General features: G+C 44.3%; 4 protein-coding genes and 1 pseudogene across 4 annotated transcripts; 1 reads left to right on the top strand and 4 right to left on the bottom strand.

The window, feature by feature from the left end:
- Positions 1–33716: 33716 nt before the first annotated feature.
- LOC131291485 (uncharacterized) lies at positions 33717–41622 on the bottom strand. The gene is made up of 5 exons (XM_058320705.1): positions 41487–41622; positions 41202–41274; positions 40269–40881; positions 34343–34507; positions 33717–33854 (listed from the first exon to the last, which is right to left on the bottom strand). The coding sequence occupies exons 1-5, from the start codon at positions 41620–41622 to the stop codon at positions 33717–33719; spliced, it is 1125 nt and encodes a 374-aa protein (XP_058176688.1).
- Positions 41623–58508: 16886 nt separating this feature from the next.
- LOC131291484 (putative nuclease HARBI1) lies at positions 58509–59225 on the top strand (annotated as a pseudogene).
- Positions 59226–67983: 8758 nt separating this feature from the next.
- On the bottom strand, positions 67984–93174 carry LOC131291483 (uncharacterized). Its single transcript, XM_058320704.1, is given in 4 exon segments — positions 67984–68770; positions 91527–91852; positions 92824–92916; positions 92977–93174. Coding segments are annotated over 4 exon segments (1404 nt in total).
- Positions 93175–95755: 2581 nt separating this feature from the next.
- On the bottom strand, positions 95756–102195 carry LOC131291482 (uncharacterized). Its single transcript, XM_058320701.1, has 3 exons — positions 101919–102195; positions 101127–101849; positions 95756–95871 (listed from the first exon to the last, which is right to left on the bottom strand). The coding sequence occupies exons 1-3, from the start codon at positions 102181–102183 to the stop codon at positions 95756–95758; spliced, it is 1104 nt and encodes a 367-aa protein (XP_058176684.1). The 5' UTR covers positions 102184–102195.
- A 17-nt stretch (positions 102196–102212) lies between these two features.
- On the bottom strand, positions 102213–108049 carry LOC131291481 (uncharacterized). The gene is made up of 2 exons (XM_058320700.1): positions 103114–108049; positions 102213–102226 (listed from the first exon to the last, which is right to left on the bottom strand). The coding sequence occupies exons 1-2, from the start codon at positions 108047–108049 to the stop codon at positions 102213–102215; spliced, it is 4950 nt and encodes a 1649-aa protein (XP_058176683.1).
- Between the last annotated feature and the right edge of the window lie 36130 nt (positions 108050–144179).

Below are 144179 nucleotides of genomic sequence, written 5' to 3'. Positions count from 1 at the left end.
CGATAGATGTAGGGATTCGACTCCTTCAAATCCGACTCCCAATCCGTCATATGTCATCTGTCAGTCATTTCGGACAGACCATTTTTCCGCTCGCTGCTCATTATCGCCACAGTACTCCCCCTCTAGATGGGAGTTACCGATAACGCGTTGGGATGAAAACTCGACGTTGGGATCGTGTAACTCCGGTCGAGAAATCTGTAGAAGGTGGCGATAAGTTGCGCTGCGACTGGTCCGTCGTCGCCGCTGGTTTCGCGCAACCGGGGGTTGTCGTCGGAGATGTTCCGTTTGCCAAGTTGGCTGAGGCTCTGGATGGAGTAGCTGGTGTTCCAGTACCTGTTGCTGGCGGTTCCTCTGAGGTTGTTGCGGGGCGATAACACGGTTTGAGGCGGTCAATGGAAACGGTGGAGGTTTTACCATTGATCGACACGAGGAATGTTTTTTCGCCGCGCTTGATGACCAAATAGGGACCTTGATATGGCGGTGTTAAAGCAGGTCGTATGGTGTCGTTCCGTATAAAAACATGGGTACATGTCTTCAGGTCAGAATGAACGAACGTGTTTGTACCGGAGTGCCATGCTGTGGATGGTGCTTGTAGATGGGCCATGGCTTCTGTGAAGGATCGAGCGAAGTCTGATGTCTCCGGGGGTGTCGTCTGTGGTGGACAATTAAAAAACTGTGCCGGTATTTTTAACGTCGTCCCGTACACTAGTTCCGCCGGGGATGCCTGTAGGTCCTCTTTCGCCGTTGTCCGTAGGCCCAAAAGGATGATAGGCAGGTGCTCGGCCCAATGTATGCTGCCTTTGGCGCAGATGGCTGCCTTCAGTGTCCGGTGCCACCGCTCGATGAGGCCGTTCGCCTGTGGATGGTATGCAGTGGTTCTGAGGTGTTTGATTCCCAGTGCTTTGGTCAGTTCGGCAAACAATGTTGATTCGAACTGCCTCCCTTGGTCCGTCGTGATGTAGGCTGGCACTCCGAAACGGGCTATCCAACCGCTCAGTAATGCTGAGGCTACTGTCGACGCGGTGATGTCAGGGATCGGGAACGCCTCTGGCCAGCGCGTAAATCGGTCGATGACCGTAAGGCAATAACGGTTGCCGTTGCTCACCGGGAACGGGCCAACAATGTCCATGTTGATGTGGGCGAAGCGGTTCTCCGGTGGGGTGTAACGCTGTAGCGGGCTCTTCGTGTGCCGCTGCACTTTGCTGGCTTGGCACTGGAGGCAGTTTCGAACGAACTTTGCACAGTCCTGGCGGATGTTTAACCAAACAAATCGTTCCGTGGTCAACCTCGTTGTCGCCTTTACGCCGGGGTGGCTCATACTGTGTATGGAGTGTAGCAAAGGTTGCCGGAACCGTTTGGTGACGTATGGTCGAACAATACCAGTCGGACAATCGCAGAACAGCTTGCGTGTGCTGCCGGGTATTGCGATTTCTTGTAAGACTAGGTCCGTTCGAGTCTTCCCGCTGATAATGTCTGCCAGCTCCGGATCTTGTGTCTGGTCCTCGGCCAACTCCTCAAAGTCTATGCTGGTCGCAGACTGGATGGATCCTATCCTAGACAGGAGGTCGGCCGTCACGTTGTCCTGTCCCTTCACATGCCGTATGTCGGACGTAAACTGCGCGAGAAAATCCAGTTGGCGCGCCTGCCTAGGCGAGGCCTTGTCCAACGCCTGCTGGAACGCGTATACTAGTGGCTTGTGGTCGGTTACGATGTGAAAACTTCGCCCTTCTAGGAGATGACGGAAGTGGCGGACAGCGAGGAACATGGCGGTCAACTCACGATCGTAAGTTGAATACTTTCGTTGGGCCGGTTTGAACTTCTTTGAGAAGAATCCTATTGGCTGTAGTTCCCCATCCACTATCTGGTGTAACGCTGCTCCAGCGGCTAGGTCCGACGCGTCCGTCCATAGCGACAACTCTGCATCCCGATCGGGGTGTGCCAACAAGGTCGCCGTTGCCAACTTTTGTTTAGTTTCGTCGAACGCTTCAATGGCCTTGGGTGTCCAGATAAGAGGTGTTTTATCTTTCTTTTTGTTGGAACACGCCATGTCCAGGAGAAGGATCTGCTGCTCTACCGCTCGTGGAATAAAGCGCCGATAAAAGTTGAGCATGGCCAGGTATCGTTTTAGGTCCATTATCGTCGTTGGCCTGGGATAGTTGGATATCGCCTTAACTTTTTCGGGAAGCGGCCGTATTCCATCCGCGTTGACCTTGTGTCCCAAGAAAGTGATCTCCTGCTGTGCAAACACGCACTTCGCCGGGTTGATGGTCAGTTGCTGCTCGGTTAGCCGGTTGAACAGGGTCCGCAGGTGGTCACGATGTTCGTCCAGCGTCGTCGATGCCACGATGATGTCGTCAACGTAGGGGAACACAAATTCCAAACCTCGGAGAGCCCCGTGTATAATCCTTTGGAAGGTTTGAGCTGCATTCCGCAGACCGAACGGCATCGTCACGAATTCGAATAAACCAAAAGGCGTGGTGATTGCAGTCTTTGGTATATCGTCTGGGTGAAGGGGTATCTGGTGATACGCCTTCTGTAGATCCACCTTCGAAAACACTGCTTTACCCCTCAGCTGAATGGTAAAATCCTGTAGATAAGGCAGTGGGTATCTATCGGGAGTCGTCCTCGCGTTAAGCGCTCGGTAATCGCCGCATGGACGCCAAGTCCCGTCAGCCTTTTTTCCATATGTAGGGGGCTTGCCCAGCTGCTGTTAGAGGGGCGGCAAACTCCTAACCGCATCAGTGCCTCGAATTCAGCTTTCGCCGCTGCGTACTTGTCCGGTGCAAGGCGTCGGGTTCGGGCACATACTGGGGATCCGGTGGTCTCGATGCGGTGTGTGATGTTGGACGGTCGTACCGTGCCGACTGGGGCGAGCATCGTGCCGGCCACGGCCCTACTAGCTGAGTTTCTCTCCTCCTTCATCGCAGCCTAATGTGGCGGTTTTTCCTCGCTACATTCTGTGGACAATCCAAAACCAAAGCCTCATCTTCTGCGCCGACGCTGCAGTCGTCTTGCCTCCTGCAGCGCTGCATCGGCGGCGGTGAGGTCCCTCCGGGCAGCGAGAAGCTCCTCCTCCGTAACTGCTTCGTGCTCCCGGAGCAGAGCTTCGTTCCTCCTCTCCAGTATCTCGTGGTTCGCTCGTCTCGTCGTCCTGTTGCGTAACCGCCGGATGCGCAGCTGGATGTTGCGCAGCACCCTAGACCACTCCGATCTCGCCGCAGGTGTCAACGCAGCAAGTCTACGAGTGAGCTCAGGGCGCCGTCTCCGAGCTTGGTTTCGCGCTCGCCGAGCGGCCGCCTCGGCCGCCTGCGCTCTGGTCGCCTCCGCTGCTGCCGTGGAGCGCCGGTGCTGCTCCGCTCGCCAGTCGCTTTGAAGCTGGCGCGTAATCTCGCTGGCAGCGGTCACGACACGGCTCCACGAGTCGGCGCTGTGAAGCATGTAGAGTTGTAGGTTATCCGGTGTTGCTGGCTCCATTCCATGTCCTCGCAGGAGGCGGCCCCGAACGTTGTCGAATCGCGGGCAGTGGAACACGGCGTGCTCCGCTGACTCGACCGTTCCTGGGCAGTTGGGGCAGTCCGGGGACTGGGTGAACCCCTTGACAAACAGATATTCACGGAAAAATCCGTGTCCCGTGATAACCTGCGTCAGATGGAAGTTCACCCATCCATGCTTCCGGGCCGCCCAAGGCTCGACTGCTGGTAGCACCCGGTGGGCCCAACGTACGAAACGACTAGCGAGGGGCCGGGCAGCGAGATCGTCCCACTCGGACTGCCACTCCGAATATGTGATCGCTCGCTGCTCCCCCCGGGACTCCCTCGTCGGCCTTCCCGTCTGCATTCTTATCCGGTGGCACCGAGCGTCTTCGTCGAGCAGCAAGCATACTGGCGGCATGCCCGCCACTACGTTCCCGACCTCGTACCGGACCGTCCGGAAACTGCTGCAGACCATTTTGGCTGAGGCCCGGTCGACGCGCTTAAGGAGCCGGCGATTACTCTGCACTCGCAGTGCGCCGCTCCACGCCGGTCCCGCGTACCGCAACGTTGAGGTTGCGACATTGGCAAGGGTCTTCCTTCGGATACTGGACGGGCCGCCATGGTTCCTCAGAAGGTGTGACAAGGCCCTCGTCACCTTCATCGCTTTCTCCGTCACACTCTTCACGTGGGGAGTCCATGACAGGTGATCTTCGAGCCTCACGCCCAGATATCGAATGCTCCGCTGCGACCGGATGATGGTGTCACCGACTCGTACCGGGATTGACGGGTGTCCCCTGCGGAGGCTGCTGACCATTACAATCTCGGTTTTGTCCAGAGCTAAGGACAATGAGTGGCGATCGAGCCATTGCTGGACCGCGATGATAGCAGCACTCGCCCCTTCCGCCGCCTCCTCTGGAGTTCGCCCTGCCACCGTAAGTACGAGGTCGTCCGCAAATCCAACGATGCTTGCACCCTCGGGAAGCTCGACGTCCAGCACCCCGTCGTACATGACGTTCCACAAGGTGGGCCCTAAGATAGACCCCTGCGGAACGCCCGCGGTGATGTTGCGCGTCGAGGTACCAGCTTCCGTAGAGTAGTGCAGAACACGCCCCTCAAAATAGCTTCGCAAGATCTGCATCAGGAACTCCGGTGTTCTTTTTTCCCTGAGAGCGGCCCCGATCTCTGTCCAGCTCGCGGAATTAAACGCGTTGCGGACATCGAGCGTTACGACCATGCAGCATCTTCGGTCTCTCGCGTTGGTTCGACCGAAGGCCATTGCTTCCCTGCCGCGGGCCACCACCTCCTCGATCGCCTGCATCGTCGACCTCCCCTTTCGGAACCCGAACTGACGGGGAGAGAGTCGCGGACCTTCTGGATCTTCCTCCAGGTGGGCGTTGAGGCGATCGAGGATTATGCGCTCGAGCACTTTGCCGACAGTGTCGAGCATGCATAGTGGGCGGTAAGATGATGGCCGGCCCGGTGGCTTTCCTGGCTTCGAGAGTAGGACCAGTCGCTGGTGCTTCCAGATGTCGGGGAAGACTCCACGATCAAGGCAGCCCTGAAGCACCCTTCGGTAGACGCCCGGAAAGGCACGAACTGCTGCGGTGACGGCGGCGTTTGGAATGCCGTCTGGTCCTGGGGCCTTGTGGGGGTTCAGGCTCGCTGCAATCCTCAGGAGCTCCTCCTCCGTGATGGGTGGGCCGGCTTCGATGAGTTCATCGGCTGGCTCCGGCCATTCCATCGGTGGATGCGTGGGAAACAGCTCGTCGACAATCTCCCCCAAGAGCTGCGGGTCTCGCTCTGGTGGTATTTGCGCGCCGCGGACCCACTTCATGGCGACCCTGTACGCATCTCCCCAAAAGTTGTCTTCCAGAGTTGCTGAGAGCTCCTCCGTGCCGACTGGTTGCAAGGTTGTGATGTGTGGAAATTCCAGCAAAAGATCTGCCATCAGTGATGTCGAATCGAAGACCTTTACGGAAACTTCGCGTGCGTTTGCTGCTATGCCCTTTACCCGCAGGTTTGTGATTTTGTCAACCAGGCATCGTTGTTTCAGATCTACCATCAAATCGTAGTGGCTTAGAAAGTCGGCTCCGATGATGGCAGAGTTTACGTCCGCTATAACGAAGTTCCATAGGAACGCGCGACGCAAACTCAGGTCAAGCGTATGGAGCGACTGACCAAAAACAGTGATGGGAGTGCCGTTGGCTGCGTAAAGGCGCATGGTTGACTCTTTTACAGTATTGTGGGCTTTTGCCCTCGGGATTACGGAGACGTTGGCTCCCGTGTCTATAAGGAAAGGCTGTTGCGTTCGGCGGTCTACTACGATGAGCCGGTTGCTCTCCGGTGCAACAGAGCCTACCTGGTTTTGGACGTCTCCGGCGTGGCCTCACAACGACGCCTGAGCTATGTCATGGTTTGCGCCCGATGTCGGTGCTGTGAAGCGGCACGGTGGGCGGCAGGTCCGTGCGGCGGTCCCGAACTTCCGGTGGTAGTAGCATATTTGGTCGGTCGTTGGCGGGGCTCTAGCCGGTGTTCGTTCCCGTTGTCGCGAACCGCTGTGGTTTTTCCGTCCGCGTTGCATGTCACGCCTGAGGTGTTGCAGTTGCTGCCTAAGGTCGTCTATCTCGCGTTCCATCCAACCAGGTGCATCGGAAACAGGGCGACGTTGTTCCGATTGTCGTGGTTCGCTCGGCGTGCGCATCTCGGATACACCATAAAACGTGTCGTTGCGCTGCGGGGCGGCCAAGCAGTCCATTACGGCGTCCGCTACGCGGGCCTTGTCGGTGGTGTTTCCGCTTGCTGCGATGGTCGCCGATTGCACGTGGGGGCCGGCAGTCGACCGATCCAAAGGTCGAACAGCATCTGCTCTGACAACGCGTTGTTGGCTGTGTGTCGCATTTCCGCAAGCAACTGTGTTGGCTTGCGGTCGCCGAGCTCCATCGTCGCTAGCAAGCGGTGTAGTCGGGATCGCTGGGACTCCTCGAAGTGTCCGATTAGGGTCCGTTTTGCAAATGCATACCGGTCAGTTTTGGGAGGGTCCTCCAGTAACGAACGCACCTCTGCCACCACGTTAGTTGGGATTTGCGCCATCACAATGTGGAAACGCTTGTTGTCCATGCGGGGAAGAATGCCGGTCGCCGCAAACCAGTGCTCTAATGCCCAGAAAAATGAATTGAGGTCTTTTACGTCCATCTGTGGCGGAGGTAAGCGCAGCTGGTGCATTGCTTCCACGTGGGCGCTCGTATCTGGTCCGGGACCAGGGTTGCCTTCCAGGAGCGTGGGGTCCATTTCCTCGGAACCCGTGTCTGTGTTCTTTCTCGAATGCTGTTTTGCGGACTGTTGGCAGTCGGTGGAATCGCTTCCTTGCAGCCCGGTGACACCTCGCTGCGGTATATGGTGGTTTATGTTGGCCGTACTTTGCGACGAAGAAATCGATTGTAGTGAGCGGAACGGATTTGGGCTTTCCGTTTGCCTCGTCAAACAGCCGCTTTTCTTTCTTAGTAAGCCGGTGGTTTTGCGAACGCGATGCTTCGATGATAAAAGGCAGTTTCGCGGCAGTCTCCCGCCGAGGCTTCGACTGCTGCTGCGGATCTATTTGCTGGCTCCTTTGAGGCTTTTCTTTCGGAGCCGGCTTCTCCTTCTTCTGCTGGCTGCTGGTTGCTTTGCGGCGAGGCTTTTTACTCTCCGACAAAGGAGCCGTTCCGAGCGTTTCAACTACCAGGTTGTTGATTGTTGCAGCACCTTGTTTAATGGTCTGCGCCAGTTGCTCGTTCTGCTCATTTTTCATGGTCGCCAGCTGCTGGGTGAGGACGCTAACCTGGGTCCGGAGCTCACGGTTGTCATCTCGCAACTCCTTGAGCATCTCCCGCAGTTCAGCGATGACCGTCGCGTTCCGCGATGACTCCTCCCGCATGACGGCCAGCATGTCTGCCATCACCCCTGAATCCTGCCCTCTGTGGGCTTCAGGTTCGGCCGATGATGCTGCCAGGTGGGCCGATGCGCCCTGTTCAACGAGACCATCTCTCTCTGGGGTAGTTCGACCCTCGTCCATCGTCATCGTGCGCCCGATTACTAATGTAGAGATCGGCGTAGCCGGCGGTGGTGATGGTGATGCCGCTGCTGACGATAGTGATGCGCTCGTTGGCTTTGGCGTTGCAATCGAGTGCTCCGAAGTCTCCTCGTCGCTGCTTTCAGTATCAATCGTTACATCGGCCGATCGATTGTTGACTGAGTTCCCCGACGGGGAGGCCGATACCGGGTCCAGTGGCAGTGGTCCCAAGAGCACCCCAAGCCTGTCTCCTATTTTCCCGAAAAACGAGCGTTCCTCTTTAGAATGCTGGCAAGAGCTCACCGAAGCCGAGCGACTCCGAAGTGCCCGATCAGAAACTCGCCCCGGCTCTTCCTCCAGCTTATCTTCGGGAGCCTCCCCTTTCGCGGTCCTTGATCCAAGAGTCCTCCTCGGGGTTTCGTCCTCCATGCTGGTGCCTAGGAGAGGAGGGGAGGACGCATGGGCGTAGGGGGGTCAGATGGGCCTAGTACGCCTGTTAACGTGAGTATCCTTGCACGAAAATCCAAAATTTAATCGTTCGCCGTATTTCGAGCAGATTTTCCGAACTACGAGCACCTGCTCGATATCTTAAAAGGTTGTGTAACGTCCGGATCGAGTGCCGGCCGTCACGTATTGTAAGAACCTTGTAAATCTATACAAACCTTGTTAAAATCGCGTATCCGGTCAACTGACATGTGTCAGTTGACCGCATGTTCACCAATTGACTCTGTAATAAACCTCTCTTCATCATTGACCGCCGACGAGGTCGGACGTGCCCTAGTTGTTCGTTTTAACTGTTGGCTTTGCCGTTGTGATGTGCTTATAATCTCCGTACGTGGAGCCTTATTACTTTCTTTACTTATAATCTCCGTACGTGGAGCCTTATTGCTTAATCGTGCTTAATCTCCCCGTGTGGAGCCTTACTTATTGTGCTTAACCTCCGTACGTGGAGTCTTTTATTGATTTGCCTTTTCTTTATCTCCGTACGTGGAGCCTTTATTTGATTTATATTTCTCATCTCCGTGCGTGGAGCCTTAATTATTACATCTCTACCGTTAATGGCCGTTAGCCTTCCGGCCATTAAAGCTCAGAAGTGGGATACCCATCCAAGTGTTTTCGGACATATATCAACCCGTTAGTGCGCGTGTGTGTATGTGCTGAGGTTGCCCTGCTGCCACGATGCTGGGCAAGGAAGATCTTCTACGCGCCCTCAACGAGGCCGGCATCGACGTCTCCGATACTGCGACGATCTCGCAGATCCGGCAACTATATTCCTCTTTGGTGCCTGCCGGCCCTGCCCCCGAGTCACCGCTGGAAATCATCACCGCGGAGCCCGACGATGACGTCGACCCTAACCTCACCATCGACACGAGGTCGCAGCAAAATGGCGATGACGCCATCTTATTACGTGACGTGAACGCATGTGTTCCCCTTACTTCATTGGAAGGCGATGCTGGTGCCAGCCTAATTATTGAACCTGACGCTACCAGCCGCCCTGTTGAGGACCATTATAAAGATGTACCGCCCTCCGGCAGCCCCGCTGTTCCGCGATCGGTCGTCGACGCTGTTCCTGATCGTCCTCCTTCCGTTCGCCTCCCCGGCCCCTCTGATATGGACGCCCGCATTGACGCGTTACGCCAGCAGCTTCAATGTGCGGAACTTCAACAAAAAATCCTTCAATTGGAGACGACATCTACACTTTCCTCCTCTGTAAAGGACTTCACTTCGCTCATCGAACCTTTGGACGCTGACCAGAACCGCGATGTTAAAAACTGGTTCCACGACCTGGAATATCTCTTTTTGTTACATCACATCCGTGACCGAGATAAGCTTCTTCTAACCCTCCGGCTTCTTACAGGCACTGCTGCCTCTGTTGCTAAGTCGTTCCGATTCACCAACTATTCTGAGTTGAAGGATGCCTTGATTGACTATCTTCACATCGCTCCAACCCCGGAGGTCGTGTACCGCCAGTTACGTGAACGCCGGCTTCAGCCTCAGGAGTCTGCCATGCATTACCTGATGGATATGCAACGCATCGCCCGCCAGGCTGCCGTTTCGGAACCCGAACTCATCACCATTGTCATCGACGGTTTGGGAAACCCATCCCTCACTGCCGGGTTGCGCTATCTGGTCCACACTATGGCTGACCTGCGCGAGAAGCTGAAGTGCTTCGAGGCCAGCCGCCTCTTCCAGGCTGTCAAGCCCCCCCCTGCCGAGGTCCAAGCCTCCTCATCACGACTTCAGGAAACACCTCGCACCTCTTCGGAGTCCGTACGCTGCGTCAACTGTTCGCGCTTTGGACATCAGCAGAGCGAGTGCAAGGAGCCGAAACGCCCACCCGGAGGATGCTTCCACTGCTTCAAAGTGGGCCACCACTACCGTAATTGCCCTGAGCGTCTTACTCATGCTGTTCATCCGGTTGACCCCCAACCGCTTACCAATTCTGCTGATCGATGCGAGGATCTCGATGTAAATCAGGAGGTGAGTCTGGCTATTCTATACCCTTCTTCCGAACGTACCCGTTTTACTTCCGTCCGATCACTGTTAGATACAGGCAGCCCTGTAAGTTACATTAGCGATGCCATTATACCAGCCGAGCTGTTAGGAACACCTTCCGTCTCAACTTACCACACTGTGGTAAAAGAACCACTTTACTCGCGAGGCCCAGTAAAGTGTGCGATTAAGTTTAGGAACCATTCCGTTACTCACCACTTCATCGCACTCTCTAACCTTTCATGGCCGCTTATTATTGGTCGGGATTTATTAAACTCACTTAGTCTTTCATTGGTGTACTCACCACCCTTACTTTCTTGCACTCCTGGGCAACCCTTGTTGCAACAAAAAGAATTAAAAATTAGCCCGGTTCCGCCCCCTTCGGAAAAACTAGAAGATGCTCTCAGGAGCCTTTGCGCGTTGGAAGCTGCGATGGATGGTGACAACGAACTTGATATAGGGAAAGCCCTTTCCCCGGAACAATCCTCCAAGGTGAATTCTATTATAAAACACTCTTATCTTGGATATACTAGCGATGTAATACCACTCAAACCCTCTATGAAGGTCAACCTCACTCACGATACTCCGATTGTTGAAAAGCTATTGGACGAAAAAGTTATTCGACCCAGCAACTCTCCCTACGCTTCCGCACTCGTTAGAAAGAAGAGGGGCGAAGTCCCCGACGAGTTGACCGAGTATCTAAGTGAGAGGGTTGACCCCATAGCTAGGGATTTCGAGGCCATGCGGGCCAGAGCGTTAGAAAACATAGAGGACTCCCAATTGCGTAACGAAGAATACTTCCATAGGAAACACAAGTCACCATGTAGCTATGAAGAAGGTGACCTTGTCGCCGTCCGTTATGTTGATACTACCGATAGCGGTAATAAGAAGCTTCAACCTAAGTACAGGGGACCCTATGTGGTCCATAAAATCTTGCCTCATGATCGGTACGTGATACGGGACGTGGAAGGGTGCCAGCTCACCCAGCTACCCTACGACGGGGTATTAGAAGTTAATAAGCTAAGGCCCTGGACTAGCTAAATTGAGGGCAATTTATGATCAGGACGGCCGAGCTGTAACGTCCGGATCGAGTGCCGGCCGTCACGTATTGTAAGAACCTTGTAAATCTATACAAACCTTGTTAAAATCGCGTATCCGGTCAACTGACATGTGTCAGTTGACCGCATGTTCACCAATTGACTCTGTAATAAACCTCTCTTCATCATTGACCGCCGACGAGGTCGGACGTGCCCTAGTTGTTCGTTTTAACTGTTGGCTTTGCCGTTGTGATGTGCTTATAATCTCCGTACGTGGAGCCTTATTACTTTCTTTACTTATAATCTCCGTACGTGGAGCCTTATTGCTTAATCGTGCTTAATCTCCCCGTGTGGAGCCTTACTTATTGTGCTTAACCTCCGTACGTGGAGTCTTTTATTGATTTGCCTTTTCTTTATCTCCGTACGTGGAGCCTTTATTTGATTTATATTTCTCATCTCCGTGCGTGGAGCCTTAATTATTACATCTCTACCGTTAATGGCCGTTAGCCTTCCGGCCATTAAAGTTGGAAAATCCGAAATTTAATATTTTGCGAAATTTGCGAAAGCACTTGCTCGAATTTCGAATTTCGAGCACCAGCTCGAACACGTGGTTCTAATTTCCGGCTGTCAATCCGTCATAGCGGATTCGGTCGGTCCGCTTTCTCGAGTCTTCAGTTCAATCGACGGATTCGGCAAGATGGTGATCGCCGGATCTTCAGCTGTCAACTCGTTGAACCGGTTGAACCTACCTGAATCTCTAGCAGCATCGTACCTGAATCTCTAGAACAATCGTACTTTCTATTTAATTATATACCTGCGTACCAACATGCCGAAAATTAATTGATCGCCTCTACCCGTTTGTTTGAAACGTACACTTAAACCTTACCTGTGTTCCACATTTTTTACTCGCTGACACGTTTGGTACAATTCGCGTTCGTGTTTTACTGGCGTCTCAAATGGTAAAACGTCTGATAAAACAGCACAAACTTTTGCATACGAGCCAGAGGATTATTGTTTGGCTTAAATGTTGTACGCCACAAGGCGTGAATTTTGTTCGTGTATAGAATTTTGATCTCAGCTACCGAAAAGGGCGTGTGGCCGAAGCACGTGAGTGACAAAAATAGTGAACGAGATATGTGTTTATCAATTTACCATGCAAAATTGCCTTATCGTCGGTGTTCTACAGTTACGAAATTGTTTTCAAGGGCGATCTTTACCATTAATGTGGGAAAAGGAAAAAGTAACAGAGGGGAATATGATCATGACCAAGTTTAACCAACGGGTTATTTTCCCCCGAATACGAGTAGTCATACGTATGCGCCAAGTGCGCCACAACCGGTATGCAACAGTTCCGAACTGGTTTCTCCTGGAATGTCAATGCCACCAATGAGATAACGGCGACGCGCCAGTCATAGTAGCGGTTCTTTTTCCTTCGAATTCCAGCAACGAATTGTGTACACCGATTGACCCTGACCCTGAAACCAACTTTATATTTCAAGGGCAGTCTCTTTAAAAGGTGTAACTAAGCGAAGTGAAAAACGATCGGGCTGTTTAATTCTTGCTAACGGCTCATGCATGTCTTCAACAGTGGCGCACACTTTGCTATCCAGTGCATGGTACTTTTCATGAATTATCGCACGGGCAGTATGTAACCGAGCGGTAAGCTGGGCAAAGATTTAGAAAGCTTGTTTTTGTTTTAATTAGCAAAAATAATCCGGTTCATTGGATTCTTTTTTATATATACCATTACTGAAAGAAAATGAGGCAGTGAAAGAGGGGAATATGGCGATGACTTAGTTTTAAAAATGTTTATTTTTTCTCAAAATGTTAGCCGTCAAACGTTTGCGCCGAGTTCACCGCAGCCGGTAACCATACAGCAACCCGTATAGTTTGCTCGCAGATTACGACTTTGCGTTTACGTTCTCTTTCTGGCACACGGAGCAGAAAGCCAGGTGCGCCAGAGTGTATCTGCTATGAAGTCGATGCTCGCACATGCTGTAACAGATGCACTATGAGGCAGTCGGAGGAAATCCGCCGAAATGAAATTGAATACGTATAAAGCTTGCCTTGAACACACTTGATCGTACGCCGTGAAATTATGTGTAACATTCTAGACCGATGTATTTGTTTCATAGTCCAATTAAAATAGAACATTACATTTATTTTTAAAAGAATACAAAGTTTTCTCACAAACTATTAACCTCATACGGTTCTACTGTGTTTGCAAATGTGCGGAGTTTCCAACGTTTCTGTTCGCACGCTCGTCCGGCTCATGCGTTGTCTCGCTCACACACGCCAGTTCTTGTGGCAAAACGCAACACAGTGTGAGAGCGAACGTTACTCTGCTGCACTCTCCTTCTCGATTATGCTGGCGCGATGCCGTAGCATGCTCTCTCTTTCGCTCGTTTAATGCCACTGGAGTCCGACCTTCAACTATCGTATTGGCTAAATCTGGGTCAATGACCGTGCGTGCCCTACTTTCGTTGCTTGAATTCAGAGAAAAAGAAACCGCTAGAATGACTTGGTTTATTACATCACCTGTTCTTTCACGGCGTCGCCGTTATGACATTGGTTATAGTTACCAAGGTTCATTCGGAGCTTTTGCACCAGCATTTTTCGCAACAAATTTTTATTTTCCCTAGACGGCTAATCGGTCGTTTGGGTCGTTGACCGATCGCGGTGTACTCTTGGCATGGCAGAATAAGGTACCTGAATGATGAATTATCGTTCGGGCTGTATATAACCGAGCGCCTTGCTAAGCACAGTTTCAGAAAGGTTGTTATTATCTCTTAAGGCATAAACTACAAAAACAAAATAAAATCAGGTTTTCTGGAGTTGCCATTAGGCGCATTTGATGCGAGTACAAATAAAAACCAACCTCGCGCGTGATGATCGGCTGCATACATCATATGTTTCCAAAACTGTTTCGTTCGGGACAGGAGTAAAAATAAGTCGTACTTTTCGTTTAATTATATACCTGCCTGCCAATATTCCAATCATAAATTAATCTTTCGTTACCTGTTTCCATGAAACGTACGCTAAAACTCTACCTGTGTGCAACATTTTGTACTTGCTGACACGATAGGTACAATACTAGCTTGTGTTTCACTGGCGTTTTAAATGATAAAACTTCTGCATGAACAGCAAACCGAGACAAAATCTGTTCGCTTTCAAGTTAAAGCAAAACTTGTAGCACATGTAACAAAATGGGCCGATGGTGAACAAGATCTAAGCGTTAACGGTCACAGCCCATCAAGTAAGACATATCTCCCATAGCTGTTAACCATTCCGTTTAAAAAATATCAAACGTGGGCGAACTTTGTAACATTTTTGGCGTAAAATATGAGTGAAATCGTGCATGAAGTGCGTGTGAAACGTGAAATAAAACAGCAAAATAAATCACGAGGGCCAGCGATAGTGAATTCAACGAGTGCGAGTAACAAAGCAAGGAAAAATGAAGCCAAAGCTCAAATTACTTGAATACGAGCGTCTTATCGTTCAAAGTCTTTTCTTTCCTTGCATTTATTTTAATTGAGTTTTATTTTCGTAGATACTTGCGCTTTATAGATACTCGCACAGGAAACGCATTTTGTGTTTTTAGTAAATTCTTTCGTTCGAGGATAGTTTTCAACAAAACACAAGTATGTTTATTGCAGCTTGACTATGTCAGCCGTTTTTTTATTATGGCTGATAGAACATTTACACGAATTTTACACGACGGCAGATTTACTAACTGCCGGGTGATGTTCATGACTATGATGATCAAATTATTCCTGCAAAAGTTTCGGGCTACCATCACCCTCAAACGAAATCCAATATGTGAGTTAAATCATGCATGTAATAAAAGTCATCATAAACATCGAGAGCCACCGATAGCGAAATAAACAATGCGAGTAACGAATCCAGCAAAAATGAAGCCTATGCATAAATAACTTGAACACGAATGTTTAATAAGTGATGTTTGTTTATTTGCATGCATTAAAAAAACTTAATGTGCTATATCTATCTTTGCATGCATTTATTTACTAAATTACATGCATTACTGAGAATTGAATAAGTTTTTCTATTAACGAGGGTACATTAATAAAATTGTAACAATTGTAAAATTGTAAAAAAAACATAATTTAATGAGCTATATCTACATTTGCATGCATTAATTTATTATATTGCATGCATTACTTTAAATTGAACGCGATTTTCCATTTTTTGCATGCATTAAATTACAGTGACCGGCAGGGAAAAGTGCCCACTTCGAATGTTGTTGATTTTCGCTCAATATTTTTTTCTCAACCCAACTAAATATACTGCAAGTATTTTTCGTAAATTGTCTAACATATTTCATATAAGATCCACTAATGAGTAAGCAAAAACAAACATATTTTGATTTCGAGAAAAAAATAATAAAAAAAAGTATCTAAAAAAACAGTGACATGGAAAAGTGCCCACTTTGAAATTTCGAGTTTTGCATAAACTTTTCCATTGAGGGCCAACCAATTTATTGTGTTTTAATATTTTTTAGGTTTGTTAGCACCATTTCTGATGTTTGATCACGTGTTTAATTCATGTTTGGTTGTTGATATACAATTTGTTAATATCAGGTTTTGGTATCTAATTAATTTAAGTGTTTCAAGAAATTATATTGCATAAAATGAATAGTTTATGTCAAGTTTTATGACACTCATTTACATTAAAGTAATTCACTCAAAGCACGAAATCCACAAGGCAGCGGTAGGAAAAATCACAATGAAATTTTAAACGTAGGCGGATCGCCCTGGTAGGGGAGACATGTGCAAAACAGATGCACGCATGGACACTAAGATCATTCGTGAGATCAAAAAAATCCAAAAGTAACTGTCAGAGAGGTCATGGAAACACTTCACTCATCAGTTTTCGAAAGAACTATCCGTCGTCGGCTTGTTGCATACGGGTTACAGAGCAGACTTGCTAGGAGGCTTCTTTATATGAGCATGACCAATAAGGCCAAGCGTCTTAAGCTCGCTGAGGAACATGCTGCTATGCCTCTAGAGTACTGGAAAACGGTTCTGTGATGTAACCAATCAAAATTTGAACTTTTTAATCGAAGATGGCATGAACGTATACAGCGCAGATCGAAGGAGGCATTGCTGCAGGTTCGCCACATCCATGGCACAGTATGCCATGAAGGAGGCAATATGGTGTTCTGGGGTTGTTTTTCGTCCGGTGGGTGGGGGGGGGGGGGGGGGGGAGGAGGAGCCTTGGGAACATTAACGGTGTTAAAACTGCAGATTACAACATAAACATAAACATCCTGCAACAAAATCTGGAGATTTCACTGATCCTGACGGGCCTTGAAGAGAAGTACGTTTTTCAGCAGGACAACGACCCAAAACATACTGCCAAGAAGACGAAGGCTTTCTTCCGGTCTTGCCGTATAAAACTTTTGGAATGGCCTCCTCAGAGCCCGGATCTTAACCCGATTGAGAATTTGTGGGCAATTCTTGATTCCAGGGTGAACAAGACTGGTGTTTCAAACAAAAATCAATATTTTGAGGCTCTTTTGCGCGCTTGGGATGAATTAAATCCCGTACACCTTAAAAACCTAGTGCAGAGCATGCCAAAGCGCCTTGCACAAGTGCTAAAAGCTAAAGGAGGGCACATTAAATATTAAGATGTATTTATTATTATTTGTTTTTATGTATATTAATAAATAGCCTTAATGGGCACTTTTCCATGTCACTGTTTTTTTAGATACTTTTTTTATTATTTTTTTCTCGAAATCAAAATATGTTTGTTTTCGCTTACTCATTAGTGGATCTTATATGAAATATGTTAAACAATTTACGAAAAATACTTGCAGTATATTTAGTTGGGTTGAGAAAAAAATATTGAGCGAAAATCAACAAAATTCGAAGTGGGCACTGTTGCAACTGCAACGAGAGTGTGAAATAAAGGAATTCTTTGAGAGTTTCTTTTGTGGGAAAAACTAAAAAATTAGTCCTTTATTGGGCTATTTTTTCACACTGAGTGTGCCACATCTGTGGCCCCCCTTTATATCCTTTTACCCGTGAGTTCCACGGGCAAAAGTAATCAGTTCGTACTCAGCCCGTTACATTGAGCTGCTCCGTTACAAGATTTTTACAAACCATTTGTAACATTCTCCTCGGCAGTACACACACACACACCCCTGTGTTGTGTGCTACTTAGACAATCGCAGCTTAATGTTACGGGCCAGCCATCTGTCAAAGCAACGCGGTTTACAAACAGGACAGCATCCACAATCCGGGTAAATTCGTGCCAGTCAAAATTGTCGCTAATTATTTTCCTTTTAGGCTCCAGCCACAGCGACCCGATTAATGCGCTCGTCAGGTGGTTTGAGCGCACGGATTGGCGGCACATCGTTTGGTGGTTTTGGCCGACGTAATTCTCCATCCAGTGAGATCGCGATTCGCCTGCTGATCACACCGAGCACCGCTAGGAAAGCAGCCGAAATTCGAATAAAACTACCGGGATTGATAGCAACACTACTCCGACCGCTGGCTCCGATGGGATTCATCTCGACGCTGCTACTCATCGCAGCCGCTTCTTCGGCAACCGCGATCGTGGGATGCCGCTGCAGCTCCGTTGAACCAGGAACACTATCAGCGGCGTGAAATTGCAGCGCTGACGACGGGTCAAGCTGCGCAGGCGGTCCTTCCTCCTGGACGGTCTCCAAAGGTGGCTGTTGGCGCGTGAGCACAGCGGCAACGGAATTATCAAATGCGAGTTTGTCAACCTCGTTACTTGTTGGTGCTGCCGGATCAATCGACAAAGCAGCCAATGATGACTGAAACTCGCCACCGTTAGTGTCCTCGTCCGGCTCATCTCCAATGGTGCTATCCGAAATGCCAGGTGCGATAACGATCGCAGTGAAGTGCTCCCGTTGTGCCGGATGCTCGGTAACATGCACCGATTGGGACACGATCGATGGGTCCGGAGTATCTTCGGTGGATTCCGACCTTTCCGTACCCGCTGCCACGAACAAAGGCGTTGCTGAAGTAACTGTACCTGCCGTGGCTGCTAGTGTTGCCGCCGTTACACGAGACTCCTTGGGCGATACAGATGGTGCATGCTGCGCCAGTTCGGTAAACACAAGCGCGGTATCGTTCTGGTTTTGTCCCGTCACGGAGGGCATCAGTGGTAGCGAAGAATGATTAATTTCGCATTCTTCTTTCAGGACATTATTCTGCATCGCACTCGTTCCGCTCTGGTAACCTTCTTCACTAAACTCTGTCCTGCCGTACCGCAATTTCAAGTGTTCAATCGCAAGATGAACCGTCGCGGGAAAAATTAACGACATCGAAACCATTTTGCGCACCTTTCCTTGGAGAGCTTCTCTCATGCGCTGGAGGTTTTCGATGTCGCAGAAGCCACACAGTTTCGTTGACCTTTCGTAGGCTTCGATAAACCTCGGCCACTGTTTCGGCGACCCCGAAAATACCGGCAATCTCCAATCCATCACCTTACGTGCGCGTATTTGCTCCTCCGTGAATGGAACATAACTTGGACGAACTGCTTCCAAAGGTGTTTTAGTGTTCCGTGTACCGTATTCAGTGCCATTTGCCGTGTGGTGTCGCGAAGTGTGTGAGTGTGTAGTGTGGAGTGCATTTGCACTTGAAGTGCTGTGTTTTGTGGTGTGTGCAAAATGGCGCTCCGCTTGCGCCAGTGCGTCCATTTCGCATTCCCACCGTGTGCGCATCGCTTGCTCCATTGCGATGCGTTTCTTCATCTCTAGCTCGAGTTTTCTATTTTCGAGCTCTATTTCGGCAAGCTCAACTTGCCTTAATCTAAGCTGATAGCTTTGCTCCAGCTCGTGCTCCCTATAGTAAGTAGGGTTTGGTGGTCGGCTCGATTCAATCGAGCTCGAGAAAACCATCCGCCTTGAAGTGATGTGACCCGATCCGGGTATTCCGGCATAGCGCATCTTGCGCCGACGCCATCGCGTACGCTGCCGATGAATCCCGCCAAATATTGTTCGGTCATTTTCTTCTCACTTCATACCGCGAACGCGTCCTTTTTTCGAAACCAATCGCGAAGCACTTGTTACTGAGTTAACTTTTGTTTTTAATGTACTAATTTTTTAGAATGTTGCAACTGCAACGAGAGTGTGAAATAAAGGAATTCTTTGAGAGTTTCTTTTGTGGGAAAAACTAAAAAATTAGTCCTTTATTGGGCTATTTTTTCACACTGAGTGTGCCACATCTGTGGCCCCCCTTTATATCCTTTTACCCGTGAGTTCCACGGGCAAAAGTAATCAGTTGGTACTCAGCCCGTTACATTGAGCTGCTCCGTTACAAGATTTTTACAAACCATTTGTAACAGGCACTTTTCCCTGCCGGTCACTGTATTTGAAGGCATGCATTAATTATAGTTAAATTAATTATTCATATTAAAATAGAGTGAGCGAGTGGACGCTCGACGACGACGATGAATTGTCCGGTTTTCTACGTTTAGCACGGCTGTTGCGTTGATCCAAATGGCCAAAAAGGGTTGCATCGTCCAGCGCCGTCGACTCCGCAATCGGCAAGTCGTGGAAATCATCGGTGCTGCATCTGGCCTGGTCTTCGTCCACCGCTTCCGTTTTCGGTAGCACAGCCAGCATGTACCGATCCAGCTCCTCCCACTCCGCCTGCATCTGAAAAGATGAACATGTATCAATATACGCCATATATTCGGTGATGTATCTAATCAGGGCGTCCTGGTGTTCTTTCTCGAATGCTGTTTTGCGGACTGTTGGCAGTCGGTGGAATCGCTTCCTTGCAGCCCGGTGACACCTCGCTGCGGTATATGGTGGTTTATGTTGGCCGTACTTTGCGACGAAGAAATCGATTGTAGTGAGCGGAACGGATTTGGGCTTTCCGTTTGCCTCGTCAAACAGCCGCTTTTCTTCCTTAGTAAGCCGGTGGTTTTCCGAACGCGATGCTTCGATGATAAAAGGCAGTTTCGCGGCAGGATCAGCATGCTTCCACAGCTTTTTCCGGTCGGCGCAAGTCAGATTTGAGGAGCTGTGTTGTTTTGAAAAAATATTGTAAGGTGTTATGGTGCGGTTTGCTATCTTGTTGTATGTTGTTTTGTTTTGCTGGTGGTGCTTGTGGTGGCTAGAAATAAACAAAACAAAACAAATAATACAATCAATGAAAACCAAGGCACCTTTTAGTCGATTATTTAAGACTTACGAATATTGTTGCATTTCTTGTGGTGTAGTTTTCGGCGTCTTGCCCAAACACTCCCGGACTCCTTTCTTCTGCACGATGCAGAGCATTTCGTCCAGCGTCCGATGCATGTTTATTGTCTGCAACAACATTTTGGTAGCGCTCTTTGCTTCTTCGGCCGTACGGTTGCCGACAGCGACGCGAGCCCAGTCTATTTCCTGCAGCCGGGCATCGGCATTTAGCACGTCCTCTGCTGGCAAAATTGCTCGAAGCCCGTGGACCAAATCATTGTACTCTGATTCCGTCCACTGTTCGGCAGCTACGTTTCCGAAATTCGCTCCTTGTTCGGAGTCCGCCGATCCGAACAGATCCTCACTTGCATTCATCAAATTGGAAGCCATTTTCTTCACCAAACTTTTTATTTTTTCTGGAGTGAAACTTGTTGCGTCTGCTTTTTTTGACCGTAGAAAGGAGTCTGCAAAATGGCGTCGTTTTTTGCGGCAGGTACAATGGACAAGATGGACATCTTCTGTCCTGCTTCCCAAAATGTCAGATGAATGAAAAAGGAATTTATTACTTGACAATAGTTCACAAACAATATTTAGAACACGTTGTCTCTTTCTGCGTGAATGTGCCAATATTATTGCGATTATGTGAAAGAAACATGACTAAATTTAAAATAACGACTAGAGAGAACAATTCTTTTTAAAACTAGAATAATAAAAAAATTGGTTCATTGGTGGTCTTTATTCTATTTGAAGAACTGAACCCGCATCTTGTACACACGATGACATTGAAGAAAATTGTCAAAAAGAAAACTTCATACGGAATACATGTTTTTCTGTTTCAACAGACTTTATTTTAATATCCATCTGCGGATATTGAAATAAAATTAATCTTTATTGCCTTCAAATAACTTTTCCAACGATATATAATAATGCGAGATCGGTTGCAATCAACCCGTCTTATTCCCAGTCGAATGACGAAGAGCGCCACATAAGTAAGGAAGGAACGACTACATACAACACATAAACATAAACAGAAAAACCAGGATTCATTATTTTTAATGAAAATAAAACTCCATTCCGCTGGTTATTTAACTGCATTCCGCTAGTTCTACGCTCCGGTTAGCCTAAGCTTTAAGAATGACTGCCCTTGAAATGCAATTATGGTTTCAGGGTCAGGTTCAATCGGTGCACACATTTTGTTGCTGGAATTCTGAGGAAAAACAACCGTTCGTATGGCTCGCGCGTCGCCGTTAACACATTGGTGGCATTGACCTTCCAGATGAAACCAGTTCGGTATTGGGCGCATACGTGTGACTACTCGGATTCGGAGAAAAATAAACCGTTTGTTAGACTAGGTCACGGCCACATCACCCTCTTTCACTTCATCGTTTACTCACATTAATGGTAAAAATTGCCCTTGAAAACTATTTCGTTTCTGTAGAACACCGATGAAGAGGCTATTTTGCATGGTTTATTAATAAACACGTATTTCGCTCACTTTTTCCTCTCTTTCGATGGGATGTTGTTGGACTCCGCATAACGTTTCAAAATCTGTTTTGTTTTGCGAGATTGGTTTGATGAAGCCTGAGCTACGCTTGGTTTTGTGTTTTTTACGGTACCGAAAACCGGCTCAACGGGGCCAAAATCGGTGATGTATCCCCTCATACCTGATTTAACTTAAAAACCATCGGATCTTCTCGCTCTCGACGGGATGTTGTTGGGCTCCGCATAACGTTTCCAAAACATATTTGTTTTGCGAAATTGGTTTGATACAGCCTGAGCTACGCTTGATTTTGTGTTTTTTACGGTACTGAAAACCGGCTCAACGGGGACAATATCGGTGATGTCTCCCCTAACACATGATTTTGCTGTAAAAGCATCGGATTTTCTCGTTCTCGGTGGTATGTTGTTGGGCTCCGCATAACGTTTCCAAAACAGTTTTGTTTTGCGAGATTGGTTTGATGCTGCCTGAGCATAGCTTGGTTTTGTGTTTTTTACGGTACTGAAAACCGGCTCAACGGGGTCCAAATCAGTGATGTCTCCCCTAGCACATGATTTTGCTAAAAAACCATCGGAACTTCTCGCTCTTGACGGGATATTGTTGGACTCCTCATAACGTTTCCAAAACTTATTTGTTTTGCGAGATTGGTTTGATACAGCCTGAGCTACGCTTGATTTTGTGTTTTTTACGGTATCGAAAACCGGCTCAACGGGGCCAAAATCGGTGATGTATCCCCTCATACCTGATTTAACTTAAAAACCATCGGATCTTCTCGCTCTCGACGGGATGTTGTTGGGCTCCGCATAACGTTTCCAAAACAGTTTTGTTTTGCGAGATTGGTTTGATGCTGCCTGAGCATAGCTTGGTTTTGTGTTTTTTACGGTACTGAAAACCGGCTCAACGGGGTCCAAATCAGTGATGTCTCCCCTAGCACATGATTTTGCTAAAAACCATCGGATCTTCTCGCTCTCGACGGGATGTTGTTGGACTCCGCATAACGTTTCCAAAACAGTTTCGTTTTGCGGGATTGGTTTGATGCAGCCTGAGCTACGCTTTTTTTTGAAAAAAAAAAAAACTATTTCGTTTCTGTAGAACACCGATGAAGAGGCTATTTTGCATGGTTTATTAATAAACACGTATTTCGCTCACTTTTTCCTCTCTTTCGATGGGATGTTGTTGGACTCCGCATAACGTTTCAAAATCTGTTTTGTTTTGCGAGATTGGTTTGATGAAGCCTGAGCTACGCTTGGTTTTGTGTTTTTTACGGTACCGAAAACCGGCTCAACGGGGCCAAAATCGGTGATGTATCCCCTCATACCTGATTTAACTTAAAAACCATCGGATCTTCTCGCTCTCGACGGGATGTTGTTGGGCTCCGCATAACGTTTCCAAAACATATTTGTTTTGCGAAATTGGTTTGATACAGCCTGAGCTACGCTTGATTTTGTGTTTTTTACGGTACTGAAAACCGGCTCAACGGGGACAATATCGGTGATGTCTCCCCTAACACATGATTTTGCTGTAAAAGCATCGGATTTTCTCGTTCTCGGTGGTATGTTGTTGGGCTCCGCATAACGTTTCCAAAACAGTTTTGTTTTGCGAGATTGGTTTGATGCTGCCTGAGCATAGCTTGGTTTTGTGTTTTTTACGGTACTGAAAACCGGCTCAACGGGGTCCAAATCAGTGATGTCTCCCCTAGCACATGATTTTGCTAAAAAACCATCGGATCTTCTCGCTCTCGACGGGATGATGTTGGACTCCGCATAACGTTTCCAAAACTTATTTGTTTTGCGAGATTGGTTTGATACAGCCTGAGCTACGCTTGATTTTGTGTTTTTTACGGTAGCGAAAACCGGCTCAACGGGGTCCAAATCAGTGATGTCTCCCCTAGCACATGATTTTGCTAAAAACCATCGGATCTTCTCGCTCTCGACGGGATGTTGTTGGACTCCGCATAACGTTTCCAAAACAGTTTCGTTTTGCGGGATTGGTTTGATGCAGCCTGAGCTACGCTTTTTTTTGTGTTCCAAACTATGCTTTGCTGGGTTTATGAGATGCAGCTTATCATGCACGAAGTGTTTTTTTTTTTTTTTTTTGAAACGTGGATTCAAACTACAAAATAAATATCGACTGCCAGCGAAATTGAAATTAAAGAGTGCGGAAAGCCAAAATAGGGAAAACGTAGCCAAAACTCAAATAAATTGAACACGACTGATATGGTTTTAATAGTTTTTTATTTGCATGCATTTATTATAATTGAATAAGCTATATCTACATTTGCATGCACTTATTTATTATATTGCATGCATAACGTTAAACTGAACGCGGTTTTCCATTTTTTGCATGCATTAAATTATTCGAAGGCATGCATTAATAATAGTTAAATTAATTATTCATATTATAATAGAGTGAGCGAGTGGACGCTCGACGACGACGATGAATTGTCCGGTTTTCTACGTTTAGCACGGCTGTTGCGTTGATCCAAATGGCCAAAAAGGGTTGCATCGTCCAGCGCCGTCGACTCCGCAATCGGCAAGTCGTGGAAATCATCGGTGCTGCATCTGGCCTGGTCTTCGTCCACCGCTTCCGTTTTCGGTAGCACAGCCAGCATGTACCGATCCAGCTCCTCCCACTCCGCCTGCATCTGAAAAGATGAACATGTATCAATATACGCCATATATTCGGTGATGTATCTAATCAGGGCGTCCTGGTGTTCTTTCTCGAATGCTGTTTTGCGGACTGTTGGCAGTCGGTGGAATCGCTTCCTTGCAGCCCGGTGACACCTCGCTGCGGTATATGGTGGTTTATGTTGGCCGTACTTTGCGACGAAGAAATCGATTGTAGTGAGCGGAACGGATTTGGGCTTTCCGTTTGCCTCGTCAAACAGCCGCTTTTCTTCCTTAGTAAGCCGGTGGTTTTCCGAACGCGATGCTTCGATGATAAAAGGCAGTTTCGCGGCAGGATAAGCATGCTTCCACAGCTTTTTCCGGTCGGCGCAAGTCAGATTTGAGGTGCTGTGTTGTTTTGAAAAAATATTGTAAGGTGTTATGGTGCGGTTTGCTATCTTGTTGTATGTTGTTTTGGTTTGCTGGTGGTGCTTGTGGTGGCTAGAAATAAACAAAACAAAACAAATAATACAATCAATGAAAACCAAGGCACCTTTTAGTTGATTATTTAAGACTTACGAATTTGGAGGTTCCCTCGGAGGTTTCGATTTCTCGAGGGAATCTACCGTTTTTTATTTGTTATCCAAGTTCACGTAGAGCGGGTGTTCGTCGTAACACGAGTGGTGGAGAACTATCGGACGAGTGATAGAAAGAAAAGCCTAGCACGCCGGTCCCAACACGGATGACGGTGGAAGGTCGGACACGAAAGAGCCTTGAAGGAATAACCAAGCACGCGGGTCTCAACACAGGTAGTGGAGAACGATCGGGCGAGTGATAACCGATAACTAACTGCTAACCGACTGAGAGAGAAGCGCAATGCGCTACGCGCTTTTATAGGTTTCCGGTGGTTCCCTGGTTTTCCGATAGGTGGCGCGTGTGGTCGGCTGAAGTCGAGTTTCCACAACGCGGTCGTTTAGCGCGACCGCCACACGAATATTGTTGCATTTCTTGTTGTGTAGGTTTCGGCGTTTCGGCGTGGGCTTACCTGCATACTCTTCAACCTAGGGCTAGAGAGGGCCATCCGAGACTCGGAGGTGGAAACTTCGGGGACCATCTTCTATAAGTCAATCCAGATCCTGGCATACGCTGATGATATTGATATTATTGGTAGAAGGCTCTCCTATGTAGCAGAAGCATACCAAAGGATCGAGCAAGCGGCGAATAACCTCGGACTGCAGATAAACGAGGGAAAAACCAAGATGATGGTGGCACCATCAGCGGCCCTGCCAACAATTGCCGAAAGCCTACGCGGGGGTGACGTACAAGTAGGTGAACGCACTTTTGAAGTCGTCCAAAATTTCACCTATCTTGGGTCAAAGGTCAGCACCGACAACAACATTGAAGATGAAATTCGCGCTAGGGTGCTGGCAGCCAACCGGTCATATTACAGTCTGAGAAATCTCTTCCACTCACGATACCTGTCAAGACAGTCGAAGCTGGGACTATACCGAACATACACATAGTACCAGTGCTCACATACGCCTCCGAGACATGGACTCTGTCCAAATCTGACGAAACCCTCTTAGCCGTGTTCGAGAGGAAGATGCTCAGGAGGATTTTTGGCCCCGTATGTGAGGAAGGACAATGGAGGAGCCGTTATAACGACGAGCTCTACGAGCTGTACGGCGACCTTACTGTCGTACAGCGAATTAGACTCGCCAGGCTCCGGTGGGCTGGTCATGTCATGAGAATGGCACCGGACGACCCAGCCCGTAAAGTCCTTTTAGGCTGTCCCCAAGGACAGAGGAGGCGTGGTAGGCCTAAATTGAGGTGGACGGATGGCGTAGACGAAGCCGCCAATAAAGCCGGGATACGGAATTGGACCAGCGTGGCGAGCGACCGTGAGCGGTTTCGGATGGAGCTTCGTCAGGCCAAGACCGCTCAGCGGTTGTAGCGCCATATAACGAACGAACGAGTTTTCGGCGTCTTGCCCAAACACTCCCGGACTCCTTTCTTTTGTACGATGCAGAGCATTTCGTCCAGCGTCCGATACGCGTCAACTCTCTGCAACAACATTTTTGTCGCCTTCTTTGCTTCGTCGGCCGTATGGTTGCCGACAGCGACGCGAGTCCAATTTATTTTCTGAAGCCGGTCGTCTGCTTTCTTCTCGTCCTCCGCTGGCAAAATTGCTCGAAGCTGGTGGACCAAATCATCGTACTCGGCTACCGTCCACTGTTCGACAGCAACGTTACCGAAATTCGCACATTGTTCGGTCTCCGCCGATCCGAACAAATCCTCACTAGCGTTTATCCAACTCGAGGCCATTTTCTGCACGAAACTTTTTATTTATTCTGATGTAAATTGGTTGCGTCTGCTTCTTTCGTCCGTAGGAAGGCGTCTTTAAAATGGCGTCGCTTTTTTCGGCAGGTACATTGAATCGATTCTCTGTCCTGCTTCCCGAAATTTCAGTTGAACGAAAAGGAATTTATTATTTTTCAATAGCTCACAAACAAAATCAAGAAAACGTTGTTTCATTCAGCGTAAATGTTCCAATATTGTTGCGGTCATGTGGAAGAATCATACTTACTTACTTACTTATGTGGCGCTACAACCGCTGAGCGGTCTTGGCCTGACGAAGCTCCATCCGAAACCGCTCACGGTCGCTCGCCACGCTGGTCCAATTCCGTATCCCGGCTTTATTGGCGGCTTCGTCTACGCCATCCTTCCATCTCAATTTAGGCCTACCACGCCTCCTCTGTCCTTGGGGACAGCTTAAAAGGACTTTACGGGCTGGGTCGTCCGGTGCCATTCTCATGACATGACCAGCCCACCGGAGCCTGGCGAGTCTAATTCGCTGTACGACAGTAAGGTCACCGTACAGCTCGTAGAGCTCGTCGTTATAACGGCTCCTCCATTGTCCTTCCTCACATACGGGGCCAAAAATCCTCCTGAGCATCTTCCTCTCGAACACGGCTAAGAGGGTTTCGTCAGATTTGGACAGAGTCCATGTCTCGGAGGCGTATGTGAGCACTGGTACTATGTGTATGTTCGGTATAGTCCCAGCTTCGACTGTCTTCACAGGTATCGTGAGTGGAAGAGATTTCTCAGACTGTAATATGACCGGTTGGCTGCCAGCACCCTAGCGCGAATTTCATCTTCAATGTTGTTGTCGGTGCTGACCTTTGACCCAAGATAGGTGAAATTTTGGACGACTTCGAAAGTGCGTTCACCTACTTGTACGTCACCCCCGCGTAGGCTTTCGGCAATTGTTGGCAGGGCCGCTGATGGTGCCACCATCATCTTGGTTTTTCCCTCGTTTATCTGCAGTCCGAGGTTATTCGCCGCTTGCTCGATCCTTTGGTATGCTTCTGCTACATAGGAGAGCCTTCTACCAATAATATCAATATCATCAGCGTATGCCAGGATCTGGATTGACTTATAGAAGATGGTCCCCGAAGTTTCCACCTCCGAGTCTCGGATGGCCCTCTCTAGCGCTAGGTTGAAGAGTATGCAGGCAAGCCCATCCCCTTGGCGCAGTCCCTTGGTGGTAGCAAAGGGACTTGAGAGTTTTCCATCCACCTTCACCTGACAAGTGACGTTGGTCATGGTCATTCTTACAAGTCTGATTAATTTAGCCGGGATTCCAAATGAGCTCATGGCTTGATACAGTTTTACCCTGGCTATGCTATCATATGCGGCTTTAAAGTCAATGAAGAGATGGAAAGTGTTTTGTTGGTACTCTGCCATCTTCTCCAAGACTTGCCGCATGGTGAAGATCTGATCAGTGGTTGATCTCCCTCTTCGGAAATCATCATGTGGAAGAATCATCATTAAATTAAATATAACGACCAGAGTGAGCAACTTATTTCCAAACAAGAATAATTAAAAATTTGTTCGTTGGTTTTCATTATTCTCGTTGGAGAACTGAATCCACACTTTGTAAACACGACGAAATTGAAGACAATTGTCAAAAAATCAACTTCATACGGAATAATTATTTGTTTCTGCTGTAACAGATTTTTTTTTAATTTACATCTGCGCATATATAATAAAAATGAAACTTTTGGTCTCCAAATTACCTTTCCAAAAATATATAATAATTCGAGATCGGGTTCTTCCAACCAGACTTATTTCCGGTTTTGTGGTTTTTTCCGATATCAGCAGTGATGACCAGTACCATGGTGCACCTACGATGAACCGCAATCGTAAAAATATGTTCTTTCAACATTCATCTTTCTCCTGCTTTCTTCGAAATAAGTCTAATGATAACGAATTAAAAAAATTTCAATTAATAAAAAACAATGTTCTGTTTCTAGCAAAAAAAACAAGAATTGAAATTATTTTATTCATTGCTCATCGTAGACCTACTTGAAGAACTGAACCTGTATTTTGTAAACATGGTTTCATTGAAACCACCTTCATACGTTGTTGAATGAATGGTTCGTTTCTGCTACAAAAGACTTTTTTTAATCTGCATCTGACCATATCGAAATGAAATAAGTTTTCTTGGTCCGCAATTTACCATTCCAAAAATATATAATAATGCGAGATCGGTTGCAAACAACACAACTTATTCCCTGATTTGCTTATTTGACAATAAACAGCTCACCGGAATCACCTTCGGTAAAGTTTACCCGTAGAAATGTGTTCTTTAATTATACATCTTCATCCTATTTGCTTGTCGTCAGTTGCTCGGACTTGAGATAATTATGTTTTAATTTTTCAAAAACAAAGTACTATTTCAAGCATTAAAACATGAAATTAAATTTTTTTTTTTATTGATCTACGACCACCTACTTGAAGAACTAAACCCGCATTTTGTAAACATGGTTTCATTGAAACCACCTTCATACGTTGTTGAAATAATGGTTCGTTTCTGCTACAAAAGACTTTTTTTAATCTGCATCTGACCATATCGAAATGAAATAAGTTTTCTCGGTCTGCAATTTACCATTCCAAAAATATATAATAATGCGAGATCGGTTGCAAACAACACAACTTATTCCCGGGTTGGCTTATTTGACAATATACAGCTCACCGGAATCACCTTCGGTAAAGTTTACCCGTAGAAATGTGTTCTTTAATTATACATCTTCATCCTATTTGCTTGTCGTCAGTGCTCGGACTTGAGATAATTATGTTTTAATTTTTCAAAAACTAAGTACTATTTCAAGCATTAAAACATGAAATTAAATTATTTTTTTTATTGATCTACGACCACCTTCTGGAAGAACTGAACCCGCATTTTGTAAACATGCTGACACAGAAGACAATTGCCGAAGAGTAAACTTCATACGGTAATTAATTTTGTATTTGTTTCTGCGCTAAAAGACTTTTTTTTAATCAGCATCTGACCAAATCGAAATTAAATAAGTCTTCTTCGTCTCCATTTTACCTTTCCAAAAATATATCATCATACGGGACCGGTTGCGAAAAACTCGACTTATTCCCGGTTTTGTTTATTTGACAATATAAGCGGCTTTGACCGGGAAGACCTTCAATGAAGTGTATCGGTAGAAATGTTTTCTTTCAGCTTTCATGTTCGTTCGCAAAATGATTAACGCGACAACCCGAAATAACTGTGTTCGCAAATAATTTCCGTTCAATCCGAATTTATTATTTTCCCCAAAAAGAAAGCACACGCATTGTCAATGCGACACATCCGATTCATGATTGTCAAATAAAAACAGAACACACCTCTTCCTCTTCACTCGTTGGGGAGTTGTAAGTTTGTCAATTTCCTAAGCAGGTGCAAATTGTTATGACGACATTAAAATTCAGTGAAAAATAAATGCAACTTCGTTTTGATTAAAGCTTCACATTACTTTACATTAAAAACAGTTCGCCAGCCATGTCGGGAAATCGAAGTTCCCGCGGTCGACAGAAGTTTCCCACAACGGCGAGGAAATGCTTGATTTCACCGAATCAACGTTCAGCAGCCAGGGGCGTAGCTCCAGCAGCGCCGGCAGCAAACCCGGTTGATTTCCGAGCACCGGTCACAGCTTGTACCAGCAAACCTAAAGATGACTTAAGTTCGAAACTGTTGGAGCTAGATAACACGTTGCTGAACGCGGTCGATTTGGCCAGCATCGAGAAAAAAGTCAAACGTTCGAAGCCGCGTACCTCATGGGGCGGAAATATGACACGCGCCGCAGCCGATCAACCGATCACACCGTTTCGAAAACGTTCCAAATCAGTTGGAGGTAGGTGAACGATTTATACGAGTGACAATAACGTAGGATTTAAGATACTTTTTACTTTATTTCAAAACTGTTTTCCTGCAACAGCCATTGAAAGAAGGCTTATGGCAAGTCCTCCGAAACTGCAAAAATCAGCTGTAAGTAGTCGCAAGATTTATGTGCTTAAAATGAACATGGACGGTGGCGAGGTGAGCGACGGAGGGAGGGACAGTGGCTGTAATGAAAATCTAACATCAAATCGGTCAAACGTTGCAAACGAGGAAATTCCTCCGGTTCGTCCTCTGTCCTGGGTGGAAAATGACGATGCTGAAATGCTACCATGTGGGCAGGTACCGATCGCCAGCCATGATCAACTTGACACGGACGAAATAATCAAGGCTAAACTGAAACGGATCGGGTCCACCAAACCAGCAACGCACGTCGGTGATATGCTGCGAGAGGGTAACGGGTTCGAGGTGTACACAAACCAGGACATCTGTTCGCAGTACATGCGGCTAGACGAGTCCCTCGCTGATGAGGGGGTGGAGCGAATCGTCGCGATTCGATTATTTTTTATTTATTTGAAGAACGATGGAGACGTGAATATTTTTTTCTCCTTCGCTGTGTACATCACATGCGTAGAGCGATTTTGCCAGATCGACGTAAACAAGCAACACGGTAAGTTCGCTAAAGTTTTTCGGCGATAATTACATATAATTTTTACATTTCATCTATTGCAGGGTAGTATATATAGTATTCAATGAACTATCAACTATTCAACCTACGATCCTTGCTAGTTGGAGACATCTTTTTACGCAGAATGATAAGTTCCGGAGCAACGCACCTGCCCGAAAGAAGCTGAGCAAAAAACTTCCTCAACTAGCAGGTAAGCTCTGCAGTGAAGTATGTATATTTCATACGAAATAGTTTATTGTATAGTGTGTATGCTGTTCTTGATGGATTATCGATGTTAACTTAGTTTTCGGTGTTATTGGATTCACAAGAAATCCAGAAAAAAAAGATAAAAACGCAACAAACCATTTCGTCCAGTGTATTCATTCGCGCAAGAGCTGTGATGTCACAGCCGCGCGTAGAAGCGAAAGAAAAAATCTCTCGGAAGTAACTCTCGGGTCTGGGGCTCTCGCGCGCTCACCTCTCAAAAATTGCACGGATGCCGCTGCTATTGTCACAACTATCCGTTGAACGGATAACCCTCGGTTTTTGAACGGATATCAACTCATCGCGAGGTTAAAGCACGCAAAAGGTTATTTGGGAAATCGACATTTCTCGCATGTCCAGTTGAGGCCACGATTGCGTGAAAGCTCCTTGACACACGCACTGGCAAGCTTTAGACATTCCGGATGAAACATAGCTTGGCAGGTGGAAAAAGGCCAATTTCCACTGCAAACCACCGGATCCGTCGGAACAGCCAAAGCACAAATATGGCATTTGGTGTCCATGATGAAGAGAGAGAGTGTGCTCTGCGTGTCGGGTCCAAAAGCGAACGTAAACAACTTGTCTCTCTGGGCAGGTTCCCGGGGTCAAAGACACTGCAGAGTGATGGCGCTAAAACAGGTGATCGGCCGAAATCCAACGCACCAAAAGTAATAATCGCGATCGAACGGGGGTAGCGACTGCGGCCAAAACGGAGGTACGGGCGAGGCGCGAACTTGAGGGTCACACGAGACTTTGTCAGAACCAAGGCGCACGAAATCACGCACCGTAAGAAAATTAAGCAGGAGCGACTGAAAGCACGTCTGACTACAGCGGTATTATGTGAACATCCTTAAACATGTGAGTTTAAGATTATATTTTCTTAATCTACAAAATACTTTAACTAGGTTACTGATATGATGCTGTGCACTGCATCCAGTAACAATTATATCATCTATATATACAAATGCGAGTTCAGGTGTCAACCCGGCCATGGCTATTGCCATCAGTCTTTGAAAGCTGTTTTGGCTAATGTTTAGTCCAAATGGCATTCTTTTGAACTGGTAATGGCCTGAAGGGGTTGAGAACGCTGTATATCTTCGCGAGTCTTTGTCGAGAGAGATCTGGTGGAAGCCTGACATTAAGTCTAAAGTACTGAAGTACTTGGCTCTCCCTAATTGATCTAAAATTGTGTCAATCCTTGGTAATGGAAATTTGTCAGTCACGATTTTCTTGTTTAATTGTCGAAAATCTACAACTAGTCTCCATTTTTTGTTTCCCACTTCTGAATTTTTCGGTACCAGAAGATTTGGTGAGTTGTATGCTGAGACAGAATGTTCTACAATGTTGTCTTTCAGCATTTTATCGACTTGCTTTTTGATTTCATCTGCTTGTGAATGAATTTGTTTGTAATTCGGAATGTAACTAGGTATGTTACATTGAATTTGAATTTAATTTGTTGCGTATAAAAGTTGTTAGTTGTGATTGGATCATCGTTAACACAAAAGATGTCTGAGTAATCAATGATCAATTTTTCAAGATCTTTCTGTGCTTCTAATGGTGCTTTGCTAAGTTCAATTTGATCAAGAATTGTTTGTACTCGGTTTAAGTTGCTACTATTGTTGTTCATGAACTTGAGAATGTTGTAATTTCTCAGTGGTTCTGTTTTTGGTTTAAATGAATTCAAACATAAAGTTACATTTTCTTCGGTTGTATTAATGAATTTAACGTACTGTTCGTTTTGTGTGATGATTGTGTTTCCCCAAAATATGCCTAGTTTAATTTCTTCTGCTTGTACTATTGAATCTTCTTGCACATAAGCTAATTTAATTTTTCGAATGACTTCACTTCTAAATGGCAAAACTACTCGATTGCTGGCCTCTTCTTCAATCGGGTGCGATATAAATTCACCTTTATGATGAAATTGAAGTAACCAATGTTCGTAGTTAATGTTGCACATGAATTTTGTCAGAAAATCTTTTCCAAGAATTCCATCTGCATTAATGTCAATGGCTGATGGTATAAGATGAAACTCATGTTCAACCCAGTTATTTCCAATTTCCATTTTTGACGATGTTGCTGCTATTGTTGTAGTTACTGTGCTGCTAAGATCTTTCAGATTGATCTTCCTATTGGTATTTATTAGTTGATTTTGATTGACTTTGTTCATTTTGAATAGAGATATGTTTGCACCTGTATCTATAATAAGTATGCTGTATTCATCTTTTGACATATCCAGTTTTACTTTGATGTAATTGCTAGCTGATAAGTTTATTGCATAAACTGGCAATCTTGCTGAGATTGCGGCTGTTGACCTAAAACATGGTCGGTGTTGCCGTTGGGTGCTTGACGCATCTTTGTTCCCATATACGCATCGTTGCCCGAAGGTGGCTTCATTTGTTCACCTTCCTGCGCGATCAAAATGCGCGTTGCGGATTTCGGATTTTTCGACAACCTCCTTATCTTCCTCTTCCACCTCTTCCGTTTCTGTAGTTCGACTGATACCTTCCTCCCTGGCGGTATCTACCTTCGTTCCTGTTTTGGTAGGATGGCTGGAACTGCCTGACCTGTCTCCTATACGGTTGTCCCTTATCTGATTCCCTTTGAACCGTTAACACTCTGGTGGTTTCCGTGTTTGCTGCATCGAGCTCTTGCATTTTTTGCACTGCTTCTGATACAGTCTCAAATTTGGATGCCATTAGCAGCGTTTTGGTTCTCTCGCCGCTAATCTTCTCCACGAGTGTGTTGACTCCTAGTCCTACTACCATCTTATTGGCAAAGTCTTCAGGGACTTTGTTTTCCCTATACAAACCCATCAGTTTGTTTGTGAGGAGTTCAATTTTCACGCCTATCGCTTTGTTGTCGGGTTTTCTGATTGCTTTGATAGCTGCAATCACCTTCAACGGGTCGGTCTTCTCTTCAAATCGCTTCTTGATTTCGGCAATGAAATCGTCAATCTTCATGATGTCCTCTGGCATTGCTTGAGCTGCCTTTCCTGTCAGCTTTGTTTCTAGCACCTTGACCAACATTGGCTCATTATCCTTGGCTAGATCCTTGCCCCGCTGACAGAAGTCCATATAAAAAAAAAACGGCTTTAAGTCGGCTTGTACCTAGCTTCCACACAGTCAATTTGTAAGCCAGAAGAGAATGCACGCTGTGACGTCACACGCTTCCTCTCTCGCGCCTCGCTCGCTCATCCGTGAGCATGCTTATGCATGTATGTGTTTAAATTTTTTCTCCCTCCCACCCTCATTTCTTTTCCTTCCAATAAAAACACGTGCAATGAAATATGTTTACCACAACATCGCGTGGATGACAATTTATTAAACTAGCTGTCAATTATCAATATGTACACAAACAATAATATTGACAATTTTCAATATAATAAAAGCACGACCCATAAACACCCGCGGTAGTGATAGTTGTAGAATCCACTGATCCAGAAAAGTATGCAAAGCGAAACCTGTGAGAAGTAAACGAAAAAAAAGACGTTATGTTCGAGCAACTCAATTAAAATCTAAATTCAACTTCCCTTTTATAGATGGAGCACGAAGGATCCAACATAGCAGGAAGCCAACATGGCCAACCATCTACGAGCGAAGACATTCGGGTGTGCCGGCGGATGTCAGAATTTGGGCACCGCCAACTTTATCAACAAGTTGACCCAAGCGGTTGTTTCGGTAAAGGCCCAGCTTGATATAATAACCGACAAGATTCTGCCGTCCACCAGCACACCTGCATGTCGTCCTTCGTATGCGGTACGGACTACGTTCGCTGCAACAAAAATTTTGATGAAGGCAGAATTAGCTGCACTTGATGCCGCATTAGGAGAGGATGAAAAATTCAAGGAATTAGACGGATGGCTTTCTAGTGAGATAGGTGGGAAAGGAGCGCGTCAGAGGATGCATGAAGCTTTGTATATATTATTTAGTGAATATTTCTTAGTGGAATGCAGTTGGACAGGGATAGGAAAGAACAAGGAGAAGATTAGGTTTAAGGACTACAGAAATGTGCATCGACTATTTAGAGTTGTGGCAACTGAAAATGAAAGAATCGAAATGAGTGAGGTAGAAGAGTTTTTCAAACAAAAATTGAAAAATGCCTCAAGCCACCTGAATGCAAAAGGAGTCATCAAAAGTGTATGCCGTAAAAAGCATACTAGGGTTAACTCTAGTTAATTTGTTTAGTTAAGTTTGTATTTGTTTAGTTATTAATTTCATAATTAATAGAATTAGTTTAGGTTTAGTTTAGGTTTAGCTCATAATTTAGGTTTAGTTAGTATTTGAAAGGTTTGGTTTGGTAAGGTTTGAAATAATAATTTAGTTTGCAAAATAGTTATTATTAAGTTTGAAATATTAGGTTGAATTATATTATTGTATTTATGAGCTATGAGAACTGTACACTATGTTGTTGCACAATGCAAATAAAACTTCTTGAACTATGTGGGTGTTTTGACTAAAGTCCGCTTGTCTCGAGGTAAATCTAAGTTGAATTTACTTATCAAGGCTACCAAAATCATGTTCACAATGGGCCGAGACAGTTTTCCCAATACTGCAATGTATCTGACACAGTCCTTCAAACTCAGCTTATCCATGTAACTATAGAAAGTAGTTACATGACTTGCTGTGATGTTTTCATCATAATCGTCATCATCATCAACTTCATCATTCAAGTTCTCAAAAAAAAAATTTAAAAATCAAATTCTACGTCCGCGTTAGTAGACCCATCACCACTTTTTACATTATTTACATCCACCTCCGTTGAATAGTCTTAAATAAAAAAAGAGGATTTAAAACATGTTGCTCATATATTTGGAAAAAGGTACGACAAAATAAAACCATCTTTATCAAACCACCACTTATACTTATCTATCAGCATTACCGTGGTCAAGATTTGGCCACGCCACCCCGGATGGTTCAGCCAAGTCTCCAAGCTGCTCCAACGCCATATCTGCTTGTCGGTCCAGCTCCTCCATAATTCGCTGTCTCTGCCGGCAAAAGTTTTCGTCGCGCCGCAACTTCTTTGATGCCATTTTCAACTAAACTGTCTTTTATATTTTCGCTGTAAGCTTCTAAAAAATACAACACAAATAACACAATTTGTAACATTTTTCTCACTTCACTTCACAAAAGCACTTTCAGCAACACAAAAATACACATTTCAACCCATTTTAAGCAATTATACACATATAATTAATATAAAATGTTGGACTAAATTCTAAGTGCTGTTTACTAACCAAATCGGAATCAAACAATGTGTTTTTTGGCAGCTGTCACCGACACGCGCTAAGTCCATACGAGGTGAGAGTATACCTTGTGGAAAGGAGAGAAATTTTTTGCGACGGCTTTGAAATTTCGATCGTCCAAAAACTAACACCCAGAAAAGGCAGAAAGAAATTTTTTTTTTCGAATGTTGGAAAGGGATGACGTGACGAAATCGAGAGAGCGTCAGAGACTCTGTCAGCGGGGTGTATATTTTCTGGCTTTCCATCGAACAACGGTTGTACGCGTTGATCATTTTGAAATCAAACGTAGTCATTTTCTTGTGCTTCTTGTGTAACTTTGTCAAATTAATAATGCACCGTACTACACTGCGTCCCAAAATGATAGCCTCACCTAGTTTTTTCTGTGCAGGGCGAATACCGAGCATATAAATTTTTCCAAAAAATTCACAAATATTTGTAAGTATAAAACGACTAATTTGCATAAATATTGTTGAAGAAAACGAGAGAACAATCGCTTTAGTACCAAGAAACTAAAATCAGTGGTGTCCCAAAATGATAGCCTCACTTAGGATTTTGATTAAATTATCAACAAAAATAGCATAAATGGATTCAAAAATCATGATTTAATAATCAGTGGGCCCCCCATTACGATTTATTGCTTGGAAAATTCGTGATGGCATGCTCTCCGATAATTTTTCTAACGTATTTACTGATAAGGAACGCCAAGCATTTCGGATAGCAAGTTTAAGGTCCTTTAGGGTCTCGTAATGTCTCCCATCTTCATAAATCTCTTGAACTAGCCTTCCACAAACATTCTCTAATGGATTAAGGTCTGGGGAAACGGCTGGCTAAGACATTGTTTCGATACTAGATCGTGCATGGTGAGTTCTTGTTGTCTTACTTGCGTGCACGGCAGCATTTTCTTGCTCAAAAATGTGTTGTGATTTTCCAGATAAGGCTTTAAATGATTGACCAGGATGTCGATAAACATATCGCTGTTCATACGTGTTGGTATAATGGCCAATTCACTTCTACTAAGACCGCTGAACGCAGCCCAAATCATGACTGATTCACCTTCAAAATTGCGACGGTAGAAAAATCGTGCTAACGTCTCAAATCTTGCCAGTAATGGATGTAACCATCCGGTCCATTAATAGTGAACTTTTTTTCATCAATATAATCCACCTAACATAAATTAATAATTTAAAATCTGAACAAGACTGCAAACGGACAGTTTACGTTTCTCCACACATTCTTCCATGTCATATGTTCTGTAGCAAACTCCAATCTAGCGACTTTTTGGTGAAGTTTGAGGGCAGAAACTTTCTTCATGGACTCTCTTACAATATCAGAACATGAACTCAAAGCTCGCAACACAGCATTTTTGTGCACATTCAACCAGAAATCGTTTTTTGTCCTACGGCAACCTTTGGTTGCATTGAAAGCAACTTAAAAAATCCTCCGATTATCACGCGAGGAAAGATTTTGAAGACGACCAGGAGACTTCTGAAGCCCATATTAACTGGAATCTTTTACATAATCGTTAATGACGTTTGTGGATCTATTTATTAGCGCACCAATCTCATGATTTGACTTGCCATTACAGCGATAAGCATCAAATTAACTTTTTTCTCGTTCGTAGAGTTGTTTTCTGCTTCCAATGTTCAAATTAAATTACAAATTAAAGTAAGAGAACTTAAAAATTACTTTTAGCAACTGATAACGTAGCTAGGAACTGGATTGCTTTGTTAATTTAAATGATTTTTTAAGTAAGGCTATCATTATGGGACACTTCATTTTTAAAATTTTTGACCAAAACGTTATAATTAATTTTTTTTCTGATAAATTAGAAGTGAAACACATTTCTTTTAGATTAAGAAATATGTTTCTGTCGTTTATTTTACGTTGCGATAATTTAAAATAGCATATGAGCGAAAAAACTGGGTGAGGCTATCATTTTGGGACGCAGTGTAGTATACAGAAATGTACGTGTTGCGGTTTTGACATGTGTAACTTGACCAATTCCTTAATTTTAGTCAAGAGGATTCTAGATGCTACCATATACGAAGTGACTTCGTGATCTGTATACGAGTGCTGACAATAAAGTAAGGTCTCCAATTTTTTTTTTTTCATAGAAAATGACATTTATTTACAAAAAGCGATACACCGTTGGAAAGGCCAAGGTCTTGGCTACTTTTCTACATAATCGCCATTTTTTCCAACACCTTGCGCATCCGCACGATGAACTTGTCTATGCCGGCAGAATACCACTCTCCGTCCGCCTCGCGCAGCCAGGTGTTGACCTCTTTCTGAACCTAATTTCTGTTCCGGCACCCATCGGGCAGAAACTTTGTGATACTGCAAGTTGTTCACAAGGATATGACACACATAGGATATGTTCACAAGGTTTCGCTGCTACACACTCCTCCAAGCTTCTCTTCCAAGTCCCTAATTGTCGCACGGCGGTTTTTGAGCATTTCTGCCTCCACTGCTTGAACAATCGCATCCGAGACCAACGGTCGGCCACTTCTCTCCTCGTCGTGAACATTAGTGCGCCCGGAATTGAACTCGCGGCTCCACTTACGCACGTTTGTTATGTCCATACACTTTTCCCCGTAAACTTCAACTAGTTGACGATGGATTTCAATAGGTGTCACCTTTTTCGCACTCAAAAAACGTATTACAGAACGCAATTCGCACTTGGACGCTGACGCAAGGGGTACCTCCATCGTTGACGGCTGCTCAGCCAAGACTGAGCGGTCGGGGAAGCCTCACCCAGCAGCAAAGTGGTAGTGGGGGAACCAAGGAACACGGCGGTGTTGCCAGATTTCGCCTAGCGCGTGATCCGGCGAAGTTGCAGCGTTGGAGACCTAACTTTATTGTCAGCCCTCGTATTTTGTCAATGGATATTTGTTTTATTTGCTCAGTTGTTAATATTCTTCAGTTTCTGCTTTCGATAGTAAGTATACATTGATGATAACTCCGGATGTGAAGAACATTTGTTTGCAGAATTTATAAACTGAAAGCCTCGCCACGAAATAGAAACGGGAAAATGGTAACATTCAGTTCTTTCATTCTAGGCTTCACGTTTGGACGAATACACTTGTTTCGATCTCAGCATCTTAAAGCAGTCCATAGTGGTGAGATGCAACATTCGAATATCGTTGTTCTAATATTAATATAATCTCTTCTTAGTTCAGAAAGGTCCAGTGAAGATTCTACTTCAACGGACAGTGTCGCCGTTCCAGCAGTCGCAAAGCTGACACGGCGCACTTTGAAAAACGAGGACCGTGAAAGAATCGTACAGGCTTATGAAAGCAAGTGCACAATTTAATCGATCTTCGAGATGATGGGAATGAAAATTACAACGGTGCATGATGTGATTGCAAAATACTGGAAGACGGGTGTGGTGGAAGCTGCTAAGCGTGGCGGATTCAAAGAATGTAAATTAACAGAAGCAATGACAACCGAAATCAAAAGATAGATTGATGAAGACTGCACGGTTACGCGTCATCTTGTACGACTGGTCCCACCATCAAGGCGTCGTTCAGAGAGCGTCCTGTTGATGTTGCTGCGGAACCGTCAAACACGACTCTTACTTTGGTGGTGCTGGTGTCCTTGAAGACGGGATGATGCGGTAGATAACACGCTGCGGGACCATCTGCTGCGTCGTCTTCCACAGGTGTCATGTGATGCAACGCAATGTACTCTGCCATGAAGTCGTGATATTGATGGCGAAGCTCGTCGTTTTTGCCCAATTTCCGCTCGAGGGCTCCGAATCGTCGTAGGGCGGTTGCCTTTGAAGCACCGATTAGCTTGTCGTGTTGTTGATGCTTCGGTAGCTTCACGATGTATCGGCCCGTTGCGTCTCGCGAAACCGTACTCTTGAAGAATTCTTCGCAGTACCTTTCATCTGCTGTCTGCGTTGTATCGATTTCTTCAGCTTTCCAGAATCGTTCGATCTGGTCTTCGAGGCTTGGAGTGATGATGTTAAAATGCCATCTCATTGCCATCTTTTGCTCCGGTGGCAGTGGGCTTCCGGTAACTACCCAACCGAAGACGGTTTCTACGAACAATGGTCCTTTCTCGTGCAGACGAATCCGTCCTTCCTTCAGGAAGGTGTAGAAGTTTGCCACCCCGATGATCATGTCGATCCGTCCCACGGTGTCGAAGTGCGGATCAGCGAGGTCTGCTCTGCTGGTATGTTCCAGTCTGTAGTCCCGAATGGTGTAGCGGGAATGTCGTGGGTCACCTTCCGGAGAACGATGAAATCCACAGTTTTGTTGAACTCTCCGATCCTGGATCGGATTTCTGCTGACACCATGTGCTTTGCGGAGGTGGTTGTGTTATCTACTCCAGTTATCTCTAAATCAACCACTTTCCGGCGCAAACGAATATGCTGGCACAGCTTTTCACTCATTGCGATGGGTTGCGATCCAGGTCCAAAAGAGCACGCGCTAGGTGCTCACCGCCGTTGGCATCTACAACTACCAATAGCACAGTTGTGAGAATCGCACGATCGAAATTCGTACCTTCCACAGATGGATGTGTTGTTGATGCTGCCAACATGCTGGACGACGGAGCTGAGCTCTTCGATGGCTGCTGCTGTGGTTGAAACAATCCCGGATGTATTGACGTGTGATGACGTCCGGAGCACTGGCGACACACAAACTTGCTGGTGCATTGAGCCGCCGTATGGTTTTCACGTAAACAGTTTGCACACAGTTTTTTATCACGCACTATTTGAATTCGCTGCTGAAGGTTAGCGGTTGTAAAGTCTGTGCACTGATTTACGGAATGGTTTTGTCGACACATACTACACACTGCTTCGTTCTGGTGCTGCTGCTGCTGCACTGCGGCTGAAGCTGCGACGTTCATGTGAGAGCGTGATGTCTGCTTCCTTCGTTCGACGTTTGCCGAAGATGTCGAACGGTTTACCTCGATGCTCTCCATGGTTTGTATTTTCCTCCGAAGAAATTAAACCATCTGAGCGTAAGTAGGCTGCTGTTTGGGCTCGAGCGATTCTTCCCAAGCAGTTACTGTAGCATCGTCGAGTTTGTCTGCTAGCAGGCCTACGATGATTGTGCTGTTCGGGTCAATCGGTTCACCGAGCTGTTGTAACACTTGCAGGTGTAGCACAAACTTGTCGACGATGTTGCGTAGGGCTTGAACGCTTCCTTTTGTAATTTTTGGTAAGCCCAAAACGGAGCGCACTTGTTTTTTCCTTAGAAGAACTTTGTTGGAGTCCTCAACCAGTGTCGTCCAGGCGATGTCGTAGTTCTCCGACGTGATGCTTAGCACCTGGATTTGGCTAGCGGCTTCTCCTTCCAGCGGGGCGCGAAGGTAGTGGATCTTCTGGACTTATGCACCAGGGACTCGAACGTGTCGTGGAACGTGAGCCAGGTGTCATAATCTCCGTTGAAGCTCGGCAGAGAAATGGTTGGCAGCTTTACCGCGGCAAGCGATGATGTGGTAGCTGCCTCCTGTTTCACCGTTACATTCGTAGATTCGCTCAGTATGTCCATGAGCCTTCCTTTGGAGACGCAGTAGAGCTAGAGCCGATAGTTCCTTCGACCTATGCACCAGGGACTCGAACGTGTCGTGGAACGTGAGCCAGGTGTCATAATCTCCGTTGAAGCTCGGCAGAGAAATGGTTGCCAGCTTTACCGCGGCAAGCGATGATGTGGTAGCTGCCTCCTGTTTCACCGTTACCTTCGTAGATTCGCTCAGTATGTCCATGAGCCTTCCTTTGGTGACGCAGTAGAGCTCCTCTACTCGCGTCCTGTTGTTCTCGAGCGATGCGATGTTTTCGGGTGAAACCCCTAGCTCGAGGATGTCATCGAAGCATTGAGTGTATGACTCAAAGAATGCTTCAAACCTTTGAAGGCGATGCTCGGCTTGGTTGCTTTGGTCCGCAGTGTACGAATCGACGAATAGCTGCACTCGTTGCATTCCTACAATCGACGACTGAAGCTTAGCCTGCTTCGCTTGTAACATTTTGGGAGACACGTAGACAGTTCGCTTGGTTGGAACTAGACCCGTAATCCTGGTTGCTTGGCACCGAAATGTTGGGTGATCGTCAATCGCAGTGAAGCGGATGCGCAGAGCTACGGCGCTGAATGGCAAAGAAGACAAAATAATTCCGTGTTGGAAGTTCTGAAAAGAACTGGTGTTTATTTTTCTTCTTTCTCTGGATCGCGATGTTCACTGGTCGAAGGTTTCCTACGTTGTGTGCCTCTTCTCCGTGAAACGCTCTTTTTGTACGGAGTTAGGCGAGTTCGTAAATTTTTTACCCTAAATTATTTCTTTAAACTATCCTTCTCTTTCTAAGGTAACCGTGAGTGACGTATTCTTTGTGCTTGATAATTTTCTTATGCTAGTCACTCAACACGGAGTTTACAACCCTACTACCAATTTTGAATGAACTCAGGCCTATCCCCGTGGATCGGAGCGAGACGCAGCGACTGACTTATGCTCCGTCGCATTCGCGCTGCAGGGCCGACAATTTTCGACCCGCCCGCGAGCGTAACTTATATGAAGAGTGAGCAAAACTTGTATGAAGCCTGAGCACGCGTGGATACAAACAAGTGCGAAGGCCTCAAAGAGCGCAATTCGCTCCATACAATTACACGCTCTCCACCGTACGGCAGTGCAGAGAGTGTACGCGAAGACCCCGCGAGAGCCTTAAATGGCCTGCTCTTGGTTGAGGCCTACGCTAGCGATCGCTAACGATGCATGCAAACGCATGTAGCTAGATATATATTGTACATTTAGCGCGCCATTCTCAAGCAAGAGCGCCGGTCTAGTGGTTAGCGTACACAGACCGGAGTTGGAGAGGTTGGGTTCGAATCCCGCTGTGTGCTCGAGGCATGAGAGTGTTGTAGAAGGCAGAAGAGAGAAGGGGGCCCATCAGGGCCCCATCCAACACAAAATGAACATTTCTCCATACAAAATGGGTCCCGGTTTTGTCAACGGTTCTCTCAACGATCGTCCAGTTAAACCGGGATAATTCATTCGGAGCAAAGCCGGCAAAAACGAAAAAGAGGAGAGCCCTGATGGGCCCCCTTCTCTCTTCTGCCTTCTACAACACTCTCATGCCTCGAGCACACAGCGGGATTCGAACCCAACCTCTCCAACTCCGGTCTGTGTACGCTAACCACTAGACCGGCGCTCTTGCTTGAGAATGGCGCGCTAAATGTACAATATATATCTAGCTACATGCGTTTGCATGCATCGTTAGCGATCGCTAGCGTAGGCCTCAACCAAGAGCAGGCCATTTAAGGCTCTCGCGGGGTCTTCGCGTACACTCTCTGCACTGCCGTACGGTGGAGAGCGTGTAATTGTATGGAGCGAATTGCGCTCTTTGAGGCCTTCGCACTTGTTTGTATCCACGCGTGCTCAGGCTTCATACAAGTTTTGCTCACTCTTCATATAAGTTACGCTCGCGGGCGGGTCGAAAATTGTCGGCCCTGCAGCGCGAATGCGACGGAGCATAAGTCAGTCGCTGCGTCTCGCTCCGATCCACGGGGATAGGCCTGAGTTCATTCAAAATTGGTAGTAGGGGCTCTCCTCTTTTTCGTTTTTGCCGGCTTTGCTCCGAATGAATTATCCCGGTTTAACTGGACGATCGTTGAGAGAACCGTTGACAAAACCGGGACCCATTTTGTATGGAGACATGTTCATTTTGTGTTGGATGGGAAAGGCGTTCAACGCGTTTCAACTTACGCTATTCATCGTAAAAGGCTGTATTGGGTTTAAACGCTCTAATTGCGTATTTGGCGTAAACGCCAGAGCTCGACTTGACGGTGTTTCTCTTATTTATTTATTTATTTATTTAGTTTAGTTTGTTCAATGGACAATTTAGTCTGTTTGAACTTTCAGTTACTATTACATTTGAGTTTACAATCTTCTATGAAAACAGAATCACAACATGAACATTTTTAGCTAGTGGTGGACATCCATCTTAATAGTATGTTGGTTTTAAAACTAGTCGTGCTAACATTGAAATCGTGGTGGGCACTGAATATGTTGAACATTTTGGACATAGCGATGATCGGGGCGTTGCTGGCATATGTCGTAGTTGTGTGTGGGATTCTGATGGCGTCTCTGGATCTCAGAGCCCTTTCCGGCGCAGAAATATTTATTTTGTCTAGTAGCGATGGTGCGTCAATTTCATTGTTTAGTAGTTTGGCTATAAAGATAGCTTGGGCTACATTTCGCCTGTGGGACAGGGGTTGCAATCCTAGTAGTGCGTAGTAGTATTTTGGTGAACCTGCGCTGAATTGACTCTAGTCTGTTTATCCAAACTGCGGAATATGGCGTCCAAGTGATAGAGTTAAATTCTAATATTGAGCGAACTAGCGAGGTGTATAAAGCTTTTAGGCACATAGGGTCCTTCAAGTCATTAGCATTTCTCATAATGAAGCCAAGTATACGATTTCCTTTGTCTATCACAGTTTTGTAGTGGTCATTAAATGTAAGTTTGTGGTCAAGAATGGTGCCAAGGTCTCGTATTACGCTTTTACGGGCCAGTTGATGATTATTTAGGGTATAGTTGTAGGTTGTTGGATGCTTTTTCCGATAGAAGCTAATAATGTTGCACTTATTGACGCATAAGGTAAGAAGGTTGGACGCACACCAATTGGAAAACACATTTAACGATGCTTGCATTCTTTGGCAGTCATGAACACTATTTATCGTACTGTATAGTTTGATGTCGTCTGCATACATCAATAGGGGTTGGTCCGGAATGGCTAAGTGGAGATCGTTTATGAAGAGAATAAATAGTAGTGGACCCAAGTTGCTGCCCTGTGGGACACCGGACTTACTACTAAACTCCTTTGAGATGGTGTTGTCAATTTTGACGCGGTATTTTCGTTGGCTTAGATATGAGGATAGCCAGACTACGACCTCCTGTGCTACCCCTAAGCGAGTAAGCTTAGCTAACAGCAAGTCATGATTGATTGTGTCAAAGGCTGCTTTGAAGTCTGTGTAGACTGCGTCTATCTGACCTCCTGATTCCATACATTCTATAGAGTTCGAAACAAATTGTACTAGGTTCGTGGACACTGACCGCTTTGGTACGAACCCGTGTTGGTTAACAGATATGTAGTTTTTGCATGAGAATAATAGTGCGTCGTGGAGAATGATCTCAAATATTTTGGCACTCGAGCATAAAGATGTTATTCCTCTATAGTTATTTATGTCGCTTTTTGAACCTTTTTTGTGTTTTGGCGTCATGTATGAGTATTTCCATGCGTCAGGGAATTTGCGCAAGCGTATTGAGGTTTGAAGCAAGTTACAGAGAGGAACACAAATGGCTTTTGCACACTTTATAAGTGCAGACGATGGGATTCCGTCCGGTCCAGGGTTATTAGAGGGCTTTAGTTTATTTATGGAAGCCAGCACTGATTCAGGTGTAACACTTACGTTCGCAAATGAGAAGTCTAGGACATCTTGTGGCACTGTGTGGTGATTTTTTATAATTCATAAGAAATTTGTTTAGTTTCCTAGTTATTAATAAAGGCTTACATTTTTCATCTAATAGAAATTTATATAATACTTCTTTGACCGTTCTCACCCCTCTTTCTGCTAACCCATTTGATTGAGGGTGGTACGGGGGCGACTTTGTTACCTTAGCTCCTTGTTTTTCTAGAAACGTTCGAAATCCTTCAGAATTAAACGGGGTACCATTATTTGGCACTAACTCTCTCGGAGTACCAAAGCAAAGAAGGATTCTAATTATTCTACCACATCTGATGTCTTTGATATTTTCAACAACCATATACTTTGTATAGGAATCTACTTTTATCACAAACAAGCTGACCCGACGAACTTCGCCTCGTCCCATATTAACGATACGCTAATATTAGAATAATAAAATATTGAAACTCAAGGGAAGCCCCATAGATTCGGTTCACGAAGATGTCGACACATAACAATAACAGATCCATCTTTAAGTCGCGGCATATCAGATAAATCGAAAGAATGTTTTAAAATTCCAGTGAACGATTCACGGCTTCGTTTTCATTTTCAATACGATTAATCAATTTATATGAGCGCAATGGTCCAGCTGGAGTCATTAGCATAGGTTTTTTAAGCTAAAATTGTACGTGCATTCAACCAATCGTAGTTTCGATACTATGGGGCATCATCATTTCAGCTATCATTTTTAGTTGAAGCGAATTGGCAAAAAAAAAAAGCGAAAACTACTCCTAAACAAACTTACATTTTCAATCAACACCAATGCTTCATTAGATCATTCATTTTTTTATTCAAAATTTCCCTTTCAAAAGCGATGTGAAATATCTTCGGCGATGTCATTTTTATATGACAATCAACGGGACTTTTTATGGCTTCATCTAAATAATCTTTATATTAAGTATAATAGACACTTTAGTTATTGCAGTTCATTCATAGATTCCAGTGATTATTATGTGTAACAGCAAGTGTAACTGTGTTCTCACAAAGTTGCACACCATACTCATCGCTGTCCACAATGTCTCAAACAAATCGAAGGTATTTGTTTTCGATGGATTGTCTAAATTTGTTCTAAAGCGAAATGAAATCACACCTCTATGTATTTGTACCAGGCACCCTTGTTTTTGCATAATCATTTCTCCGATACTATTTATTTATATCCAAAGTAACTGCGAATCAAGCAATAATCTCGGAATAGAATCGCTGCTGCAAATTGGAATCTTGTTTCTTGTGTTTTTTTTGCTTTCTGTACTCCTAACTCAACAGTTCTTGGTGATTTTTTAAACCATTCTTCAAATAAACTGAACATTGACATAAAAAACAAAACCTGTGGAATGCACAACAACGTATCGGCTCGTTTGATACTTATCGTTTGATTGGCCAAGCGGTTTCTTAGTTTAATTTATACATCGTATATTTGATTTGATTGTATGGAAAATGCAATTTTCACAAATCTTTCCATTTTCCGAATTTCCTTAGGGAATATTAAAGTTGTCATTTCTTTAAACCTTCCATGAATAAAAACGAACAAATAATTTGATTACATCGTCATAATTGTCTCAGCCGGTTTTGAGTTTTAGCGTTAAAAACAAACACTCATTTTTATAGGTTTCAATTTTTTTTATGGAAAAAAGCATTTTTCGAGTTTTCTGGGTTCCTGGGTTTTCCTAAAGAGTTTTCCAACTTGAATTGTTTTTATTGGGCCAAAAGAAACAAAACATCTAAAGACTTTGTTGGGATAAGTCAAACCTTGTCGTTAGAAAAGGTAAATTTAATTTTTTTATATGGAAAAAGACATTTTTACCGAATTTTCCCATTTTCCGGCTTTTCCTTCGGAATTTTCAAATTCTCTTTTTTCCTAAACCTTCCTTGAGTAATAAGGAACAAATCATACGAAGACGTCATCAAGATTGGTCCAGCCGATTTTGAGTTTTAGCATCACGAACATACCAACATCCATTTTTATAGATATAGAGAAGAAGAGAAGAAGAGAAGAGAAGAGAAGAGATGTACGCGAATCAAAATAGAACAGATCTACATGGATTCTTTCAAATGGATCTTTGGTTTTCATTCATTTGGTAGTTCTAGTGGTAGACTTCTTTTCTGACCGGTTGTCGCGATTGACAAATTTTACATGCCTGCAAAAATTCCACAATTTCTTTGTCCATCTTGCCCCACCACAAATATTGCCTTATATTCATTTTCATTTTCATTTTGACTATGCCGTCATGATATTCGTGAAACTTCTCTAGTATACTCTTTTTTAACTTTTCTGGCACTACTACTCGTTGGTCGAAGTACACAACGTCATCTTCGATTCCAAAATGATACATTATCGCAAAATATGGGCTTATCTTTGCTATCACCTGCTTTTGTCATCCATTTTTTACCCAATTGCCTATGACATCTTCTTCTATTAGTTTCAGACCTAATCTTATATGTTCTAATTTCTTCTTCTTCTTCTTGGCGTAACGACCTCTTGGTCATGCCTGCCCGTTAAGGGCTTACGAGACTTGTAGTTTCCCTGTTGTACGTGGATAGTCACTCCTCTCGTACAGGGGAGGGTCCGGTCTCGGTTGGGATTCGAACCCACGCCGTCGAGGTGGTGAGCCCCGGCGCTCATGGGCCGATTTTCTAACCGGCGCTACCGCTCGGCTGTCGCGGACCCCCATGTTCTAATTTGTTATCTTCCAATAGCGGTAACCGTGACAATGCGTCTACGTTAGCCATTCGACTACCAGCTCTATGCTCGATAGTGTATTCGTAGTTTGCTAATATTAATGACCATATTTGCAATTCAGCAACAACAATTTGTGACGTTCCTTTCGAAGGAACTCCCCGTCTTCTTTTTTACTTAGAACTTTAGAACTTTTTTAACCCCTTCACAGTCCAGCCAAGTTGAGAGAATGGCTCAAAAAATTGTCACACTGTTTTTTTTCGTTTTTGTATACAGTGTGCAAATCGGTAAGTGGGACACATAAAAAAAGAGCAATTGTCTAACTTCAAGTTCATTTTTAGAGTAGTTACTATTGATAACAATGGTTTTTTTGTCATTTTATCTTCACACACCTTCTGGCAAAGCATGTACACAAGAAACGGTCCAAAAATCCGTCAACAAACGGCGCAATGATCGAAAGAGTGAAAAAAGTCACGATTTTGCTGGTCAATCGTTAAGTTGGACAGTTGGGTTCTGGTAGAATTCATTGTTTTTTTCATTATTATTGTTGGTTTTTAATACTTTGTACTGTTCCCATTAGCGTCTACGACTGCCTTCAAACGTCTAGGCATACTTTCCACTAATTTTTTACAAACTTCAGGCCCAATTTCATCCCACTCTTTATGAATTGCCTGTTCTAGTTGGGTTTTATTGGTTGTTCTGTATGTTCTTAGTTTTTTTTTCAAGTGGGCCAAGCATTGAGAAGGGGTCTCCAGAACTTTTGGGCAGTGATAAAGAAGCCACATTCGTGCTATCCAAGTCTTATGCTTGGGATCATTGTCCTGATAAATTGCATAGTCTTGTGTGATACCCATTTTATCGACACTTTCCTTCACATTTTGTTTGAGCATGTCAATGTAGTAAAATCTGTCCATAGTGCCACGAATAAAATGAAGTTTCCCTACTCCTTTGGCCGACATGCACCACCATAACTTGACTGATCCTCTTCCGAATTTTACGGTTTTGATTAAACATTTTCCCACCAACGCACTATGGAACGAAAAGAGCAAATTGCCGGGATAAAATTCGGAATCAAATGTTTTCCAATTTTTCCATTATAATATCGTGTAATACTGTTATATTACACGCAATAATGATGTTTCGGGACAATCCCGCCAGGTGGCGCTGCAAAAACCACATATTTTTGGAATTTTCTATGGGTGCATTATTTTTTCAATCTTTTTTTTGTATTAACTTAAAGATTTTTGTTAGTTTGATTACAAAAAAACTAAATTTACAGTAAACTTTCATTCAAAATATTGTTATCTGGAAAATAATTTATATTTAAAGCATCTAACGCGGACATAACGTATCCTAACTAAGAGATAATATTTGAATATTCTGAACTTGTAACATAATCCTCTTGGTTTTGAATTGGCAAAGGTATGTTACTATTCGAGGAGCTGTAATCTACGAAGAATGCTGTTACTGTGTCTGGGTATGGGATTATATGCGAAATTTTTTCCATCAATTAAACTCATGTAATATGAATAGTTTACTGCCACATAACTTGTTTCATTTAGCTGAATTGTATAAGGAACTAACCTGGTTATTTGGCTTTTGATTTCGTCTACTTTTTTTATACGTTTTCTTTCAACTCCTTCGTAAATTCGACCACAACACTTTGGGGCATCAAGTTAATCCAGATGATACCTGAATCGTCACTAATGAACGAGAGACGGATAGGCGTTAACGCCGATACTAGTAAATCACTTTCTGATGCGGTATTTTCTCCGGAACCATGAAGCGGTTGATTGTAAATGCTGTGTCCACTAGATCTGTCAATGCCCCACGAGCACAATAATACGACGCTTAGTGAATCACACAAAGAAGATGAAAGGTGCCGCAAGATTTCTGCCTTTTGCATTTCAATTATTCTACACGCAGTGTGATTGATACTTACTTTACTTTCAATGAACTCTAACGCATACCTAATGTTTTCCTTGCAAGAAACACTGTTTTTCAAAATGTTTATGATATCAAACCGTATATGATGTGTTAGAGTACAAACAGAATGAAGAGTTAGTGTAGGGTACATTATTCCGAGGAATTTTGGGTATAAAAAGATGGGTTTGTGAGCTGTAGAAGAAGAAAAAGCGACCTAATGCTTTCAAAGCAAACCAAACCAAATTTCATTCTTTGCCAGTGAATTGGCTTGTCTTTCCTCTTTTACGTGATGTTCAACCACTACCCTGCTTCACATTTTTCATTGAATGAGAAATTCAAATATTTCTTACCACACATGATGCAGCATATGGCATGATGGAGACGCCTAGTAGGTGATAAACTATAAGCTTCACATACGAAGTTCAAAAAAACAGGTAAAGTTCGCGCGTATATGCAAAAAAAACCATCATTTATTGTTACAAAACATTCTAGACTATAAGTGGATATGAAACATATTACAATCTTTTACAATCCTTAGCGATGGCGTAAGGTTAAAAACAGAAAATTGAAAAATTTTCTAGGAGTTTTACGAAACAATTCTTAATATTTTGTGACATTCAATTCCAATTTACTTAAACTGTCATCAATTTTAAAGCAGGATAATATACCTTTCCAAAACTGTGCTTGAAATTCGATTCCGGCCATTATTATAGGAGTTATAGACCTTCAAAGTTGATGGATTTTTTTCAATTTTTCACGCAATATTTTCACAAATCTTGACTTTGACGGGCTGTTTCTCAGAATCTGGAAAAACAAAGGCTCTAGTTTTTGCGTCATTTCTTAGTTTCATCTTGTAGTTTAAGAAAACATATTTCATTTTTCTGAAATCCAAAAATGAATTTTTGATTTTTATCCCGGCTTCGCTCCATCGTGGATTGGGACTGAATGGTTGTCCCAATGTCCCATAACAAACCAACTTAATTTAAAAAATTATATTTGCTTCTAAGTGCCTATCAAATACCTTCTCTATTTCAATTGAACGCGATGTGAAATACCCGTGACTGGAGCTGCGCAATTGTGCTCTTTCCACCATTTAAATTTAAAAAGCGTTAAATTTTAAAGTACAATGTAATAGGATAACTGTTCGGTGAGTTTCCTTATAAAATTGAGGTTTCATTTTAAGTGCATCACTTTGTTTAAGTAAAGACCTTAAAAATATTTCACTTATGTATCTTTTCAAACACTGCTTTTCCGAATATTCGATTTATAAATTTTACTATCCAAGCACCCTTTCGTTTTACTCAAGCGAGCTGATTGCCATGGCGATCAAAGTACAGAGAAACGTAGACGATAGGCTCTGTAGGCAGACAGACGAAAACTCTTTAAGTTAACGCTTCAGGTTCCGTAAAATTGGCTGTGGATTGTTGAGGATATTTTATAATTGTATTTCTTAGAAGCGCGTGTGTGTGCTTTTTATGTCTGACCCGTCTCAGTAATTTTTACTTGAGGATCTGACGTTCAGTGAGAAGTTTTTTTGTGATTGTGTTGTGATTGTTTCGGTGATAGTGTTTTGTGTCATATGTGGTTGTTTTTAAGTTGGTTTTACTTTTTTGTATTGAAGCCCTTTCGAAGAATTGTTCGTGCATTTCCAGTATTAGAAAATACACAGCAAAACTGATCCGAGCGAGCTAAGCCACCAAGCTACCCGTGCATATCGAACACGGATTTGGTGCATTTTTGGAACCATGTTGAACGATGCATTATCAATCCAGTGTTTCCTTGATGTGTCTAATCAATCGAACTCTTAGTCCCCGGGACCGGCGCCGTTCTTTTGTTATCATTTTCTTTTAAAAAAACTTAGAACCATTTTGAAAAACCCGTTTTACTTTTCTTCAATCCCCCAGGATTGTTAGTTGTTAGTTTCCCCAGGTTAACTGTGGTTGCTATAGCGATCCTTCCATTTTCCCCAAGGATGCTGATTGCTATAGCGATCAATGCAATGCAATCGGATGAGCGTTTCGAAAATGCCCATACAAAAATGTGGTTTTGCATCTGTGGCACCCGGTGCAAATGAAGGTGCGATAATCCTACGATAACGATAACGGATGCTGGATCAAACAAAGGCTCCACAGACAATAGGGCTTGACAGATCGAAGAGCGACAGATGCAGTACCGGTACGGACTGAACCACGTGCGGAACGAGCAGACGAGTAGTAAAGAAGTAAAGATAAATAAAGAAACCAATCAAGTGAATTTAATTAACCATAGTGGGTACAACAGTGGCGACGAGAAGGGCGACGTGAAAAACCCAAAATCAGACACAGAAAAGCTAAGTTTAGTTAAGAAACCGAGTAAGGAAGTAAGTAAAGAAAGGCGTATGCAAAGCCGAAAGGTATGCAAGCCGAGGAAAGGCGTATGCAAAGCCAAAGGCGTTTGCAAGCCGAAGAAAGGCGTATGCAAAGCCAAAGGCGTATGCAAGCCGAAGAAAGGCGTATGCAAAGCCAAAGGCGTATGCAAGCCGAAGAAAGGCGTATGCAAAGCCAAAGGCGTTTGCAAGCCGAAGAAAGGCGTATGCAAAACCAAAGGTGTATGCAAGCCGGAAAAAAGGCGTATGCAGAGCCAAAGGTGTATGCAAGCCGGGAAAAAGGCGTAGGGAAGCCGAGTATAGATGTATGGGGGATGAAAAATATGATAAATCATTTCAGGAAGATGGAGAAGTTCGAGATCCCACCATTCGCGTTCAAATCGTTGCCGCAGAACGAGGTCCGCGGACAATGGACGAAATGGAAGAGGAATCTCGAGTACGTGGTTGCTGCGAGCGGAGAGACCAATAAAACACGGCTGAAGTACGTGTTATTGGTGAGGGCTGGACCAGATGTGCAGGATGTTTTCCAGTCGATTCCAGAGGCGGACGTGCAAGAGAATGAGGATGGCACAGTAGACCCATTCCAGGTGGCGTTGGATAAATTGGACCAATATTTTGCACCGAAGCATCATGAGTCAATGGAGCGACATATTTTTTGGACCTTGAGACCGGAATCAAACGAGAATTTGGAAAAGTTCATGCTTAGGGCGCGAGAACAAGCATATAAATGCAACTTCGGAAGGTCATCACAGGAGAGTCGGGACATCAGCGTAATCGACAAGATCATATTGTTGGCCCCGACAGATCTGAAAGAGAGACTGCTCCAAAAGGGATCCTTAGAACTGGACGAGGTATTTAAGATGGTTGCGGCTCATCAGGCTGTTAAATTTCAGGCCCGCCACATGACGGCAACGGAATACGCAGCAGCCCCAGGACCAAGTGGGCTAAATAGACAGAGGACCGAAGTAAACCAGCTTCAAAAATCGTCTCGACCGCGAGTCGAATGCAGCCGTTGTGGATACCATGGCCATGTTTCATACGATCCAAAATGCCCGGCCAGAGACAAAGAATGTAAATTATGTAAGCGGAAAGGTCATTTCGCAACGAAATGCAAAACGGCTGGTGCAAAGGGGTCTCCTTTCACTCGGAGTTTGCTTTCCGATAGAACAAAGAAACCTCCTCAACGTCCATACAAAGTCCGGAGGATCGAAGAAGAAGAGACAGGAGGCAAACAAGAACAAGAACCTCAGCAAAGTTTTATATTTGCAATCGGAGATGGAGATGAGTTTATTTGGGTGAAAATCGGATGAGTAATGACCCAAGTATTAATAGACTCGGGTTGTAACAAAAACATCATAGACGACAAGACGTGGGAGCGCTTGAAAGCCCAAGGAGCCAGCATTAGGAATCCCACAACGGAAGTAGATCACCAGTTCCGTGCATATGGGAACCAAGCCCTACCATTGGAAGTCCTCGGTATGTTCGACTCAACAATCGAAATCGAGAACGACAACCACCGTACTAGTGAGGGTGCACGATTCTACGTGGTTAAAAATGGTAGCCAGGCACTCCTTGGGAAGGAAACCGCTAGGCTACTAAACGTGCTCCGATTGGGACCTCCGAAGGAAGCTGAGGAACGAACGCTCCAAATTGTGGCTAGAAGAACATTTCCCAAAATTAAAGGAATCAAACTGTGTATCCCCATCGACAAGTCGATAACCCCAATCGCCCAACACGCTAGGAGGCCTCCTCTAGCATTGCTGAACCGCATAGCCGAGAAACTCGACCACCTGGAGAAAACAGGAATCATAGAGAAGGTCGAGAGTTATAGTGACTGGGTATCCCCACTAGTGGTTATAATTAAAGACAACGGAGACCTGAGACTATGTGTGGATATGCGGATGGCGAACAAGGCCGTCAAACGGGAACACCACTTAATGCCAACGATTGACGATTTCTTACCAAGGCTCAAGTCTGCCAAAATTTTTTCGAGACTAGATATCAAGGATGCGTTTCATCAGATAGAATTGGACGAGTCGAGCCGACATATTACCACCTTTATTACGCACCGAGGAATGTATCGCTATAAAAGGCTAATGTTCGGAATTAGCTGTGCGCCGGAAATGTTTCAGAAGATCATGGAGCAGTTATTGGCGACTTGTGAGAACGTGATAAATTTTATCGACGACATTTTCATTTTTGGGGAGAACGAAGAAGAGCACAACCGTTGCCTGCAGAAAGTGCTAGCCGTTTTGAAAAACCGGAACGTTCTTCTTAATACGGATAAATGTCTTTTTTAGAGTCACTGAGGTGAAGTTTTTAGGACACCAAATTTCGGATCAAGGAATTTGTCCAGCGGACGATAAGATCTCGGCCCTGAAAGCTTTTAGACCACCCAAAGATGCCGAAGAGCTAAGGAGTTTTCTGGGCATGGTTACGTACGTAGGAAGATTTCTGCCAAATTTGGGAACAGTATCGGCACCACTCCGTGAACTAACCCGACAGGGAACACCATTTCAATGGAATAAGGTACACAATGAATGCTTCGAGAGACTTAAAAGCATGATCACCGCCGCGAAGCATCTGAAATTTTTTGATAACACATTACGAACAAGAGTCATCGCCGATGCTTCTCCGGTTGCGATGGGAGCAGTGCTGATCCAATTCAAGAATCAAAACAGTGACGAAGATCCACGGGTAATTTCATATGCTAGCAAGAGTCTTTCTGCCACGGAACAGCGCTACTGCCAAACAGAAAAGGAAGCTTTGGCTCTCGTGTGGGCCGTAGAAAGATTTGCTACATATTTGATCGGTCGCAAGTTTGAATTGGAAACAGACCACAAACCATTAGAGAAGATTTTCTCCTCGACATCAAGACCATGTCCGAGGATAGAACGCTGGGTTCTGCGCTTACAATCCTTCAACTATGAGGTAAAATATCGGAAGGGTTCAAGCAACATTGCCGACCCGCTGTCTCGGTTAACTGATCATCTACCAGCCGAACCCGATAAAAAAATCACCACGAGAAGTTTTTGGTATTGGCAATTTTGGAATCAGCTGCTATCGACATCAGCGAAATCGAAGAAGAGTCAAGGAAGGACATCGAGCTCACATTAGTCAGAGATAGTTTACGCAGCGGAACGTGGACGAACATCGAAACTAAACTGTATGAACCATTTCAGGGAGAACTCGGTGTCGTCGAAGACTTAGTAGTACGAGGGAATAAAATGGTAATTCCAAAAAGCCTGCGGAAGCGCTTCCTTCAGCTGGCACATGAAGGACACCCAGGGGAATCGGCGATGAAACGGAGACTTCGCGAAAGAGTATGGTGGCCAGGAATGGACAAAGAGACTATCAAGTGGGTAGCAGGGTGCGAAGGATGCCGATTAGTAGGTCTACCCCAAAAACCCGAACCTCTGCGCAGACGACCTTTACCGGAAGAAGCATGGACAGATGTGGCGATTGATTTTCTTGCTCCGTTACCCTCCGGAGAATATATCCTTGTCATCATTGACTACTTCAGCAAGTATAAGGAGATCGAAATCATGACAAGAATTACAGCAAGTGAGACAGTCGACCGTCTACATAAAATTTTTAGGCGGTTAGGATTTCCAAGAACGATTACCCTCGACAACGGGAAACAATTTGTTAGTCGGGAGTTTGGAGACTACTGTAAACAAAAAGGGATCTTCTTGAACCACAGCACCCCATACTGGCCTCAACAGAATGGAGAAGTCGAGCGACAAAACCGTTCGTTATTGAAGCGCCTTCAAATCAGCTGTGCGTTGAAACGGAATTGGCGGCAGGACCTGGACGACTATCTTACAATGTACTATTCTACACCACATTCAGCCACCGGTAAGACTCCAATGGAACTCCTATTAGGTCGCACCATACGAACCAAGATACTCTCACTGAAAGACATCCAATCGGCCCCACCGAACGAAGAGTTTCGTGAACGTGATTGGGTTCAAAAATATCAATCCATCGATCGGGAGAACTCCAGGCGACACGCCAAGGAATCGCTGATTGAAACCGGAGATAAAGTTCTGATGCAAAACCTACAACCTGAAAACAAATTATGCACAACATACATCCCCAAGCAATTCACAGTCTTAAGCAAGGAGGGGACACGAGTGACAGTCCAGAACGACGAAACTGGAAGTGTTTTTCAGCGAAATTCAGCGCATCTTAAGCGTATCGACCACCCGGGTGATCACCCGCCGGTTAATGAACCAGTTATCGAACCCCAAGTCTCATTACCCACACAGAGACACACATCAGAGGATTCATCTACCGAGAGGCCCGGGATGAATGGCAGTACCGATTCGGCTAGACCGAAACGATCAACTCGCCGTCCTTCCAAACTAGACGATTACGTCTAACAGCGGGGCAGAAGGAGAGACAGCACGTCTCGAGAAAAAGGGAGATGTGGCACCCGGTGCAAATGAAGGTGCGATAATCCTACGATAACGATAACGGATGCTGGATCAAACAAAGGCTCCACAGACAATAGGGCTTGACAGATCGAAGAGCGACAGATGCAGTACCGGTACGGACTGAACCACGTGCGGAACGAGCAGACGAGTAGTAAAGAAGTAAAGATAAATAAAGAAACCAATCAAGTGAATTTAATTAACCATAGTGGGTACAACAGCATCGATTTTAGTGCGTCACTTTATCCAAGTAGGAGCGTCACCCTTGGAGCGTCACCTTTAGAGCGTGACGTTAAGGATTTTTTATAATAAGATAATAAACAACACTGGACCAAGAACACTTCCTTGTAGATCTGATCCTTTGCTATAATTAATATCTAGCTAAAAATAATTTCGAATAGTTTTGACCGTTTAATATTTTCTATAATTCTAAAATAAATTCTACTACGATTTATTACTTATTAATATATTACAAGTGCCTTACTTTATCCAAGTAGTGGAGTAATTACGGTGAAAACCTTACTTTTACGATTATTTAATATATAATTTTTTATGATGATGGAGATGATAATGGCCCACCGCTCACCCATGCAAAAGATTGAGAAGCCCACAAAAACGCTTAAGGATCCTCAAACTTATGCATACACTTCATCGAGCATGCGAGCCCGATCCGATCGCCTTCACTATTTTATAGGGCCTATTCCGAACGAAATCGTCAAAGCTAATAGATCGTATGGCAAATAAACGATCGTCATTTAAACCACTCGAAATATGTATCACGAACGGTTTTCATCAACAATCGTCAAATGAGATAACGATCGTCAAGTAAACTAGCTTGAAAGCAGTCAAATTTTACTGTAGTGTCCGATTAGTAATCATTCATGTGATTTGAGTACAAACCAGTCGTTGCTTAAAAGTGAATTTAATTGAATTGTGCAGACCATAAATGCAAAATATGTTTTCGGGAGTGGTATTCGTCGTTAATCATGGCTGCGATGACGACAGTGACGAAGAAAACGTTATGGATTTGGTGGCACATCGAAGAAGACTACGCAAGGAAGTAGATCCTCTTGAATTACCGGAAAAAACGTATGTAATGCCTGATTAAAAATTGCAAGGACGTGTTAAAACGTTAAAGTGTAATCTTTCTTTCAGATTTATTCTAAATTTCAGGGTTTCAAAGGCGCTCTTCCTTGAATTAGATGGTTTGGTAGCCGATTCGATTAACCCGAAGCACAATCGGGGGCTTTCTCCCCGAGTAAAATTGGACGCAACTTTGATATTCTTAGCTCAAGGTTCATACCGGCAAAGTGTGGCCAATGATTTTGCTGTTCCAATTGGGCAATCTACATTTTCGAAAGTATTGGAACAAACTTTGAATGTGTTGGAATCCAAGCTGGCACACCTCATATCGCTAGAAATGACGGAAGATGAGAAATCAGAGGCACGGTGATATTTTTTTGAAAAAATTGGTATACCAGGTGTAATTATGTGTGTCGACGGGTCGCAAATAAAAATAATACCTACGCATGAAGATCCCGTTTTGTATTATAATCGCAAAGGATTTTACAGCCTTAATGCGTTAAGGGTAAGCTTCTTATGATTATCAAACCTAATTCTACCTATCTTTAAGGATTTGCGACCACAAAACAAAAAAAAAATCGGTATATAAATGCTAGGTTCAGTGGATCGATTCACGATTCGTTTATATTTAATAATAGCACGTGCATGGGTTTCTTTGAAGACAAGTTGAGAAATGGCGAGTGAATGTTAAAGCTATTACGTAAGTGTATCACTTGTTATACATACATATGTGTTCCGATGTTAAATATTTATTTTCATTTCATATCTCATAGGTGACTCTGCATATGCTTCAAAGCTATGGCTTATACAGCCGTTTAGAAATCCGGATCGCGACACGCCCGAATCATCGTTCAATTTGAAGCACTCTAGAGGGCGTTCAATAATTGAACAAACTTTTGGATCACTGAAAAATAGATTTAGGTGCATACTGGGCGCGAGACAGCTTCATTATGCTCCACCAAAGTGTGTCAAAATAGTGAATTTATGCTGTGCGCTGCACAATTTATGCATTCGTGCAGGATTACCCGAAATTGAAGATTAGGTGAAGTGCAAGAAGTACAACAAATAAAAAAAAAATTTATTCTCATTTTTTATTGATTCAAGTATTATATAAATAAATTTATTATTTCAATTTTTTTATATGACAATGCATAATATAATTCAACAAATAATCGAATGCACAACTTAATCATAAATGGTATATCGCGATTATTTTTTTTTAAATATTCTAAGATACTAAAATGAAAACTTTAATTTTCTTCGACATGTTTGTTGGCACTGTCGGCCAGCTCACCCAAGATTTTGGTCATTTGATCATTTTGACGAATCAAAATGTCAATGCTTTTTCCGTCCTGAGACTGGCTAGTTGTTCTTTTTTTAAATATTTTTTTACTATTCTTTTTTTCTACGGCGTTCGGTGACCGTCCAGCCTCTATTATTGTCCGACGACGCTACTTTCTCTTTCTCGTTATAGTTGGTGGAGTCGATGGTTCTGCTCGCTCTTCATAATTTGAACCTTTGTTAAATGGCCCTTCTTCCTCCTCAACGTTAAAATCTTTGCTGATCGTTTAAATTGCCCTCTGGAACACCTATACAAATGCTCTCAGGTACTCCCATTGCGTTTTTATTCAAATGCGTAACTGATAAAACGCGCTCATCTATGTCATCCAATAAAGCCTTTTTTGCTACTCCACCACATGTCTTATTAATTTCTTTTTTATTGTAGCTCAATTTTCTTTTTGCGTTGTACTTCTTCTCTATCCACACCTAAAAATAAGTAAATCATAAAAATATATTCAAGGTAACTCATTTACGAAATCTTTCAAATGCAGAATTACTCTGCTCCATGTAGTTGCTTCTTTTTCTTTTACGACCGCATGCAACGTCAGGATTTTTCTCCATCAATTCAACCAGCATCTGTTGCTCTTGTTTTGTCGCACGAGTGCAGCTTAAAAATATATTATTAATTAATTAATGTTCGCACTTGAAAGAAAACACTTTAATTTTTTTTTTTTATGCAGTCACACTTGTACTCACTTTTTTTTATCCATAACTTTAGTTCAATCTACAAATACTTCACAAATAAAAACCGATAATACCGGGATACCACTTCGATGAGAAATATTCCACAGACTGCCGAGCGTTACCCTAACCAGGTTCACACGAACTAAATGGAACCAACCCGGAGCACCAACGGTGAATAAATCTGCTTTTCTAAACTTGTGTGCGTCTTTGGTGTTAATCTTTGTACTTTGTTTCAATTTGTTCGTAGAGCAGAGGCAGAGCTCAAACGATTTTATTGACGATTATTTCGAATATCGTCTGTTTGAACGGATGTAATAGGGTTTCACTCAAAACGATCGTTTATGTTTGGCTTAACGATCGTTTACCTTTGACGACTTCGTTCGGAATAGGTATATATTACCTTATATTTGCCCGCTACTATTTTTTCAATCATGTTCAATTTGCAATCTGCTTACTCAGACGGCTGCGCAACAAAAGCGGAATTTGTTTGGCGTTCGCGGTTCACTCAAATGTTCTAGACTAGCTATTACATGGATAAACATGGATATTTTGGCAAGGGATAGCGTAAAGTTTTCCTACAAAAAATGTGCACGAGCATAATCGTGAGAAGACAGTAATTGTTATGCGAATGTCATATCACCAGCAGAGGCGGATCTACCTATAAGCGGACTGAGCGGCCGCGGGGGGCCCCGAGCTTAAGGGGTAACTACCGATTTTATTTATTCTCGCAGAGGTATATATAGTGTTATGTTCTGTAGGTTGGGAATAACGGGACTTTGTTGAATTATAAAAATACGTCTTGCCGGCACCGGAGAGAACAGATTGGTTGATCCGGTATACGATATGTAGCTCTCCTGCGTTGGCTTCTTAGTATAGGATGGCTGCACGCAATAGTCTCAGATGTTAAAATATGGGTTGGTACAGGTTCCTGCGGTGAGGGCGATATTTCGGAAGATGGTGGAATCCGATGACGCAGATATTGATGACGGATCCAATTGCCAAGTATCGAGCAGTATATCCAAGGGTAACGGTGGATGGGCCTGTGTAGTGTTCCTAGGCGTATCGTTGCTTGTGCGTCGACGTAGTTGGTTAATATGTCGACGGATGGACTTTCCGTTGGCGGTCCTAACCAGGTACATGAATCGTCCTTGTCGTTCAACCACGGTAGCAGCTATCCACTTCCAATCGTTCAGCCGGTATTCCTTAGCGGAGATCAAATCTCCCGGATTCAGCTCTCGAGCTCGTACGCCGGGATTCGATTGAGCAATTTGGGGAGGCGGTAATAACAGCTCTGGCAGAGTCTTGGGACGCCTGCCCAGCATAATCTCGGTTGGAGACTTCCCTCCGACCAATTGCGCATTTGGGGTGGACCTATAGTTCTGCAAGAAGGTGTCCAGGGCTTCTCGCATTGTGAGACTATCAGCGGAAATCTTGCTTACAGCGCGCTTAAAGGTGCGCTCAACCCCAGTTTGCCTACAAAAAGATTCAAATTCCGAACTAGTAAACTGTGCGCCGTTATCTGACACAAGTGTTTCCGGGTTGCCAAAACGGGCAAATACGTTTCGAAGAATACTTATCGTCGCCGGGGCTGTTGTGCTGCTAGTTGGGATATCTTCTGGCCATTTGGAGAACGAGTCGATAATCACCAGCTACCATTCCCCGTTGAGTGGTCCCGCGTAGTCGACATGAATGCGGTGCCAGGGACCATTTTGTTGATTCCTGGATGCCCGAGATGCACTTGCTTTAAACATTTTTTCTGAAGTACTTTAGGGATTACCACCCTCTCGCTAAAAATAAGACATCCGTCGATTGTTGTTAATGAATCTTTTCGGCTATGAAAGCGTGACAGTTCTCCTTCGTAAGTTGAATTAGTTGGCCATCCATACTGTACATACTGGAGTACTTTTTTCAAGAGTTTATCGGCTGCAGTAATCCATGGTTATCTATAATGTGTCCCAAGTATTTAATTTGATCAGTTATTATGTCGTTCTTTTTTTTTAAACGTTTCATTCCGATCTGTTCAACAAACGTTGCAATTTCCTGAATTTTGGCTTCGAACTGCATTGCAAGCGCCTGACTTTTGGTGTTTTAAGGTTTCATACATTGTTTCTGTTACATTCAAAACAAAAAAAAAACACAACTTTAAAACAGACATAAAACTTTAAAATAGAAGTCAAACTTTAAAACACATCTCGTCGCCACTGTTATGTTCTGTAGGTTGTGACTTTATTGGGTTGTAACGGGACTTTATTGAATTATGAAAATACGTCTTGCCGTAACGAGCACCGGAGATAGAAGCCCCGAAGCTGTGTCTGCCTCGCAAAGGCCGATGCCCTCCAGGCCGCAACGGTCGTGCCGTCTCTGTCCTCGTATGCTGTCACACAACTGACAGCATCGAGTCCAGCGTTGCCAGACACGCTTATTAAAATCTTAAACGCCCGTAACACATAGCTTGATCAAAGGTTTTAAAGATATACTTTGATATTACTTAACCATTGTTAATTTTTATCTAAAGCCTTGGCAGAATATGTTTTCATCAATCTTCTTCCATCTTTCCCAGGAGCCTTAAATTTTTTAGGGTTTTAATAGTGTTTGAGACTTGAATGTACGATAAGACCAGGATATTTGTCGGTATCGATCTTTAAATTTTTTGTATTGAAGAGCGAACTTGCCTTTCATAGGGGCTAGGGTTTATGGCTGTTAGGGTGTGAGAGCTATATATGTGTTGGCCGATTGGGTTGCCTTTTTCAAGAGGAATAATTAATATTGATTTATCGTGATAGGTGAGAGAGGGTATTGGTTTGGGTTTTTCCCTAAGAATTTTTGTGACTTTCCAGAACGGTTTGCTAGATGACTTGAAGTTTTCAACCATGTGACTGAAGTAAATTTGTTTTGTTCTTCGCAACGAGATTGGATTACTTTATTAAATTTTTTAAGACAAGTGCTGAGAGTGGTTGTTCGCTTTCTATAGAATACCCCTGGAACGCAGCTCTTCGGGGCTGCCGCTGCATGTTAACCCGCATACTCGTATGCATATGCCGGGATTATGCAGCGAAAGCCGAAGAATATGCAGCGATCCACGAAGATAAAAACCGAAGTTGCCGCGGCAAAAACGAAAAATGGAGGCCCCTTTCGGGGCCCTCCCTCTTTTTCTCTTCTCTTCCTTCTACACATTCTCATGTCTCGAGCTGGTACGCGGAATTGAACCGCGTTGTTTCCACTCCGGTCTCTGCGCACCTACCGCAAGACCGTCGCTCTTTGTTGAGAACGGTGTGCTAAAGGCCCAATATATATCTACTGCGTAGCCGTTTGTATGGACTGTATGGGAATGCATCGGTATACGCTCAACCCGCTCTAGCCATTTAAACCTCTCGCGGAGCGAATTCATATGGCCACCGCGTTACGGTTTTTGCTCTTCATTTAGCGATCGCTTGCGCTGCGTACGTATGCATGAATGACCGCTCGCGCTGGGTATACCCGTACGGGTACCCACACGTCCGTATTCGACCGCGCTGGGTATTCGACTGGTCCTCGATTGCTCGCGCTGGGTTTTCGATCGCTCGCGCTGGGTCTTCGAAGACCCGATCGCGCAGGGCATTTAAACTTCGTACATGCAACTTGCGCATGCGCACTTTGATGACTTCACACATGAGGATTCGGCTAGCCAATCACAAAAATCGATTTTTCAGTTCGGATCGGCTGCCGCGGCAACAGATGGGCGCGGTAAGGAGAGATTTCTGGCGGTGGCGGGACGGGGAAATTTCTGCGTTGGTGTAAAAGAGACAAGGATATCACCATCTCGCTCTTGCCCATTGATTTCCAGCCTCAACCCGAAGCTTGTGGCGCTTGGGTAGTCTACGTGTAGCGTTCTTGAAAGTTATTATAGCAAGTGTAGTGTGGTCTCTAGCGATGTTTGAACTATTGAATTGAATCGTTGGAATAGTGGTAGCTTCCGCAGATACCATGGCTTCTGTGAGTTCCTCTAGGGATCGATCTATATCATTATTTGTTTCCAAGCGTGTTCCAATATTAATATTATACTCCACTAATCTTTCAAAGTTTACCCAGTCTGCATTCTTAAAATCTTTTTTAACAACTGGATCTTTGATTTGAAGAGTGTCTAAGACTGATGCTTGTACCTGTAAGTGCACTATGGAGCGAAAAGAGCAAATTGCCGGGATAAAATTCGGAATCAAATGTTTTGCAATTTTTTCATTGTAATATCGTGTAATACTATTATATTACACGGAATTATTATGTTTCTGGACAATCCCGCCGGTTGGCGCTGCAAAAACCTCATATTTTTGTACTTTTCTATGGGTGCATTATGTTTTCAATCTTGTTTTTGCATTAACTTAAAGATTTTTTTTAGTTTTACATAAAACAAACTAAATTTACAACATACTTTCATTCAAAATATTATTATCCGGAAAATAATTGATTGAACGTGGACAAAACTTCTGAACTATTCTGAGCTTGTACCATCATATTCTTCGTTTTGAATTGGCAAGGGTATGTTACTATTTGAGGAGCTGTAATCTACGAAGAATATTTTTACTGCGTCTGGGTATGGAATTTGCTTTTTAGTTTTCAACGGTTTAGACAGATATTGTTGAAATGTATGGATCGGATTGTAATGTTCTCATAAAAATGTCTTTAATATTGAATTCTTGTGACATTTTACGGGCATGTTCTCTTCTATCCCTTCTGTATATTTTATTTCTACCTTCTGCTGCTTCCTCTCCAAAGGATCTCAATGGACCTGGGGAATTTACAATTATTTCATCTACATGCGCAAGAACTTTATGGACAGTAGAAGGCATTTTGTACCAATTGTAATGATGTATGTACAACATGAATGTGTCTTTACAATATAGACTAATAGTTTTTGGATTTAAAGGCTGTGAACAGGCTATTAACCATCATTTCGAAACCTTTCTATAAGTTCTGTTTCTATTTGCAAAATTCCTTGTACATCTTTTCCAGTACAATTTTTTTTATCGATCATTGCACATGTTTTTATAATGTTTAGTAGCCTTCCGTTGGGGTCCGCGACAGCCGAGCGGTAGCGCCGGTTAGAAAATCGGCCCATGAGCGCCGGGGATCACCACCTCGACGGCGTGGGTTCGAATCCCAACCGAGACCGGACCCTCCCCTGTACGAGAGGACTGACTATCCACGTACAACAGGGAAACAAGTCTCGTAAGCCCTTAACGGGCAGGCATGACCAAGAGGTCGTTTACGCCAAGAAGAAGAAGTAGCCTTCCGTTTTTTAAATTCAATTCTGTACGAAATATGAGGCAAGCATTCGAAAAATCTCATCGAACAGTGCAGTGTAGTAGTATATAAGTCATGAGATAAATTCTCAGGATTTGGAATAAATCCATTTTATGAGTGCTCTACACTGTTCATTTCTGTTTGTCTATGCAATCATGGTGCAAAACCGAGTGTCGGTTGAATATGGCTGTCGTTCTGGTTCGTCGCCGCACCGAAACGGCCGCGAAGGATGCCGGTCCTGAGGTGCTCCGGGAACGAAAGACAACAGTAGCTAACCACTTAGCCAGTATCCTCCTGGACTCTTCTCCGGAGGACGCCTTGAACCGAGTTCGCACCTTGCAGGCTTGCGGGAGCCTATGCAACAGGAAGGGGAACTCAGTTCGCGGGGAACTTCGAATAAAATCCGACGCGATGGTTGGCAAAGTGGGAAGTTAAAGCGTCTTCGCCTGGATGCAACCTAGTGTCCAGAAAGAGTTACGGGTGAGGTTCTTTGGTGGAGCAGGAAGGTAGCGAATAATAGTAATAAAACCGACGCAATTTCTTCTACTTAGCTACTAATGATCCTTTATTTCATTTTGGGTAGTTCACAACACAGGACATGCTCCGCTAGCGATGTCTTATATCCTGGTCTACTAAAATAATCCTTGCGCGGATACTTCTTGCTTATCTTTTTATATGCAAAAAATATGACGCGCCGCGACTGGAATTGATCCAGCGCCGGCCGTGTAGTGGATGCCGCCGTTAACTACTAAGCTAACGGCTACTACGAATCTAAATGCGTTGCGTGTCGTACTGGTTCTGTTTCACTTATCTCTTATCGATGGCCGAGCCCCGCCTACCTTTTTTGCGCATCGCTTGTGTGCCTGAGCGACATTCTTCCCTTCGTATTCCAATCCCTTGGATTACCGATACTCGTAAGCGAAAAGCTACCTAACTACTATTATTGTTCGTTGGTTTTTTTCTTACTCACTATAGCCTGGCTAATGATGTTCTTTCTTTTTCTAATCGTGAGCAAGTGGTCCTTATCCCTCACATCGATAAACCTTTCACGGTTTTTACCTCTACTGACCGCACTTGCCCGTCTTTTGCCTGATGCACCGTTATTACTCGTCCCTTCAACCATGATCCGGGAGGAGCGTTGTCGTCGGCAAGCACCACCACGTCACCTTCCTTGATCGGAACTGCCTTGTTCGTCCACTTGTCCCTCTTTAGCAGCGTGGGTAGCTACTCCTTTTTCCATTTGTCCCAGAACAGTTTCGCGTTGTGCTGGACCGCTTTGAAGTGCTGCTTGTCAATGCTTGAGGTCGTAAGGGCCCATGCTGATACCGCGCCAGCATTGCGACCTATAGTGAAATGAAAAGGAGTGAGAACTTCTTCCTCCTCACTCGAGAGTGGAATGTGCGTTAGTGGTCGCGAGTTCAATATGAACTCGATCTGCAACAGTGTCGCTGTTAACTTTTCCGTTGATGGTTTGCGCAGTTTCCAGTCCTCCATCATTTGTCTCAGCCCCTTCATGATGGTTTGGATCTGCCTCTCCCAAATTCCTCCAAAGTGGGGCGCTGACGGGGGATTAAAATGCCATTCCATTTGGTACTCTAATGCAGCTTCCTTCCCCATTCGTTGGTTAATTTCTTCCACTAGTTGACGAAGCTCCCTTTCTGCTCCGACGAAGTTCGTCCCGTTATCGCTGTACAAGTGGGATATTCTTCCCTTGCGGTAATGGAAGTTTTTTAGACACACTAGAAAACTGTCCGTATCTAACTTTGAGGCCACTTCTAGATGTACAGCTCTCGTGGACCTGCAGACGAATATAACTCCCCATCTTTTCTCCGTGGACCGACGAATTGCTACCTCGAAGGGGCCGAAATAATCAACCCCGGTGTGAAGAAACGGGGGAGTGTACGGCTGAACCCGAAATTCCGGGATATTGGCCATCAGGGGGGCGACGGGTTTGCAGGCATGCAGAATGCACCATTGGCAGCATCTTTTTACGTTGTTTAAGACTGCTCGCATGTTGATTATCCAATATTCCTGTCTCAGCATACTCACAACCACGTTGTCGGCTTGATGCAAGCACTTCTCTTATCGCAGTCCCGGACGATTAGCTTGGTGATGCGGTTCTTTTGTGGCAGGATTATCAGCATCCTGGCAGATGACGGCAAGCACTCCACATTTTTTAATCTGCTATTGCAACGCATAACACCGTTTTCGTCCAGGTACGGTGTTAACGTTTTGATTGCGCTCTTCGGCTTTATTGCTTCATTCTCTTCTAATCGCTCCATTTCATCCGGGAAGCCCTCACGTTGAGCCCTTTTGAAGAGATAGTTCTTCACGGCTTCTACGTCCGACATCTTGACGGTGGATTTGAATGCGGCCTTATTTTTAAGATATTCAGTAAACTTCCGCAAGAATATCAGGTGACGTACCAGTCGCATCCAGTCTGAATAACGATCGACGTCTATAAGCACATCCTGTTCGGAATGGCAGTTTACGATCTCTTCCTCGGTGATGAGATCCGTTCTCTTCTTGGGCCAGTCCGCTTCATCGCTTGTCAGGAAAGAAGGTCCACCGATTGACAAGCTTTCATTGTCCGAAATCTTTGTTGCTGCCGGATTCTCCTTCTCTTCGGCTGTGATTTTTTCTACTGCCTCCTTCACAACTAGGTCCGCCGTTGAGGTGTACTTATTTATCATTGCGTCCTCTACCTCCTTAATTATCATCAGTTGTTCAGGAGCCGCGCGTGAACTTGACATCTCCTCTCCTTCTTTCCCGAACACGATCCACCCGAGCTTTGTCTCTATCGCGATTGGTTGGTTCGGTGGCCCAGCCTTCCTATTGATGGGCACGATTAGATGGCTGTTATTTAGGCCAATAAGCAATGTCGGGCGGGCATTTTTAAAGCTTTTTACTGGAACATTCAGCAGGTGCTTGTATTTCGACTGCAATCTTTTCGTGTCTAACGACTGCACCGGAAGATTGAGATTTTCAATGGTGCGTCCTCTAAAATATGTTCGTGTTGCGTGCGTCCTTGAGCAGTGAGACGGACTCTGAAAATTGTGACCACCAAAGTCGCAATGTCTCCCAACCACTTCATCGTTAGAGGATCTTTCACTCCTTCTAACTGCAGCTGATCCGCCACCGTGTTCTCTAGCAATGTTAAGGATGATGCTCCATCCAAAAGGGCAAACGTTTCCACCGCTACTGGCCCATTCCTCAATGTCACCGGGAGTACCTGGTAATACACCTTTTCTCTCATTTGCTTGAATCTGTGGTGGTTCACTGTTCCAGATACCGCCACCGGGATACCTTTTGAAGTATCATGCATTGCAGGATGGTGTCTCGCTGTACAGCCGTTGATATTGCACTCTCTCCACAGTTTGCAATCGTTTAGTCTGTGGTTCGTGTACCGAAGACAACCGTGACACAGACCAATTCTCTTAACGATCGCCCATTTTTCCGTACAGCCTTTTCGTCCAAACGTCGGACAGTTTTCGAGCCAGTGGGTTTCCTTGCATTCTGGGCATTCTAGTTTCCTCTTGATCTTCGGGACTGTGTATCGCGGAACTTGCGGCTGTGTATCGCGGTATTCGTCGTCGTGTACCATGACGTGTTCTTTATTCTTTGGTTTTGACAGACGCCGGATGTTTCGAGCATGCAGTTCCAGCCATTTGTTGAAGTCGCACAATGTCACAGGTCCGGTAACGTGCTTGATCCATTTTAGCTCGTATGATAACGGCAACTTGTTTACGAGGTCATCTATCACCGGGGGTCGTTTAGATATGAGGTGCAGCCTAGCACTGTAACGTTTGTAACCAAGTTGTCGATGGCATCGGCAAGTTCTGGAATCTTAGATGGATGATCAACTCGTATCTTGCTCACATCTCTCACCAGTTTCCGGTAAACGAGCTCCGGTCTGCCAAAGGTTTCCTCCAGCCCGAGTTTGATGGCATTCACGTTTTCAGGGTCAAGCATTAGCGCCTTCACGCATTTCTCGGCTTCCCCTCGTAAACAGCGTTGCAACCGAGATAAGTTCTCAAGGTTTGAGAAATTGCCCTGCTTAGTTGTCTCCTCCAGGGTTTTCTTGAAGAGCGGCCAATCCCTGGGCTTCCCATCAAATACGGGTAAAGACATCATCGTCTCCCGCCTGAGAAGCGTTTCCATTAGGCTTGAGTTTGTGACGCCCTTCATGGATTTTAGAGCATCCACTAGCTCCGATATCAACGACCGCTCATTGTCGGTCGATGCCTTTGATGTCGATGGTTTAGGTTGCCTAATTTTGCACTTAATGCACAAAAAAGGCTCGCTCTCCGTTGGTAATGCGGTGAGGTTGGCGCACCAGAGGTGGAACCAACGGTCACAGTCGTCACACTGGACCATGTTTGCTTCGGCTCCGTCGGGTCGTGTGCACAGCCTACAAGCACCATTCTTGTTGTCCACGAACAGCTTCTCCTTCTGCGACATCTTGGTTGTGGTTCAAAGGGTCCTCTATCAGTGGAAACGATGTCGTATCGTCTTCCTACTGCCTGTAGGTCGTCGGGTCTTCACTGCCAGCTGAAGCGAGGCGGTCACGAGGGTGATGGGTCGTCCGTTGACGGATGCGATCTAGCTCAGCACCTTCGTTGAAGTCGTCCTCTAGTCCTCTGTTCTGCCAGTGTCCCGTACGCTTCCTTATCGTGGTACGAATCCACGCGCTTAGCGTCGTGGAACCTAACGGCTGCTAGGTTCCTCTCTGGAGCCACCACTTGTCGTTCTGGTTCGTCGCCGCACCGAAACGCCCGCGAAGGATGCCGGTCCTGAGGTGCTCCGGGAACGAACGACAACAGTAGCTAACCACTTAGCCAGTATCCCCCTAGACTCTTCTCCGGAGGACGCATTGAACCGAGTTCGCACCTTGCAGGCTTGCGGGGGCCTATGCAACAGGAAGGGGAACTCAGTTCGCGGGGAACTTCGAATAAAATCCGACGCGATGGTTGGCAAAGTGGGAAGTTAAAGCATCTCGCCTGGCTGCTACCTAGTGTCCTGAAAGAGTTACCACGGGTGAGGTTCTTTGGTGGAGCAGGAAGGTAGCGAATCTAATATATAAAAGTCACCGTTGCCTGTATATATATATATATGTATGTGCTCGCATCACGCAAAATCTACCGGGCCCATTTACACCAAACTTGGCAGGAAGGTAGCTAATTTTCCATGGTTGAATGATCTGAACTTCGTTTGTTGATATCCCCATACCTCCCTACCCCTCCCCCACACCTACCCTCTAAAATTAATGAAAAACAATTATAGTTCCACAATTATTGAACGAATTTTGCCAAAAATTGGTACAAATACTGCTGACATATGGACATATCATGGGTTAAACTATCATCCATCTAGGGGAAGGGGAAAGGGGGGCTCTCATATTACCCCCTACCACAAAAGTAGTAAAAATGCAATATGGGTATCAATTTCGAGTTATTTATGGTCTTTAAATCGAATAGCTTCACTCTTAATGTTCAATCTTACATCAGACTCCCTTTACGCTTCTCCTCTTCAGTAAAAAAATTGCAATGCTCTAACGAAAAAAAAGTGCATTCTTATCATATCATGTTACGCAAAATCTACTAAGTCTATCTGTACCAAACTTTACTGGAATGTAGCTAATTTTTTATTCTTTCGAATGCCCTCCTTCCCTGCCCCCCTTTCGAACACCTATCGCTTAAAATGATGAAAAATAATAATAATTCGTCATTTATGGAATGGGTTCTTACAAAAATTGGACCACATACTATTTAAACATGTAGCCATCATGTGATAATATTTCATCCATTTGGCGGAAGGGGTAAGGGGGGCTACCATCCTGCCTTCTAGCTCAACAATGGTTACAATGCAATATGGGTATCATTTTTGTACAATTTGGGGTCACTAAATCGAATGGTCACAGTTTGAGTGCTCAATCTCATCTCTCCTACGTAATAAACTTTCTCAATCATACAAAATCGGTCAAATCAAATCAACCAAACATAATTATAAGAAAGCCAATTTTTCAAGTGCGAAATGTCCAACATTCTAATGCTTCCTTCCTGCCTATAATTTTCAATCACCCAAACCAGGGTTCTCCAAACTTTTTTTAACGCGGGCCGCATTGGGTGGAATAACCGTAGCGTTAGGCCACATTTACCTAAGGAGGTGAGGGTCGTAGTTTGGAGACCCCTGACCTAAACGATAGAAAATATCTAAAAAACTATGATGCCACCTTACGACAGATACGACGGATTAAAAAAAAAGACGCTATCTAACACCGTAAATATCGCGGGGTGATGATAGAAGTGCTCTTAAATAATCGTCGATTATCTGTTGTTTTGGTCCAACTGTGGTTTAGGCACAGTTTGTCTCATACTTGCTTTAATGGATTAATTTCAAATGCTTGCACTAAGCTGGAAGCACATTCAAGTAATGAATGCAAAATGTATATTTACATGGCTTGGTCGACTAAAAAAAGGTAATACTAAAATTTTCAGCACATAGCAAAATTTAAGATAGTAAAACTGAAAACTGATACTGAATGCCAACACTCTTCAGTTTGGAATTTATTTCTACCCGGATGAAATCGGGTTAATCAGCTAGTAATAGTAATAAAACCGACGCAATTTCTTCTACTTAGCTACTAATGATCCTTTATTTCATTTTGGGTAGTTCACAACACAGGACATGCTCCGCTAGCGATGTCTTATATCCTTGTCTACTAAAATAATCCTTGCGCGGATACTTCTTGCTTATCTTTTTATGTGTAAAAAATATGACGCGCCGCGACTGGAATTGATCCAGCGCCGGCCGTCATATTTTTTATTGCTAAGCTAACGGCTACTACGAATCTAAGTGCGTTGCGTGTCGTACTGGTTCTGTTTCGCTTATCTCTTATCGATGGCCGAGCCCCGCCTACCTTTTTTGCGCATCGCTTGTGTGCCTGAGCGACAATGCCAATTTTTTCTATCAATTAAACTTATATAAAATGAATAGTTTACCGCCATATTACTTGTTTCATTTAGCTGAATTGTATAATTGATTTGGTCTATTGTTTATATAACTTTTTCTTTTGACTCTCTCGCAAACTCGATCACAATTGGCCTGCAAAACCTAACACTTTGGGGCATCAAGTTCATCCAGATGATATCTGAATCGTCACTGATGAACGAAAGACGGATAGGCGTTAATGCCGATACTATTAAATCACTGTCTGATGCAGTATTTTCTCCGGAACCATGAAACGGTTGATTGTAAATGATGTGTGCACTAGATCCGTCAATGCCCCACGAGCACAACAATACGATGCTTAGTGAATCACACAAAGAAGATGGAATGTGTCGCAAAATGTCTGCTTTTTGCATTTCAATTATTCTACACGCAGTGTGATTGATGCTTACTCTACTTTCAATGAACTCTAACGCATACCTAATGTTTTCCTTGCAAGAAACACTGTTTTTCAAAATGTTTATGATATCAAAACGTATTTGATGTGTAAGAGTACAAACAGAATGAAGAATTAGTGTAGGGTACATTATTCCGAGGAATTTTGGGTATAAAAAGATGGGTTTGTGAGCTGTAGACCAAGTAAAAGTGACCTGATACATTCAAAGCAAATCAAACCAAATTTCATTCTTTGCCATTGACTTGGCTTGGCATGATGGAGACGCCTAGTAGGTGATAAACTATAAGCTTCACATACGAAGTTCAAAAAAACAGGTAAAGTTCGCGCGTATATGCATAAAAAACCATCATTTATTGTTACAAAACATTCTAGACTATAAGTGGGTATGCATCACATTACAATCTTTTACAATCCTTAGCGATGGCGTAAGGTTAAAAACAGAAAATTGGAAAATTTTCCAGGAGTTTTGCGAAACAATGCTTAATATTTTGTGACATTCAATTTCAATTTACTTAAACTGTCAACAATTTTAAAGCATGATAATATACCTTTCCAAAACCGTGCTTGAAATTCGATTCCGACCATTATTATAGGAGTTACAGACCTTCAAAGTTGATGGATTTTTTTCAATTTTTCACGCAATTTTTTTCACAAATCTTGACTTTGACGGGCCGTTTCTCGGAACCTGGAAGAACAGAGGCTCTAGTTTTTGGGTCATTTCTTAGTTTCATCTTGTAGTTTTAGAAAACATATCTCATTTTTTTGAAATCCAAAAATGAATTTTAGATTTTTATCCCGGCTTCGCTCCATCGTGCCGTGGTCAGACGATATGAAGGCGGGAACACCGAATCGGGATATCCATCCGGAGACTAGAGCTTCGGCGATTGTAGACGCGGTCATGTCCGGTATGGGGAATGCTTCCGGCCACCAAGTGAACCTATCGATGACTATAAGACAGTACCGGTTTCCTTTACTCGGAGGGAAGGGTCCCACGATATCGATATTTATGTGCGAAAATCGGTTGTCCGTTGCTGGGTACCGCGCTATTAGTGACTACGTATGTCAGGTCACTATCGAGCGTTGACATTGGATGCAGTTTCTGGCGAAGGCAATGCTGTCCTTTCGAATACTCGACCAAGCAGGCTGTTGCACGAATGATGATGCGTTGCCTGAAGTGCTGCGTTGCGAAACCGCTTTGTAACGAAAGGACGAATGCGGTCACTCGAACAATCACAAGCAGTTGATGCTTTTCGCCTGGAACCAAAAAATATTTTAAAATCAATGAAGATTTGATTTTACTCTGCTGAATATCCTGTAGTTCGCCGTCGGTCTTTTGGTCTTCAGCTAGCGCGTCGAAATCAAGCACTGGCACAGTTTGGATGCTTTCGATACGAGAGAGTAGATCTGCTTCGATGTTGTCCTTGCCCACTATGTGCCTGATGTCTGTCGTTAACTGCCCGATGAAGTTCAATTGGCGAACTTGTCTGTTGGATGCTTTATCAAGCTTCTGCTGGAAAGCGTAGATGGTCGGTTTATGGTCTGTATATATGTGGCAACTCCGTCCTTCTAACATGAACTTGAAGTGTCGCACTGCGAGGAATATCGCAGTGAGTTCACGATCGTATGTACTGTAGCGTAGTTGAGCGGGGTAAAATTTCTTCGAAAAAAATCCAAGCGCCTGAACCTCATCGTTGACAATTTGGTGAAAGGCCGCGCCTGCGGAGATATCAGAAGCGTAAACCCAGAGCGACAATTAACCTGTTTTAACGGGGTGAGCCAGTAGGGTTGTCTCGGCGAGTTTAATTTTGCATTTTTCAAATGCAGCTTTTGTTTCGTCGGTCCACGTCAACGGTGTACGATCGTTGCGCTTATTTCCGGGTGTCATTGCTAATAACGGTATTTGCGTTTGGATCGCGTTCGGTATGAATCGTCGATAAAAGTTAATCAACGCTAAACATTTGTTTAGTTACTTAACTGAAGACGGAAGCTTGAAATTTTTGCTTGCTTGAAATTAATTCCTTCGGTGAAAACGGAATGTCCCAGGAAGTTTAGGTTTTCTCGTCCACGTTTGCTTTTAGCAACGTTTATCGTTAAGTTGTGCTGCTTGAGCCTCTCAAACAGCAAGCGCAAATGTTCCCGTTGTTCTTCTAGTGATGACGACGCGATAACAGATCATCGATGTAGGGAAAAATAAAATCAAACGCCACGAACAACTTCGTGTATTAGGCGTTGAAAGGTTTGAGCTGCATTTCTTAGCCCAAAAGTCATGAAAGAAAATTCAAAGAGACCAAAAGGTGTCGTGATGGCCGTTTTCGGGATGTCGTCAAGATGAATCGGTACTTGATAGAACGCCTTCTGCAAGTCAACTTTTGAAGGTTCTCCCCACCAACGAGCAAGAGTTGGAAGCAGAAGATCCCTGTCAAGGACGGTTCCGGACAGCGTGATTTCCCACAACGAGAGCCCTGATAGCCTCGACGTGACCCACATTGGATAAGGAGATATCAGTTCTCTAGTATATAGTCTATAGTTTAATTATGTACAATACGGCCCGTACCGTGAAAATAGAAATAAAAAAAATAAAAATCCCATACCCAGACGCAGTAAAACGCTTTTTCGTAGATTACAGCTCCTCAAATAGTAATAGTCCCTTGCCAATTTAAAACCAAGAAGATGATGGTACAAATTCAGAAAATTCAGATAGTATCTTTTCGTTAGGAGATGTTATGTCGGCGATAGATGCTTTAAATATCAATTATTTTCCAGATAAGACTATTTTGAATGATAGTTTGTAGTAAATTTAATTTGTTTTATATCAAACGAAAAAAAAAAATCTTTAAGTTAATATAAGTAAGTACGAATTATGTCAGAGTCGTGTTGACAAGTGCAGTTTAGTTTTGTGTGGGCTCCACAAAATTGTGTAATTATCGCATGAAAAGAAAGGATATTGTCCGATCTGATCATCGATAATTGTGTCTATAGTTATTCAGTGGCTGTGAAAGTGTTTATTTTTATTTATTTATTTATTTGTAAAGTCGTCGGATCTCATAGGTCTTCACGACACAACTTAAGTGTCCCCAGAGGCAGAAAATGTCACGCGTGACATAAAAATGTTGTATACCCCGCGCATTTGGCGCGCATTTGCCGCGCATTGTGACAGTGAAATGCGCGGGTCTGAGATACCCTCGTGGGCGATTTTGCGCATGCGCATGGGCCAGTAATGGCGGCCCCCGAGTACCCTGTGTAGTGATGGTCATCATGCAAACATAAGTCCGCCAGTTCCATACATTGTTGACAACATACATTTATTTTCTGTTTAATTGATTATCGGCGCTAATTTACACTATTCTTAATATTAAAATTCACTTCATATCACTAAACACACAAAATAACACTGGAAATGTGATCCGGCCAAGTTTAACGCGATTCCGAGGTACGCCGTCGGACCCACATAGGTCAAGTGGTAGCCAAAACCAACTCCATACAAAACAGCTCCTGCAAATAAAAAGAGATATAAAACAGTTAACATGGATAAATAATATAACATATGATAAAATACTCATCTTTTTCCGTTTTCCACCGATGAATTCCTCGAGATCGGATCGGACGCCAGCAGCAGCAGTACCTCACCATGCGGAAGAGTAGCGATGTAAACAACACTACAACTTCCAATTTCGGGCCGAATATGAACCGCAAAGCAAGCCCACGCACAATTTCTTCACTCTTATCGATAATAATCACTAAATAACACCGAAAACACCACTAATTTACGCACTTTACTTTCACTGCGCTCGACGCACTCCAAGCCGGTCCCGGCGGCTGCCATCACTGAACGCTCCCCTGACAGCTTGACTGTGAGCGAGGGTTTGAGACTATGGTGGCCAAAACTAAGTGTGATCGTTGAACAAAAATTGCGTGTGACGAAAGTTTATCTGTTCAATATTTTTTTAAATTTGATAATGTTTTTTTGTACGTGGTTGAGGTTTTGCCATTCAACAATTGCATGAAAAATCGGTCAAAAAAATAATTTATCCACCCGCAATGAACTTTGTCCACAGGACAACCAAATCCCATAATAATGTAGGCGGTTTGACTTGGCACGGAGCGATTGAAATTGAAAGCGAAGTGTGAATTTGATTTTCATTGTTATTTTCAAATACATGGACGTAAATCATATTGAAAATGATGGAATCGAACGCATAATCTCTTTTCTATGTTTATTTCCGTTGTAAAATGTGCTGAAATCATTTCAAGTGCATTATGGACATGCTTTTTAAGTACGTTTAATCTGATAAGTTTTGTAATAAGTTTGAAATTGAAACAACTAAGTTTGAATGACCAACAAGGTCATTGATCAAATCGACGTTATTTCTTTATGTTTTGCAAAACTGAAAACTGTTTGAAAAATTGACTTAGTCCCAAAAGAGCGAGTACGAAAATCCGGGGTCGAAGGTGGGAGTAGGATGGCCTGCTGCGTGTATCAACGGTGTTGCACATCGTTTAAAAAGTGTGGGCCAATGAGGGGTGGAAACGGGTAGAGACGGGAGAGACGTAGACGTGACATGGAATTTTGAGTTCCCGCTGCCACCTGGGATATATTACAAAAACGGGTTAAAACGCGTGATGACAGAATCGTTAGACGAGACGAAGACGTAGGCGCTCACGAAACACTGACGTAGAAAGATTAATGTCACATAAGTCTAACACTGAGTTCAAATTGTTGCACATAACTTGTAGCGGGTCGCATTGCGCAAAGTTTGTTCTGGTACGTTCAGCACGGAAATGAAACCTAGTACGAAGTGATCTGCTGGGTGCATAAAAGTTGACCCCACCCAGAAGGGCAGGGGAGTCGATTTCGCCTTTCAGCAGTTTAAATAGAAACGAACACAGCATGTCCTGACGACGCTTGTCAAGAGGATCCAGGCCCAGCAAAAGGCACCGTTGTTTGTAAGAAGGCAGCACCTGGTTATTACGCCATGGAAGAAGACGAACTGCATACCGGGTCAGTTTGCGCTGGATACTCTCGATGCGGGTGATGAAGTGCGCAGATTGTGGAGACCAAACCACACAACAATAGTCAAGAACGGAGCGTACAATTGCACAGTATACAGCTTTGATACACATCGGGTCGCGAAAGTCACGACAAACTCTTAAAACGAGACCCAGCAGTTGATTGGCCTTAGAGATGACGTACTCGTAGTGCTCACGGAACGAAAGCTCCGAGTCAAGCAGGACACCAAGGTCGCGAATGCAGGACGTTCTGGACAGGATATTGTCATTAAGTACGTAATTGTAATGAAGCGGGTGTCGAGATTTACTAAATGAAATAGATGAGCACTTCTCAAGAGATAACTGCAGATTGTTATCAGTGCACCAATTTCCTAGTTTCCCGAGCAGGTTTTGAAGCCGCAGACAGTCATCCGTATTTTTTACAGCCGAGAATATCTTGATATCATCTGCATACATCAAGAATGAGCCGGCTGGTAGAATGGACGCCAGATCGTTAATGTAGATCAGGAACAAAACTGGGCCCAGATTACTGCCTTGTGGAACACCCGATGAGCTGGCAAAGGTATACGATAGATTTGGTCCAATACCAACTTGAAAGGTTCGACCATGAAGGTACGAACGAAGCCAGCCGATAAAAGAAGCGGGAAAGCCCAGTTTACACAATTTGGAGAGTAACACCTTGTGCGAGATGCTATCGAAGGCAGCTTTGAAATCGATGTAGACGGCGTCGACTTGTGAGCCACGGTCCATGTTTTGCAGGCAGAATCTCACGAACTCGATTAGGTTGGTGGCTGAGGTGCGTTTAGGCATAAATCCATGCTGGCAAGGGCTAATGTAGTTGCTGACAGCATTGAGCAGAGGCGTGTACATAATTTGTTCGAAGACTTTAGCACAAGCGCATAGTGAGACGATTCCTCGATAGTTAAGGGCATCACTACGACTGCCTTTTTTATGGATTGGTACCATACGCGCGTGTTTCCAGACTGTAGGGTATGTGCCTGTCAGAAGTGATGCGTTGAATAATTTAGATAACACCGGGGCAAGAGCAACTCTGCAGTGTTTAAGAATATAGGCCGGGATGTTATCAGGACCCGAAGTGACCGTTGGTTTCAGTTTGTCAAGTTTTGATAACACTAGAACTTCGTCAATCGTCGGTGGATGAAATTCAATGACGTCAGGTTGAATATTTATTGTAGGATTCGTCGGTGTTGTAGAATTCGCAGTTGTGGGGCGAAAAGTATCGGCGAAGCGGTCTGCTAACATGTTGCATATGTCGTGGACTTCAGTTTTGGATTCACCATTGTAGCTCATCATAGATGGAATAGAGTCGGATTTGCGACGACGATTGAAAAACTTCCAAAATTGCTTTGGGTTAGAGCTCAGTGTTGATTGTGATCGGTTGATATACAAACGGTGAAGTTTACGATTCATGGCACGATAATTGTCAAGAGCAAAAGCATAATGCCTACTGTGTGTTTCACACTGCGTTCTATGATATAGTTTGTATGCATACACTTTAATGCGTTTCAAGCGTCGCAGGGTAGCATTAGACCACGGAGGCCCCGACTTGGCTTTGAAAACTGGCACACATGCTTTAATTGCAGATTGCATGTAAGCAACGAAATGATTTGCAGCATCGTCTATCGAGTTGAAAGCATTGCAATCGAAGCTTTGGTTAAATGATGCAATAAGATCGGTCAGTCGGGAGACGTCAGCTTTATAAAAATTCAACCGAGAACCTCCAGGAGTCGCAGTTCTGGTTTGACGTGAATGTGGTAGCTGTACATCTAAAATCAGGGCAGGATGGTATGAATCCTCATTAAGTAGTGGTTTAAGGCACTTTATAACTGGATCGGCGACACTTGAAGCTGCAGTGAGATTAGCGAAGATCAAGTCGAGCAGACGGCCAAAGGAGTTCCGAACAGCGTTAATTTGAAATAGACCGTTGAATGTCATGCCATCAGTGAATCCAGTGTTGGCCATAGTTTGCGACTCGGGCACATAGTGTGTGAACGAGGAAAGTTGAAAACTATCACCATGTGACGATGTGTTGGAGCACTTCCATACAATATCGGATCTATTAAAGTCGCCAAAAACATACAGCGGATCACGATCACTAGTCCGGTTCGACATATCGCGAATACTATCATGTAAGAGATCGATAGTGACTAGATTAGTGGTATGGGTTGGAGGAATGTAAACAGCACCAACAGTAACAGAGGTATTGGACAATTGCACTTTTATCCAGACTTGCTCAAGATTGTCAGTAAACGGTGTGAGCTCTGATGAAACCAAGGCAGCTTTGCAGGCAATAAGGACACCGCCACCGCGAGAAAAAAATACTGTTATCGGGAGCGCGATCACAACGATAAATGCGGTAGCGTCCATCGGCGAAGAAAGATGTGGGTATGGTGTTGATGAGCCAAGTTTCGGTGAAAATAATAATATCATAGTCCGATTCATGAAGAGCCAGCCGCAGGTCAGTGATTTTCGTACGCAGACCGCGCACGTTCTGGTAGTAGATAGAAAGTCCTGATCTGTTGTGATTTTGATGACGGGTGACAGGACGATGCTTGGCAGATGTTTTCGTGATGGTGAGTGTATGAGGCGATGATTGTGGGTTAACCGGGAGTGTAGTTATGGCAGGATTCTGATAAGTGAAAGAAATGCCAACCCGATTACTTTGTCCGAAAGAAGGTATCCAGTTTGGGCTGGTTCGGGCTGATATCAGGAGCCGGCCCTCGTTTCCTTTTGCGTGGCGGGTCAGCGGCGGGTAACGTGGTGTGTGAAGGATGACCAGGAGCGGTGAATGAGTTGGTGCCAGGTGTTGAAGTGGAAGGTGTGCCCGAGTGTATAAGTGTTCTGTTTACGTGTTGGGTAGCAGTGTGTTGATGACGCCCAGTATCACGGCGGGACGATAGTGGTGAGAGTGGCGAATCTGGTGGAGATGGAGATGGTTGACGAAAGCGATACTCTGGGCGTGTATGGACCACAAACTCCCGGACACGGATACCAGTAGGCCAAGTTTCGGAAGAGAGAGCTTTCTCACTGCAGGACATGGGGATCCGCACCTTGAAGGAGAGAGCACTGCGAGTTGCCGGATTCACATTTCTCGCCAGAAGAGAGAATGCTATCACATCGTCGGTGCCAAGCCTGCGTTGCACCGAAGCGACAACTTGATCGACGGTGACACCCGGTGCAACGCCCATAAGATGCAACCAGAAGCGCAGGGGCCTGGCGTTCTGGGAGGCAACTAGGCTCGGCGAAGAAATGCTGGAACCGGTGATCACTGCGCGAGCATAATCAAGGGGCCTCTCAGCGACAGTCTCGAACAATTCCGGAGGTTGAGCCCGCCGGATGGTTGAAAAGGCCGAATTACGCACAGCATCTGAAGAAGGCCCACGACGCCGTGGAGATCCATTTGTCAGACCATCAGCCGGTTCCGAAAGAGTGGGAAGGGCCCGGGTCCATGGGGCCACCATAGCACGCATTTCGGTGGACAACGGCTCGAGGATAGCGTCCTTCAGTGATGAAACGATTGAGCTAATCGCGGAGGCGTGCCCCGCCTGTAGGCCGACCTCCTTCATAACTTTGCTCCTTGGATTGGCAAGAGCTTTGGTGCAGCCAGGACAGCTTCAATGAACATCATGCCGTAGCTTGATATTGGTCACCATATCGTCAGGCAAAGTGGTGCAGGAATCATGAAAAAGTTCTTCACAATAGCAGCATCGCATCGTAGCCGCGTCTGGGGCAAATTCATTAGCACAGGCTAAACAAACGGACACCATTCTAGCTCAGGCCTGGCGCGAACAAAACACAGACGCCAAGGATAACGAACTAACGTGATAATGTGAAGAGGTTGCTAATAAGCGTGAGTGATATTTATGAACAGTATGTATGTAAAGTATAAAAGTGTGGAAAGAGTAGACACAAAAACTTCCGCTTGCTTTCTAGTCGCAGCCCGAACTCAGAACTGCTGTTTATTTCTCAATCCACTCCTTATAAACGCAAATCCTCTTAGGGTTCGGCTAGTTCCGATCGCTAATAATCCAGTTCATTACTCCTCTTACGCGCACCTCTATTCGTACAGCAGTACAGATACAGCGGCACGGCGTATTTCAACTTCTGACTTACATGTATCACTATCTAACGAAGAGCAGATCCGATAGTTAACAACACTGATTTAACGCACAAATTTTACAATTTTAGCGGAGCGATTAAGGAACGCGACCGATATGACCGATTGACAGATCGAAAACATGAAATGTTTGTGTGAATGTCGACGGCCACGCCAGATAACGGGTTTTCTTAGAACCGTGTTTTGGCGGGCAGTCAACGGCGTCACCTGTCTTTTGTGTAACACAGGTAAGTACGGTGTCGGTGACTGTTTTATGTGTATGTGCGCGGGCGTCCCTTGGCTTTGAGGCTTTCCCCCGGAAATTTAGTGACGGTCATGGAACAGCAAAACTGTGCGAAATGTTCCAAGACCGTAGATGATAATGAGGACCCTGTTTTTTGCAAGGGAGTGTGTGATGGTGTGTTTCATCGTCGCTGCACCTCCTTAAAAAAAAGTGTAGTTAGATTGTTGAAAGACAATCTAAAGCGGACGGTAAACGAAGCGTAATCGCTAATGTTATTGCGTAATTCAGCTGCTCAATCTGTCAGAAAGAATTTTGGCTCTCTGACCCTATAATCTTGGCTCGTCCATGCGTAATCTGTATGACAGGTTGTAAATATATGATCAAAACGTAAACAAACAAAGCAGTTGTTTCGATTGTATTGTACAACTAGCTTGACGCCCCGGCGTTGCTCGGTGACGAAGGGATTGAGAAAAGAATTATGGTTTTACTCTTTACTTGAAAGTTTGAATTAATTTATTAGTTACAATAACGGCAAATTTAAATGTATGAAATTTCATGAATTTCCCCGTAATGTATAAACCTTAGGGTAACTATGTTGGATACACCTTGACATTTGTTTACATGCTTGTTTTGTTAGTGTTAGTAAAACTGAGTTTAAATTGTAAAATTTAGATAATTTTATCAAAAAATAGTGATCAAGCAAACCTTCAACAACATCTGCAGTACTTAAACTTAATGTGTGAAAAGTTTCAGAAGCGACGGTTCAGTATTGGTCGAGTTTTTAGTGTACACAGAACTCCATACATAAAAAAAAGCTAAAATATGTAGTAGATTACAAACTATTTTGTTGCGTTGCGTTGTAACTGTTTTCTGGATATTTGAACAGATTTAAACAATGAGCCAAGAAAATCGACGAAGTTACGAAAAGTTGGTAAGTACAGCTAGATCCGAACGTTTGCCACGCGTGTGATTAAATCATAACCAAATCGAGTGCGGGAGTTCTGCATGGTGTTGAAATGGATTGTTTTATTGCAGGACGTTGAAAAAAGCCTTCGTTTAATAGACGAAGTGCAGAAGCGGCCCGTTTTGTGGCAAAAAAAGCACAAGGGGTACAAAAATTTGAACACAAAAATTACGCGTGGGCTGAGATTGCAGCCAATGAAAACATTTCGTTGGCGGAGGCTAAGTGTATGTGGAAGAAACTCCTTGGCTGCTATCGAAGCACCAAGGCAAAAGTTCGAAATAGCCTCCAAAGTGGTGCAGGTATGTTTTTAAAAGGGCTTAATTTTTACTTTATTTCGAATTAATGTTGAAACCATTTATTTTTCAGCCCATGACGAAGTTTACAACCCCAAATGGTTTGGGTACCATGCGATGGCATTCGTCGGTGAAGCTACGCAAGACGCCGAGCATGTTGACACGGTGAGTTTGAGTTTTATTATTTGTTTGAACTAATAATGCTAATTTAAGTGTATGTATTTTATGTATTTGGATTGGAGAGTATGTTAATATTTAGGATTATCGATTATTGCTCATTAACTAGCTAGGATCGATGAGTGGCTGGAACCTATTTGTTTACCATTTGTTTTGCACGGATAGTATAGTTTTACTCACAGGTGTAAATATGAAGAAAGTATCATTCATTTGAAGTTTTACTTAAGTTCTTCTTTTTATTAGTTTTGAATAATAATTCGTTTCTAACATAAGCTCAAATTACATTATTAAATTTCAAGTCGTGAGCCATGTGCGTACGTATGGCCAACAGGGCATTTGCAGTTCTCACCGAAACAGGCTGGAGACCGTCCATAGGCTCTTCACTCCTCCATTCGGCTTCCACTAGTCGTCCATCTACGACTCTATCGAAAGCAGATGAGGGTGTATATGTATTCCTTGAGGCCCGCTTGCGCAAAAAATTATGTAAAAAAATTGTTGTTAAAACAACATTTTTCGCTACATCGGGCTCTAGATGTATGGGTCCTTTTAACACCCGGAAGCGGCTAGCTAATATGCCAAGGGAGTTCTCCACTGGCATACGAGCTCTCGAGTGTCGTTTATTGAACGTTCGTTCAATGGAGTCTGGACTATGGACGCCACCATACGGACGTATGCAGTAATCGGTAAAGGCAAATGCCTTGTCACCGAGGAGAAAATACGGAACTGCGGTTCGGTAGGGTACCCGCAACGGTTCTGGAGGTGGAATGTTTAGCTGTTTGTTTTCCAACCTCTGGTACAGCCGTGTGTTTTTAAATATTCCTCCGTCGGATATCCCTCCCTTGCCCCCAGCGTCTGCGTATATAAAATTATAGTCAGCATCCACTACTACCAGGAGTACGATGCTGAAAAACCGCTTGTAGTTAAAGTACTCTGAACCGCTATCTCGGGGAGCAACAATATGGACATGTTTTCCGTCAATAGCACCTATTGCATGGGGAAAATTCCAACGTTCTTCAAATTTTTTTGAAATTGCCAGCCATTCTTCTTGGGTGGAGGGTAACTAAAAGAATAAAAGAGAATGTAAAATTAGCTTTAATTATATGAAGTATGTATGGGGGGTCCGCGACAGCCGAGCGGTAGCGCCGGTTAGAAAATCGGCCCATCAGCACCGGGGCTCACCACCTCGACGGCGTGGGTTCGAATCCCAACCGAGACCGGACCCTCCCCTGTACGAGAGGACTGACTATCCACGTACACATAGGGTAAAAGTCTCGTAAGCCCTTAACGGGGCAGGCATGACCAAGTGGTCGTTACACCAAGAAGAAGAAGATATGTAGTATGTATAATTATAATGGTCGAGAAGGAGGAGAAGCATAATATAAATACATATACGATTTTTATCTATTTTCAGCTTGGCGACGACGATGAGGGCTTCACTCCCCGTTCCCTCGTGGAAACTTCCTTCATTCCCCCACCCAACACTTCCGTTTCCTCCACACCTTCTTCTCCTATCAGGAACATGATCCTTCCCATAACTTCAACTCCTGTCCCTGTTCGCGAGGGAAACGGTGAGAGTGAAGCCCTCCCCCATCGGCTGCAAATGCCCGGTGAATCGCCAGAAAGCGCGACACCGGACAGTGCAGATCCGGAGGAATTTGCGAAATACGTCGCAAATGTGCTTCGCACATTTCCGGAACGAAAACGCCGTCGCATCATGGATATCCAACGGGCCATTTTGGAAGTAGCGAAGACACATGATGAATAAAATCATGAATAAATAAAAAAAAATAAATACATTGATTATTTTATTTCACTTTTCTATATCACATGACTGAAAACTGACACACCTATCACTTTGCGAATAACTTTATAACGGCATGCCATATTGCCAACGCTACCGACACAGTTGGTTTTGTTAACTTTTAACTTAATATACGATTTTGTGTTCATTCTTTCTTACCTTTACATAATCGCGAAGCTCCTTATTTATGCAAGTGCACACCTCCTTTACAATGTTACCTATCGAGTGCCGCGAAACCTAAAAACAAATAATAAATAATTGTCCAACATCCAAGTACAAATCACTTACCCGGAATAAATATTGGAGGAGGAGGAGTGATAGCTTTGCGCATATTTGTGTCCATTTTGGTAATTGCTGGACCAACAATCGAAAGGAGAAGCTCAAAATCATCTTTTTGCATTCGCAAAAACTTTTCGATCGTTTCCTGAAGTCCCTGGGATGTTATGTCGGTGAGCAGATGATTCGCCGTTTCGTTCCGGTTGAGGAACAAATTCTGCATCCAAAAACGACGCCTCCTCCGAGGAGGAGAGCGAGAAGAATCATCGCTCTCGTAGTCTGTTGATACTTCTTGCGACATTTTTGAATAATCACCTTTTTAAAACTTTTCTCACGAAAACGTTTACATATAACGTAAACAAACCGCAGTTGTTTATTTTTAAAATAGACAGATGATGTAAACATGACCAAGGTTAATACACAATTATAGCCACAAGAGTATATAACAACCTTGAACATGACAATCAGATTACGCTTGGCCCGAAATTTGATGATACACGAGAGGCCAGCGTAATTCACGATTATACTAGCGATTACGCTTCGTTTACCGTCCCCTTAAATTTGTGTTTTCGTTGTGACGCTTGCGTTGCAAAAAAATTGCCGGGAAAGAATGCGTACGAGCCCTCGGGTGTTGGTATTTGTACCATCGAGCGTTTGAACGAAATGTTTAAAACAGTCGAGCAAAAAATTAGTCAGAGATTGGAAAAGGATTTGCAATGCTTTAGAGAGGAGTTAGAGCGAGACAACAGGTCGCACGCATCATCGCTCGGTAATGGTGTTGACAAGCGTCGGCCCAGTGAGCCGGATTTGCAGGTGGCATCTGTTGACAAGCCGGGCGGGGTCGTGCAACCAAAGCTTGTAAATAATAAGGTCCCAGTCTCGACTTTGCAACCCGAAAAACCTTTAGCAAATGAAACCAGTAATTCTGGGACTTGGTCTAATTTGGTCAAAAAAACATTGACGAATGGTGGTAACAGTTCTGTTTCCACCACAGTAAAACATTTTGACGCAGGTAATTTTGCTAAAGCACTACCAGCACCAGCACCCGTTAGTAGTCAGTCGGACCAAAAGCAGCAGAGAAGATTGGTGATCATTCCGAAAGCTAGTCAGTCTTGCGCTGTGACTAGGACCGACATACGGACTAAGATTGATCCGAGGCGCCATCAGCTTTCGGACTTCCGCAACGGTGGAGAGGGCCAAATTTCGGTTAAAGTTCCTCTTGGTGAGAACTTGAATGCCGTGAAAGCTAGATTAGGCTTAGCTCTTGGTGAGGCATACACGATTTCACTGCCTCTGGCAAGGATGAAATTAGTTGGTATTGGAAACGGAATTGGTTGACTACCTCAAAACTCAAAATGAGGGAATTCCGTGGTCTCATGTCAAGGTATTAAAGAAATACGAAAATAATATGCTTAAATTTGAAAAGTTCAATGCTATTATGGACATTGATGAGGACTCAGCTCGGTGTCTTGAGGGACGGAACCTGGTTAAGGTTGGATTCGATTCGTGCCGTATACATCGAGCGGTCAGGATTTTGCGTTGCTTCAAGTGTGCAAAGTTTGGACATATAACCAATGACTGTAAAAATGAGTTGGCCTGTTCAAAATGCGGTGACAAACATAAAACAGCAACTTGTAAGTCTGTTGTTTTTAAGTGTGTCAACTGCGAACGGGCTAATAATTTGAGCACCAACAACTTCGACACGAACCATGCTGCAAATAGTAGTGTGTGTCCAATGTTCCAGAAGGAGTTGAACAAGAAAAAGAAGTCTACGCAATAGCAAGACGGTTGGGATATTGTTCGGCAGTATGAAATATTGTATATTAATATTGCTGGGCTGCCAACCAACTATGCAATGTTGCGTACGACAGAGGAAAAAGTTAAACCATTGATGGTTCTAGTTGCCGAAACGCATGTCACGGAAGTTGAAGTGATCAGTTTCACATACCAGGATACCGTGTCGAATCTTGTTTGTCTAACTCGCGACATACTGGAGGAGTTGCAATATATGCCAGAGATTCGGTTGTTTTCAAAGTTTTATTAAATGAAATGAAAGAGGGCAACTGGTTTTTGGGTATTGCGGTTGCTCGCGGTGTGACAGCGGCGAACTATGGAGTTGTTTATCATTCACCTAGTTCTAGTGACTCTGGGTTCGTGGGTGTTTTGGAGGGGTGGCTGGACAGATTCATCGATTTCAATAAACGTAATATTGTGGTTGGTGACTTTAATATCGATTGGTTGAACACTGAAAAGTCGGTTCCCTTAAAAAGAGCAATGGAAGCAGTCAACTTGAAACAACTGGTTAACCAGCCGACTCGCATCACGAGGCTGAGTAGAACCCTGATTGATCATGTATATTGCAATTTTGAGTCTTTGTCAGTTGCTACGGTGTAGGCTCTCAAGATAACTGACCACGAGACTCTAGGGTTGAGCCTTCGTAATGAGCATTCCAACATTGTCCAAAAACGTATTTCTTGTTTGACCGGATACTCCAAACCATCTCTTTGTAACTTCGTTAGAGAGGGTTTGCAGAGTACAATTTCTGGTGTTAACGAAACGGCTAAAGTATTGTGGGATACTCTGGAGAACGCCATGAAAACCTTTACAGTGAACCGAACTATTGCCTGTAGGGATTCAAACAAGTGGTATAACACAGATATAGCCAGACTTAAAAGCAGGCGGGACTGTGCCTGTGCAAAGTGCTTAAGGACAAACATTTCTCAGCAGTGGTAGGAATACACCGCTTTGAGGAATGAATATACACAACGTCTGAAAGAAACAAGGCAACAGTTTTTTAGCAACCAGATTAGGGACCACCAAGGTAATAGCAGGGAACTGTGGAAAATCCTCAAGTCTATGCTAAAGCCAGAGGATAAGCCTGGTTTAAGTGTAACATTTGAAGGATGCGCCATTTTTGAGGAAAGCACCATTGCTGAAAGATTTAACACTTTTTTTGTTAATAGTGTCAACTCTATTCATCAAAGTATTCCTTCCGTGGCTGAACCTTTGGCATTGAGACCAAATAGTAACCCAAAACAACAATTCAGGTTCGAACCAATATCGATTGAAAAGCTCAAATCGATTTGTTTTAGCTTAGTAGTGCCAATTCCTTAAGTGTCAGGAGCCACCAATGCGGAGGAGTTTCGTCTGATTAACATGCTTCATATACTTGAAAAGGTGTTGGAACTTGTTGTCAAACAACAACTTGTCCAGTATCTTGACAGGAATAACTTCTCCTCCACCAGAGGAACAGTCGGGCTATAGAGAAGGACATTCTTGTGAATCTGCGCTGAACCTTTTATTAGCTAAGTTAGTTAATGGAGCGAAAACAACCGAATGTTGCAGTGTTCTTGGATTTGAAACGGGCGTTTGAAACGATATCGCGACCTTTGTTATTGGAAACAATCAAAAGGTTCGGTATCGATGGAGTTGAGTTCGAATGGTTCGCATCTTATCTCAGTGGAAGAACGCAACGAACAATTTTCATGAACTGTTGTTCAAACCCTATCGAAAACACCCTTGGGGTTCCACAAGGAAGTGTTCTTGGTCCAGTGTTGTTTATTATGTATATAAACGACATGAAAAAGGTTTTACAGTCATGTGAAATCAATCTTTTTGCGGACGATACAGTCTTGTTTGTCTCGTGGCAAGATTTAAAACAGACCAAGGAGCTTTTGAATGTCGATTTAGATGCCTTAGATGGTTGGTTAAAATACAAGAAATTGGCCTTAAACATCAAGAAGACCAAATTCATGGTATTGTCTTCGAGACAAATTACTGACCAATCAGCTATTGTCATCAATCAGGAACCAATCGACAGAGTTTCCCAGATAAAATATCTGGGAGTTATATTAGACGAAAAACTGTCTTTTGGGCCTCATATTGACAATGTCACCTCAAAAGTGGCAAAAAAGTGTGGTGTGATTAGTAGATTGGGCAACAATCTGAATTTTTTCGGAAAAGTTCAGCTCTACAAATCGTTAATAGCACCGCACTTTGGTTTCTGTGCATCAATTTTATTTCTCGGCAATCAAACACAGTTACAGAGACTGCAGAGGTTGCAAAACAGAGTCATGCGAATGATTTTGTGTTGCGGCTGGTATACTCCTTCGGTTGTTATGCTCGACGTCTTACAGTGGATGTCGGTCAAACAGCGGATAGTGTTCCAAACTGTAGTCTTTGTGTACAAAATTTTGAAAGGCCTGGTACCAACGTATTTGGGGGAAAGGATAGTGGTTGGGTCTGACGTGCATCGGTATAACACTCGTAGTGCCGGTGAGCCGAGACTTCCCAGGTATCTGTCTGGAAACGCCCGAAATTCGTTGTTTTTTAAAGGAGTACAATGGTACAACAGGATGCCGAGAGAGATTAAACAAGCGCGAAATCTAAGGGAGTTCAAACGGCTATGCGCCGTATATGTGAAGCAGGTGGTCTGACGCTGTGCTTGTAATGTATTTAGTAAATGTTGTAGTTTTTGAGCCCCGTAGTATTGCATTTGTCAACATGGTCTTTGACTATATAGAATGAATGAGTCTACATAGTTTTCAGACGCGCGCGTTAATGAGGACAATTGGTGGACATGGCTGTACGAAAAGAACTAGTAGTATCTACACATCTCGCTGTAGCTGGGTCCCTTTCTGTTCTTGATAGTGGCACCACATTATCAACCGATGGTAATTGGCGGTGTGAACTACAAACAGAGCAGAAATACCCTTTTACACTCCGGAAGGTGGTGCCTCGTTAACCTTGGGGGACTCGGCGATTTACCTTTCGAGGTGATTGCTCGGGACCGTTGTATGCAAGGAACAAGATCAGGTCCCTTAAGTAGTACTGGTGGGTTTCACCACACTATCAACCATTGATAGCTGGCAGTGTTAACCAAAACTGTGCGAAAATACCTGCCCCACTCCGGAAAGTGGTCCCCGTTTGCTAGTTGGGAAAATTTAAGATGTACCTATTTGTGCAATTGATGGCGACCGTTGTATGAATGGAGCAGAGATGGATGCGATTGTTCTGGAGAGTAATGCCCCAATGCCCCCTCTCGTTTGATGATTTATATTCAAGATAGTTTCATTATATCGCAAGATACTTTCGTGGGACTCGTCATCATTTATTTTTAAAACAATCCCGGAACTTTAGACAACAGAGAACGCGACCTTTTTTCGGCGCGCCAATGTTGCTACCGGTAACGGCAAAGTTAAACTTAACAAGCCCAAAGTGCTTCCTAACGACGCCATGCGCGTATAATTGACTGCCTACTACCGGCAAAGAGCAGCTTGATACGGACGAATTGGCCCTGAAAACAGTGTAAGATGGTTGATTAGCTCAATTGTGGCAGATCCTACTGTTCGTAAAGTGTCCATTACTTCTTCATTATAGCTTATGGTAGCCTCTTGCCATCGTCTTTTTCTTTTTGCGATGGTCTGGTTCGGTGGAGTTCTGGGAGGTGGTGGAGTAGACGTACGAGATGATCCTGGAGGTGGTGGAGTCGACGTACGTGATGGTCCTTGAGATAGTGGAGTCGAGGAACGTGATGGTCCTGGAGGCGGTGTTGGACAACCCGTATGTGGCATCGAACTTTCCTCCAATACCTCGATTTCGATGCATTCCACATTTTCATGATGTTGAATCTGATATGAATAAATATAGGATATAGAGAATTATTAATATATTTATATTTACAGAAAAATAAATTAAACAATACTATTCTTCTTTCTATTTGTAGCTCCTCAATTGTCCAGATGAATGGTTGAAAGTGGCTCAAGGCTTTCAAGAGAAGTTTAATTTTCCACATGTGCTCGGGGCCATAGACGGAAAACATGTTGCTATTAAAGCACCTCCTCATAGTGGAACTTACTATTTTAATTACAAAAATTTTTCAGCGTAGTATTGTTAGGAGTAGTAGATTCCAAAAGTAATTTTTTATATGCCGATGTGGGAAGTAAAGGAAGAATATCTGACGAAGGAGTTTTTCGTGATTCTGAACTTTTCAAAAAATTGAACAACATACTTGTAACATTTCAAACCCAGCCCCGTTGGACGTATCATCCAACATGTCAGTTCCTTACATGTTTTTGGGAGATAAGGCTTCCCCATTAACCAGCTATTGCCTAAGGCCATTTGGAGGGTCTACTGAAAGAAGATCGATCGAGCGCTTTTTTAATCAGCGGCACTCTAATGCAAGGCGCACTGTAGAAATGGCATTTGGAATACTTAGTGGAAGGTTCCGCGTACTTAGAAAGCCGATAGAGGTGAAGGAGGATAATGCAAAAAAAATTGTTATGGCTACGATTTACTTGCACAATTTTATAAGGAGAGAGGAACGCATAACAAGTAGCGATTCCCGCATCTTGTTCTCGTCACAAACCAATACAAATTTGTCAAATTTTGCGGCAAGCAGTGCACGCGCCAGTCAAGAGGCCATAGGAATAAGAATGCATGTAGCAAATTATTTGTTAAACAATTAAAACAAATATACTACTGAATGTAAATGCCGCTTCGGATGTCTAGATACTTCAGATACTCAAGAAAGAAAATCCTTACATTAGTTTTTTTATTCATATTTGTTAGTATCGTTTATTGATAAAAGTTATGTACTTACTGTGTCAATCGTTTTGCCACATTCCGAGGCTGCGTTTAAAAATTCCATGGCATGGTACGCACACCATGTTGAGCTGGGTAACTTCGTCAGATCCTAAAAGTAGTTGCGTACGATAACATTAATTGTTTTTCACTTATATGCAGATATACATACCGGAACCAGTCACCAACTTTGCTTGTATGATGACCGAGTTTTTCTGTACGTCGATTGTAAAGACGTCCATTTATCTTTCAGCTTATAAACTTCGACACCGAATTCGTTTGAAATGTTATCCCAGTCATCATTTCTTCGGGCAGTATTTTTGTAGTTGGGATCGGTGCGATCCCAGAGAGAAGGATCCCAACCCGCCATTTGAATGCTATAAACTCGAGTTGGGCGGGTTATAGCCGGCTTGTAGCATACGCTATCCACAATCTTAACCAGACACACTTTTATTGATCGATGCCAATCTATTCATACTTGATTCAACCGAAATTATAAAGATGCAGCATAAGCAAATTCCGATCAACGCATCGAAACAGCGCAACTCATAAACAAGTTGCGACTCATTGTGCGCGAGCATTGCACCCTAGTAATATGACCCATGGCAAGCCGGCGTCAGGGCATTCGAGCCAAGTAAGCATGACCCACAGCGGGCCGGATGTTATGAAACAGACAGGGAACGATGCGCGCAAAAACCTTTGCGCGATCGAGGTCAACAACCTAACTATTCTTGAAAAACATCTGTTAGAAACACTTTTGCTTCTAACGCCAGCTGTCAATTCGGCTTAGAACAGACAGCCTGATGATAGTGATAAGCCAAAAGGGAACTTCATCGATCAGCTGACGGATCGGCTGATCGAGAGGAGCGATGACCCTTGGCGTCAGCTTCGCCGGCAGGAGGCTATAAATAGGGCACGTTTGGGCGCGATGAGCGAATTGTGCAAACATAAGCGTTTAATAAAAAGACTAATTTTTTGGTTCCGCACCACAGCGGTCCCTAAGGAATTCTTTTCTTTATTTGCTTTTGCACAACGTTGGAACCGTTTCCAACATTCCAAAAAATTATAGTCTTTCGAGTTTTATGAATAAAACTCAGTTACGGTAAAGGATTTCGAAAAATCCATCATTTCGGGTCGTAAGTAATCCGCGTTTTCGTGTTCGCGAGTGAGTGATGGAAGCAGCGTCACTTCGGATGAAGGAGATGCCCGTTTGGGGGCTGTACCCCCACGGGACTGGCGGGCAAGAGTGGCCAAATACCCACGCAGCGGCAGCCACAATCGGTGGCGTAACACCGCGCCGGGGTCAAAGCGGTCAATTTCCCACGCCAAGTTCGTCGCACAGCACTACCCTATCGGCGTATACCACCACGAGTTGGGTCCCGGAATGGGTGCGTAGCGACAGGATGGCCGTCCCTCCACAAGGCACTACACTGGTGCAAAAAGCTGGACTGGCGGCCCAGGACATCCGTTTCGCTGAAGGACACGAAGGAGACACGCGGAGCCGCAGCGGAATGTATCGCACGGCGCGGCAGAAGGAGATCCTCTTAAGGAGGAAGGCCATTGAAATGGAGATGGAGCTATTGGAGCTGGAAGCGATGGAGATAAAGGCGAGGATGCAAACATCCCGCTACTGTACGGCAGGCTCTCACGGGGAAGAGCTGCGACCCCGCGAACCACCTGTGCATTATTCAGGCAACGAGCACGGCCGCGACGAAATGGCCGCGTTCGAACAATGGCGTTACGCCATTGATCATAACAAGAGGCACACCGCGATGGCGGACACCTCAACTACGCCAGCGATGGCGTATTCAAATCGATCACCGGAAAACCACGCCACGGAAAAAGGACACGCACCAGGAACGGCACACACAGCACCTTTCGGATCTACGGCACCAACGAACTACACTTCAACCACAGGACACTCGGCACTTTCTACGCACACGATACTTTCTTCGCAAATAGCTGCAACGACACACTCCTCGAAACCAGAAAACACTTCACAACAGAACGGCACAGAAGCGTACACTTTCCATCTTACATCCAGCGTCCCTCAGATGAAGGACGAGCCAATGTCTGATTGGGCGACGAGCGTGCGGTTGCGTGAGGTTACCATCTCAATCCAGAGACGGTTTCGAGCAAAACGGTTGATGGAGCTGCATAGGGGGGAGTACAAGCAGAAGAAAATAGCTGCTGTCGTCATTCAGCGCTGGTTCCGTGGCCACCGTGTTATGATCGAAGAACGCGATCGGTTTGTAACCGTTCGACAAGCAGCAATTGCGATCCAGCAGCGCTTTCGAGTCTACGCTGCTGGGATCCAGGAAAGGGGACAATACCTCCGGCTCCGGGAAGCAACGATAGCCATTCAAGCTCACTGGAGGACAACGATTGCAATGCGTAAGCAGCGAGCGATCTATCAAAGGAAGATCGGTGCAATCCGGACCATCCAGATACACTATCGGCGCTTCCGTGCTCAGTTGACGACTTGTGCTGCACACCCCCCCGTTCCAACATTGGTGGCATCGCGAAACGTTGAGCATCGGCAGCGTGAACTGGATGCGCTTCGACGACAGGACTGGTGGCACACGGCGTCTCATCGATTACGTTTCCCAGCGTTGCGGTCTGTGGATAAACGAGTGGAAATCAGTATTTTGCTAGTGTCTGCTGAGCTAGGTGAACGATACAGCACCGTAGGGCTATATTTGATGCCCGATCACTGCGGTGCGGTTCTGCCGGCGTCCTTTCGCGATCGGCGACACATTCAGCCGTTCCACACCCACAACGAACGCACTGCTCCGGAGAGCATCGATCGTCGGCAGCGCGAAAGGAATGCGCAGCGTTTGCGGTCCTGGTTTCACGGCGGAAATCATCGGAAACGATTCTTCGCTTTGTTGCTGTCCGAGGTCTCCAGCCGTACGCCAATGATGACCGAGGATCCCTCGAAGGATAGCCAGCTATGGAGCTCCGCTGTCCGTTGCCGTAGCCATCGAATCGTCGTTCGAGGTGGTTGTTTGTCCGGCCAGATCCATAGGATCACTTGCGTGTATTACCGCATCGATTTGCGATCGTCCTGTTTAAAAAGGTTTAGATTAGAAAAAGTAATCTGCGATGGATACTTACCAACAGACAGGGCTTTCGTTAACACAAAACATTAGTTTCAAAACATTCGGTTATAACAAAAGATTAGTCAGCACATATAGCCGAATTGACAGCTGGAGAAAGAGTGAGACAACTATGTGTCTAACTCGGGGAAGAGAATGTTAGAAACACTTTTGCTTCTAACGCCAGCTGTCAATTCGGCTTAGAACAGACAGCCTGATGATAGTGATAAGCCAAAAGGGAACTTCATCGATCAGCTGACGGATCGGCTGATCGAGAGGAGCGATGACCCTTGGCGTCAGCTTCGCCGGCAGGAGGCTATAAATAGGGCACGTTTGGGCGCGATGAGCGAATTGTGCAAACATAAGCGTTTAATAAAAAGACTAATTTTTTGGTTCCGCACCACAGCGGTCCCTAAGGAATTCTTTTCTTTATTTGCTTTTGCACAACGTTGGAACCGTTTCCAACAACATCAATATATCCAATCAGCATTTATAGAACCGATAAACAACTTTTGTAAAGTAGGTCAGTCTCATTACCAACACTTATTCAACCACCTGTAAACTAGCCCTAAGAAAAAGTGTTGGGTAAATTCGACAAAAAATCGGAACCGCTTCCGAATGACTCCACCAATATCGGAAGCGGCTCCGTAAGGTAGGTGCAATACTCCGAGCTCGGAACCGTCTGGAGCCGTCCGGAACCGCCCGGAGCCGCTAGTCGGCAGTCGGAGCCGTCGGAGCTGTCGGAGCCGTCGGGCCGTCCGAAGCCGTCCGGAACCGTCCGGAGCCGTCCGGAACCGTCCGGAGTCGTTTGGAGCCGTCCGGAGCCGGCTCCGGCTGTCGACTAGCGGCTCCGGACGGTTCCGGACGGTTCCGGACGGCTCCGGTCGGTTCCGGGCGGAATCGTGGGTTTTACTAAGCCGGAATCGGAGCCGGTTTAAAGATGCTCGGAAGCGGTTCCGGGCGGTGGGTGCGGTTCCGAGAACCCATCACTACTAAGAAACCGTATAAATAAATCGATACCGAATAGACCGCGGAACTATTCGGTGGACACTGATCGGACGTGGTCGTAATGCCCGTCGCGCATCCAGTAACTAAAAATCTCTGAGTTTTCATCTAAGTCCAAGTTGTACACGATGACAAACCCTTCGCTTCGATAAGTCCGCGACCGCGAGTGGTTTCACGCAGTATGCGTTGATACAAGGTGACCACGAATTATGGATACCGAATATCCACCACAGGCTATTTGCAAATAATAGCCGGCAGCGACAACTCCCCGCGATAGCAGCGTCTTCGCGGCCAATTTCAGTGATGAGCGCGCGAGCACCCCAGAGCCTTCCCTACCCAACCAGCCTGGGATGGGTTCTTTTTGAAAATTGAGCATGCCAGAGAAAACTCCATACAAAAAAAAACCAGCTCTCTTGGACTTAGCCGATTTTTGCGATGCCTCCCTCGATGATTGCCGTGCGCAGATGCCGCGATAGTGGCGAAGACCCGTCGCTCGCGAACTTAGCCAAATTTTTCGATCCCGCTCTCGAATTTTTCGATGGAGAGATCTTATTTGGGTGATCGAACTCCCGTACACGAGGAGCGCACCGAGCTCAACATTTTTCCATTGCGGCACATCGCGTTGTGCGTTTGTCTCAGTCACTGCGTGCATCCGTCGCTGCGTGCATCTGTCGCTGCGTGCTCCGTCGCTTCAAGCATGAGCTTGCATTTCTCCATTAGAACGATGGAGACGTGAATATTTTTTACTCCTTCGCTGCGTTCATCACATGCGTAGAGCGATTTTGCCAGATCGACGTAAACAAAGCAACACGGTAAGTTCGCTAAAGTTTTTCGGCGATAATTACATATAATTTTTACATTTCATCTATTGCAGGGTATTCAATGAACTATCAACTATTCAACCTACGATCCTAGCTAGTTGGAGACATCTTTTTACGCAGAATGATAAGTTCCGGAGCAACGCACCTGACCGATAGAAGCTGAGCAAAAAACTTCCTCAACTAGCAGGTAAGCTCTGCAGTGAAGTATGTATATTTCATACGAAATAGTTTATTGTATAGTGTGTATGCTGTTCTTGATGGATTATCGATGTTAACTTAGTTTTCGGTGTTATTGGATTCACAAGAAATCCAGAAAAAAAAGATAAAAACGCAACAAACCATTTCGTCCAGTGTATTCATTCGCGCAAGAGCTGTGACGTCACAGCCGCGCGTAGAAGCGAAAGAAAAAATCTCTCGGAAGTAACTCTCGGGTCTGGGGCTCTCGCGCGCTCACCTCTCAAAAATTGCACGGATGCCGCTGCTATTGTCACAACTATCCGTTGAACGGATAACCCTCGGTTTTTGAACGGATATCAACTCATCGCGAGGTTAAAGCACGCAAAAGGTTATTTGGGTAGTAGCAATTTTGAGTGGCAAATGTATTTCCGTCTCACTCCAGCTCACAGTCGAGGCTACAGCGCTACCTACCGTCGCTACCGCGACTCGTCTCCCTCGTCCATCAATTGACCCGAACTATGAAAAGTTTTTTATTTATTATTTCCTTCCTACCCCGCGCCTATCAATGAGATTGGCGTCGGCTGTTCGTCGTCGATTCACCTTCGCCCCATTGATCCGCACTTCCTACCCCGCCCTAGAATGAATCGTTCATCAAACCGAACTTTTTTGCGTTTCGCCCCTCTACCGTTTCGTCCCTATCCCGCGCCTATCAATGAGATTGATTTCGGCTGTTCGTCGTTGATTCACCTTCGCCCCATTGATCCGCACTTCCTACCCCGCCCTAGAATGATTCGTTCGTCAAACCGAACCGTTATGCGTTTTGCCCCGCTACGTTTCCTCCCTATTCCGCGCCTATCGATGAAATTGGCGTCGGCGGTTCGTCGTCGATTCTTCTCTTTAATACTTTTTGCTCGCAGTAGGAAGACGTACTTCAAAGCGCTTGGCTGATTTTTAACACGTTGTGAAAGTCCCAAGGGGATTTTTGAAATATTTTCGACGCGAAAACGGGTCGGTCCAGGGCACGATGCGCAGTAAATTTCGACCCGATTTGACAGCGATGTTGACGGGCTGTCAGATTCAAATTTGATGGTGGGATCAAATTCAAAATGGTGGGTTCAAATTTAAAATGGTGGGTTCGAAAAAAATAATCCGTCTAGGTTCAAAAAAAATATTCCCTCTAGGAGAAGTAGCTGCCTCCTCATACCGCCATCTTTCCTCTTCAATCTCCCAATCTACCTGTAATTCACACTTCATTCAATTTTCATTCCACTTTTTACAGCCGGTTTGAAAGCACTCGTGGTCATCGTGAACAGTGATTGTGTTGGTGAGGTGATTTAGCTGTTGAAGAGAAATTTTTATTGCTTGGTTAGTAGTCGAGGATTGAACACTTATCTTTATACATACCGTACGATGTGCAGCCCGGTTGATCTATCGGCGATGTTTGAATGTGTCGTGTTAATTGTCTGTTTTATTTTACAGAACGATGGATAACTTTTCCTCAAAAATGCACGCGCTGAAGAAAAGTGGCGAATATAAAATCGTCAAACTAAGAGGTTGGTATTTGAAATATTTGACGACATTTGTGCAGCTTAATAATGTGGTTTCCTTGGTACTGTTTTTTTAGATTTTAACAGTGGAAGCATTCAGGCTACGACATCTACCGGAACCGAGTCAACTGAAAACCAACTTCCCCGACACAGTGTACCGTATCAAATTCCAAAAGCATCGACAAGTAGTGGTAATTATTGAAATCAAGATATAACTATTTATTTATAACATTCGTAAGTTACATATGTTGTATCGTTTATTTAAAGCAGGATTTTTCAAACACCAACCTACTCATACAACGCAACCTTCACGATCATCACATATCATACCACCATCACAGCCATCGAATTCCGGTAAGTGAATCAGAGAACAATTATTCTTTCATGAGTTCAGTTAACAAGTTCTTTCATCCATTTCCAGAGCCTTCACTTTCTGATGTTATGACCGTCTTGAAGGAAATCAACAGAAAGATTGATCAGCAGGATGAAAAAATGGACCGGATAGAAAGTATGCTGAAGCAGTATGATGCTAAAATAGACATTTTGATGCAGCAAAGTCAACAATTCGAAAATACGCTGAAGAAAGTTCAGCAAGATGTTAAACATAGCAGGACGGAAATTCAAATGTTGGTGTCATCGACGGTTCCTAGAGAAGGGATAAGCAGGCGAACAGATTTTGAATTCCAAAGGGTTTCAAGTGAAGAGGAGCTCAAAGACCTAGAAAGACGTCTTGGAGACTACGATTACCGTACAAAGTTAGTAGCATGGCTACAATCAAACATTAACCGAGCCGACCCTGAAAACCGGATGCATGAAGCGATGGATCTTATTTTATCCAAACAATTTGTTCCACAGATCAGTTGGACGGGAAGGAGTCTAAAGCAAGGAGAAAGGAAAATTAGGTTAAACCAGTTTGAAAAAGTTTTAGATGTTTTTAAAGAAATAGGAACTAACGAAAGCGTCACGGTAGCTATGAGTACTGTAGCTAACTTTTTCGTTCGTAAATTAAGGCATGCGCATGAAAGAACCCATTTATCCGATTACGCCAAAACATCGTGCCATAGTCATGTAAATAGGATTCCTTAAATTATTTATTATTCAAATTGATTTATTATTTACTCAAGTTCCTTATTTTTCTGTGATGTTACATTTTCGGTGGAGGTAAAATAAATTATAACTTATCTTTATTCATTTTGTTGTTTTATTGAGTTGCTTTGCTTTGTTTGTTTTCTTATTCTACTATGGTATGTACAATAGGGAAAAATACTGCTTCTTCGGGGTTTCTGGTAGGAACAGCAACCAACTTGCATCTTATTTGATGAAGAGGTATCTCTACACACTCTTCATTTAAGTTAGTTGGACATCCTTTGAAGATATATAGAAAACTAGATTCAAAAGGCTTGAGAAAGAATAAATCCTTGCATCGCATTTGTTTACCGGTGATACCAGTAATTTCCGAACCAACCGTCAATCCAATGGTAACGTTTTGGAATTGAACTATTGAATTATCCATCGTTAGACACCAACAATTCCTAATGTTGTTTTGCAATACAAATGATTCGCGTATGTAAGCTGTTTGTTTTCTAAACTTTTGATGAGGCATACGGAATTTCTCTAACTCAGACAGTCTGTTTACTGCTTGCTCTAAACTTTTCCATCCATGTCGAAGCAAACCTTTCAAAAATTGCAGTTTGTTTTCGAACGGGTATGTGGATATTGTGTTTAATGGACCAAAATGTTCTACTTCTTCCAAAATGTGTTGCAGGTTATGCACATTGCTGCTGATATAGCGTTCTCCGTAAATAGAAGCATAGTCTTCAACAAATTTTTTCATCATTTCTCCAGCAACCGGCCAGTATAGCTGATATACGGACGAAAAAAAAAGAGTAACAGAGCAGAAAAACAACAAAAAATGCTCGTATACATTATCCTCCAAATGTTCCTTCAGCAAGACGATACTTGCATAGTGTAAAAATGATGCATATTCGGACCCTTTCCAAAAATTTACATACTTCAATGTACGTAGCTTACGATGAATTTCAGAAGGAAGTTTTATCGTCTGCAAGGCTTGCGTTATTAATTCACTTTGAGTTTGGTCCCATTTTCTTTTTCCCAGTGTTCCGTTTCGCCAGCCCACTAGCAGTCTCTTCATGATGCCAAGATCGATAAGATGCAAACGATCTGCAACCACGACATCCTGGACTATGTCAAAATTTCTTAAATCTAAACGAGGTGTCGTCGTCCTTTGGTGTCCTGGATAGGCGCCTTCCCTGAATGCTTCATCAGTTCGTTGTGTTGCTTGTGTCCCAGAAAATACAATAGTGCGAGCAGCGCTGTCGTATTGACCTACGACGGTACATTTCTGGCAACTGCTGTAACCGGCATGTCCTACTACACCTGCGAAAATGAAATGAAAGAATAATTAAATCCGTGTATAATTATCTGACCATAAGTTTTGTAATCAACCTTTTATGAATGCTCTTGCTGGAGTGTCTGCAATAATGGCCCTTAGATGTATCGATACATGTTTCCCGTTGAAGTTTATTCCGTTTTCCATGATGTTGTTCATCTCCGTGACCATGGGACGTAAATATTCCTCAACGTTCGTCGGCTTTGTCATGCCGCAGAAAATAGCTGCCGTCATCACAGGAACTTTCGGCATCTCATGAATATTAAATAATATCGGCCAAAACTGCATGCTGCCACTTCTATGCAATGGTAATCCATCCATTGATATATTTAGTGATAAGTTGTCATGAGTTAGTCTTGCATTACTGAAAAACGGAAAAAACAAACTAGTTATTGACATTCTACGATATTTTTAAACAATAATAATGCTTGAAAACACACTAACGGACTTACCATAGTTGGACTGATAAGCATTTTTCTATACCGTGATACCAATACTGGCCACCGCTTATTTCCTTTATCTCGATCGATCCCCAGGAGCATTAATTTATGCGTCGTGCGACAAATCGCGTACATTAACATCAGTGGCGTCTGGTGACAAAATGAGATGGTTGTGCACCTTTAAAAAAAGTAATACCTACTTAGGTAAACCATATAACGTGTGTTCCGATAGCTCAAATCGATGGTTCAGCTTAGACTAAAATACATTTATTGATGTAACTTACATGTTATCTTAACGCTAGATCTTATTTCACAAATACTTATCGCTTATGTATTACTCACACATCTATTATTGATAACATAATTATCTTATGCAAAGGACTGTGCTACTGGGGCATCCTTTGCCTACTTTACGGCGCTAACATCCCGACCACCATAAAAATTCAAATTTTTATAAACTAATTAAACTATTTACACTGTTGAACCTTTCCTCCTTCCTTTCTGTTGCCCTCAAATGGAAGTACGCATAACTTGGCAACTGGCCTTTTCACTTTATCGGACTGAGTTGTGCGCAAAGTAACAACCCTGACTATCCCGTCCTTCCCTGGGTGCACTTCTATCACTCGTGCCAATGGCCATTTGTTTGGTGGCATATTATCATCACGAATGATAACCATTATTCCAGGTTCTATAGCCGTCGCAGGCATACTCCACTTATTCCTAACGTGCAGCTGATGCAGATACTCGGATCGCCATCGAGCCCAAAAGTGCTGAAATCGCTGTTGAATCACCCGCCAATGATTCAACCTGCCTTCCGGAATATCCCGCAGATCAATATCCGGGACCTGCTGCATATTTGAACCCGTGATAAAGTGTCCCGGTGTAAGTGCTTCCAAGTCTGCAGGGTCATCCGACATCGGAGTGATAGGTCGCGAATTCAGGCAACATTCTACCTGCGCCAACAGCGTGACCATATCTTCATACGTGGTAGCTGCGTCTCCCAATACACGATGTAGATGACGCTTCATCGACTTAACCGCTGCCTCCCAAAGTCCTCCGAAGTGGGGAGCTCCCGGCGGAATGAAACTCCATTTCAAACCTCGTTCGCTGCTCCAAGTTGTTACCTCTGCCTGAAATTGAGAGGAACTAACCAGATCATAGAGTTTACGCAGTTCGTTGGCGGCTCCCTTGAAGTTGGTGCCATTGTCGGAGTGCAGTTCAGCCACTAATCCTCGCTTCGACACGAATCTTCGGAGTGCCGCTATGAAGGCTGCCGTGGACAAAGAGGAAACCAACTCCAGATGCACTGCCCGCGTAACGAAGCACACAAACACTGCGATGTATGCCTTTGTGGGTGCTGCCTTCCTATGACCGCCCTTGATGTACACTGGGCCGCAGTAATCCACACCCGATATGGCAAACGGTCTCGCTTCCGCTACTCTTGCTGCAGGTAACTCTCCCATTGGTTGCACCACCAGCTTCGGCTTATTCTTGAAGCAGCTGACACACTGCCGCTGCACTTGCCGAACCACTGACCTCACTCCCATGATCCAAAATCGTTGTCGTAATGAGGTCAACATCAACTGTGGCCCAGCGTGAAGCAAGTTGACATGGTAATGTAACGCCAACAACCTCGCCAACGGATGGCCTTTGGGAATTATTATGGGATGCTTTGCTGCCTCATTCATATGCGCGTTCTGAAGCCGTCCCTTGACACAAATCAATCCGTCTTCGCCTAGAAAAGGATCGCAGAACCTCAAGCCCGAAGCACTCGGCAAACTCCTTCCTTTCTTCAACGTGTCCAGCTCTGCCACCAACTGCTCCCTCTGTGCCAAGTGGCAAAGCGTTGACTCCGCCTTCCTTAAATCCTCAGTGGTCAACGGTGCCATTTCCTCTGACGTTGGTTTTGCATGCGATCTTAGAGCATGGAGATATCGTTGACAATATCCCACCACTCTGCGCAGCTTAGTGTATGTGGAGCACAGGGAGAAGAGTCGGTCACTAAAGTTCTCTTCGTCAAGCGAAGAGGCTAGTACCGCTGTTGCTCGTTCTTCTCCTGTAGGTTCCAATGCCTTTGCATTGTTTGGCAATGCTGGCCACGATTCTTCCTCCAAGGAGAGCCATGTTGGCCCCGACCACCATTGCTTGGTGTCGATAAGTGCCTCCGGATCCACCCCTCTAGACACCAGATCCGCCGGGTTCTCGACTCCCGGCACGTGTCTCCATTGAGCTCCTTCCGCGTTCCGCTGGATCTTTGATGTGCGATTCGCTACGAATGTCTTCCAATTTCCATGAGGAGAATTCACCCAATGCCACACAGTCATGGAATCCGTCCATAAAAAGGCAGGTGCTCCTTCCGGCAGGACCTTCTTCACTAACCGATATAAGTTGCTGCCCAAGAGCGCTGCACATAACTCCAATCTAGCGATCGTTATCTTTTGCTTCAACGATACCAACTTCGATTTCGATATAAAGAAGTTCACTGTCGCCTTTTCGCCAACTTTCTGACAACGGATGTAACAACAAGCTCCATACCCCCTTTCCGATGCGTCGCAGAATATATGCACTTGTTTTTCCATACTGCTATCCGTTACCACTGGTCTTGGAACTTCTATCTTTGATAGTGCCGTAAGTTGGGGAAAGAACGCGATCCATTCTGCAAACAAGCCTTCTGGTAACACATCGTCCCAGTCCCAGCGTTTTCCCTTGGCATCCTTCAAAGTTACTATACGTTGCAAAAGCAGCTTTGCCTTCATCTTAACAGGATCGAGGAATCCTAATGGATCATATACTTTCGCGAGGCATCCTGATACCTGCCGTTTCGTGCGTAGGGTTTCGATCTGTGGCGGTAGCCTAACTTGAACACTCAAGACGTCCGACGATGTGTTCCACGACCAGCCCAATGTGGACACCGTACCTGTAGGCTCCGTCCCAAACTCATAATTTCCTGCCTTCGCGATGTGCTCTGGTGTGATTGCTGCAAGTGCTTCTGGCTCATTGGAAGCCCACTTGCGGAGGCCAAACCCTCCCATGCTGAGCAACTCACTGAGCTCCTTTACCATGTTTCCCGCTTCCTCTATGGTCGCTGCGCCGGACAAGATGTCGTCAACATAGAAATCATTTGCGCAGCGTGACGCCATGGGAAACTGATGCCCTTCATCTTCGAAAATCTTAAATAATGTCCTGATTGCTAGGAATGGTGCACACGCGGTCCCATACGTTACCGTATTCAGAACGTAGACCCCAACTGGATCGTTGGCGGTTTCTCTCCATAATATTCGTTGTAGATTTTTATCTTCTTCCGCCACCAAGACCTGCCGATACATTTTCTCTACATCAGCCATAAAGGCCACAGGCCTCATCCTGAATCTGAGAAGAATGACTTCTATGTCGTCTTGTAATCGCGGTCCAGTCAACAAAATGTCGTTTAAGCTTAGCCCGGTACCACAACGGCATGATGCATCGAACACCACTCGACACTTTTTCGTCAATCCATCAGTCTTCCAAACTGCATGGTGCGGCAGGTAAAACCGTGGCGTGCCCTCTGCCATCTTATCTTCTACATAAGTTGACACCTTTGTCATATGCCCTAATCTGATGTATTCGGACATAAATTCCTTGTACGCGGCACCCAGGTTCGGCTCCTTGATCATACGCCTTTCAATGGCCGCTAACCTTTTCAATGCTGGTTGAAGTGAGTCTCCCAACCTTTCTTCGAAGTTGGCTACCTTGGGCAACTTAACGACATACCTTCCCGACTCGGTGCGCCTCGTTGTGTTTAGATAAAGGTTTTCACATTCCTCATCTTGCTCGGACCGTACACGTTCTTCCGGTATCGCTTCCAGGCTAGCCAGCTTCTCAAATATTGCCCCAAGATCGTTGTCAGCCAAACAGGAACAGACGACCTCAGCTGCATCTTCAGAGACTCGTTCTTCCCTGCCGCATACAATCCAACCAAGGCTGGACTCCAGGAGCTTTGGCAAGTGAGGTGCTAACTTTAATTGACCTTGTTGGAGCAACTCGCCAAATAACTCTGCACCAATCAGAAGGTCTATCCGCTCACTCCGGAAGAATGCTGGATCTGCCAATATCAGTGCTTGGGGAATGTTCCAGGACTCCGTGTTCCGAGTTTGCGCTGGAAAGTTGGCTGTTATGTTTCGCAGCACCAACCAATTCACTCGAGACACAAAGGTTGACGCTCGTGATTTCATGGTAGCTACCACCATCGTCTCTGCCTTTAGCGAAACTGCTCCGATGCCGGACAAAGGTTTATTTAGTCGCCTTTTCTTCAGCTTCAACTGCTGTACCAACCGTTCGCTCATGAAGTTGGATTGCGACCCCTGGTCCAGCAACGCTCTAGCTGGAAATTCTCTACCTTCATCATTGCAAATCAACACCTGAGCCGTTGACAACCAAATCATTTTTTCTTGTGGAGGCTGCGAATCAACTGGAGCTGGTATGTACGTGGTGGCGCTTATGCTGCTCTCTGTTCTCGGGATAATCGGATTGGTTTTGTTGCATACTAAGGTGTGATGTCGTTTCTGACAGTTTCCGCATCTTGAATGGGCCTTGCAGAATCTTGCTTGATGCTCCTTTCCCAAGCAGTTGAAGCACAAAGACTCAACCTTCGCAATCTGTTGACGCTCTGACAACGACATCTTTGCAAATCTCTCGCATCTTGCGATATGATGATCAGCCTTACACAACACACACCCTCTGAGCATGTTGCCTGTCTGAGCTGCACAGGACATTGAAGCCGGATACGGTCTTTGTGTAGGCTTTCGAGTACCTTGATGGTCAGGATTTGCATTTGTTCCCCTGGTTGCCGGCCTCGTATCGATCCTGTTTTGCGTGTGGACGACCGAGTTTGTCAGAATCTTGATGCGCCGCTCACAAAACTCCATCAATGCCTTAAAGGTATCCGTCTTCTGCTCGGCTGCAATAAGTTCGAAAGCCATTAGTGTTTGCTCGTCGAACTTGTATCTTACCAGACTTGATAATGGGGTATCCCAGGAAGATACAGGCTCCTGCAATCTGTCCATCCCAAGCACTAAGCGCTTCGATTCGTTGACGATACGAGTCAATTCCTCCGCCGTTGCGGCAGCCATCGGTTGCAGATCCACCAACGCCTTGAAGTAGTCCCGTTTCAGCATCTTCGCATCATCAAACCGCTCCAACAAAGCTTGCCACGTACTGTTGTAGTTTCCTTCTACAAGCTTTACGTGGTCGAATAACCTGGCAGCATCTCCTTTTAGCGAAGCCAACAAATATTGCAGCTTCATTATGTCCGACAACTCTGCATCGTGAACCATTGCAGTGAAGCGATCCTTGAAGCTCATCCATTTTGTTTTGTCACCATCGAACGCCGGTAAATCGATTTTGGGAAGCCTCACTTGCGAATTTGTAAAACTTGCATTCGCCATTGTACTATTTGCAGCCGGCCTATGGCCGTCCGCCCCATCTTGCTTCTCCAACAGAAAGCCTTTCACCCGATGGAACTTCCCGTAGAAGGCTTGTTTTTCGGTCAAAAGTTCCACCGTATCACATTCTTCGTGTTCCGTTAGTAACTTTTCTCTCGCACTTTCGAAGTTACTCTTAGCCTCTTCCAACGAAATGAGGAGGCTGCTTATCTGGCATTGCTGGTTTTCGGTATAATTTTCGATGAACTCATAAAAAAAATCAACTCCCGCTAACTTGTCGTTGTATACGCGTTTCATCTGACGCACCATTTTGTCCGTAACCGGCATTTTCCTTATTGTTTCTGTCCCGAGAAATGCTAACCTTTATACGCAAACCGCTAACTTTTTGTGCCACACTGTAGCGTCGACTCAAATTCGCGCGCGCCTTGCTGGATTTGGTTGCCGCTTGACACGGTCGTTCACGTACAGGTCCAATGGTCACAATTTCACCACGGCAACCACCACGAACTAGTGAATCTAACTACCATCCACTGAACTCAAACTCTTTCCGCGAATCAACTCTCTAACGCGGTTTACTCCGGATGAATGTTACAAGAATCCAAATTCTATCCGGTTCGAAGGACCAATGTTTCGATAGCTCAAGTCGATGGTTCAGCTTAGACTAAAATACATTTATTGATGTTATCTTACAAGTTATCTTAACGCTAGATCTTATCTCACAAACACTTATTACTTATCTATCACTAACATATCTACTACTGGCAACATAATTATCTTATGCAAAGGACTGTGCTACTGGGGCATCCTTTGCCTACTTTACGGCGCTAACAACGATGTTTCCAACGAGAATCGTAAAAATTCCTGGTTGGGTCGTGTTGGATGCGAACGATACCGTAAAGTTGATAGATTTTGGATTTACTTACTGCTTGTCGAAGGTAGATGATGAGGATGAGCTGCGGCTGTCGGAAACCTTCTGTGGGAGTTTCGCATTCGCCAGCCCGGAGTTCGTCATTTGTAGACCGCACGCTCCGCAATCGTGCGACTTATGGACATCGGGAGTAGTTCTCTACATGATGTTGTTTGGCAGACATCCTTACGCCACCTGCAAAAAGAGCTACGTAAAAAATATATGTACGAACAGTTGAAGATCATATCGAAGGGCTACAGCTTCTCGGAAAATGTTACGGTAAGCGACGAAGTGAAGAAGCTTTTTAAACAAATCTTCATTCTTGTTGAAACCCGCATCAACGCTACTAACATGCTACAAAGGAGGAGGAGAACAAATCAGAATCGAAGAAAGAGTCAACTCCGCAACTGGTGTACCTTCTCGAGCTGGAACAGATTGAGCAGGACCTGATGGAGATTTCTAGAAGCGAACCATCACCGAAACGCTACACTGGTGAACCGTTGGTAATGGTGAACGGGAATGAAACTTCGTTGACATTTAATGGGCATTTGTTCCATTGTGGAGATTCAATAACAATCAAGGGACTTCAGATGAATCCGATTTCAGGTACAATTACCCGTCTTTCCCAGGAAAGCCTGTACTTCAAATAAGATAACCTGGACAGTGAGCAGTGTACCATTCTCTACCCTCTCAACAACCTGCTAAAGAAGGACGTACCATTCAAATGGAAGAAGGAACAAGATAGAGCGTTCCAAAAAGAAAAAAAAAATATCCAATTTAACGGATGCTTGGTACATTATTCACCAGAACTTCCTCTCTTGTTAGCTACAGATGCTTCTCCATATGGAGTTGGTGCCGTTTTGAGCCACGAATATCCGAACGGTACAGAAAGGCCTCTCCAGTTTGCGTCTCAGACGCTTAACAAAGTTCAACAAAAGTACATGCATGTTGACAAGGAGGCATGTGCGATCATCTTCACGGTAAAGAAATTTTTCCAATACTTATACGGAAGGCAGTTTACGCTCGTGACAGATAATCAGGTAATTACCAAAATACATAGAGCATAAAGGCATACCAGTAATGTCAGGCCTACGAATGCAATACTTCGCTACGTACTTACAAGGGTTTGACTATAAAATTCGGTTCAGAAAGGCCGCCGATAATGCCAATGCAGATACTATTTCACGCCTGCCTTTAAACGAGCAAGATACTAGTCAGATACACACCTGGGTCGCGCCAAGACAGACGTTACTTATCATATAGTGACAGATGCTACCAGTCATAGTGATAGGAGACAGGAAATAAAAACGGCGTGGTCAGAAGTGACACACTCGCATACAGAAAGCCGGCTGGTCAAGACGTGTTAAACAAGTGGTATCCGAAAGAGTAATAATATGACAGATAAAGAAAGAGAAGTGCGTTCCGGAAAGGAAAGCACAAGCCTACTTCGGTCAGCTCGTTGGTGCTATCGAGTATTTGCATTAATGCGGTATCGCTCATCGTGATATAAAGCCTGAGAACATCGTGTTGGATGCGAACGATACCGTAAAGTTGATAGATTTTGGATTTACTTGCTGCTTGTCGAAGGTAGATGATGAGGATGAGCTGCGGCTGTCGGAAACCTTTTGTGGGAGTTTCTGTTGGATTTTGCATCGACGTCCAAGTGTGTTAGAGCTTGCATCGACGTCCAATTGTCAGCGCTGCTCAGCGATGCAAGCTTTAACACCCTTGGACGTCGATGCAAAATCCAACAGAAACTCCCACAGAAGGTTTCCGACAGCCGCAGCTCATCCTCATCATCTACCTTCGACAAGCAGCAAGTAAATCCAAAATCTATCAACTTTACGGTATCGTTCGCATCCAACACGATGTTCTCAGGCTTTATATCACGATGAGCGATACCGCATTAATGCAAATACTCGATAGCACCAGCGAGCTTACCGAAGTAGGCTTGTGCTTTCCTTTCCGGAACGCACTTCTCTTTCTTTATCTGTCATATTATTACTCTTTCGGATACCACTTGTTTAACACGTCTTGACCAGCCGGCTTTCTGTATGCGAGTGTGTCACTTCTGACCACACCGTTTTTATTTCCTGTCTCCTATCACTATGACTGGTAGCATCTGTCACTATATGATAAGTAACGTCTGTCTTGGCGCGACCCAGGTGTATATCTGACTAGTATCTTGCTCGTTTAAAGGCAGGCGTGAAATAGTATCTGCATTGGCATTATCGGCGGCCTTTCTGAACCGAATTTTATAGTCAAACCCTTGTAAGTACGTAGCGAAGTATTGCATTCGTAGGGCTGACATTACTGGTATGCCTTTATGCTCTATGTATTTTGGTAATTACCTGATTATCTGTCACGAGCGTAAACTGCCTTCCGTATAAGTATTGGAAAAATTTCTTTACCGTGAAGATGATCGCACATGCCTCCTTGTCAACATGCATGTACTTTTGTTGAACTTTGTTAAGCGTCTGAGACGCAAACTGGAGAGGCCTTTCTGTACCGTCCGGATATTCGTGGCTCAAAACGGCACCAACTCCATATGGAGAAGCATCTGTAGCTAACAAGAGAGGAAGTTCTGGTGAATAATGTACCAAGCATCCGTTAAATTGGATATTATTTTTTTCTTTTTGGAACGCTCTATCTTGTTCCTTCTTCCATTTGAATGGTACGTCCTTCTTAAGCAGGTTGTTGAGAGGGTAGAGAATGGTACACTGCTCACTGTCCAGGTTATCTTATTTGAAGTACAGGCTTTCCTGGGAAAGACGGGTAATTGTACCTGAAATCGGATTCATCTGAAGTCCCTTGATTGTTATTGAATCTCCACAATGGAACAAATGCCCATTAAATGTCAACGAAGTTTCATTCCCGTTCACCATTACCAACGGTTCACCAGTGTAGCGTTTCGGTGATGGTTCGCTTCTAGAAATCTCCATCAGGTCCTGCTCAATCTGTTCCAGCTCGAGAAGGTACACCAGTTGCGGAGTTGACTCTTTCTTCGATTCTGATTTGTTCTCCTCCTCCTTTGTAGCATGTTAGTAGCGTTGATGCGGTTTTCAACAAGAATGAAGATTTGTTTAAAAAGCTTCTTCACTTCGTCGCTTACCGTAACATTTTCCGAGAAGCTGTAGCCCTTCGATATGATCTTCAACTGTTCGTACATATATTTTTTACGTAGCTCTTTTTGCAGGTGGCGTAAGGATGTCTGCCAAACAACATCATGTAGAGAACTACTCCCGATGTCCATAAGTCGCACGATTGCGGAGCGTGCGGTCTACAAATGACGAACTCCGGGCTGGCGAATGCGAAACTCCCACAGAAGGTTTCCGACAGCCGCTGCTCATCCTCATCATCTACCTTCGACAAGCAGCAAGAAAATCCAAAATCTATCAACTTTACGGTATCGTTCGCATCCAACACGACCCAACCAGGAATTTTTACGATTCTCGTTGGAAACATCGTGATATACCTCGCCAACGAATTATATCGCGAGACAACCAACGAGAGGACGACAATTCTCGTTAGATAGCTCGGCTATCGAAAAAATAAAAAGATGGTTCTCGGGTAGTATCGAACCCGCATTGATCCCCAGCTTGATGGATCAATTATCCTATCCTGCCATCAGATAGGGCCATCGGCTATTGATAAGAGATGGGCGCTAAAACAGAAATATAAATTAGGAGAGTCCTCTGGAACGACGCTGAATGAACGTCTCTCTCCAGATGAAGTATCTAAAAATAGATTGCGATGATCTTGCTTGGATTGCTTTCGTGCAAAGTGAATTCCCCGGAGCTTGCAATCGGTGCGATGAATATTGGCACACAAACAAACAGTTCGCGTTTCGGATGCTGGTGGATCATTCGTCGATACTAGACCGATGTACACGGCCAATACATCTGAACAGACGAAGCGTGGCGCGTCGTGATCGTTTGAGTTTCATATACGCTCAGTTCATTTATCTTACGAAAATTCCTGGTTGGGGATGTTCTCAGGCTTTATATCACGATGAGCGATACCGCATTAATGCAAATACTCGATAGCACCAGCGAGCTTACCGAAGTAGGCTTGTGCTTTCCTTTCCGGAAGGCACTTCTCTTTCTTTATCTGTCATATTATTACTCTTTCGGATACCACTTGTTTAACACGTCTTGACCAGCCGGCTTTATGAAAGCGAGACTTCTGACCACGCCGTTTTTATTTCCTGTCTCCTAGCACTATGACACGTAGCGTATGTCACTATATGATAAGTAACGTCTGTCACGCTTAGCGCGACCAAGGTGTATATCTGACTAGTATCTTGCTCGTTTAAAGGCAGGCGTGAAATAGTATCTGCATTGGCATTATCGGCGGCCTTTCTGAACCGAATTTTGTAGTCAAACCCTTGTAAGTACGTAGCGAAGTATTGCATTCGTAGGGCTGACATTACTGGTATGCCTTTATGCTCTATGTATTATGGTAATTACCTGATTATCTGTCACGACCGTAACCTGCCTTCCGTATAAGTATTGGAAAAATTTCTTTACCGCGAAGATGATCGCACATGCCTCCTTGTCAACATGCATGTACTTTTGTTGAACTTTGTTCAGCGTCTGAGACGCAAACTGGAGAGGCCTTTCTGTACCGTCCGGATATTCGTGGCTCAAAACGGCACCAACTCCATATGGAGAAGCATCTGTAGCTAACAAGAGAGGAAGTTCTGGTGAATAATGTACCACCCACACAACACGAAGTCGTATTAAGTTGAATAAATTGATTCTCTTATTAGTATATTTCGAATCGGAATCGCATTATGCATAGACAATGTACAAGCAATGTATATTCTTTATAGCATATGATTCCGATTTAGAATGTAATACGATTTTCTTTATGCATACGTATAGATGAACGAGCAATGTACGGCTCATGTATATCGTAAGTTGTATATGATGCCGACTTAGAAAATATACGACTAAACATCTCGCTCAATCGGCTCAACGGGGACAGTATCGGTGATGTCTCCCCTAACACATGATTTTGCTGAAAAAGCATCGGATTGGATTGGATATTGGATTCGATTGGATATTGTTGGACTCCGCATAACGTTTCCAAAACTGTTTTGTTTTGCGAGATTGGTTTGATGCAGCCTGAGCTACGCTTGATTTTGTGTTTTTTTCGGTACTGAAAACCGGCTCAACGGGGTCAAAATCGGTGGTGTTTGCCCTCACACATGATTTTGCTAAAAACCATCGGATCTTCTCGCTCTCGACGGGATGTTGTTGGGCTCCGCATAACGTTTCCAAAACAGTTTCGTTTTGCGGGATTGGTTTGATGCAGCCTGAGCTACGCTTTTTTTTGTGTTCCAAACTATGCTTTGCTGGGTTTATGAGATGCAGCTTATCATGCACGAAGTGTTTTTTTTTTTTTTTTTGAAACGTGGATTCAAACTACAAAATAAATATCGACTGCCAGCGAAATTGAAATTAAAGAGTGCGGAAAGCCAAAATAGGGAAAACGTAGCCAAAACTCAAATAAATTGAACACGACTGATATGGTTTTAATAGTTTTTTATTTGCATGCATTTATTATAATTGAATAAGCTATATCTACATTTGCATGCACTTATTTATTATATTGCATGCATAACGTTAAACTGAACGCGGTTTTCCATTTTTTGCAAGCATTAAATTATTTGAAGGCATGCATTAATTATAGTTAAATTAATTATTCATATTAAAATAGTGTGAGCGAGTGGACGCTCGACGACGACGATGAATTGTCCGGTTTTCTACGTTTAGCACGGCTGTTGCTTTGATCCAAATGGCCAAAAAGGGTTGCATCGTCCAGCGCCGTCGACTCCGCAATCGGCAAGTCGTGGAAATTATCGGTGCTGCATCTGGCCTGGTCTTCGTCCACCGCTTCCGTTTTCGGTAGCACAGCCAGCATGTACCGATCCAGCTCCTCCCACTCCGCCTGCATCTGAAAAGATGAACATGTATCAATATACGCCATATATTCGGTGATGTATCTAATCAGGGCGTCCTGGTGTTCTTTCTCGAATGCTGTTTTGCGGACTGTTGGCAGTCGGTGGAATCGCTTCCTTGCAGCCCGGTGACACCTCGCTGCGGTATATGGTGGTTTATGTTGGCCGTACTTTGCGACGAAGAAATCGATTGTAGTGAGCGGAACGGATTTGGGCTTTCCGTTTGCCTATGTCAAACAGCCGCTTTTCTTCCTTAGTAAGCCGGTGGTTTTCCGAACGAGATGCTTCGATGATAAAAGGCAGTTTCGCGGCAGGATCAGCATGCTTCCACAGCTTTTTCCGGTCGGCGCAAGTCAGATTTGAGGTGCTGTGTTGTTTTGAAAAAATATTGTATGGTGTTATGGTGCGGTTTGCTATCTTGTTGTATGTTGTTTTGGTTTGCTGGTGGTGCTTGTGGTGGCTAGAAATAAACAAAACAAAACAAATAATACAATCAATGAAAACCAAGGCACCTTTTAGTTGATTATTTAAGACTTACGAATTTGGAGGTTCCCTCGGAGGTTTCGATTTCTCGAGGGAATCTACCGTTTTTTATTTGTTATCCAAGTTCACGTAGAGCGGGTGTTCGTCGTAACACGAGTGGTGGAGAACTATCGGACGAGTGATAGAAAGAAAAGCCTAGCACGCCGGTCCCAACACGGATGACGGTGGAAGGTCGGACACGAAAGAGCCTTGAAGGAATAACCAAGCACGCGGGTCTCAACACAGGTAGTGGAGAACGATCGGGCGAGTGATAACTGATAACTAACTGCTAACCGACTGAGAGAGAAGGTTAGGTTTCCGGTGGTTCCCTGGTTTTCCGATAGGTGGCGCGTGTGGTCGGCTGAAGTCGAGTTTCCACAACGCGGTCGTTTAGCGCGACCGCCACACGAATATTGTTGCATTTCTTGTTGTGTAGGTTTCGGCGTTTCGGCGTGGGCTTGCCTGCATACTCTTCAACCTAGGGCTAGAGAGGGCCATCCGAGACTCGGAGGTGGAAACTTCGGGGACCATCTTCTATAAGTCAATCCAGATCCTGGCATACGCTGATGATATTGATATTATTGGTAGAAGGCTCTCCTATGTAGCAGAAGCATACCAAAGGATCGAGCAAGCGGCGAATAACCTCGGACTGCAGATAAACGAGGGAAAAACCAAGATGATGGTGGCACCATCAGCGGCCCTGCCAACAATTGCCGAAAGCCTACGCGGGGGTGACGTACAAGTAGGTGAACGCACTTTTGAAGTCGTCCAAAATTTCACCTATCTTGGGTCAAAGGTCAGCACCGACAACAACATTGAAGATGAAATTCGCGCTAGGGTGCTGGCAGCCAACCGGTCATATTACAGTCTGAGAAATCTCTTCCACTCACGATACCTGTGAAGACAGTCGAAGCTGGGACTATACCGAACATTCATAGTACCAGTGCTCACATACGCCTCCGAGACATGGACTCTGTCCAAATCTGACGAAACCCTCTTAGCCGTGTTCGAGAGGAAGATGCTCAGGAGGATTTTTGGCCCCGTATGTGAGGAGGGACAATGGAGGAGCCGTTATAACGACGAGCTCTACGAGCTGTACGGCGACCTTACTGTCGTACAGCGAATTAGACTCGCCAGGCTCCGGTGGGCTGGTCATGTCATGAGAATGGCACCGGACGACCCAGCACGTAAAGTCCTTTTAGGCTGTCCCCAAGGACAGAGGAGGCGTGGTAGGCCTAAATTGAGGTGGACGGATGGCGTAGACGAAGCCGCCAATAAAGCCGGGATACGGAATTGGACCAGCGTGGCGAGCGACCGTGAGCGGTTTCGGATGGAGCTTCGTCAGGCCAAGACCGCTCAGCGGTTGTAGCGCCATATAACGAACGAACGAGTTTTCGGCGTCTTGCCCAAAACACTCCCGGACTCCTTTCTTTTGTACGATGCAGAGCATTTCGTCCAGCGTCCGATACGCGTCAACTCTCTGCAACAACATTTTTGTCGCCTTCTTTGCTTCGTCGGCCGTATGGTTGCCGACAGCGACGCGAGTCCAATTTATTTTCTGAAGCCGGTCGTCTGCTTTCTTCTCGTCCTCCGCTGGCAAAATTGCTCGAAGCTGGTGGACCAAATCATCGTACTCGGCTACCGTCCACTGTTCGGCAGCAACGTTACCGAAATTCGCACATTGTTCGGTCTCCGCCGATCCGAACAAATCCTCACTAGCGTTTATCCAACTCGAGGCCATTTTCTGCACGAAACTTTTTATTTATTCTGATGTAAATTGGTTGAGTCTGCTTCTTTCGTCCGTAGGAAGGCGTCTTTAAAATGGCGTCGCTTTTTTCGGCAGGTACATTGAATCGATTCTCTGTCCTGCTTCCCGAAATTTCAGTTGAACGGAAAGGAATTTATTATTTTTCAATAGCTCACAAACAAAATCAAGAAAACGTTGTTTCATTCAGCGTAAATGTTCCAATATTGTTGCGGTCATGTGGAAGAATCATCATTAAATTAAATATAACGACCAGAGTGAGCAACTTATTTCAAAACAAGAATAATTAAAAATTTGTTCGTTGGTTTTCATTATTCTCGTTGGAGAACTGAACCCACACTTTGTAAACACGACGAAATTGAAGACAATTGTCAAAAAATCAACTTCATACGGAATAATTATTTGTTTCTGCTGTAACAGATTTTTTTTTAATTTACATCTGCGCATATATAATAAAAATGAAACTTTTGGTCTCCAAATTACCTTTCCAAAAATATATAATAATTCGAGATCGGGTTCTTCCAACCAGACTTATTTCCGGTTTTGTGGTTTTTTCCGATATCAGCAGTGATGACCAGTACCATGGTGCACCTACGATGAACCGCAATCGTAAAAATATGTTCTTTCAACATTCATCTTTCTCCTGCTTTCTTTGAAATAAGTCTAATGATAACGAATTAAAAAATTTTCAATTAATAAAAAACAATGTTCTGTTTCTAGCAAAAAAAACAAGAATTGAAATTATTTTATTCATTGCTCATCGTAGACCTACTTGAAGAACTGAACCTGTATTTTGTAAACATGGTTTCATTGAAACCACCTTCATACGTTGTTGAATGAATGGTTCGTTTCTGCTACAAAAGACTTTTTTTAATCTGCATCTGACCATATCGAAATGAAATAAGTTTTCTTGGTCCGCAATTTACCATTCCAAAAATATATAATAATGCGAGATCGGTTGCAAACAACACAACTTATTCCCGGATTTGCTTATTTGACAATAAACAGCTCACCGGAATCACCTTCGGTAAAGTTTACCCGTAGAAATGTGTTCTTTAATTATACATCTTCATCCTATTTGCTTGTCGTCAGTTGCTCGGACTTGAGATAATTATGTTTTAATTTTTCAAAAACAAAGTACTATTTCAAGCATGAAAACATGAAATTAAAATATTTTTTTATTGATATTCGACCACCTACTTGAAGAACATAACCCGTATTTTGTAAACATGGTTTCATTGAAACCACCTTCATACGTTGTTGAAATAATGGTTCGTTTCTGCTGCAAAAGAATTTTTTTAATCTGCATCTGACCATATCGAAATGAAATATGTTTTCTTGGTCCGCAATTTAACATTCCAAAAATATATAATAATGCGAGATCGGTTGCAAACAACACAACTTATTCCCGGATTTGTTTATTTGACAAAATAAAGCTCACCGGAATTACCTTCGGTAAAGTTTACCCGTAGAAATGTGTTCTTTAATTATACATCTTCATTCTTTTTGTTTGTCGTCAGTGCTCGGACTTGAAATAATTATGTTTTAATTTTTCAAAAACTAAGTACTATTTCAAGCATGAAAACATAAAATAAATTTTTTTTTTACTGCTCTACGACCACCTACTGGAAGAACTGAACCCGCATTTTGTAAACATGCCGACATAGAAGAAATCATTGAAACCACCTTCATACGTTGTTGAAATAATGGTTCGTTTCTGCTACAAAAGACTTTTTTTAATCTGCATCTGACCATATCGAAACGAAATAAGTTTTCTTGGTCCGCAATTAACCATTCCAAAAATATATAATAATGCGAGATCGGTTGCAAACAACACAACTTATTTCCGGATTTGCTTATTTGACAATATACAGCTCACCGGAATCACCTTCGGTAAAGTTTACCCGTAGAAATGTGTTCTTTAATTATACATCTTCAGCCTATTTGCTTGTCGTCAGTGCTCGAACTCGAGATAATTATGTTTTAATTTTTCAAAAACAAAGTACTATTTCAAGCATTAAAACATGAAATTAAATTTTTTTTTTATTGATATTCGACCACCTACTTGAAGAACTAAACCCGCATTTTGTAAACATGGTTTCATTGAAACCACCTTCATACGTTGTTGAAATAATGGTTCGTTTCTGCTACAAAAGACCCGGTTGACAGAAATTCAAATTTTCTGCTGCTGTCATGTACTTCCAGCAAGAGTCCCAGCAACCTCCCAGCAAGTCAAAATTTGACGGATCGCCCATGTATTGCCGCACACATTTGCATTGGTTTGCTTGGTGGTGTGGGTGAGACTAGCTCGCGTGTAGGTGTGTGTGTGTGTGTATGGTATATTCTACGAATGTGATATTTTTTTCTACCCGCAGAATGCTGCGGTGAAATCAAAACATTTGTTTTTTGAGAATTAAGTCATCGGATGTTTATTATTCGGATATTTGCGATCACACTGTTTTCTGACTTACCAGTGTAGAGTTCCAGCCTCTGCAGTGGACTTGTCGTCCCAGAAAGATCCAATTCTTAACTGCATATGCGATCCAGCTCATGCACCATTCGACGCATTCTTTAGCTTTGGTTTTCATTCCTAAAAGTAAAAAAAAGTTAGAATGTTACTGATTTAAAGTTCCTAGTTTTCCATCATTTTCATACGTTTATTAGTTTGTTCTTACCTCAGCAGTATTAATGGCACGATCATAACACTTGATGCTCAATGCACTTGCGCCTGCACTCTGTGATTGCTATGACCAGAATGCGCAAATACATGATGCTGTGGTTGCTCCAACAAGAAACACACTCACATATCTCAAATACTATTCGTACGTAAGTACGTGCCTATACGCGTATAACGACACAGTAAGCATTTGGCGATAGTTTGGTGTTGCATGGTTGCAAAGGATAGAATATACATAGGACGCATTCGCACCTTTTCTCTCCCTAAGAAAACGACCAACGCACACATTCTAATTTCTAATCATAGAGTTAAGGGGGGGAGAAGTACAGATTTTTGGATGCGGGGACCCAAAATCAGGGTGAACTGACATTTGTCGTCAACCGGGGACTTTTTTTAATCTGCATCTGACCATATCGAAATGAAATAAGTTTTCTCGGTCTGCAATTTACCATTCCAAAAATATATAATAATGCGAGATCGGTTGCAAACAACACAACTTATTCCCGGATTGGCTTATTTGACAATATACAGCTCACCGGAATCACCTTCGGTAAAGTTTACCCGTAGAAATGTGTTCTTTAATTATACATCTTCATCCTATTTGCTTGTCGTCAGTGCTCGGACTTGAAATAATTATGTTTTAATTTTTCAAAAACTAAGTACTATTTCAAGCATTAAAACATGAAATTAAATTATTTTTTTTATTGATCTACGACCACCTACTGGAAGAACTGAACCCGCATTTTGTAAACATGCTGACACAGAAGACAATTGCCGAAGAGTAAACTTCATACGGCAATTAATTTTGTATTTGTTTCTGCGCTAAAAGACTTTTTTTTAATCAGCATCTGATCAAATCGAAATTAAATAAGTCTTCTTCGTCTCCATTTTACCTTTCCAAAAATATATCATCATACGGGACCGGTTGCGAAAAACTCGACTTATTCCCGGTTTTGTTTCTTTGACAATATAAGCGGCTTTGACCGGGAAGACCTTCAATGAAGTGTATCGGTAGAAATGTTTTCTTTCAGCTTTCATGTTCGTTCGCAAAATGATTAACGCGACAACCCGAAATAACTGTGTTCGCAAATAATTTCCGTTCAATCCGAATTTATTATTTTCCCCAAAAAGAAAGCACACGCATTGTCGGGGATACTAGTTTATTACCAAAATGTGCGTGGAGTCCGCACGAAACTTGACGATCTACGTTTGGCTGTATTGGAATCCGGTTACGACATTACAGGGTCTGCAGCCATACAATGGCAGGACCCAACCGGTACAGGGATTCATTAACGTGCTAGGGGGATTACCTGTACCGGTAGAGGGATATCCGCGGGCATATAATTGCAAACTGCGTTGGCTGAGGGGAATCAAGCTGGCGTATTGTTGCGGTTGTCAACCGGTCGCAAAATAGTAGGTATCTGGCAACCGTGCATGATTCAAATGTGTCGCACAAATGACCGTTAGATGGCGTGCTAAACAACTAATCGAACACGTTGAAAGGAAATATCAAATTTAGTTTTTGATATAATATTTTTTCCGTAAATACTAAATACGAAATTTCATTTACACGTAGTTTTTCGACGTTTTTACTCGACATCTAACGGTTACTCATGCGATACATTTGAGTGTGCGGTGCACAGCACCGCTCATGCACGGTTGCCAGATACATACTATTTTGCGACCGGTTGACAACCGCAACAATACGCCAGCTTGATTCCCCTCAGCCACTGTGGTTTGCAATTATATGCCCGCGGATATCCCTCTACCGGTACAGGCAATCCCCCTAGCACGTTCATGAATCCCTGTACCGGTTGGGTTCTGCCATTGTATGGCTGCGGACCCTGTATCATCCTTACTGAGACGTGGCTGGATGATTCCATACCCTCCACTATGTTGTTCGACGATTCATTCCTAGTATTCAGGTGCGATCGCAACCAATACACTAGTGATCGAACTCGTGGTGGAGGTGTATTAATTGCGTGTGCGGCTTCGTTTCCCGTTTCGGCTGTTTTGCTCCCGTTTCCATCGCTGGAGGCTGTGTGGGTGCGTATGCAGCTGAATGCGGTATCCGTTTTGTTGGGCGCTGTATACGTGCCTCCAAATGCCCCTGCCGGCACGTACGAAACCTTGCATGATTGCATTGGCGCGGCCCTCGAACGCCTGCCCTCTAACGGCAACCTCCTGGTGATTGGGGATTTTAATATGCCGACCATCGGTTGGTCAGCCGATCCTACCGCTGCGTCTCACTTCGTGCCGACTGTTTTTGGACCACGTGACACGGCTTTCGTCGACGGCGTACATCTAAATGGACTCATGCAGCTTTCGGGGATCGTCAACGCTCGAGGCCGTCAGCTTGATCTCGTCTTTGGAAACCCTGCTGCAGCTTCGTACTGTGGTACTATCATCCCTGCGCCTGTGCCGTTGTTGCTCGAGGATTCGCACCACCCTGCACTGGAACTCAACCTGGACATCAGCCCCCCGGCCCCAGCCCCTCGCTTGCCTCCCGGACGCCCTCGAGAGTTGGACTTCCAGAAACTGGATCGTGCTCGTTTTGAGGAACTTATCCGGAACCAATTGGGAGCTTCCTGGACCTGGACACTTCTGTAGATGCAGCCACCGCCAACTTCACGTCCACTATATTGTCATTCCTGTTTTCCTGCTGTCCTCTCCGTAAACCCCCTCCTAATCCGTTGTGGTCTGACGCTCACTTGCGTTCATTGAAGGCAGACCTTAAACGTGCGCTTCGGTCTTACCGTGCGCAGCGGTGTGTCTTCCGTCTGCGTGTTTTTAAATATGCAGCATCCGCATACCGGGCTTACAACCGGTTCCGGTACGGTTGCCACATCGCGCGCATCCAATCGAGGCTCCTTTCTGACCCGCGGTCTTTCTGGCGGCACGTGGACAGGCGTCGTGGTGTCTCCCGCATTCCCACTTCCATGTCCGTGGGCAACCGCTCTGCTTCCACTCCTTTGGCAATAAGCAATCTGCTTGCTGAACATTTCGCCGGTCTCTTCGTTGACACTGCTTGTCCGACTGCGCCTCTCTCTGATGGTTTAGCTTTCACGCCTCGTGACGCAGTTAATCTGGGCACCATTGAGATCAGCGAGGCCTCGGTTCTCACCGCCATCAATCAGCTGGAATGCTCCTTCTCTCCTGGTCCAGACGGCATTCCTTCCTCGGTGCTCGTTCATGGTGGCCGTGCCTTGGCCCCTGTCCTTACTCGCCTGTTCTCCAGGTCGATCAGGGAGGGGGTTTTTCCCACTATGTGGCGGTCTGCCTGGATGACTCCGTTACACAAGAGTGGTTGCCGTTCCACTCCCTCTAACTATCGAGGCATCTCCCTCATTTGTGCAGTTTCTAAAGTCCTCGAATCTATTGTCCATTCCTCCCTGCTTCCCTCTGTTCACTCCCTGATCCCACCTTCCCAGCATGGTTTCATGCCGAGGCGCTCAACCGTTTCGAACCTTATGTCCCTGATGCTCGACCTGTATCCGCACATCGCTGCCGGGAAACAGGTAGATGTAATCTACACCGACTTCAAGGCAGCCTTCGACTGCTTAAAACATAGGCTGGTCCTTGCCAAGCTCGAACGGATGGGTTTCGGGGGGTCGCTTCTTCGCTGGCTTCAATCCTTTTTGGCAAATAGGACTTACAGAGTCAGGGTCGAGGGGGCTCTTTCGGATCCATTCGTTGGGCTGTCGGGTGTTCCTCAGGGAAGCGTCCTGAGTCCCCTCCTTTTCTCGCTTTTCATCGCCGACTGCGCTAGTGTTCTCCCACCAGGGGGTTACCTTCTGTATGCGGATGATGTCAAGCTCTATCTTCCTGTATCCTCGTCTAATGATCTCCTCTCCTTGCAACGTTTCGCTGATGATTTTTCCGCCTGGTGTACCGCCAATAGCCTTGTTCTGTGTGTTCCGAAATGTTGTGTTATCTCGTTTAGTCGTTCTTCGAATAAACTGATACACAACTATTCCTTGAATGGCTTGCCGCTTCCACGCGTGTCGATTGTTAAAGACCTTGGGGTGTTGCTCGATGACCGGCTATCTTTTGCGCCACACCTCGACTCTGTGATCGAGCGCGCAAATAAGATCTTAGGCCTGATTACTCGCATGGCTTCCGAGATCCGTGATCCCCTGTGCCTACGGGCACTATATTGCTGCTGGGTGCGTCCTATCCTTGATTACGGTTGCGTCATTTGGTCTCCCGCTGGTGTCACGGCGCTGGATAGGTTGGAGAGGGTGCAGAGGAAGTTCACTCGGCTCGCCGTGAGGCGTCTTTTGAATAACCCCAGCGCTGCCATTCCTCCCTATCCTGTGCGGTGCCAACTTCTTGGGCTAGATAAGCTGAGTGTCCGACACAATAACGCTCGTTCATTGTTTATTGCCAACATCCTTCTCTCCAATATTGACTCCCCTTCCCTGCTTGCGGCTATTCCTCTTTATGTCCCATTCTACCAACTCCGCGAGCGCCCACCTTTATTCATCCCTACCCGCCGCTCATTGTTCGCTCAGAACGACCCTTGGCTGCGTGCCCTGCGTGCCTTCAATGCCGTAGGTGATCTGTTCGACCACAACTTGTCCATTGCTAGTTTTCGTTCTCGTTTATTGTCTCCTTCATTGTAACCGTTCCTCTTTTCCTACCTCCTAATTGCTCCATCCATTTCCTATCTATTGCGTTCCGTGTGATTGTTTGATGAGGCGGTATTCATTGTATAGCCCTAGCGGCAAACAATATGTAAAAAATAAACAAATAAACAAATAAACAAAAAAAAATGTCAATGCGACACATCCGATTCATGATTGTCAAATAAAAACAGAACACACCTCTTCCTCTTCACTCGTTGGGGAATTGTAAGTTTGTCAATTTCCTAAGCAGGCAGGTGCAAATTGTTATGACGACATTCAAATTCAGTGAAAAATAAATGCAACTTCGTTTTGATTAAAGCTTCACATTACTTTACATTTAAAACAGTTCGCCAGCCATGTCGGGAAATCGAAGTTCCCGCGGTCGACAGAAGTTTCCCACAACGGCGAGGAAATGCTTGATTTCACCGAATCAACGTTCAGCAGCCAGGGGCGTAGCTTCAGCAGCGCCGGCAGCAAACCCGGTTGATTTCCGAGCACCGGTCACAGCTTGTACCAGCAAACCTAAAGATGACTTAAGTACGAAACTGTTGGAGCTAGATAACACGTTGCTGAACGCGGTTGATTTGGCCAGCATCGAGAAAAAAGTCAAACGTTCGAAGCCGCGTACCTCATGGGGCGGAAATATGACACGCGCCGCAGCCGATCAACCGATCACACCGTTTCGAAAACGTTCCAAATCAGTTGGAGGTAGGTGAACGATTTATACGAGTGACAATAACGTAGGATTTAAGATACTTTTTACTTTATTTCAAAACTGTTTTCCTGTAACAGCCATTGAAAGAAGGCTTATGGCAAGTCCTCCGAAACTGCAAAAATCAGCTGTAAGTAGTCGCAAGATTTATGTGCTTAAAATGAACATGGACGGTGGCGAGGTGAGCGACGGAGGGAGGGACAGTGGCTGTAATGAAAATCTAACATCAAATCGGTCAAACGTTGCAAACGAGGAAATTCCTCCGGTTCGTCCTCTGTCCTGGGTGGAAAATGACGATGCTGAAATGCTACCATGTGGGCAGGTACCGATCGCCAGCCATGATCAACTTGACACGGACGAAATAATCAAGGCTAAACTGAAACGGATCGGGTCCACCAAACCAGTAACGCACGTCGGTGATATGCTGCGAGAGGGTAACGGGTTCGAGGTGTACACAAACCAGGACATCTGTTCGCAGTACATGCGGCTAGACGAGTCCCTCGCTGATGAGGGGGTGGAGCGAATCGTCGCGATTCGATTATTTTTTATTTATTTGAAGAACGATGGAGACGTGAATATTTTTTTCTCCTTCGCTGTGTTCATCACATGCGTAGAGCGATTTTGCCAGATTGACGTAAACAAGCAACACGGTAAGTTCGCTAAAGTTTTTCGGCGATAATTACATATAATTTTTACATTTCATCTATTGCAGGGTAGTATATCTGGTATTCAATCAACTATCAACTATTCAACCTACGATCCTAGCTAGTTGGAGACATCTTTTTACGCAGAATGATAAGTTCCGGAGCAACGCACCTGACCGATAGAAGCTGAGCAAAAAACTTCCTCAACTAGCAGGTAAGCTCTGCAGTGAAGTATGTATATTTCATACGAAATAGTTTATTGTATAGTGTGTATGCTGTTCTTGATGGATTATCGATGTTAACTTAGTTTTCGGTGTTATTGGATTCACAAGAAATCCAGAAATAAAAAGATAAAAACGCAACAAACCATTTCGTCCAGTGTATTCATTCGCGCAAGGGCTGTGACGTCAGAGCCGTGCGTAGAAGCGAAAGAAAAAATCTCTCGGAAGTAACTCTCGGGTCTGGGGCTCTCGCGCGCTCACCTCTCAAAAATTGCACGACTGCCGCTGCTATTGTCAACCCCGCGGGAAACGGCACTCACCTCCCCTTAATTTCCACCCGTTTCACACTTCTTCCGTCATTTGTTTAACCCCTCTGGTCCACAAGCATGTATGCCGCATTCTTGTATTTCGTGCACTTCCCCTTACTTCGCCTGTCCCGTCCACGATCTAACGCAGTGAGCAGCTACGCACACTACTTCTCCTCCATTACGAATTCTGCCCCCTGCTTCAAACAAAGTAGTTGAAGCTTAAAGTGTATCGAAAGTCAAACTTTTGACATTTGGATCGTTATCCACTTTTTTTTATCATGGAAAAATGTCGTCCAGTCAGTATTTCTCCCGAAAATATTGAATAACTTTGATGCAAAATAAATGAACATGCATTTAAAATATTCCTTGCATCGATTTATTCTATTTTCTTGGATAATAATAGCATAAAGTTAGCTTTGTATGAATGGTTTTGACATTTCATTTATTGTAAAATTTATTACATAACCTTGAATATCTGTATACTACTGGTGCGTTTGTAAGTTGAAGTGGTTACAAAATATTGAAAAAGTGTTTACAAATTTCAAAAACTAATTATGGAGCCATCATCGTCGAAGAAAAGTAGCTTTTTCTATGTGAAACGAAAGCGAGAGGTGGAGGAACTGGAGCGAATGTGTGATGAAGAACTTGGTGAAATGGACCTAACAGCATCACAAATTAAGTGGCCGGATCTGGATGTAGGTAAGTATTCTAAGTTCAGTAGTGAAACTATAAGTTAAATAAGTATTTCGGGTTACGAAAGTAAACTTTATTTTATTTTTTACGAGTCAGCCCAACAGAGGAGGTCGAGTATATTCCAGAGGGTTCTACCAATTTACTAGAGGAGGAGATAGTAAATCACCCTGCAGGAACAGAACTCGACGAAGATGACGCGGATGATGATCTAGATTTTGTAAACCATATGTCGATGATAGATGCGCTAAGGCACGTGGCAATTATATGTTGTTTTTCACGCTTCGCTCTTCGAGCCATATTAGCCATCATGAGGAAACATTATCAGGCTCCTCTTCCAAAGTCGCCGAAGACGTTCTTGAAAACTTCAAGCTCGATTGTTAGAGCAGTTAAACCAATCGAAGGGGGGCATTTGTGGTACCGGGGGATAGAGGCGGTACTTAACAATTTCTTTGAGTGAGTACGAATTTTTCCAGTACATTATAAACAATAACATGAAATCTTCATTTAGGTTTATCATCCCGGACATTACCCAACTATCGATTGATGTATCAATCGACGGATTACCGCTCTTCAAAAAGAGTCGCAAAAACTTGCTTCCGATTCAAATAAGAGCAGTAGAGCTGCCTAAAATGCCAGTTATGGTAATCGGAACGTTTGGCGGATCGTCTAAACCGGGAAGCTTAGAAGATTTTCTCAGACCATTTATAACGGAAGTAAACGAGCTATATCAACGTGGCTTAAAGTTAGGTAGTCGAGTGATACCGTTTATGTTACGCGCCGTTATTGCCGATGCACCAATGCGAGCGTATTTAAAAGGTATTTTCTTAATTTTTCTTTTATAGTAGAAGAGAGTTTTATATATTTTTCTCATGTTTTTTGTGATTTCAGTCACAGTGAACTTCAATGGTAGGCACGGGTGTTTATCCTGCACAGCTGTCGGCCGGTCCGAGCGATCAGGTAGAGGAAGAACAACAATTTTCGAAACGGTCAATGCTCCGCTACGAACCGACGCTGCGTTCAGGAGTGGAGCCTATCCAGATCACCAAACCGGCCGAACCCCGTTAGAGGATATCGTCCATTTCGATATGGTAAAGGGATTTCCTGTAGGTGAACGGCTTCATCTGATTGATGAAGGCGTCACCAAAAAAATACTTGAGGGCATGTTGGCAAACTGCTTCAATGAGCGCCAATTCATTCATTGGGGAAGCCGACAAAAGGATGTCGTTTCTGCATTTCTATTGAAAACACGACTTCCTTGTGAAGTTCCACGCCCAATGAGACACCTTAAGGAAGTAGCCCTGTGGAAAGCTACAGAATTTCGTATTTTTCTGCACTACATTAGCATAGTCATCTTCAAAGATTTTATGCTACCTGAAGCATATAATCATTTTTTATTATATTTTTGTGGAGTTACTATTTTAAGTACACTGGAGCATAAGGCACTTTTTCCACTTGCGAAACGAATGCTCAATGCATTCGTAAGAGATTTTGGCAAATTCTATGGGATATCGAAATTATCAAGTAATGTACACAATTTGCAACACGTAGCCGAGGAAGTTGAACGGTTAGGGCCACTGGACTCGTTTTCAGCATATGAGTTCGAAAATAACATGAGGTGGCTAAACCTCAAACGGTGGTCGCAGTGGTGAGCGTGAGCCAGCGCCGGGCAGCTGTGAGAGAGCCCGGGTCGTCTCGCTTATGCTCATTTCTCACTCATCCAACGTTCTGCTCGACTGATTTGAACTGCATGACTATTTAAACTCTCACTGTGGAGCTTCCTCCCGTCCACCCGTCTTACCCTCTCTCTCCCTTCCTTCGCGCCCCTCTGGCCCATATACACACCAGCCAAACCGGCTCTGACAGCCGCGTGCGCAGCGTTCTCGTGCATGTTACTATTTTAATTTTTATTGAAAAGTCTGCGCAGTATGTTTCTGTGTTTTGCCATCGATCATTTTTAGATACAATATACGGTGTTTCAACAACTTTACACGTGGTATGCTATCCAAATTATTGCAGATATATTGTATCGTAGTGGCGGTATACGTTTTATTGCTTACCTATTTTTCAGCACAGCAACTCAATATTTACAGCTACATATTGCCAATTTCATACTTCCCATATAAGGTGCACTGCCGTACATATATTAAGAAGGTAGGTGACTATTTGTTTGATTTGCCGCCGATGATTTAATATTTCACATGCATTATATCCAATATTGGTGAAATATCCATATTTGTCTATATTGTCATAGAACATTGCTGCGTTTGCCGTACTGTGAATGGAACGCTATGTCATGACGTATTTTTTAAAGAACGGTGTGAAAAGTCTGTGTAATGCTCAAATACAATGTATTATCTTAAATTTCGTTGAATCGCAATTTTTGATTACGTAGCAAATGTTTACGAAAGCCCCTGAGATCTCCACCGAAGAAAAAGGAGAAGATCAGCCTTGTGGTCTGTGAAATTTAAAAACAACTTGCATGAAGCTGCGGAGCGAACTACCGCTTGCTACACATTAAAAGCCAAGCCTTTCGTAAGCTGCGTTCGCTGTTTACGGTGATTACCCGATCCCAAAGGGTGTAAAGTTCGATCTCTAACCGGAATACGGACAAAACCTTGAAGTGCACTCAACAACTGGCTTAAGCGACCGTGTCAGCTGAGTAGGATTGCCGTATTCCTGGTCCCCGTAGTTGAAACTTGATTCCCCGCTCCATTTGGCCAAACTTTGAAACTCCTGGGCTCCCTCCCCTGGCCTACCTTTCGTTGAAACGCCGCCCCAAGGTAGGGTGGGTAGTGGTGCTTCTTCTTTTTTGAAAGCACAACCCCCGGGTCTGGGGATCTCAACCCCTCCCTCCCATCGCCCCTTTTCATCTTTTCCTGCTCGTCCTGTATCCCTATTTGTGGCCGCAACGATACCAGACGGTATTGGACGGTGTTGATACCTTCGTTCGATCCGTCGTCGGCTTCGTGGTGGTTGTGGCCGCTCTTCATTTCATGATGCTTCGAACAGGAAGGCAAACGACCTCCCCGGGCTTTCGACTGGTGCAAATCTGCTGGATGAGACTTTCTGCGCAGCCAGGGTTTCTTCGGGAGCGCTAGATCACATGACAGGTGTGGTAAAAACGAGGGCATGTGAAGAGGATATGTAGGGCCTATTCGTCTTGGTCCAAGCAAACGGAACAGTTTGCTGTACCCTCGAGGGGTTCTCTGTCGACACACTAGGTCAACAGAAATCCGTGCCCGGAAAGAAGCTGAGCAATGAAGACGTCCGTTTCCTCATGCTAAAATGAGGAAAGGTCAGGACTTTAAATAAAATGATCACCGTCGCAAAAAAAACCAACCTTACTCGTCTTTAAAATTATGGAACATGAATTCGTCTTTGCCCAATTTGGTCGTGTGATTGAATGGTACCGTAAATGGAGGTGCTCTCGTAAATTCTAAGCGTAAAACTAATTTTACGAAAATAATTAACGGTATCGCGAACGGTGATAACGGTTTATGCGTTTGAAACGGACGATCGTTTTCGAGCTGTTAGCTCCCGAGCGCCATCTACAAAAAAAAAACAAAACGATTGCTTGACCGGTAGCCACATCTACATTGTCTGAATTTAGCCAAAACCAATAGTTGAATTTCTAACTTGATTGACACTGCTGTAACATTCATATAAAAGAATGGATGGATGGATGGGAAAGTGGGCTGCCGAATTACATGAGTTTCTGCCGTATTTGTTGGCCCGACGGCCAGGTAATATGGATCCACGTTCCTATGGTCGCAAACCTCAAACGATGGTTTACGGTCGAGCTGAGAGAGAGTGTGCGCTGCTTGGAGCGTGCGTAAGTGAGAATGTGCCCCACAGCTTGAGCCGAGCTGGTATGATTGATGGTGGACCTCAAACGATGATTTCAGCGATCGGAAAGAACCTCTTGAGCCTTGGAAAAATCATCACCACGTATATTTGGAGTAATAATGAAGCACAGAAGGATGTAACCACCGTTTGAGGTTTGTGCAATATACACAAACCTCAAACGATGGTTTCAATAAGCGATCGATGTTTTTTAGCCTACAAGTATGCTTTAATTTGTCAGCATATTTTGGGCCAACGCCATGACCAACGCCTTGGATTTGGTCGCAAACCTCAATCGATGGTTCATGGATGCGCCAGGAGGGTGTGACCGCGTGACCACATTAGGCGTACCATACCAAAAACTTGGTACGGTCGAGTGACAGCGTACCAGAGCCGATGGTGCGCTAGAAAGAGAGAAAAAACGGTTTCTACCACCTGGGCCGCACCAGTTTTTTGGTATGGTACGCCTAATGTAGTCACGCGGTGAAAGAGACTCCTCGCTCAGTGAAGCGCGCGCGGCTTGAAGTGTGCGAGAGCGGGAGAGTGATCCAAGGCTTGGGCTGGTAACATTGCTGGCGGACCTGAAACGCTGGTTTCACCCATGAAATGATGGTTTTCTCCTTGAAAGGATCTCTTGATCTTCGGAAAAATCATCCCGACGTATATTTGGGTCTGTTTTGACAAATAAAAGCTTGAAACCACCGATTGAGGTTTGGATTTTGACAAACCTCAAACGATGGTTTCACCCACCTAGCGATGGTTTTCCACATATTTAAGGGTATTTTGAGGTCTAGAATGATGTAAAATGCATAATGATCGATTTTCTGCGATTTTTTGAGCCCACGGCGTGGAAATTCGTGCGCCGCCTTATTTTTCGGCACAAACCTCAAACCATGGTTTACGGCTGATCTGACGGAGTGAGCGAGAAGGGGAGTGTACTCGACGGCTGCGGTTTTACCTGTTGGCGGACCTGAAACGCTGGTTTCACCTATAAAATGATGATTTCCTCCTTGAAAGGAGTTGCTGATCTTCGGAAAAATCATCCCGACGCATATTTGGGTCTATTTTGACACGTAGAAGCTTGAAACCACCGATTGAGGTATGGGTTTTGACAAACCTCAAGCGATGGTTTCACCCTCTTAGCGATGGTTTTCCGCATATTTAGGGATATGGTGAGGTCTAGAATGATTTAGAGAGCATATTGATCGATTTTCCGCGATCTTTTGAGCCAACGACGGGAAAATTCGTGCGCCGCCTTAGCTTTGGTCACAAACCTTAGGTGAGGTTTAGTCGTTATTTTTATTAATGCACATTGTCCACCTTGAAGGCTTAACAATCTTTCGCGACTTATTAACTAACCTTAACTAATACAAAAACAAAAAACTAAAGAGAACTGGTGGAGAAAAGGGACAAAGACGAGCATGGTGATGGGGTAGATGGAAAATCTAAGGCGAAGAGGAGCGCAGATGGGATCGGAGAGATGATAGGGAGGAGAAATCGAACCACTCAAAATGCTCATTGAAGCGACTAACAGCGGCCACAAGCGGGTCGTCCTGGCCAAGACGAGTGCGACGACTAGGGACGGCAAGAAGGGGGCGGGGGCGGAGGATTCGGGAAGGGGCATAGATAGGTATTTGGGAAAGAAGGGAGGCGCAGTCAATCTCACCCAGCAATAAGCCAGCAACGAACAGGGATTGAGCATTCTTGCGTCTAGATTCCAGGGTCTCAATACCGAGAAGTTGGCAACGAGCCTGGTAATCAAGCCTCGTGCCCGAGAGATTAGGGTGGCGGTACAGGGCGAATCGCGTGAAGCTACGCTGGACACCCTCGAGCCTAGCGATCCAACCAGAACCTGAAGGGCACCAGACCACGCTACCATACTCTAAGATAGAGCGAACTAAGCTATTGTTAAGCTAAGCTGTGCTAAGCTTTAAGGCAAATCGGGTCTGAGAAATCAGCTGCATATTTACGCAGGAGACCAAGCATTTTATAAGACTTAGCAACAATAGCCTCTAAGTGATTATTGAAGGTAAGACCTGAATCCAGGGTCACTCCGAGGTCGCGGATAGAATCGACGCGACCGAGGGAAGTGCCTTCAAGAGAGTAGGAAAAAAGGATAGGATTGCGGGAACGAGTAAAGGAAATAGTGGAACACTTGGGAAGGCATAGGGTGAGGAAATTTGCGGAGCACCAATCGATCGTCGATTGTCGTACAAGAAAAAACAAAAGACCAATCGACGCGGGAGAGGATGCCGTTTAACTTGTGGAAGTTGGTTTTCGCAAAGTTAAGGAGCCTGGGAGTGTTGATCCTAGAGCGACTTGAAAAGCTAGGTTGAGAGGCATTTAGGAAAGTAACAGCTAGATCTAACGGCGGGTGGTGCGGGTCCACGGGCACAAGAGGTTCGACGGCCGGAAAGACGCGGCAGGCGGCGATGGCCGCTGAGTTCGCAAGTACAAGGTCCAGCTGGCGATTATTTATGTTGCGAATCCCACTCAGCTGATGAAGATCATGCAGGTGCAGTATATCGGTGAGCATGGAGGCGACAGGTGAGGCGACGCATGGAGTGAAGTGCAGGACAGGTGAGTTGGCGACCAGCGGAAGGTCTGTGCCGGCAGGTGACCAGGAAATGAGCGACTGGTTAAAATCGCCTACAATCATGAGCGGTACGTCTCTTGATGGTCTTCTCGTAACTGCTCCAATACACTCGGAAAGGTCACTAAGCGTCCTGCGATCATTACTGAGGTAGGGCGGTATGTAGATGGTGCCGATGATAATGTGTTGACCGCCCACGTAAACATCGATCCAGACAGCTTCCAGTGAGAGGTAATTTTAGCGCAGCTCATGCGAGGGAAGGCGATGAGAGCACGCAATGAGCACTCCACCACCTCGCGTGCGTGTAGAGTTGGCATTATTCCGATCGCAACGGTACACCGTGTATTGAACGAGATCGAAGAATAGGCTGGAGGGCAGCGAGGGGTCAAGCCAGGTTTCAGTGAGGAGCACCATATCGAAGTCACACTCCGACACCGCCAGTCGAAATTCAGAGCTCTTCGTGCGCAGGCCCCTGACGTTTTGGTAGAAGCAGGAGTAATGTTGTAAGCGAGGGTCGGGGGCAATCGATCGGGTAATAGTTTGGTGTCGCAGGCCAGTAGTCTGCTATTGTGTTGAAATGGTGACGGGAGTGGTAGGTGAATTTATCCTGCTGGCTGGTACTGGAACTCTCGGATCATGCCCAGGGGTGCCCACCCCTAGACCAGACCGATCCTCAGAGGCGGAAAGTACCCCATGGATTGTGCTTCTTCGAGTGATGAATTCCTTGAAAACTGTTCCCACCGGCCACGTGGTAGGTGACAAAGCTTTCAATTTATGCTCCAGCGACATCCCGACCTTGAACGAGATGAAGGTCAGAGTGCTGAGCTCCTTGTTTTGAGGCACAAGTTTGACTACCGTGGCATCGTCAATGCCCATTTGTTCAGTGACAAATGCTTGCATCTCCGCTACAGTGGCCGTTGGACGGCAATGCGAAATATAGAGCCAGAATTTCGGCGTTTCTGGCGGTAGTATTATCGCGGCATGAGATGCCTTGGTGTTAGGAGGTGCAGTGCCAGTGAGAAGAGTTGATGCTGGTTCCACAGCAGGTGGGGACGGGGGAGAGCGGTCCATCAGTCGTCGCTTCGGCGGGTTCATACGGGTAGTTGTGGTGGCGGTTGAAGCGGTAGGTGTGTGTGTTGGGGATCCATCTCAGCTATCAGTTGCGAGCGAAGGTCCGCTAGGGCAACAGAGAGTTGTTCAATCGCCAGCTCTCTCCCATTTCTACGGGTCTCCGAGCAACCGCTGCACTGCCACAGAAGATGCGATCCTTCTCGCGAGAGCTCTTTAAGGATGGCACCACTCACACCCATACAGGATCGATGGGTCCAACGCTTGCAAAAGCCGTCGCAAGTGTAGATAGGGTCCTCCAGGGACGAAGGGCGGGCACAGACGAGGCAAAGGGTAGCCATCGCTAATCGGGTTCAACAAAAGCAGCAAAACCGCCCTGCGGGACAGAAATGACTGAATAAATGACTGAATAAATGACTGAAAAAGAGTAGTTTATTCAGTCAAAACGTGAGCGATTTTGAGCGACCCTCCCCTGAACTGAGTGATTCCCCTCTTCACACCGCTCTCTCCTCTCTCCTTCTCCCTTCCCCAACCATTCGTCTGTACCCACCCAGTCATCATGCCGTACATCAATACAACACGCAATGTTTCCTTACATTTTAATAACTTTATTTTCTTGTTTGTTCATTAAACACTTGCTAATTACCTTCTGGAAAGAAAAGAACAGACAAGCAATCACATTCCATTAGAACCTTTGAATGGACAATTACAATTCTACTCCACTTACCCTGAATGCTGGACCATCGGGTATTGCTGGAAGTATTTCGTTGCTATTCTGAAATAATTATGGATAACACTTACCTGTATAGGGAATCTTACTTACCAACATTGGTTTCATGATAGATTTCTCATCACACATCACAAATAATCACACTTTTTGCACATTTTTCGGCACACCATTCTTTTTCACATTGTCAACATCACAACCATGGTCTAATGTAATACTCTGGTCAAATACTGTAGAGCATTTTGACAAATCGTCAAAAGAAAAATACAAGAAACCTTTGACAGTCCAGTTAATGTTGTTTGCTTTTTAGAACGACCGTTATGTTGGGGAGTGCTATTGCGGTTGTGGTAATTGTGTCTGTTTTTAGTAAAATTTTGCATAATTTGAGCGCACACGAAGGCAGATTTGCAAGGAAGTTGCTCACTGCCACGATTATCTTCCCGTCGGCGATCGGGAGTACTACTTCCGGAAGGTGCTGTCTCGGTTTCTTAGGCTACTAAAGTTGAACAAAGATCCCGCGTTGCATATTGCTATTGGTCAGGTGTTTGCGTACACGTTGAAGGGTCTTCCAAAGTGCGAAACGGTCAACGGAACAGTAGGCAATGTGGACGACGAAACGCTGTCTTGCTTCTTGATCAAGCTAGTGAAACAGGTGAATGAAACACATGCCTATCTGAAGCATGCTTGTGCTATCTGGTTGCCGCCGAAAAGTGCAGAAAGTTGCTGCCGATACGCAGTTGTCCCACATAGGCGTTCTCATCATGACATCCGATGAGTAAGGATGGGTCCTCCACAAAAGGGAAAATTGTCGTCAGTGCTCGTCGTTTTCCCTTTGTTTATAAACAATATTTGACACTTGAGTTTAATCAATATGGTGGACATGAAATCCCCTATTCCATAACCGTAGTCATTAACCGTGATCACAACAAAGCAATGACGTCTCGATAGCTTTTACCAAGATTGTTGAACTCAAGGTTATGTGTTAAATGTGAAAGAAAACAGAAATGTCAAAACCATTCGTGCCAAGCAGATTCTTTGCTACTATTAATCAAACTGATAGTCTAAATCTTTGCAACAAATATTTTGGATGTATTTTTTATTATAATTACTTATTGTTTTCGGTCGAACAATTGAATTGACAACATATTTGCATGGTTACACAACGTTGACAACGATACAAATGTCAAAAATTAGACTTTCGATATACCTTTAGCTTCAACCACTTTGTTTGAAGCAGGAGGTAGAATTCGGAATGGAGGAGAAGATCGTGAGCGTAGCCGCTCGCTGCGTTGAATCGTGGACGGGAAAGGCGAAGCAAGGGGAGTGCATAACGCATGGGGACGGGTGGTATAGCAGTTTGTAGAACAAGGGGTTAAAATAATGGTGGAAGTAGTGTGAAACGGGTGGAAATTAAGGGGAGGTGAGTCCCGTTTCCCGCGGGGCGAAAACACTTCGAGGCGCACGTAAACAAATCGCAAAAATTGTAGGCTGTCCGACGGGAAAAGTTTGGAGTTTCGCGGAATAACGTTCGAGTGACCTACCCAGCCAACATTTCGCTATGGAAAATGACCGCTGCTTTTCTGTGAAGTGTTCGGCTACTTTTCCTATTAAAGCAGCTCCGTTCATTTCGAATGCAGCACCGGAGTTCATGAAACAATTGAAGCGTATGAAATAATTAATGAAATAATTCACCAAATTTAGGCTTTGTTTTGAACCTTTGCAAAAAATGTGAAAAATTTCAAAAAACATTTCACAACTCTTGTTCCGTTTGTTCCTTTTTCTTCTGTTCTGTTTTGCCTTTCTCGTTCTGCTGCCTCGCTCCCCTCTGCGGTCCTTTTGTAACCTCCTGATGTGTTCTGCTCGCCTGGTAGCAGGTGTTCCGCCGTTCCTTCGGCTGTGGGAGTTGATATGTTGCCTGAGGGTGAAAGATGTATATATTTGTCTTTGTTATTAAAGTTTTTACTTACCATTTGATTCTGCCAGTCCGAAGCGTGCGGGGTGTTAATCTCGAATTGTTCCAGTAGTCCACCGAGACTCTTGTACACCCTCGGGTTTAACTAGGGTTTTCTTTAATCGCTTTGGTGTTTGCGTGACAGTACACGCACGCGTCGCTTGATACACACATGTGTATAACGCACGCGCGTTGACCTTGTAAATAGAATTGCTAACAAGAACCAGCTGATTCTTGTTTTGCCACACTGGTGTGGCGACAACCGATCGCACCGTATGATTATCTTTGTTGTATTTTCGCGCAGCATTAAATAAACATATGCGCATGGAATTTCTTTGTGTTTTCATTACAGTTGTTCGTCACATTTTTAACATGTAATAAAAGCTACTAACATATGACCGCCAAATTTTTGATTGGCAGTGTACTGCCAGCGTCATTAACAGTGACCAAGCGATTAAGTTGCATGTTTTTGTGTAACATATGCTTTTTACGTTAAGAACATGCAAAACGAAAGTGGATGCGGAGCAAAGAACAATACGAACGATCAAAGATGTACTTTTTCCTCCACGAACTTTGCTTCATACCTAGCTTGCAATATGTTACAGATAAGAAATTACTTTTACAAAGATAGGCCATGCCAAAATCTGGTTAAAAATAATTGCACAGCTTACCCATATCTACTACTTACTGCAAGTTGCAATGACTTTGTTTTTAGATTTCGATGTCGCATCGCATTTTTCATTGCTTAGCATTTGATTGTCTCATGAGATTACGTCTTTTGGAAACTAGTAAAGATCTACACCGATTGGAGACAGCATTCGGAAGTAACGGATAAAAATCTAGCTCTTATCAAAAGCTACTTTTGTGTGCAAAATACGCTCCAACATCTTCTTCTGCCGGAACCATAATCGTTTCCCAGCATAAGGTGGAATCATGTATTGACAGTTTAAAAGAGAGCAGGTCAATGACACTCCTTAATCAAAATGCATTCGTTTTTTTTAATGCTGGTTACCCTAATATAAATACATAAACTCGTGTAGCAACTGCTCAGGCGGATAGAAAATTAACCACTGCCGAACAAAGATTACCGTTTCTTTGTAATTAACCTTTGAACTGAGAAACACGGCCTTAACGTTTGCATAAAAAAATAGACAAATTTTAAAAAGATTAAGATTTTAGTACTTTCAAAATAACTTCCGACGGCCAGTTGGTCTTGGCCGAAACTTTGGCATAGCCAACCAAACCAACCATGTAGGAATGTTTTCAGTTGTTATAAATGTTGTTTTTTATTGGTTGTAGTTGATAGGCATGAGCAAGGTGAGCAGTGTGGGATATTTCAATTATATTTGACCCATTCAACTCCTCCGATCCTCTTTACGCATGATTTAGTGTGGCTATGTATGTCCAAACCACTGAATCGTCTTTATCGTGTTTTCTGATAAAGTGGATTTATTCCGGAAGACACTACACACTATACACTTCTCCATACGCCGGAAGTCTTGACAGGAAGAACAGCGACTTTGGGCAAATCCTTCTCGCTGATTTTCACTTTTAAAATTTATTATATTTAAAAAAACAATAAATTTTCGCTTTAAAACTACTGTAACAAGCTTCAAAAGTAATATAAAATACTAGGCTTTTTTACCACTTGTCGCCATCTGGTTTTAAATAATCGTTGGTCACAAGGTCCGCTATTAAGCTGGATGTGTAACACACAATCAAACGTAAATAGTTGTCATCAAACTTGTTTTAAATTTAAACGAAATACTACTCTTTAATTTGCTTTTAACAGAAAGTAGCTAACGTGTTCCGCTTTTTCATGAAAAGTCGTTAAAATTGGTCTCATGTTTAAAATGCCAACGTTATTGTAATATTCCCGAAATGCAAACGTTCGTCACTAATCAAGATTTAATCGGTATAAGGACAGTCTATGTCGATTATTTAAAAAATAAAACGCCCCACTGTTGGACCTCTTTCACGCCCGAAGATAAAACTCGAAAAAGAATTCTATATTTCAAATATCAAATGGCGAACATGAATCCTTAACATCAAACACCTCGCAATAGTTGGCGTTCGAGATCATTGATTGAAATGATCAATGTATCGCTGGGATATATTTTCGATGTTTTGGATATAATGGACACACTTTGTGAATAGCCGATCATATGTTAGTTTGATATGCATTCGTTTATTCACAGGTGTAAAACGTACAGCGGTAGCAATGGTAGCAACTGCGGGAGAAGAGTAAAAATTGAATGCGGGAGAAAAAAATATTGCATCCACCCTCCTTAGAACATAACTTAAGCCAGCAACTAGCAAACTTGTAATATGTTTTTGTAGCGCAGGAATTGCTGATATGCATGTGCATGTGCATGCGCAAACAGATCGTTCCGAGCTAACAGATAAATGTCATCAATAAATTGAATAATATTTGTCTATTTTCTCGTTGTCATTATGTATGTAACACTTATACGATTTTGTAATAACGTAAATGAAAAAATACCCACATATAGAAATTCTGTCGAAGGATTCTTTATTCTATCGAGTGTTGCTTTGAAGAGACCGCACGAGAATGCTTCGAATGCTTTTGAAATTATACATTTTGGATCATCTAAAACACAATAATTTCTGAGGCGATTGAGATGATATAAATATTATTGCATAGGTATTTAGTGGAACTATCTTTTGTTTGAATGATGCACTTGGCTAGGAATAACCATTAAGGAGCAATCTTGTTTTATTTCTTCTCTTTATTGTGCATCGATAATAGATTTGAAAGCGTCAATATTGTTTACAATGGAAAATGTTCTACCGTTGGTGGCAGCACCGGTGCCATCCAAAGTTCAAAAATACACTTTCCGTTCAAACTGTAACGGTTTATGCTTTCCATCCCTCGCTTTACAGCCTCGGCCACGGTACACGGGAACTTTGTCATTGATTATGGGAATCTTAGCTGTCGAGGTCCGAACTGCGGCCGTCGATGCGGTAATAGCTGCCTCTTTTTGCCAAACGTCGCTTTAGAAATGCGATTCAGCGCACTCTTTCTACCGTTGAATTTCTACAGGCACCTGGGACACATGTACGGCATAACTTCAGGCGTTCAATATCGAACACTGGTACCGAATGAACTGAGTGAGTGAGTGAGAGAAAATTATACAGCGCATAATCAAATGCATACCTTTAGGATGTTCTGATATGCTTGCCAAATGGCTGAGAAAACGGTGTGCTAGAAAGAGTGCGCTGAATCGCATTTTTAAAGCGACGTTTGGCAAAAAGAGGCAGCTATTACCGCATCGACGGCCGCAGTTCGGACCTCGACGGCTAAGATTCCCATAATCAATGACAAAGTTCCCGTGTACCGTGGCCGAGGCTGTATTTCATTTTTCATGCAAAGTTTCACTCAAAAGCGGGTTGAAAAATTTCGGCGCCGCATCGCGAATGCGACGGAGCATAAGTCAGTCGCTGCGTCTCGCTCAGATCCACGGAGATAGGCCTGAGTTCATTCAAAATTGGTAGTAGGGTACGGCGGTTATAACAGTGACTGTACCGGGCTACTGATAGTGGAAACTACGCTTGTACAGGAACGGCTTAGTGGAGCGAGGAAAAAGTACGTGTTGACTGCTCGATAGATGACAAGCGAAAAAAAAAATTTCTTAAACCTGAATTCTTAACCTAGTCTACCTTATAAACTTATCTCCAAACTGGAGATGCGTAACTAATAATAGGACGAAAGAATGTTTTGTAAAGCAGTATTTTGTTTTTCTGATTTAGTTTCGAATTTCTGCTTATTATTTATGGTGTTGGTAGTTTGAGTTGAACGTCATCTGTTTCTCGAAGTTCATCCATAGATATTTGATATCATTGTTCCATTCTATTGGGTTGGAATCTATTTTTAAGTTATTTTGAGGTAATTTTCTTCGCCATCTATTTCTGGTGAAATAAATGGCATCAGATTTTGCACCATTTGTTTTGAGCTTCCACTTTTAACAATATTTTGCATATGTGTTTAGTGCTGTGTTGAGGTTTTTGATTATGCTGATGAACATGATATTACTACGTCCACTGCATACACGTAATTTGTACAGTTACTCGTCTCTGGCATATCGGCTACTGGGCTGTAAGGTTCAGATTTCCGGTTTCCTATGTGTACTTTATTTATTCTGCTGGTGATGAAAGATTTTATGATCTTAATAATGTACGCAGGGTACCTGTAGTTCGTGAGATTGTGTAATAGGGCTTTGTGCCATACTGAATCGAAGGCCTTTTCTGTGTCTAGTAGAACTAATCCAGTCGACTTTTTAGATCTCTTACTTGTAGCAATGTTGTTTTGCAGTCGGTGTAGTTTGTGTGTGGAGGATAGAGGACGAAAACCAAATTGGGAATCTGGGATAATTTTGTTAGAATCGGTTTGATGATTTAGTCGAAACGCGATAACTTTTAAAAATATTTCTTTAGAAATAAATAATATAAAAATAATAAAATATTAAGCCGAAATATTGATGTGGAGGAGGAGTTTTTGAATGTTGGGCGGCAAATAAGGAATCACAAACGATATTTAATAATAATTTTACCATGATGGAATATTTAAATTATTCTAATTCGAACAGTCGACTTCCGCGATTTGAAATTCGGTTAGAATTGGCGAAGGAATCTTAACAAACGTTTTCTATAGATAGACAACAATCTAGATATATTCAATAGACACCGAATCATATAAAGTGATCATTTATCACGATGTTACGAATCTTTTGTTCTATATCATACAAACACTCAATTAGCATCAAACATCAAACAAAAACAACATAAGTTTCATCCTAGCCACCTTGTACCACGGCTCCACACTTCCAGGAAACGTTTCTAGTAAGATAGACATCTTTTCGTGAGGGTCTACCCATTAAGGGAAAACTTGCTGCTTCCTATGAGTCTTAATATCTCGTTATTTTCATTTTTCAACAACGCTCGTTTTTCTTCTAACATTCAAATTGTTGTGTTTGTTCTATTTGTTCTTGGTTAGTATGGCTCACGGTTCTACGCATTAGCACGGTCTATCCATTGATGTTTATCCCTCTTCCCTTCACGTTCGAATTTTTTACCACAATCACAACAGTTTGACCTAGAGGGATTTAAATGACCTAAACAAGTGGATATCAGTAGCGGCTGGTTAAAAATAACTAGTTCGTTCTAGATAAGCACCCGAGTGTCCCTACTGTTTCTTGCACCTTCACCCACGTCAACTTCTAAAGAGTGCAGTCGGATGTTTCACACGCAAAGACCCATTCGAAAAGTACGGTTGACGGTGGTGGGGGTGTCCGTGGTGAGACGGTGATTGGGTACGTTTGTTAAAAATGCAAAACTTAAACTGCAAAGGAAAATTCAGAAGAAAGTGGGCCAAGGTATTGGGTTAAATTCATCGGAATGTGTTGAGCCGAATTTTTATGGTTTTGTTTACCAATTCTGCCAAATTCTTGAAATGCCTTCCATCATGTTTCGGTACACTCAGCACACATTTATTCAAATGTTTCCACTATTGCTTCTGGGCTCGATTCATATTGTATTGTTGTTGACAGTTTTTAGTACGTTCCCATCGAAGTCTTCATAAATTCTGTCCTTGATTGATATTTACTAACCGGCAACAGTTCACCAATGAGCCGAGTCGAAGGCAATAAATGCAACAGCCACAAGACTAGAAAAAAAGGAACAAGTTTTGGTAAGTACGAGAAAAAAATAAAACCTTACACGTAGTAAATATACACATCAGATGTTCTAGCCATGTTGAACGCTGGTTCTAACTGAGATTTAAATAGAAATTGCGAAAATTTTAAATCTCTGTCAACTGAGATCTAAATTGAAACTGCGAAAATGTTAAATCAATCCAATTGCATCTAGTAGACTATGAAATGCAATTTGATCCCTTCGAAACACTCTATCGATACCGTCTCTTGGCTTGTAAACACGCACTTCTACCTCGCTCCGTATTCATCCGTTCTTAAATTCGCGAAAACGTGAAGTGGGCCGACCGATAGATAACAGTACGTGCGCGAACGTCTCTCCGTCGGTTTTTCATCACGATTGCATTTCAACCTGCAAGTAAACGCTGTGTTATTTCGCGAGTTTTGTTTTGGCGCGCTGCTTACTTATCTCCGTTCACCGCTTTGTTTGGATCCTTACTCAACGATGGCCGATCTATGCCTGTCCTGCTCTCGCCCTTCTTCGCTGGAGGACCCCGTCTATTCCTGTGATGGCTTCTGCAAACGCTGGTCTCATCGTTCGTGTATGGGTGTTACCAACGCTATCTTTAAGGAGCTCTCCAAAGAGGGCTCCCAACTGTTATGGCAGTGTAGTGCGTGCTCGGACACTCGGCGGAATGGCCGAATGTTGGCTTTCGAGCAGTTAGCTGACGCGCTAAAGGATCTCAGGACGCAGCTCATTGCCGATCTCGAACAGTCCCGTACACGTCTGGACGCAGCCACATCAACATTAAACGCAGCCATTAAGAATGCCATGGAGCCAGTCAGGGGGTCAACTATCTGGCCCGCACCACAGATACACCAAACACATACACCAACTGCGTCTCCTGCCACGGCCGCACGCACCAACCCACCTAAGCGTCGGCTTATGGATCGTTCCCCTCCATCCCCACCATCTCCGCCGTGCGTTGACGGTTCGCTGTTCGCCGGTACGGCATCTCCCGCTGCCGCTTCATCTCTTGCCGCAGTAATTCTACCGCCAGAAACGCCCAAATTCTGGCTGTACTTATCGCACTGCCGACCGACGGCCACGGTCGCGGAAATCCAGGCATTTGTTAAGGAACAAATGGGCATCGATGATGTTGCGGCGATTAAACTCGTTCCACCCAACAAAAACGTTAGCACGCTGACCTTTGCCTCGTTCAAGGTCGGTCTGTTGCCCCAACATAAAGAGAAGGCTTTGTTACCTTCCACGTGGCCGGTGGGTACAGTCTTTAAAGAGTTTGTCAACCGGAGGGTCACAACGAATGACGTATTGACAGCGAGCGTAGCTCCCTCAACGCAGAATCTAACCACAGCCGACAGATCTAACTCCACCACTAGAAACGACACTGTTTGCAATGTCACTCAACAAACTTCAGTCCGGTCACCGCAGATTTTAGCCACAAACACACCAGGCTCCACCATCAGTAACGACACTATGATCACTGCTTACCCACTACCGACACCGCGATAGCAACACTCATCACACCACAGTCCTTCTTCG

This window comes from Anopheles ziemanni (assembly GCF_943734765.1).
Source record: "Anopheles ziemanni chromosome X unlocalized genomic scaffold, idAnoZiCoDA_A2_x.2 X_unloc_1, whole genome shotgun sequence".
Lineage (NCBI taxonomy): Eukaryota > Metazoa > Arthropoda > Insecta > Diptera > Culicidae > Anopheles > Anopheles ziemanni.
This window is presented reverse-complemented; position numbering and strand designations above follow the sequence as displayed.

Coding starts and splice junctions, on each gene's coding strand:
- LOC131291481 (XM_058320700.1), bottom strand. CDS start 108,049: ATGCCGGTTACGGACAAAATGGTGCGTCAGATGAAACGCGTATACAAC.
- LOC131291482 (XM_058320701.1), bottom strand. CDS start 102,183: ATGGATGGATTACCATTGCATAGAAGTGGCAGCATGCAGTTTTGGCCG. Junction 101,850..101,918: donor AGCAAGAGCATTCATAAAAG/GTTGATTACAAA, acceptor TCATTTTCGCAG/GTGTAGTAGGACATGCCGGT. Junction 95,872..101,126: donor CAAACTGCAATTTTTGAAAG/GTTTGCTTCGAC, acceptor CTTTTTAAACAG/GACGATCGCAAATCGATGCG.
- LOC131291485 (XM_058320705.1), bottom strand. CDS start 41,622: ATGGAGAGCATCGAGGTAAACCGTTCGACATCTTCGGCAAACGTCGAA. Junction 40,882..41,201: donor AACACATCCATCTGTGGAAG/GTACGAATTTCG, acceptor TCGGGACTACAG/ACTGGAACATACCAGCAGAG. Junction 33,855..34,342: donor AGAAGACCGACCCGTTGAAG/GTGATTGCAGCT, acceptor TTGATCGCGCAG/GAAGGTGAACAAATGAAGCC.